This window comes from Artibeus jamaicensis, unplaced genomic scaffold (assembly GCF_021234435.1).
Source record: "Artibeus jamaicensis isolate MK-2021 breed Jamaican fruit bat unplaced genomic scaffold, CSHL_Jam_final contig_1998, whole genome shotgun sequence".
In the NCBI taxonomy this organism is placed as follows: Eukaryota; Metazoa; Chordata; class Mammalia; order Chiroptera; family Phyllostomidae; genus Artibeus; species Artibeus jamaicensis.
In genome coordinates, this window is record NW_026521407.1 from 3,208,541 (window position 1) to 3,349,507 (window position 140,967).

The following is a 140,967-nucleotide window of genomic DNA, read 5'->3' on the forward strand; positions in this document are numbered from 1 at the left end:
TTAATGAAATGATGAGCCCCACTAGTGCAAGACCTTACACAGTGTGCATGGACCCCTTTGAGAATCTGGAGAGCACTATGGATTCTCTTTTACAGAAAAATGACATGTGCGAGCACTTGTGTTATCACACACACACACACACACACACACACACACACACACCTTTACATAAAATTCCAGGGAGTTCCCCGCCTTCCTGTAAGAGTGACGCCTTCCCTCTAGGGATGGGGTCTGGACGCGGCAGTGCTGGATTCCGAGGAGGAGGAAATGGTGCTTAGTCAGAACCTCAGCTGACACACGGTGCTTCTAGCAGCTCTGGCCTCCCACGTACGGGTGAGGAAACACAGAAGTGGGCAGGAAGAAAGAGTCTGTTTCTCCCCTTGGGAAATGCCTGGGACCTTTTCCCTTCTTCCACCTCTCCTAGAACCGACAGGGACTCAGGTGTATTCGGACAGAAAGCCCAGCAGCCCTCAAGGACTTGCTCCTTGGCCAAGTGGAAGGGGCTGAATGAAATCACCCCTCATTCCAAGACCCTCTTGGTTCCCCTTCCCGTCCTTCTTGCCATGGCAGGCACGGCCCACTGGTTCCTGGTCTGAGGGCTGTGACCATCAGAAACCAGCTTTCACAAGCAGGTGAAAGCTTCCAGAATAAGTTCTGCACTGGGGGAGCTGAGGGAGCCCTCCAGAGTCTGCTCCAGGCCCTGTAGAGGGAAGCAGGAGTGGCCCAGGTCAGGGGGTGTGGTTTTCACTCTCAGAATATTCTAGACGATGAAAAAACTCACTGCAGGCTTTCGTCTTTGTTGGTATGCTTATGTGACATCCCATCTCCTGTCTGCACTGTGGAATATGCCCCAAACTGACCTAGTTGTCTCAAGCGGACAATCATAATGAAATACCCAACCGCAGGATGTTTTACGTTGAATGTTTTTTGCAATTAAAAAAAAAATTAACTTGTCTCATTTTCTGTATGGTGGTATGATTCCCAACTTTAATTTCTTTAGATGGGCCCTTTATTCTAAAAAGGATAACTTTTCCTAAAACTTTTAGAGTTAAAATGTCCTTTTATAAGCCTTTAATGGTGAATTAGATTTTTAAAAAATGTTCTTACCTGAAGAAAAAGCCCATACACCTACGTTGGCCCTCCACATTCTCTGTAGTGCTCCTAGAACGGGAGATGCAAACAGCTGGACATGACCCGTGGGGGCGGAGACTCGCTTCGAGGCTCTGCCCTCCCACAGTCCTGCAACCTCCAGCAGACGCACTTCAGGCCCCGCCCAGTTCCAAACCTGAGAGACTAATCCCTGGCCTCAGCTCCCCCAGGGGTGTTGTAAAGACAACACACCACGGACCGAAAAGCTTCGGGAGAGGAGCTCTGCGAATACAGATTGCTGCTCTGAAAGACAGCTGGCGTGTTCTCGGAGCGCAGGGCCAACGATCCCACAGAGACCGGGGACAATTACTTTGCCAGGGCATCTGTGGAAAGTGACCAGCACCACTCATGAAATGTGCAAACTGTCCCACCGACGGGTGGAACAGGGCTGCAGAGACAGTGGCCCCCTGGGGAGCTTTGCTTCCTCTCCCTCCAAAGGGCCCAGGTCCCAGACTCAACCGCAGCTCAGGGAACTGAGTTCTACCTAATCTCGGAGACACACCCAGGGACTGCCTGCAGGTCACCCAACCCTTCCTAACTTGTTTTTTCATTTCTAGAAGGTGCAAATGCTTGCTCAGTCCTCTTCAAGAGGGTGTCACAGGACTGTGAGAAAGCATATCATGCATTCCTAAGTACCTCCCTTTAAGGTTAGCCAGTGTTTCATTCCTGCCTCATTAAGTCCTTTGAAAAATAATGTATAATTTTTCTGTCTTCTTATGTTTAATTCCATAGCAGCTCTCTCCATGGTTTTGCCCCAAATCACATTTGTGGGCACTCCCATTGCCGTAGGCCAAGGGGTGTAGACACTTTACGTGGAGCCTGGGCACAAACAGCTGGGGGGCCTGGTGGTTTGACCAGAGCAGACTTAAGTACAGTCCACCCCAAACTAAAAACAGTGTTTGGAAAAACCCGTGCTGGTTCCCTCCCTTTTACACAAAGCTCAGAATTAACTGCACGTGAAAGCCCTTTGATCTTTAGAAACCTGAGGCATCAGGCCGCCCAGGGTTAGGGATCAGCAATACTTTTGTTTGAACTTGTCTGGAATGCCACATTCATCAGCCCTACTATAACCTAACAGAGTGCTGTTGAGTTGTCTCACCTGGTGCACTCAGTTCTGGTGACCCGGTGCGGGAGCGTGCCATCCCAGACGCACTGGCAGCTTACACACTTCCAAGTACCTTCCAACTGAGCTGAAAGATGTCTCACTGCAGAGCCACTCTTCTGCCCGAGCTGTCACTTGGAAGGATGGGAGGCAGCAGCATGGAGAGGAGCCAGGCAGTTTAAAACCCCATTCCCCACCTGGCAGCAGAGCCAAAGCTCACTTCCTCCGCCTTTCATCTTCCCACTCTCTCCAGCTCAAGCCTCACCTTGCCTAGATGCCTTCCCTCCTCGTTGCCCCCGAACACCTGAGACCCAATGATTTGTTTACCCATCTCCCTACTAGACTATGTAACCCCTGAAGGCTCAGTACCGGTGGGGCTCAACTTCAAACTGCCCAGCATGCTCACAGACGTGGCACATGGAACGACGGGGGACTGAATGAACACACCGGAACGGGCTTCTTGCACGTTGTTGGTAGGACACGCCTGCTTTAGTATAAGGTCGAGAGCCATGCGGAGTTGTTGCAAATTCCGCCTTGCTCTTGGTGACTAGTGAGTGTTAGGTGTATCTGAGACAGCCAGTTGGCAATGGCAGGGGGCAGAGGGAGGGGACTGGTCTGATACCTGGGAAAATGTCTCTTGTTAAGACAATAGGCCCAGATGTGGATTGCATGTAGGCCCCTGGCCCTGGTAACACTCTCTACCTACCAAACCAATCCACAGGAGATCAGTCCAACAAAGAAGGAGCTAATTGATGCAACTTTAAGGATGAAAAACACACAGCAGGGAAAGGGGTGAAGGAAGAAAGTTCAGCCCCATGTACGGAAAAACTCTTTTCTCAAGGAGTTCAAGATGAGAGGGGGCCTTGAGGGCCAGAGCTGCAGTGACACCTGGGGCCCCTCGAGAGGGAGATGAGTGCAAATGAGGTAGGGCTTGAAAGGCTGGGCGGGGGGTGGCAAGGCAGGGCTCAGGAAGGAGGCTGGGCTCCCATCTGGAGAGCCCAGGGGCCGGAGCTGCTGAACAGATGGAGTGAAAGTTGCAGCTGGTGGAAATGCACTTTCATGTGTAAAGCGCGGTCCCCGGAGGATCGAGATTTCCAGCTCTGAAGGCAGCAGTGGGCAGGTGGCGGCATGCCACGCTCCGCCTCCTCTCCCCAAGGCCGCCCAGAACACTCGACAGCAGCTCTGTGCCAGGACTCGGCCACCCTGCCTTCCGCCAGCATCCCTTTTCAACAGAGAGAAGCTGGCAAGCTGACACCTTGCCACCGCCAGGACGGCAGAGGACTGCAATGCTTTGGCAGCTGAAGGGGGCAGGGAGATAGGAAGGATTAATCCAGCGTCCCCAGGAGGGGACCAGGTGGACTGAGAACAGAGAGATGGAGAGGGATGGAGAGGGAATGCAACGTCCCAAAGCTGTCCGTGACATACATATCGGGTCTCCACTCTTGGGTGAGCTTTGGGGGAAGGGAAGGCAGTGGGAAAATGTGAGCACACAGCGGACTCTGAGGCTCTGGGCTCAATTTACCCCAACTTCAAGAGCAGTTTCTTGACCTGGCTGGTGGCTCCGTTAGTTGGAGCATCGTCCCATATGCCAAAACGTTGTAAATTCAATCCCTGAGGGCGGTACCTGGTCTGGGAGCATAAAGGAGGCAAATGATTGATGTTTCTCTCTCCTGCCCCTTTCCGCTCTCTAAAAACAGTGAATATATCCTTGGGTGAGAATATAAAAAATGTTTTTAAAGAAAAACTTCTTGAGGGGAGAATATATATAATTTTTTAAAGAGAAATATTTGCCCACCAGAGCTTTAAGAGAGAAAGTGATTTTTTTTACACTCTATGGCTCAAACACAGCCACCTGTCCTGGCCTATTTAGACCTTCACCTGGGGGAATGGAGAACGCGAGCACAGCTACACAATCTATTAAAGTTCCTCCCTGTAACGGTCAGGCTCTTGAAGGAATCAGCCACCGACTGGGTTAACCACACTGACAGGCAGCAGCGTGGGCAGCGACCATTGGGCTCTGCCGCGTCCCTCTCTCTCTTTTTGCAGTGGGCTGCGCTCTGGGTCATCGAGAACAGAAAACTGCCAACTCTGTCTTGTTAAAATCCAAGTACTTTTTTTAGAATATGTGATTTTGTTTCCTTTAAAAAAGAACAAAAACAAAAACAGACTGGAGCCCAGTCCTTTATCCCCATTGTGTCCATTTTCCCAAGAGATAGCACTATGTGAGATAATAACTTAAATACTCCTGCAGTGGAGGCCATCTCTCTCTTCCTAGTGGGATGTCTTCTTGGCTCCTTTTCCAAATTTGGCATCAAGACCGAGACCTACGAAAAAGGAGAAAATGGGCTGAGCATTATGGAGAAAAATAAAACCTACTAATGATTTGGGGGAAAAGAAAAGGTCGGCAAGGCTCCCCAAAACTGGGGCTTTAAGTCAAACTAGTTCCCAAACATGGGTTTTATAAAGCTCCCTCAGAGAGAGAGAATGGCATCAAATCAATCACCAAGACACCAGTAACTATGCGTGTGCGCGTGCGCGCACCCACACGCGCAGCAAGAATGAAAGAAACATAAGAGTCAGGATTTCTAAGCTTGTCCTCTCAGCTCATCCATAGCAAGCATAAACAGGGAGTAAATACAATGATTTGACCCTGTTCAGTGTCTGGGGAGGCCTGAGTCACTGAAAGTCACTAAAATGACATGCTCATTAAGAAGGCTGGATTAGAGGTAACGCTTCCTTTCTTCTTTTAAAAAAGGTGAATTCCCATGTCTCATGCATGGCATGGGAATTCTACTTCTGGGTATTTCTCCAAAGAAAATGAGAACACTGATTCCAAAAAATATGTGTTATTGCAAGATTATTTACAATAACCAAAACCATGGAAGCAACCAGATGTCTATCCATCAATAGATGAATCGATAACGTAGATGTGATACACACATACACACACATTTACGTATGTGATATAATAGACTATCACTTAGTAATAAAAAATGAATGAAATCAAATCTTGCCATTTGCAACAACAATGGATGGACCTAGCGGGTGTTATACTAAGTGGAGTAAGTCAGAGAAGACAAATATGCCCTGGCTGGTGTGGCTCAGTGGACTGAGTGCTGGCCTGCGAACCAAAGGGTTGCTAGTTTGATTCCCAGTCAAGGCACATGCTGGGGTTTCGGGCCAAGTTCCCAGTAGGGGGCGTGTGAGAGGCGACCACACTCTGATGTTTCTCTCAATTCCTCTCTAAAAATAAGCAAAATCTTAAGAAAAAAGAACGACAAATACTGTATGATTTCAGTTCTACGTGGAATCTTAAAAAACCGAAACAAACAAAACAAAACAAAAATAGACTCTAGAATCAAAGAAAAAAACAGGTGGTTGTCAAAGGGGAAGGGGGATGGGTAGATGGGTGAAAAAGGCGAAGAGGAATGAGCGGTATCAACTTCCAATGAGAGAACAAGCGAGCCACAGAGACGTGGCGACCGGCACAGGAGACGCAGACAGTAACAGTGGAATAACCAGGCAAGGTGACGGACGGTTACTAGACGTAGCGCGGTGACCACACTGTCAGGCACGAAGATGCTGCATTGTTATGCTCCGTACCCGAAACCAACATACTGTTGTACGCCAACTACACTGTCATTAAAAAAAACCTTGTTTTAAGTTTTCCCTAAAATAACTAAATCAACTTCATACATGTATGAGTAAATTTTAGAAAAAAACTACTAAAGCTCTGTCACTGTCTCTCTGTGTGGTCCCCAGACGCCTGCGGCGGATGAAACTCACCCAAGAACACAAGCACAGTGCCCACCCACTGCATGGGGCTGATGGGGTTGGCAAAGAGGATCACAGAGGCCAGAATGGTGAAGAACTTCCGGGTCGTGGTGATGATAGAGCAGGTCAAGGGACCGAAATACACAACTGTCATGAAGATGAAGCTCTAGTGGGAGACAGAGAAAGGTGCGGTCAGGCTGGTTCTTGGGTAACTGCCACAAGGTCTTGAGTCTAGACCAGGACATCAGGGCTAAGCCCACCACACCTCTTCTCCCAGCCAAGCCGCCCCCTCTCAAGGCACTCACCTGACCCAGGGCACTGGTCAGGCCGAAGAGCAGGATATTATAGAGGATGGCAGGGTACCTTTCCGCGAAGCTCAGGAACTCCCAGAGCTCCCCAGTGAACAGGATTCCTAGGAAGAAATGGCACAAGATGAACGTTGCATCCGGTGCACCCACACCCTTGCAGACACCCACGGCCGGCCAGCTGAAGTAGTCTGAAAGAGGGTGAGACGTGGGGGATGCACGGAGTGAGCTGTTATTACCCCACCAGGCATCCTTTTCCTATTTTTCTCACTAGAGAAATTAAAGTCTCTTCCAAGGAAGGTTTGAAAGTTAATTAGTTACTTCTGCCAAAAGTGACTGGAAGCAGAGATCCTGAGGTGTTGTGGAGACGCTGATCCGCACCGCCCTAGCTGAAGGCAGTCGAGCGCCGCTCACTTCCAGCCATCAGCAGCCTCCTCCGTGAATGCCAGTGAGTGTTTTTATATGAAAAGGACTTCCTACATGTGCCCAGGTTTGGAAAAGGTTTTATGAGGTACTGATCTAAAAAGCAAATGCATTCACTTTTTAAAAGACTTTGTTTATTTTCAGAGAAAGGGAGGGAGAGACAGAGGGAGAGAAACACTGATGTGTGGTTGCCTGTCGCATGCCCCCAGCTGGGGACCTGGCCTGCAGCCCAAGCATGTGCCCTGACTGGGAATCGAACGGGGTACCCTCTGACTCCCAGCCTGGCACTCAATCCACTGAGCCACACCAGCCTGGGCCAAATGCATTCACTTTTAAGCTATATTCAATATATACCACATACCACTGTCTCGGCTCCCCTAGAGGAGGGCGGGTTCCCAAGGTACCTCTTTGTCCTACCACCACGTGTCTTCCCACATTACCTAGCACGGTATACCCCAGGCTGTGCCAGAACAAGTACCTAGTGCAGCCTGCCAATGAAGGTTTCTCCAGGATAGTTCTTGGGAACTTGGAAATAAGAGCATCTTAGAGTCGAGGCAGGACTTTGGCCCAGGCCAAGTTAGCAACTGGCATCTGAGCAACTGGATAAGGGCAGCCTGCCCTCTGGTGACACACGGAAAGAACAGCAGAAGGGCTCTTACCAGCTCCGAGCAGCAGCGTCGACCAAAGGTTAATGTTCAACATCATGTGGTTGGAGCCTGTCTGGTAATGAGCCCGCATGTGGTCCTGGGAAACACCCGTCAGTCCGTCCAGGGTCAGAGATAATAACTGGGGAAAAAAGGGTGCAACCTGCAGTGAGAAGGCCAACAGTGCTCCTCCCCGGCCCAGGGCCCAGGGCTCTCGTCTTTCTGAGACTCCTCAGAAAGCTGTCACCTTAAGACACAGCCCTGAGAACAAAATGCCGCCATATGGCCATGGGTGGAGGATGGGGAAAAGCCACATGGTTGTAACAGTCAGAACAGGGCAGGAAGCCTACCGCTGTCCAACACAATGCCATGGAGCCTGGTGTCCAGGGCCCCACAGCAGGCTGGGGGGAGCCACACACATTCTTCCATTAAAGCGAGAGAGAGAAAACCTATTCCTAGCAGGCTGGAGGAGAGACTGGATTCTGCGACCACACTGCCTGGACTGGAATCCAGTACAGTGTTAACCACTGACTGCTACTTAACAGTCGGGGGCAAGTGACTTAACCTCTGTGTCCAGTTTCTTTATCTACAAAATGGAGATAATACTACCTATGTTTTAAGGCTACTGTTGTAAAAATTAATCAGTTAGTATGTAAACCACTTGGAACAGTGCCTAAATGCATAGTTAGCAAGACCTACTATATTATTATTTACCTCTGACTCTGGCTTCTGGGTTTCTCAGAAAGCCACAGTGAGAGACACACTACTCCTTGTTCTCATACTCTGCGGTGTCACACCAGCATTTAGACACAAGCCTCTGAGCCGCAGTGAAACATCTCAAGCTTCCCACTGTGGCCTTAGCAGACCCCGGGGCCATGAGGGGTCTGCTAGACCAGAACATGGGGTGAGGAACAACACAACCTCCCTCAAGACCAGTAACTAGCCTTTGCCTGCCACGGTGGGGTTGCTCCTTGGTGAAGATCACTGGAAAGGGCTGCCTCTCCCACCAGGACCACGTACCAGGAGCAGCTCTCCATAGCCAACTGTGTGTTCTTCCATCCCAACTACTTTCTTGGGTTTGTACATGAAAAGGGCCACTCCAGCCACAATTAGCAACACACACAGATACTTGGCCATTGGGTACTTCTTCTTCAAGAGGGTCACTCCAAGGAGCATGACTACAGGGAAGAAAGAGAGGGGAAATTCAGGCCCCCGCAGGCATTGCAAAACCTGACACCCTCTGCCTAGGAGCCAAGAAAAGGTTCACGGGAGAAAAGAATGTCTGAGAAGGAAGGCCTACGGATGATAACAGTAGGGTGTGGGAGGCACCTAGAGAGAGAGGGTTGGGCAACAGGGTTGAACGGAGAGTGTAAGGCAGAGGAAAGGCAGAGAACCAAGATGAAAGGTCCAGCAAGGACCAGGGCAAAGGTGGGGAGAGTGAGGAAGAATGAAAGCTTGAGAGAAAGTAACTCATGCTTAAAATGGGGTTCAGGGTGTTTAATGGCCACGTAAGCACATGGGACACAGAATGACTGACCATGCGAAGCCTTTGGCTCCCAACTTATGCACACCCAACACCAAAGAAACGGACACAGATGACAGGATGGCACAAGGAGGGACACAGGGAAGTCCCGGAGATAGCTATGATAGGGCGGTGCAGCCTGAAGGGACACAGAACTGTAGCGGAGAAGGTGAGAGCTCAGGACAGGGCGAGTGAAGATGGAAAACGGGAGACCACCTTCTTCTGCTTACCTGGAATCGGTTTGCAGGATTTACCAAGGACCTGAAATTAAATTCAGCAAATCATTTCTGAGCATCTGTTGTGTGCCAGGTATTACAACGCTAGGCGCTGCGTTAGGATGAGTCAGTGGGGGCCTGCACCAGAGACCGTGGCCTCAGAAAGCAGCCCTATCGTGGCGACCCACCCCCCACTGAACCTTGGATCTATGGTTCTTCGCACTCTAAAGCTCTCAAACACGCTCTCCTTTTATTTAAGTCACGGACCTATGGTCCTTAGTTCTTTTCAAGTAACATCTGAGCCAACCCTCATCCCATCCTGAGGTTGCACCTGAGTTGGGTAGTTGACGAACTGTAGTGCCGAGTTACTGGAGACCATGGCACCCAGATAGGAGACAGAACAGGCAGCATAGAGCCAGCTCTGGGTTCGGTCCACCCTGGCAGTGTCAAAAAACTGGATCACTGGGAGAAGACAAAAAACAAACAAACAAACAAAAAAAACAGACAAGAAAAACCTGATGGCGAAAACCTAGAATGGACCTCTGAGCCAAAGTCAAAGCCACATGAAAGGAACTTGCCAGTCAAATAAGATAAGAAATACAAGCTATTTTGTCCTCTTGCACTGGGAAATCTCTGTAGATTATTCAATTTCCCAATTCCATCTAAGCTTAACACGAGACCACATCCAGGGCACGGGTGGGGCACGCACTGAGTTCAAGGGACTAGTCAGCCTGCTGCCGGCCCCCAAGGAACAGAGAGAAAAGCGAGAACCGTGTCTGAAGCTGACACATAAAGGAAAATCAAAGGGACAAAGAAAGAATTAAGTGGTCTCCACAGGGATCTGAAGTACAGAAGGCCCATTCTCTGCATGTGTCTGACTCAGGTGGTCTAATTTAAGGAAACAGAGTTTTACCCCGTGCCAAAGTCATGGGTTTTACAGGCTGAACAGAGGGGCTGTGTGAAGTGCAAAAGGGAGTGGGGATCTTGAGAGTTAGACCTTTCAGTTGGACCACTGCCTCATGCCCAGGACACAGAGAGGAGAGAATGTAACAATCGATCACCATCAAGGTACTCACAGATCTTGGCAAACACAGCATTGATTACACACTGGATGAAGACCAAAGTTAAGGCAAAAGTGAACTTCTCCTGCTTGGCTCCCTCCCCATACTTTCCTCTTGTTCTAGGAATAAAATGTATGAGAAAGGGGAGAGATTAGTGAATTTCCCTCACTGTCATTCCCTTGCCTCCCTCAGAGCCAAGGAAAGCTTTGAAATTATCTTGCTTCTCTGAATGTAGGGAGAGTCTGGTAAGGATCCCCGGTCTCATTTACAAAAGGAGTCGATTTTACTGGATTTAGAAAGTAGACATCCTAGTCTGCTAATCCCGTAGCCCAGAACAAGAATATCCATAAAAAATGGAGTTAGGAAAAACGTAGAAAATTAGATGGTGACTCGAGGCACTGCAGGCAGAAGAAATCTGGGCTACAGCATCGAGGCTGAGGGCGAAAGCGTCTGCTGTCTGCAAGCATCTAAGAGTTCCAAGGAGGAACTGGCACAGGTCAAGGAAAACTGTTTGGGAGCATACGTCTTAGCCTGTAAAATCCCGGCCCTTAGAACCAACGGGGGGGGGGGGGGGGGGAGGAATTAAGGGAAGAGAAATCACCGGCTCCCAAGACCAATTTTTGCGTGTTGGACAACTGGGGAGGCTAAGCCGTGCTGCAAAGGTTTTGAAGTGCTGGGAGGCTGAGGGCAAGAGGGAACAGCATAGACAGGAGCCGTGAAGACTACGAGCCCCGCCACGAGCTAGGGGGAGGAGGCAGGGTACTGGAGAATGCCCGCACTTTGCGACCCCTGGGACACGCTCACATCTTTTCCTGCAGGATCCCATAGTAGAAATAGCAGACAAAGACACCGAAGAAGCAAAGCGGCAGGCGCAGCCGGTCGGGCACCAGGGAGCTGCTAGCGGCCATGAGACGCCCGGATGACCCGACCGGAGACCCGCTCACAGCCGGCAGCGGTAGCGGCGGCGACAGCTCCAGTCGGACATCGCCGACCGGCGACAGGGGCCTCATAGGAGCAGCACGCGACTGCCACTCACCAGGGCCCAACAGCCACCGCCAGAACTGCCAGCTCAGAATCGCCGAGGGGAAAACTCCTCAGAACCCAGAAAACGCGTCCAAGGAAAGGAAACCCACCCTGAGACGTTGCTTTCGTCCCTAGTGGCCACGAAATATCGCTGCCCCGGGATAAAGTCTCGCCCTCCAGATTTTTCCGATCAGGCAATTCCGAGGTCAACTGCAACCCGGAGCTCAATGGGGAGACCTACCAGGAAGGCGGACGTGGAGTGATTATGTATAAAGATGTGGAATCCGTCGATTGGCTGCGCTGTGTGAAGACGGGGCAGGGAGGTGGTGCGAGAGGCTGGGAATCGCTTAGTCTTCTGCCTGGTCGGCCGTCAGGCATCTGCTGGGTCCTAACGCCATGAAATTCTTAGCGGAGCCTTAGCGCCCCCTAGCCGCTGCCTAGCGTCATCGACTCTACCCGCTCTACCAAAAGAACGTTCAAGGCCCCGCGTTTGAGAGCAATCCTGCTCCTGCAAAGGCAATTGCATTCACTAGGCTTCCAAGGGCGGCAGGGCTTTTGTCGCAGTTCCTTCACGTCAAAACAAGGCAACCTAAGCACGACTCCTAAATTCCGAGCCTCAGTTTTCTATCTGTAAGCTAGGGATATATAATCAGTAATAGCCACCTGGTCACCTCCTGACTGTTCCAATGAGCTGAGATTTGGGAAAGTATTTTTTACATTGTGAAGTATGCTGTGCACGTTTAAACTGCTATGATTCATTATTCTTTCTCAACCCTAATCTTACTTCCTCACATGCTGGAAATGGAAATGGGAGCTTACTTAAGTGAATTTTCTTTAGGGTCTCACAACTTACCAACTATGGAGCAAACCTTCCCCTTACCCTCTGGACTCTTTCTTATTAATTGAGCTCGTTGGTGGACCTATCCAAGTGTTGGACTTTCACCTGTCGGCGCCAAGAACTAGGGCAAGACTGACCCCAGGTCTTTCCACTACCCACCCAAAACCCTCACATATTTGCGCTGGGGCACAGTTATCTGGGTACAGACTCTCCCCTTCTAGCAGCCTGCTCCTTTGGCACAGCCTCTGGCAAAGGAAGGAAACTCAGGGTAGCACCACACCCATCACTCTGAGCCTGACTCACTAAGACTTTGGGGACTAGGCCAACTACCTTTCAGGGGGAGGGATGAGGTCTGCCCTCAACCCCCTCTCTCCTTTATGATAGTGGGAGAGGAGGGAGCCCCATACATTAGCTCTTGTGTCTTATGTGCTGACACTGATTCAGTATCTTACATGCTGAATGAGTCAGTGATTCCAGGGCACCAAGCAGCAGCTGGGTGAGAGAACTGGGTTCCAGTTTCTAGCTCTACTTCTTCACCAGCTGGGATTTCAAACAATTCATTTGACCTCTGAATCTAGTCTCATCTGAAATTAATGGGAATGTAACAAATGGGAGTGCTGAAGTTAGAAGCATGGCCACTGGATTTAAATGACTCAGTTCCCAATCCCAGCATTGTCTCTGTCTCAGGGGTAAAGTTATTCAGTCTGTCCTTCCTTCCTGTGTACTGTGGGATTTATTGCATTTCTCTAGTTGGGTTGTTTTAATATTGCAATAACATTTTATGCAAGCACTTAATAGGGTTATTGATGTTTAACAAGCCAATGAATTGCAGTGGGGATAGCCGCCTTAGGAGGTTGTCTTGAGGTCTTTCAGATAGCTACCATTGTAGTTATTATGACTGCCGTTGGGGTAGTCAGCTTTTCTTTCATCCATACAAAGGGGATTAATGTGTCTTTTGTGAAAATGCTTTGTAAATTGCAAAACACCCCTCAGAATGTTGGGGTGGTTATTCTTTCCCACTTCCACCAAAAGCCTAAGAACTCCTCCAGGCCTGGCCCTGTAATAGGTGAGAGGCAGCAGCAGGACAGTAACAGTTTCTTCTAGTCAAGAAGCACCCACAGTGTCAACTTGTCTTCCATTGGTCACCCTCCTTTCGTCTCTGGGACCCATTCCCAGGGAGCTTTTCCAGAGTCACTCAAGAAAGAATGACTTCGGCACTGCACCTCCAATGCACTCTGCTCTGAACAGCCTTTCCCTGGACCTACCGTTCATGTGTCCATGCGCAGAATCCAAGCCTAGTGGGTTAAGAACAGGGACTCTGTTCATCTACATCGTTATGTGTTAAGTAAAGGCTCCTCTTAGAGATAAGGATGAAGTGATCAAAGTAATAACCCTCAATCTCCACCCCACTCCCCACCCCCAAATATTGAACAGAACCACAAGCTGCTGGGAATACTTATTTATTTGGTCTATTAACAACAAGATCTGCAAAAAAAAAAAACAACTTCTAAACACAGGATAAGAAAACTTGAACATTAACATTCTTCAATTTTGTGAAGCTCTGCAGTACGGAAAATATACAAACTTCAAACAGCTGCAAAAATAGTGTCTTTGGGAGAAAATAGAGTTTCTACATTGATACAAGAAAAATAGGCATTTTTCTAATCCAGCCCAATCCTGGGGCAGGTGGAGGGCACAGAGTCACCACTGCCACTGAGAGGAATGCCAGCTCTCCCTCCCCCACCCACACCTGGGGCTGGGCAGGCTAGGCTGCTGCGTAAGACAATCTTAGTCAGGATGGGAGCGAGAGGAAAATGCCACTTGGGAAAACATGAGGCTCCCCCTCTGCCAGCAGCTGGATTGGTCAAGTGTTAGGCCCTTTAGGGCTGCTTTGGTCAGCTCCTCCAATGAGAGGGAAGTGTAGGGATGGAGGCTAGGAGGATGGGGGTGTCTGTACTTGGGTCTCCTCTTCTGTATCCGTGGAGGAGAGGGAAAGAAACCTGTGGTGTCCTCTTTCCACTGACCACAGCCAGCTTGCTCCATGACCAGGACAAGGGCCCCATGTACAGTCCCTTGGACACACGCCCAGGTGGGGGGGGACCCAAGACCTTCTGGGTGAGTTTTCCACCAAGTAAGAGGTGGCAAGAACACAGGTGTGACTCGTGAGCTGCCCAGCTGCTAGTGGAGAAGGCAGGTCCCCTCCCATTCGGAGGGGACAGTGTCCGTCAGAAAGAGGACCCAGAGCTTTGACACAATAAATGAAAGTGCTGGAAGGCTGAGAGGGAAGGGCTCCTTTATCGCCCATCTCAGGGGAGCCGGGGACGGGCCTGCCACCAAGGCACTGGTCTCCATGGAAAGGTGGTGGGGGCAGGGCCCTCAGACCACCAGGGAACTCTGGAAAAGCACGGGCTCTTCTGAGGGCGGGCTGTGCTGCCACGGCTCGAATGGCAGCGAGGAGGCCTTGGAGGCCTCTGGATCCTTCCGAGGCGGTGGCCTGGGGCTGGAGGGAGGAAGCGGGGACCCCGGGCTTGAGGGGCAGTTACGGAAGATGAAGCCCATGCTGGGGAAGAGGGGCTTCATCAAGCTGACAGGGCAGAAGGCCGAGCCGGTTGGGTTGAAGTGGACTTTGTTCTTGTCAGGACAGGAAGTCAGGAAGGCTAGGTCAGGACCTGGAGACCTGGAGCACGGAGAAAGAAACACAGACGTACATGTGCACACACACAACCAGTGAGAAGAGATGAGAGATGTCCCAGCGTCCGGGAGGAGAGGAGCTGGGTCTCTGCTCAAACCACATGGTAATTCCACCAAAAGACAGTAAGCTACTGAGCTCTTCACGTTTCAGAAATATAGCTAAACAACAGGAAATCTACTGTAGCTAGAAACAGGAGGGACTGAAGCTAGACAGGAAGAACCTCCTGACCATGTGATTTGAGCAGAGACTAAGGGCTCTCTTCATCGGTGAACAGTGTTTTGGGGGCAGACCCCTTCCCTCAAAGCAGACATCCAGGCAGTGGCTTTGTAAGACTTGGTACAATCTGAAACAGCGCTTCTCCGCCTCAGTACCACCAACACTTTGGGCTGGACAATCTCCGGTTGTACAGCCTGTCCTGAGCATTACAGGGCGTTTAACCGCATCCCTGGCCCCTGCCCACTTGGTGCCAGTAGCAACTGACTGCTCCCCCCCACACAAGCCGTGACAACAAAAATGTCTCCTGACATTGCCAAATGCCCCCTAAGGGTAAAAGTTGGCCCCCATTGAAGTGTACCATCCTAAGAATCTCATTCTTGAGCACACTGGGAAGGTATGAATCTCAAAGCCTTTGCTGGGAGGGAAGGGGAGGGACCATGTGAGCTGGGCGGCCAGGCCTTATAGATCTAGGTTCTCACTCGCTGTGTGGTCTTGGTCCTGGCCTTGGCCTGAACTGTCTCACCTTTAATGTGAGAAGAATTATCCCTACCCTTCTGATCATATAGAGGAAAGGAAAGGATAAAAGGTGAGGTCAGGGAGTTCTAGAATAGCGAATCCATATGATAAAAAAAAAAAGAAGTGTATAACTGCGCGTGTCAGGGGGAAGGAGCTCGACAACCTGCTGGTTGTGAGGATTCTGGGTGAGAAGACCAACGTGCAGGAAGATGGGGAAGCTCTATTGCCAATGGGTCCCATCGACTACCTTTTTCTTTAAGTATAATGTGCATATAGAAAAATGTGTTCGGTGTGTAGCTTAATAAACTGGTAACCATTTCCATCGCAGATTCTAAGAATTCCAAACCCAGGAAGAAGAGGTTGGCACGGAGTAAGAGGTGGAATGAAGTGAAGGCCTGGGGTCCCGAGGACTCCCCACTGGCAGAGTGTCCCCTGACCAAGAGGGTTCAAAAGGACCTTATTTTATAGAGGGGTCGGGAACGGGCAGGAGAGGGAGTGCTCTAGGTGTGTGCACGCACACACAGGGAAGGTGACCAAGTGATGTTTGAGATGACCCTGAACAGCCCCAGCGCCCTGCTGGGCATTCCAGGCACGTCTCAGCGTCGGCAGCCAGGAAGAGGGAACTGTGGCAAAAGAATCACTAAACCCGAGAATTTCCCAGCAGTGAGGCTGACACAATGAAGAGACCCCAGTGAGCTGGGAATGTCCATCCGGTATCTTAGAAAGAAAGTGATAGATCAGCTCCTGTCTTAAAGGGCAGACACCAGGGCAGAAGGCTAGACGAGATGACTTTAAGACCTCTTTCTGAGTCTACAGAAGAATCACGGCAAGCAACCACCCAATTTCCACGAGCATTCCGGGTTGTAATTACTCAGTTATAACGTGGACTGGGAGAGGGCACGAGAGCCCAGAGTCTGCTACACACTCTGGCCTCTTCCCTCCATGAGCCCCAAAAGACCCAGAGTTCCAGAAAGACAACAGGCAACAGTGATGATGCAAGGAACATCCCGGCGGCTCTGGTTTTCTCCCTAACCCCTACTCTGGGGTATGTATGTACCACCTGCTAATACTGTGGGTTGTCCTCTCCTTACCTTAGCTAGGAATGGAGTCTGCAGGGTCACAAACCCTGTCCCAGCTAAATGTCCATGCACACACCATGACTCAACTTCCTGACTACCGTGGAAACCACACCTTCCATGGAGGATCTGCCTTAATGATACTAAAGCTGCTGGGGGTGGCGGGGAGAAAGAGGGTGAAATAAGCTCTTAGGGCACCTATCAGAGGAGCTGGCCAAGTGGGCTGCGGAAAGGCCAGCTCTCGTGTCTCTCTGCTGATGGGAGGGAACACAGTGATGAATGGGAGAACAGCTTCTGAACTGTCCAGTTGGGCTCGGGAATATTTCACAGTTCTCTTACTGCTAGGGACTGGAAACTTCTGTCTGGACACTTATGACACCTGAACCACCAAAGCTGCAGGGCATAGATGTGACTCACAAGCAATCGGAAAGTTGTTCAGGTCCCTCTGCCCCTCCGGGGGACGAGGCATTTCTCATCTCTACCTGACAGGAGCTGCTAATATATTCTCTCTCTCTCTCTGATTATGGTCTGGCAAATTCTCACACCTTCCCCAGGGATGGAAAAAAATAGAAGAAACAAAGGGTTTAGGTTTCAAGCTCTTTCCTTTCCAGCTCCTGCTGTGCTTGCGGCTGGCATGTGGGCAGAGAGCAGGTTTCTATGGAGATAATGATAAGCAAAGATTTAAGTGCTCAGAGTAGGTAATGTCAACAAGTTTGATGGTGGAAAATCTGCAGTACCAATAATCTAGAGCTGACAGCACCTCTAGGACGAGAGAGAAAGTCAAGACTGAAGCAGGGCCTGTCGGGCGGGACAACACAGGGCCAACTAACCCCCCATGCCGGTCCCTCCCTCTGGTGTACTCACGTGGCCTCTTCAAACACACGCACTCTCTCACAGCCTTCCGGGGGCTCTCGTTTGAAGACGTAGCTGTGATTGGGCCGAGGGGAGGAGGCAAAGGCAAGGACCGGAGATGGGCTGCCATCTTCAAGGAAGGCTGGGTGGCCTGGAGAGGAGGCTGCAAACAGAACAAGGCTGAGGCCAGTGGAGCTGAAGGAAGGGCGCCATGCTCAGCTCAGGCCCGGGTGCAAAGGGAAGAGGCTGGCAGACATGGTGAGGTTGGGGGCAGGTTGTTTGTCTATATGCTACCTTAAAAGATCTTTGAGGCAGCTTACAAAATACATACCCTGTTACATAGGCCAACTCTCCTCCCCCGCAAAAAAAAACAAAAAAACCCCAATATGAATGATTGGAAAATCAGGTCTAATACCAATTTATATTCCCAGGAGATAAACGGTGATCACAACGCCAAGTCTCAGACTTAAATATGGAAACCTAACTTCTATGTCTCTCTGCCTTCTTCCAAGTCTGCACCACCCTGCTTGCCAACATACCACAGCTTCTTCCTCTCCACAGCCTTGAAAATCTATCCCTTCTTCCAGGAAGAGCTCTTGCACTGACTCAGAGAAGCAATCTTTACTCAACCCCACTCATCGGATAAGATTCCCCTTGCTTTTCACACAGCGAATATACTTTGCCTAGGTTGCAAATATTGACTTTATCTGTATTTATCCCACATTTATTTCTTATTACTCTCTGCTCTGTTTACCTCTGTGTATGGCTGGAGCATGCCCTTGGCCAGCCTACTGCATGGGGTTGCTGTGAGAATCAAATGAGGCGATACAGGCGCTAGTGCTTTATAAGGTGAGAGTCATTACTACTGGGAGCAGGGCCCACAGCTGGTCCTGTGCACGACACAGCAGGGCACAGCTGAAAGTAGAGATTTGGCGTCAGAGAGCCTGGGTCTCCTTCTGGGTCAAACCAGGTGACCACAGGCACGTTCTCTTATTTTATGTCATTTACAGCCACCTTGAGACCTATTGCTCATAATGGGTACCACGGACACCGGAACAGACTCGAGTGCTTTCCAGCCAAAAATGCGGATGGGAGGGAGCACTTCTTTGGATCAGAGTGAGGGTTCAATAAAGTATAGGTACAGGGACTACGTGTAAATGATAAATCAGAATCAATATCAAGGACCATTATTACTACCAATATAACGTACAAAATAAAGATGACTCGCAAAGATATTCTAGTTGGCTAGTAAATAAAACTGCCAGGTCTGAAATTAATTAGAGACAGAAAAGGGAGTGGAGATGCCGCTGCACCCTGAGCAGGTCCTGCCGCCTCGGCCTCCTCAGCTTACCTTTGTCGCTGGGGATGGGTGCCAGCTCCTCAACAGCACCCCGATGCTCTTCATGGCTGGCCTGGCCCGGAGGCTGGGGAGATGCCAGGGGCATGGAGGGAGAGCTGGAGAGGTTGCCAGGCTCCAGGAGGAGGAGGGGGTGATCACAGCTGCCACTCTGGGGGGGAGCTGGGGCACGGTGCCCATCAGGGATATCAAGGATCTGCCAGGGAAAGGGCGGGTAATAACTCTCAGGCCTGTCTCTTCAGGTCTGCAGAGCTGCAGGGACGGTTGGGTCTAATCGGGACACACAGCGACAACAGGACACCATTTCCTCAAGTCACTCCTGATCCCTCCGACCTCAGCCAATCTATGAGAAAGCCCCTCCCATTTCTCTCCTAGCTCTTCATCCTTTTCTCTTGCAGTACCTGCAGATCCATTGTAATTCTATATTTATCTGAATGATTTCTGAGTGTGGCACCCCCTCCAGGCCATAAGCCTCACAAGGGCAGGGACTTTCTATGTGTCAGCCACCAGGACACTGCGACAGCTGCATGATACATATGCAGATCATTGTTGTGTATTAAATATCTCTCCCACCCCGGCTGGTGTAGCTCAGGGAATTGAACACGGGCTGCAAACCAAAGGGTCGCCAGTTCGACTCCCAGTCAGGGCACATGCCTGGTTTGTGGGCCAGGTCCCCAGTGGGGGCGCTCTAGAAGCAACCACACATTGATGTTTCTCTTTCTTCCTCCCTTCTCCTCTCTCTAAAAATAAAAAAATAAAATCTTAAAATAAATAAATAAATACCCCTCCCTTCCCTTCACATTCGATGGTGCTTGTACCCATAACTCACCAAATTCTGTGCACGTTTGTTGGGTATAAAGTCCTACACATACACAAATTTAAAATCAACCAGCAAGTAAATCATAAACTGAGAAGTGTGCACGTAAGAACTATATTCATACTGCCGACCGGCATGCCCTGGTGGTACTGCACCAGTATGGAAATGTGCCTGAGACTGCAGCACAGGCAGTGAATGATTCTGCCTGGGAGTGGGCCAGGGAACAAGGCTGCACGGGGGACCTGGGCATGAGGATGATGAACGTGTACCACCAGGGAGGGGTGCAGGGATGGGAAGCGGTAACGCAGGCAATGAGGTGTGTTCAACTGAGCACAGGGGTGACAGTCCTAGGGCCAAGTACTTGGAACAGTGGGCTGGTGCTTTGGCTGAAGAATGGTGTCTTGCTTATTCCTCCTTTCTGGGACCCTCCTCTCTGCCAACCCCTGCTCCTTCTCTGTCAACTCACCACCTCAATGTGCCCCCCAGGTACAGCCACCCAGCTCTGCTGTAGCCATGGCCTGTGAGTCCCAGAGGGCAAGAGATGCACCTTCCCCCAGACCCAGCCTGACCCGCCTGGCAGCGGCCCTGGGCCCCACTCACCCGCAGCAGCTCCTCCTCACCCTGCTCCCTCACAAACACCTCCTCCAGCTCTTGGTTGAGCCCTTCCAGGCTCCTGTGCAGGCAGGGGCTGAGTCGAAGGACGGGGGACCCTGAGGGGAAGCTGGGAGGTGACGCCTGGGGAGGAAGCAAATGAAGCACTCACTGAAACCCACCAAACCCTGGCCATTGTTGGTTCTGCCCGGGGGTAATGGTCATGTCTACACGGCAACACCAATTGAGTAAAGGAGGGCCGGGTACAGTTACTGACTGCAGTAGGTCCACTCAGTGTGGTTTTCTCCAGAGGTTAGAACTTTGAGAGGTCTGATGATTTTAAAGGTTGCAGGGGCATCACAGCCTCATCGTACAGGAGATGAGGGTGGAGGAGAGAGAAATCAGAACAGTAGGACGCTTTTCCAATGTCATTCACCAAGTCCAAGTCTGCACTAAAGCTTCACCTGGGCACCCCTGTGGCCACAGGGCATGCAGTGTGGTAGGGCTCTGCTACTCAACCGGAGAGGTTCTGCCTACGTGGTGGGTGGGCGGTGGGTGGGGGCTGCGGAGGGTGACAATGGGGAGAGGGCGGGGCAGGAGGAACGTACCCTCAGTGTTCCCCGCACTGCGTGGTCCCCTTGGAGAGGGGAGCCCCGCTCCTTCTCTTTCCCGCTGCGGCTCAGCTTCGTCCTCTGCAGTTGTTGCTTCAACTTGGTAATCTGGTGGCCCAGAGAAACGGAGAGGGGAGGCAGGTGAAGCAGAGCAAAAGGCACCGGGTCCCTCCTCCCAGGCCTGGCTCCGCCAGAGGCCGGTGAACATGCATAGAAGGGAGATGGCAGGTAACTTTCCATCCCACGATGCCTCAGCAGTGCTCGAGCTGGGAGGACAAGCCCGTCAGGTAAGCTGGGCACCTGGTTAATTTGACTGTTTGAGCTTTCAGATTACCGCACATTCCACAGGTGAACCAGTTTCCCCAAACTTTAAAACACACAACGCTGAAACGCTTTTTTTGTCTTTCACCAGTTCCACAGGCATGGAATACTACTCTCTATTCATAGAAATGATGTTTTTGAATTCACCCCCCAGGTACACTCACGACTACCTCAAAGGCCCTGAGACCAGGAAGGATGGAAGGATCCCCCCCCCCCTCCATTTTAACACAGACTGCAGAGCCAGGAGCCAGCTCCACAGGAGGAATATCAGATTCGGTCCCAACTCCCACTTCCTGTAACAGTTATGGATCATCACCAACGATTTTGCCCATCATCCCTGTCACATTTGGAATCCTGGATCTGCCTGCCTCCGCTGGCAAATGCTCAGGAGATGCAGAGCTATTTAAGTGTAGGCCTAGGAGGGGTTGGGTGAAGGGCGGTGAAGGAGGAAGAATTGGGACAACTGTACTAGCACAAACAACAAAATATTTAAATTTTAAAATAAAGTAATTCAATAAATATGGGCCCGAATTAAATGGAATTCAGAGGGGAGATCTGCCGCCCACAGCCATGAAATATGGAACTACCTCCAAAGAGAAAGTCGGTGCTTTGAGAGTCGCCATTGGGGACTGCTCAGCCACGAGTCCACACTCCGTGCAAATCACAGCTTGCTCTGATCATTACAAACTTTGAACGCTTTGTGTTTTCCACTAGACTGAAACACTTCATGTTTTTTCTCTGTTCTTGCAACCAAGAGGGCAGAAGTGGCTCTCCCTCAAAAGGGCTCAAGAGCGACTCCTGGCGACTGGTCCCCATCAGGCGCTGCCCCACAGCATGGCAGACAGAACTGGTGTGGGAGCCCTGGAATTCCTGTCTATGGCTCTCTCTACTCAACCTCTCCTGTCTATGGCTCTCTCTACTCAACCTCAATGCCTGGAACCATCCGGAGAGAAAAGGGGCGCCAAAAAGTGGTTGGGAGCAATAACTATCTTTTCCTTCTTGTCAAACAGAGGTGGGATGAACAGTTAAGTGTAACAGGACATGGGGCTTCAGCTTTTCAGCTCCCGGGAACTCACTCCGTATCTCTCTCCAGTCTCTGAACCACTTATCTGGATCCAACCTCAAAGTAAAGTGAGAACAATGGGGGCTTCCACCCTGTACTTGGCTGCTGGAGGGCACCAGCAGTCACTGGCCAACTCCCTGCTGGCAGGAGGGTCTTGGCTCCAAAGGCCTGGCCACCAGGTGGCTAGGAAGCAGCTGCGAAGGAGCCATCTCATGAGGAAAAGGCTGGGTGGAGACGGGAAGCATGAGTCCGCTTTGGAGCAGGTGCACACGAGGCACTGGGGGCAGACAAGAGGCAACAGCTCTGGCTGGGAAGTCAAATAGGGCCGTTACCTCTTTGCGGTGGTCTGTGCTGCCCCAGGACGCTGAGCGCTTGTGCGTACAGGAACTGGCCCGCTCGCCGTCAAGCTCTTGCCAGGACAGGGGGGTCTGCAGGGAGAGGAACCCCGTGAGACAGAGAAGGTTCTCAGGCAGGCTCAGGGGAGGCAGACACGCCCTTTCGTGGACAGAGGCAGTGGCTCTTCTGTCATCAGCTCCTCAACCTCCTCAACAAGGTCAGCCTCTGTGCCTCTTTCAGGCTCCCCCCCCCCACCTGCACTTCCTCTTCCCAATCACTGTCCTCCAGAAAGCCTTCCCTGACGAGCCTGTGAGGCCAAGCTGCTCTTGACTCTCATGACTTTGCACACGGGTGACAGGCCCAGCTCTCCCTGGTGCTCCCCAACGGTGAGCACAAGCACTGCCCTCCTGTCCCCACCAGCTCCAGAGGAGCACAGGCCCTGGGACCCACAGGCATCCTTGCTTCTTGTACCCTCCGTGCGCCTGGCACAGGCCTAGGTTCCTAGGAGCCCAGTGAAAACAAGTTACTAGACAGGTCTCTATCAAGGAATCATTCATCAGTAAAGCAGAAAAAAAGGTCAACAGAGATCCCCCTCCCTCCATCCCTGACCGAAGCAGGAGACGTGGGTGCAGGGCAGTGCCTCAGGCTGTTCCCTGATCTCTCCCAGTGCTCAGGGTCTGTGCCAGGGGGGCCTCCTGCATGTGCAGGGGAGGCGCCATTGTCAGAAAGGAAGGAGCCAGAATTCTGAACTCAGCCCCAACTCCTGACCCCTCTTGGCTTTATCACAGCTCCTTCTCCTGGGCCCTGCTCTGCCCCTTGTGAGAACAGGGTTGTCAGTCTGCCTGCACCCTCCCCTGCTGCACAGAAGACAGAGTTGGCCCAAGATGGAGGCAGGGGGAGTTTGCAGACCCACTTCCTGAGCCCCCACCCAAGGGAGGAAGCTGTTGGCTCTAAGCACGAAGCAGGAGGACAAGATCCCTCCCCACTGCCGACATCCCTATTTCCATTCCCAGGGAGGGGCCCAAGGGGGAATGTGCGCCAGTGGAACCAGTTCCTCTCTAGCTTCTTTGCACAGGCTGCCAAAAGCATGAGGGCCTGGGAACCGTCTCCTCCAAAAGATCTGCAACCTCCCCTGAGAGGCTGCTGCAAACAAAAAGGGGGAGGAAAAGAGAGAAAACCCAACAAGTCAACACCCAACAGCTGCTAAGAAGAGCTTGGTAGGGTGGTCCGAACAGGGCTGTGGGAGCGGTGCGCCCCGCGTGACAGCTGCTGCAGAGGGGCCACCGAGGGCCCAGCCTCCTGGGCTGCTCCTCCTCTCAGCTGCTGGCAGACCAGACCGACCTCCACTGGGCTGTACAACACAGCCAGGGTGAGGCAACGGCCCTACTTTCCTTCGCTGAGGCTAGCACCACGGGGAGACTGTCAGAGATCCATCCCCCACGACACCCTCCTTTAGGAAAAGAGCAGGCCATGCACCCTCAGGGCCCACCCCCCAGACCCCGAGGTGAAGCTGGCCCTGCCAGTCTGTGGACACCAAGCAGCTGTCTCCTTCCAAATGTCTCCATCTCTCCACACGGGAGCTGGCCGACAGAACCTCAGAAAGGGCTGCTGCGTAGACTGGAAAGTGAGGAGGAAGCCCACCTCTCCCACAGACCCCTCGGCCCAGCGGAGGCCTGGACGCTTCTCCTTCCAGGGCTCCAAAGCCAACCCCTAGATGACTAGCTCTGCTAATTGAAGTGCCAGGTCCCACACTGGCCTGTGGTCCCTGGAAAGGTGGCGGACACCACAGAGGAGAGGTGATGAAGGCCAAGGTGATAAGCCTATTCCCCTCCTCCAGGAAGATACTGTACTCGCAGGTGGGTGGTGAGAGGCAAAACCAGCCACAAACAGGCTGCCGCTGGTTCTACTAGCATCTCCGGCAACCTCTTCAACTGTCTTCTTTCCTGTGCAATATGTGAGGGGGTGGAGGAGAAATGCAGGCTCTTGCTGGAGTTTAGCAAGGGTATGAAAATTCATGGCGGCAAGAATCAGCTCCTCTCAATCCATTTTACCCCCTGCTCTCTCTGCTCAGCAACATCTCCCAGCAACCGCCGCCTACTCTGCAAACTGTGCTACCAAGGCCACTGCCTTGCCTCGACACCCCGCCGTGGCTGTAGATGTCACCATCGCACCCTCCCTCCCAGGGGCTGTCCCTCCATACGGGGCTCTCTGTCCCCCCCAGGCAAACCCAGCTCCTTTTCCTTACTCTTGCATTCAGTAAATGGCCCCTGAATGCCAACTGTGTGGCAGGCACTGTTCCGGGCCCTGGGGACACCACGATGTACAGAAAAACAAAACTCCTCATCCCCTCTGAGTTGACCTTCTAGTTGGGGACACAGTTTCAACGTGATAAATACTAAAGATAAAAATACACCAAAGAAAGGGTCTGAGGATGGTGGGGTAGGGAAGGGGGAGGAGGCACCGACATGACTTTAAATGTCTTGGTGAAAAGCTAACGTCTGAGGAAAAATGAGAAGGAGACGAGGCGGTGAGCCACATGGGCATCCGAGGAGAGAGCGATCTAGTCGAAGGGCACAGCAGGCGCCAAGGCCCTGAGGCAGGAGCAAGCCTGACGCATCTGAGAACGATCAGGAGGGCCATGTGGCTGGAGCAGAGGGAGCCGGGGTGCAGCAGCAGCAGATGAGGTCATTAGGTGTGGCAGATTAAAAAATGGTCCCCCAAAGTATCAGGTCGTAATCCCTGGAACCTGTAAATGTTACCTTAGGGGGAAAAATTTTGCAGATATGATTAAGGTGGAGAGATTATCTTGGGTTATCTGAATGGCCATAAGTGCCATTACAAGTGTCCTTATGAGAGACAGACAGCAGATTAGACACACACAGAAGAAAAGGCAAGGTGACCATGGAGGCAGAGACTTAAGTGACATGGCTGGCCATCAGCCACCAGAAGCTGGAAGACGCCAGGATTCCCAGAGAGCCTCTGGAGAAAGGGCAGCCCTTGCCAGCACCTTGATCTTGGCCCAGTGAAATGGAATTTGGATGTCTGGCCTCCAGAACTGTGAGAGAATAAGTTTTTGTTGTTTTGAGTCACTAAGTTTGAGGTAATTTGTTACAGCAGCTTTGGTACCTAATATACTAGGTTATGCTGTGTTTGAAGTTGTTTACATTTGGGCTGCGAGTATTCTTTAGGCGGCACATGCACGAGTGTGGTCTTCGGCCCATCCAACTGAACTGGGTGCGCCAAGAGAGGGGACCATGCCCTCCCCCTTATTTTCAGCGTCCCTGGATACACAGCCCCCTCTTCCTTTGGGTCTCATCACAGAGGTCTGAGCCAAGGACTCCCTGGAGCACAGAGAAGTCAAAGCTACTGAAGGCTACCCTTCAAAGTGTTCCCCGTCATGGCACAACAGGGGCCAAGCCACATGAGACGACAGCACTGTAAGAGGTTGCTCCAGATGATCCGTTGGAAGCTGGGCAGAGCTGGAGCTCGGCAGGCCAGAGGCATGTCTGTCAAAGGGACTTAAGTAGCGGAACAGATTTGCTCGAACACCCTGGCCCAGAGGGAGCAGCTGAAGTTTGCAGGGCTAATTACTAGCCATGAGTGGTGCTGGCCAACTGTGCAGATGATGCTCGGATCACGCAAACCTGAATGTGGGTTAGATCTCGAAAGCCTTGCCAGGATGCCAGGGTCCCCGAGCAACGTGTGGAAGGCTAACTGGGCACAGGGACGGAGGAGAGGTTTCCAAAGAGCAGCCTGATGAAACAAGGCAGCAGGGGCCAGATGGAGCTGAAAACCCCTCCCAACTACAGTCTGTTTCTCTGCCCTCCACCCAGTTAAGTCTCTCCCTGAACTCTGAGACAGGAAGAGCCCTGGTCACCTTGTCTGCAGTGACGCTGGCGGAGCCCAGCTGGGCCCTAGCATCACCACCCAGTACACCTGTGCACAGCACGGGGCAGCATGGCGCCCGGCCTAGTACGCAGGGTCAGTAACTACATGCTGAAATGAAATCAAGCAGAAAACCAGCCCCCTGGTCTCTGGCCAGGCAGAGACAGGAAAGACTCCAAGGGGGGTCCGCTGGCCAGCTCTGAGAACTCTGGCTGCAGGTGGCCAAGGCCATCGTCTCTGGCCCCACAGTGACTGTGCAGCCCTCCCATTTTCCACCAGGAACCCAAATTCAAACATTCTATGCTGCTGTCACAACTGGCCCAGCTCGTCAGTTTGGAAAGCGGGCGCTGTGCCCAGGCCCCCACACCCACAGGGGCTGGCCCGTGGCAAGCAGGCCGCATTGTGTGTCATCGCTAAATGCTGCGGCCCTGGCCTGGGAAAGGAAGGAGACACTCTGCACTGAGGGCGAGTCCCAGAAAGGGAAGTCTTCCCAAACGAAGTGTGCCACCTCCGTTCCCGGCCTTCAGGACACTCCATAAGGCTTGTCAAGGCCTTATGCTGTTTTTGTTCCCCCCAAAGGGTAAGTGAGGCCTAAAGAAAAAAGCCTGTCATAAAGGCTTCCCAACCTCACCTGGAGCATGCAGAGGAAGTAGGGGACGGGGTGGTGGTGGGGGTGGGTACGGAAGCAGAGCAGGTACCCAGGGTCCCATCTGTCTGCAGGATGAGAACACCAGCGGGGGAACTTTGCTCAAACAGTCATTCCAGCTGTGGTGAGACCACTTCCTCCCTCCAGAAGAGTGTATGAAGACTCAAATGCTTTGCAGAGCAGCAAGGCAGAGAGGTGACCGCAACCGGCATGTGGTGCCATCACCGCCCCAGCTGGACTCAGCCACTAGGAGAGGCCAGCCCAAAGCACAGGCGGCCGGCTCTGGTTTACCAGCTGACCCGGGGGAAGGGTGGTCCACGGAGGAGAAAACGTATTCAGGTTGATCTGGAGAGTCCTGACAGTTATCCAGATGCTGGGGCCCTTCTCATTCTCCCTGGCTGGCTGGCCAGGCTGTGTCCAGTTCCTGCTGCATCCGAGCTCTTCCTTGGACCCACCAAGCTGGTCTCTGGAGACCTGGTCATCCCTCTCCCATCGCTCATCCTGTCTCAGAACATGCAGTGACTCTAGGCATGCCTTCCCCGGTCACACATTCACACCTCCTCTCCCTCCTAGAATGACCAGCTGCCCAATAAGGCCCGCCTGCCTCTCTCCCTCCCCTGCCCCGAACACCTGGGTACCCCAGCTCTCCCTGCACACTGTAAATTGCCTGGGCACTACCTGTGCTATACTCTGTGCCTGCTTAGAGCTTAAATCACAGCTAAGCCAGGAGGGATCCTGAGGCTGTTGGCAACCTGACATATTGGAGAATGAAGAGTTTTTCACTCCACCTTCTGCCTTGTGAGGAAGCCTCACAAATGTCACCTGAACGGCAGGTGTTTGTGCTCGCTGCCCAGGTCTGAAACTCGCTTGCCATGGACAGGGCCCTTGCTTGCTCTAGAGGGGTTCAGAGAATGTAGGTGAACAATGGCTTCCTGCCTTCACTGCAAAGCAGGCCCCCAGGAATACCAAGGCTGGTGTGATCTCCAAATACGCATTCCAGCTGCTCGCTCTGGATTTGGCGGCGGTGAGAGGGTTGGGGGGCCGGTGAGAGGTGCAGGGGGAAAAGTCAAAGTGCAGAAATGAGAGCCAGCCAGATATAGGAGACGTACTATGCCAGTGTGGCTGGAGGAGAAAAGGTAGAAGGTGGAGTAGGGGTGGGAAGAGGCCCCCCTCAGTTCACAAGAATTAAGGCATCGATCTTTTTAACAGTTTGAAAGCTTTCAAGGACTTTGGTAGATCCCGTCTCCCCACCTTTCCTCTTCCCTTCCCCACCCTCCTTTGTACCTCCCTGATAAAAACTCTCCCTCATCTCCAGTCTGCGCTGGGTGGTATACCCATGCTCAGTAGGGAGATGCCAGGAGAGCCTCAGGTTGCCATGGTGTTAATACAAGTGTGGAAGAAGGGAGCTTGTGCCAGGCCAGGGATTCGAGTAGAAATTTGAATGGATCCCAAACCTTAGAAGCAGAAAACTCCCAGAAGGCCAGGAATGCAAGATGGGCAGAGCACATATTTTGTAGGCATACTGGATGCCCACATTGATCAGAATTCTCCCACCTCCTGGCTGCAGCCATAATATTGACAGGTTGCTAAGAGTTCCTCGAGGGCTGGAGCCCATCCCGGGGAAAGAGGAAAGCTGCACAGCCCGGCCTTGCCAGACCCATGGAGGCGCATCGCTGACCTCTGTCTTGCTGTGGCAAGAAGCCCAGACTTGTTATATAAAAGATCTGGCCTGCAGCTGGAACCTGAGCAGCAACATGGAGCCTAGAGCCCCCGTCTCTACACCCAGCCAGGGAACATCTACAGCCAACCCTGCCTTGGGCTGACAAAGCTCATGCTACCTGAGGGGTGGGACGGAGGCCTCCTAGAAGGCTGGCAGCAGGAGTGACAGACAGGCTACATGGAAGCCTGCCGCCAGGAAAAAAGCAATACGACCACGAGCTTACACACGCGAAGCAACCTCAAGTCCTGCTCGTCCACAAAGCCCTCCTGGACTTCATACACTATTTGGGCTAAACGCTCCTCTCAAAAGAGAAAGGGGTGTGCACTCCGGGCCTGTGAGGGGAGCGCATAGCCTATCCTACTTGCCCTTCTCAAAGAGTACAGGGAATGAGAGTGCCCAGGGCTCTCTCATTCTGTACTTCCTGGGAAGTTTCCCAGGAAGTAGACCTGCTCTGTCCGCCACCTGCAGTGTGCTTTCCCTTCCCGTTCTATTCTTAGATGTAAAGAGGACCATCCATTTATTTCGACTGCAGTAAATCCTTGTAGGTTCAAGGCAGGGCATTCCCAGGAGAATTCCCCTCCTCTGAAATGTGCCAGACGTTTGGCCCGTCTCACTCCTTGGCGCTCTGTTCACTGGCCTTCATGGAACTGGCATCCAGACTCAGAGTCCAAATCTTGTTCTCATTTCCTTATTCTTCACTTCGACACGCCAAGAACAGTACTGGGCATTCAGACTTTCACTAACAACATTTGAAAATGGAGCTCAATAAAAAAATAAATAAAAGAAAGGGACTGACGTGATGTGCTCCGAAGGGGAGGCAGGGCAAAGCGAGTGCACAGAAAACTTTTGCATTTGGCCGTCGGCCCACCTACGGGCAGGCCGAGTGGGCACAGGCCCTCCAGCTCTGGCCCCCCTGCCCCCGCCCCCGTAAAGGAAGAACTGGCCTGACCAACACCCCCCAGGACGCTGCTTTGCCTCTGAGCCTTGTCCTTCTCCTTCCTGAGGACAACTCATTTTTTCTGAAGTTGAACAGGAATGGGTTTAAACCTCACCAAAAGGGGGAAGATTTGACTCTTAACAACCTAACAAACAGCTAAGACTGCTGAAGTCCTGAATCAGAAGTAAAAATATCTTTGTATAAGTTCACAGTTAAGATGACTTTTTGCTCAGGCTAACATGATCTTATTCAGGAACTGACAAATGGACTGACTGGACAGCCTGCGGCGACTGCTTGCAAGTTTTATGATTCTCAATCAAAAGACTGTCATCTTTTGAAGAAAAGGGGACCCAGGCTCCGCAGGACTCCAGGGTGTCCCCTGGGACCTCAGACAGGGATGTCAGCTAGGGGTCAGCGCTCCGCCATCTGAGAGCCTGCCACTCTTGCTGCTCTGGTCAGATCTGCCCTGGCTCAGCGCCCTTTCAGGCCACCTCTGCCAGTTGTCTGGGGAATGCAAACTCGATCGAATGTTGGCCTCAGTTTAATTTTAACAAGGCAAATCTCATTTTTAAAAATCTAGAATAAATTCCAAAGTCACCTCTTGCTTACCCACGCATGAATCCTCAAGCCAAACTGAAAAACCCAGACTGGCTTCTCACTCCCACCCATCAGGTGGGATGCAAGCTCATTTTCACGTAGGTTTACAAAGAAAACCCAGCTGGTAAACATTAGATGATAAAGATTATTCCAAGGACTGAGAGTGGGTTAGCAGACCAAAGGCCTCCTCAGCCAGCTCCGTCCCCGTCTGCATCCCTTACCCAGTAAGAAGACAGCATTACCTGGGTGGCCTTGTCATTGGTACAGCAGGTGAAGGCCCCATCAGCATCTCGTGGCCACTGGCCCAGAAGGTATGAGCTGAGGATGGTGTCCAGGGAGAATGTACGTCGGACCTGGGGAGGCTGAGGCCTACACATTGGCTTTTCTGGGGCCACCGAACACGGGACGCTGGCTGGAAGAGAGCACAGCATGCCCCTTGACATCAGCATGGTGGAAAGAGACATGGAAACCAACCTTCTCTCTTCCAGGAAGCCTCACCTCAGCGCCACCCTTCCCTTGCATCTACCCCCTCCTGAAGGGATTCGAAGCTGCCCATAAAAGCACATACAGTCTGTGGAGTGCTCTACTGTCCTAGCCAGCTGGCTATCATCACTGGAAACAACTTACACCATTTTACTCTGGACTGGGGTGACTTTATATACGTGTCCTCCAACTCCGTCCTGTTTCTAACGGACTATGAACTGTGAACCCTGAGAGCTCCATTCTGAGTTTCCCAAGAGCAGGGCTGTTTCCCATCTTCAGAGAGGGAACTCCAAGTGGATAAAAACCAAGTTTTCTTCTATCTTTTACCTCCTGCCCTTCTACCTCCACCCAGCTCTCATCACAGGGCCCCTAAGTACTGCACAAATTCAATGAACTGACGGAGGGACCCTTTACACTCCCTGCAGGGATGGTTAGCCCCAGGGAGCCTAGGTGCCTGAGACGAATGATGTAATAATGACTTTCAGTTATCCAGGACTGAGGCATCAGCTTAGGGGACTAGCCAAGCCTTCTGGTTCTCTTCTCTATCTCAGACCTCTGGCTAAATGGGACAAAAATAAAGCAATTATAAATGCATTCACGTTACTTTTACCTCGGCCAAAGTGTTCTGGGAGAAGGGAAAAGTGGAGACTGGTGACAACATGTAAGGGCTCTGGCATCATCTGTAAGTTTCAATCATCTGGGTGGGCCGTGGTTTCCATGGCCACATTCAAAGCGCTCTCCTGACTTCAGATCTGTAAGACTCTCCCCTTTACACAGAGTGAAATGCTTTCACATCTGCACTAATCCCTTGAAAATTCACATATGCATTAAGCACAGCAAAAGGAACTGGGGATTGTAGATATAAATAAACTCCAAGAGCTTTACATTTAAAAAGACACTAACAGGCTGGCAGTTCCTCAAAAAGTTAAACACAGAATCATCATATGACCCAGCAGTCCCACTTCTCAGTGCATATACAGAGAATTGAAAACGGGTCTCAAAGAAACATTTGTACATTCACGTTCATAGTGCCGTTACTGACAATAGATAGAGGGTGGAAACACCCAAGTGTCCATCAGCAGATGAATGGATCAACAAAATATGGCATACACATGCAATGAGATGTTTGTTTCCAAAGGAACGGAATCCCCATACATGCTACGACATGGATGAAACTTCCGATACTGTGTTAAGTGAAATAAAAGACACAGATGGACCGATACTGTGTGATTGTACTTAGGCAAATTCACAGGGACAGAGAGTAGAATAGAGGCTCCCAGGGACTCAGGGGAGAAGTGTTGGGGGTTATTGTTTCACGGGCACTGGGTTTCTGCTTGGGGAGACAAACACATTCTGGAAATGGATTGTGGTGACGGTGGCACAACGCTGTGAGCGTACATAATGCCCGAGCTGGAAAAATAAAACATGCTGAAAAGGTAAATTTCATGTTATATATATTTTACTACAGTAAAAAAAAAAAATTACAATCTACATTCCCCAAATCCATTTATTTACATACTCATACATTTTGACAGTTGTAATCAATATGAAATGTACACTATGTTCTACTTTGTTCTATCCATTTCAAATGCCAGTTTCTGAGTATCAACAGTCTACACTTCATTTTTAACGACTATATAATATTCTACCGGATGGCCGTACATAGTGTGCTCGGCCATTCCCATATTATTGGACATTTGCAGCGGGTGTCTCTTCCCTTCCCATTTTGGACATCATAAATAATACTGCACGGACAACTTTTAGTCTGTTTTTCTTTAATTCCTGGGAAATTTTAAGTCATCTCCCTCAGGCATCATGTAGTACGTGCTAATCTAAAACAAATTTAAAATGATTTGTAATTACACAAGTAGTATGTATAAATTGTGGAAAAGTCAAGACATGCAAAAATATAAACAGACAAAACAAAAAACCCTCAGCTTTCAACACCCAGAAGGACCCATTGATAATACTGTGAGGATACTACCCTTCTTGGTCTTGCCTTCTGCACGTCTGTGTGTATGCTTTAAAAAAAAAAAATGAAATCATACTGTACATAATCATTTTGCAATGTGGTTTTGCCTTACATCATAAACACCTCTCTAACTCAATATATACTGACCTATAATATACCCTTTTAAATTATCTTAACATTTCTGTTAAGGCTCTTCAAAGGCCCTCTTCCAAAAATGGTGGCTGAAGTCCTTACATTCTGGTCCCACTAACCTGTCCCTTACACTTTACTCCTCTTCAGAGTCTCCACGTCCTGGACAAACCACACTACACACTGTTTCCCACCAGGGTCCCTGGCATCCCCTCCTCTGAGGCTTGCATACGTGCCCCGGGTTGAAATCCCATCTGTCCACGCAGACCAGCCTAACCACCTGCTTCCACCTCCAGAGCCTTCTGGATCCCCTGGGAGAAATGTCTCAAGATTTTCTGATTTCCTCCAGCACTTTGTATCCTTCTGGTACTTATCACTGTCTCTCCTAGATCATGGATATTATATTTGTAACTCCTGGATAATAAATAACCTGCACCCAAGGACTGTCTCTGATTTATCTTTGTCCTCCCTCCCAGTAACTAGAGAAAGCACTGGGCTGGTGATTGGCAGGCGCCTAAGTATTTGCACAAAATTGAAAAACTCTTACTGCAAGGCAAACCTATTCTAATCATGTCACAGATTCTACATTTGTCTGCATACCCAAGCTCAACCCACTCCCCAGGAATAAGGACTCCAGAGCTGCCTGTCTTTTTCTCTCTCTGAGGCTCCAAATGGCCCAACCTCTTTCTTCCCTGTCCTGCGCTTTGTCACCCAGTAAATCCATGACAGGCATGCTGGGTTCAGTTCCCAACTTTCTGTCCTGCACTACCTTTTCAACCACTCATCTTCCCATTCTGTGCTTAAGATCAAAAAGCAGCAATCAGGTACTTCTGGGAGCTTCTAACATGTGTTGGCAGCCAAGGCAGACACCAGAATGCTGTCCCCTGTGGCCTCCCTACACTGTCTTTAAGAGCCCACTGGGGACATGGGGGCTCTGCAGAAGCAAGTTTACAAGATTACAACAGAGAAGCAAAGACGCAGGTGGGAAGCAGAGGAGCAGAGACTGGTATAAAGACCAGGATGCCATGATTCCTAACGGTGGCGTCATCATTGTGCAAAGGCAGAGAGGGCTGTCACTCCAGGGCTGAGAAAGAAGCGATGGGGGAAGATTTCTTGGAGATGCATCTCCCAGCCCCTCAGCGTAAGTGGCTGCCTGTGCTCTCCTGGGGTTCTATAGCCCTCAAATTACACCTCATCCCCACAGAGTTCTTTTGTGTGTGTATCATCGTCTATACTCCCATCAGCTTTCAAGGGTGCTAGGGAAAGACTGGGGAGGAAACTGAGGCACAGAGAACCCCAGTCTGAGATTAGACGCAGTCTCCCAGCAAGTCAGAGGCAGTCCTAAACCTAAATCCAAGCCTCCTCCCTCCTATGTCAGTTCACTGGGGCTCGGAGCCCTCCTGCATGAGGAACACTCTCTGAGGCTGCCGTGACACCTGCCTCTTTAGCTCCTTTTCAGGGAAGGAGATGATAAGCCAGACCTGGCAGTCTGCAATGACCTTTTTTGCTTTTTGGTTCTTTCTTTCTTTCTTTCTTTTTTTTTTTAAAGAAGTATTTGAAACTTGGGCTAAAGCATTCTGCTATTTCCTGAGGACAACTTAAACCACACCCATTTTATATCAGTTCCTATTACCCTTCATATCCCATCCATTCCTGAGTAGGACCCCAATCTCAACCAGCAATCAGATGTGGTACTTCACTGCCAGTACTCTCTTGGCTAAAGAGGACCCAGAATCCTGGAATTTGATGTGAGACTCTAACCACCCATTTTGGTCATCTCTATGTGCTTTCTGACTACCTCTGACCAAAGTTATTCACAAAAATTCTGAGGACTTCATGGGTCCTGACTTACTCCTTCATAACCAGGAAAAAAAAAAAAAAACCCAACCAATCAACCAACCAAACCAAACCAAAACAAACAAAAAAGAGAAATACCAAAAAAAAAAGGGGGGGGGGAAGGGAGGGAGGCAAGGAGGAAGGGGTTACGAGATAGAGATAGTAGCGGGCATGGGGAAAAACCAAGCACCCTAATCCAGACCCAGTGGCTAGACCTGCAAGGGTCTCACCACAGCTAAGCTGAACTAGAGGACTTGCCTCAGTTTCTTTTCCTTGAATGAGACGGCTGGGCCTCAGCCCCATTTCTACACTGACCACATCCTAGGGCAGGGCATTGGCACAGCTCCTACCCAGCCACAGGATGACAGAGTTACCTTCTGTCTGAGTCCTCAGCAAGGGCCTCTCCCCTCCCAAACCCCCAAATTCTTGGCACACCCCGGCCCCTGGAAGGAGATAATAAAATGCTATGTTTCCACCCTGGCTGGTAAAGCTCAGTGGATTGAGTGTGGGCTGTGAACCAAAGGGTTGCTGGTTCAATTCCCAGTCAGGGCACATGCCTGGGTTGCAGGCCAGGTCCCCCCAGTCAGGGCACATGAGAAGCAACCACACATTGATGTCTCTTTCCTTCTCTTTCTCCCTCCCTTCCCCCCTCTCTAAAAATATATAAATAAAACATTTGAAAAAAATGCCATGTTTCCTTTATAACCAGAAATAAGGGGGGGGGGCACTTAAAAAATCAAAAAATCAAATTTTCAATGGAAAAAAAAATCTACCACTTATTTCAAAAACCTCATCCAAAATGGTTTAGGGAGCACCTGCTAATTTGGGCACCAAAATTGACTAAGGACTAAACAAAGGTGTCAAGTTCCTTCTAAGTGCAATACCAACTGAAGCCAACATCAGACACTGACATGCTTTGCTCCATCCTCGAAGGGGCTGCAGGCTGGAGCAGCGTGGCCCCCAAATATTTGGGTGCTCGGATGGGAGAGATCTCGTTCTGACTGCAGCTCTGCCCTCACTGTGGCGTGACTGCAGCCAACATCACGCAACCGCCCTGGGCCTGCTTTCCCATCTGGCAAGCAGCAGCACAATCGGGCCTAAATTCCCTCGAACAGAAGATGAGATGCAAATACGCTTTAGTCTCATCAGCTAGAGTAGGTCAAATCAATTGTCACTGAACCCCTTCCCCCATCACAATCCTTTAGGATTGAAGGTGGGGGTGAGGGAGCCTAGAAAGAGGAGGCTGCCCAGAAAAGAGGGCAGGGTGAGTTCTAGCCCCCGCTGTCCCCTAGGAAGGTGCACATCTGCACAGGGCCCCTTCCTTTACTAGGGACAGTCTAACCCAGCATGGACACTACCGTGAATAAATGGGGCCAGGGCGGGAATAAAACTGCCTGTAGACATGGGCAGCGGCTGCTGCAGGTCAGCACTCATGTTGTGCTACCCACTGCGACCTACCTCAGTTAGAACACCCCCTGAGAAATCTCACAAGCGAGTGTAGTGGAAATAGGAACTCACCAGCTTATCCCTCCTGGGCAAACCGGAAAGGTCTGGGTAGTGGAATGTGCTCTGCAACTGTGTGATTATGGTTATAGGAGAGGCAGCATTGAAAAGGCCCAACGGTTGCTTGTGGTTGGAAGATGAACTGGTTTCATTTCTGGAAAGTACCCCTCACAGATTTGGGAAATGGGGAGGGAAATAAGACAATCGGCTCTCCTATCTGAGAAGAGCCGCCCGTATCATGACAGGCCGTGACAAAGCAGCAGGCTGCCGGGGCACTGGCTGGGTGGCTGCGGGAGGGTGGAGTGTCCTGTTTACAGCACTGTGGGGTATTATCGGCCCATCGCATGCAGCAGCCTCCGCGGCTCAACCACCTGGTGAAGTACCTTGGCACGGGGCCAGGCCATTTCACTGTGTAGCTGATCAGTGGCGGATGCTTTGGTTCTTGGGCAACAGCAAATGGAAAAAACAAAACAAAACAGCACACACCGGAGATAAGAAGCCTTAGGTGCTATCTTCCAGAGCCACTTGGCCCTGTCTCCCAACAGCTCCATTTTTATGGCTTCGGGGAGAGGGGACTCTGAGAGCAGAGGACCAGCAGTCAAGTGTCTGTGCACTGGGGGAGAAGCACACAAACCACAGATAAGACACCCAACCAAGAGTGGCCAAGGGTGCCTGGCACACCACAGTGGACTGACTGATTCCTTTGGTAAGCAGATTTTGAGCACCCACCACAAGCCAGCTCTGTGATAAGCACTGGTGACAGAGGAGGGGTAGGGTAAGAAGCTGCTGACAAGGTTGACACAACCCCTAAGCACCTGAAGTTACGCCCACCAATGCCTCTCCAGAAGGATCACCAAGCTGTCTCTGCTATTCTCTCGTATCCCTGGCAGGAACTCTGCTCAGGCCCGGCCACACCAGCAAACCCCCACTGCTGGTACCCGAAGGAGAACGATGACAACTCTTAGAAGGGCAAGAAGGGGTGAGGAGAAGGAAGAAGGCAGCAGATGACACAGGAAGTGAGGTGTTTGTGGCTGGCTGCCCTTCTGAACTTGGCAGAGATGGACTGTGGGGTAGAGATCAGGCCCTGACCAGAGGGTCCTGGCTGAGCATCTAAGGGGCTACTTAGTTTATTCTATTCTCATGTGGGAGAAGCCTGGGAAATAAGACAAGGCTACACTCCACCCACCCTCCATTAGCATGAGGCGTGTGATCCCAAAATACCCAAGGACTACAGAAGGAAGAGAAAGACAGCCAATGAGATCTCACACATGGCAAGAGCTCTGGCAAGAGCTCAACAACCAGCAGGTCCAACAAACAAGTTATGAGTCACTTTCTCATATGTCATTGGGCTTTGAAGCATTGGTGCTAGTCTTCTCGCCTCCCCCCTTAAAGAGAAAAAAACCTCTTATTTATAACAGAAACTATACATATGTTGGAGGAAGTAAGAAAATGCAGATGAACAAAAACTGAAAAATAAAAACCATGCATGCCCCCACTCAGAGATCACCACTGTGCATATCTTTCCTGGTCTCTCTTCACACGAATATGTATGCACACACATTTTTAATAAAATGAGATCACATTATACACATTTTTCTACGGTCTGCTTTACTCAGTCACTGCTCTTCACTTAGGAAGGACAAGCAGGCTGGGCAGGACAGCCCCAGAGGATGAGGCTGGGCACATGGCCTGCACATGCTGGGAACGGCCCTGCCCTGTCCTGTCCCTTAACTGTGAGGCAGCGGCTTGGAAGGGGAGGAGCGGAGTTATCTGGAGAAGAGCAAAGTAAGATGGGGGTTCAGAATTTCTAAACATTTCTCCAATAAGAGTTGCAGTAAGCAGGGGAAGTCCCTCCCCACAGTTTCACAGGGATTATTTTTCCATTTCTGTACATGTGCAGGGATTAAACCGTGCAGTCTTCCGAGCTCCTGGGCTTCGGCACCGCTTAACTGCTTAACTCAGGAGCGTATGGGTTTTGGAGGGAAGTTGCGGTCAAACCAAAATCCCCAATATGACTACGTAAGAGTTAGAAGCCCTCCCTGGAAAGCCCAAGGAGATCCCATCCATCCCAGATGGGAAAATAAAACTTGGGCCTTGGAACATTTCTTTCAACACCAAGCAACAGCTCATTTCAACCATAATAGGGAGAAGAAACCAAAGACACTAGATTAAAAAGGAAGAAGAAATAAACAGTAACATCACATTTCCCTTACCAGAAGGCTTACCCAATGAGAAAAGAGTGATGAGATTTGTATATGCATGAAAAACTTCTCAGGCAGACCCTCAATTAATTACTGACTCTATATTTAAGTGCACAGCTCAAATGAAAGCATTTTGGGCTACACGTCTGACTCCCCAGGGTGCAGACCACATCTATGGACAGCTGGAGAGTCAGGACAGCTCCTCAGGAGATGTCACTGTGCTCAAAGAATAAGGAATACACTAACGCTTTGCCACCAGAAGGGAGGAAAGGGCGATCCCTGTGTGTGTGGGCGTGCAGAAGGAGTAGATGGCAGCTACTTAACTTTGTGTTCAATTCTCAAGTAGCTGCAGTTTGAAGAAAAGGAAGTGGGTGAACTTTTCACCTTTTATCTGAATCCTCTGAAGAGTTCTATAGGATTCTGACATTCTTAAAACAAAATACCAGCAATTACTGATTGGAACAGGCTTTCCTTTGGAATCAATTTGGCCTTTGCAAAAATAATATACATAGCACATAGTCTAGCCCTGTCTCCCTAAAAAAAATTATACTACTAATAATCCTCATTCTGTGGTTTTTGGGAGTGATGAATTTCTGGGTGGCCTATAAACTCAGAGGACAGGCATAAACCCTTCAGGATCTTCATTTCTCACAACAATGTGATGCCTATCAAGTAGAGAAAAAAACCTCAACACCCAGTCAGCTCTTAGGTAGTCTTTTAAGAAGGAAGAACCTGCCCTGGCTGGTGTGGCTCAGTGAATTGAGCACAAGCCTGTGAACCAAAAAGTCACCGGTTTGATTCCCAGTCAGGGCACATGCCTGGATTGCAGGCCAGGTCCCCAGTAAGGGGCATGTGAAAGGCAACCACACATTGATGTTTCTTTCTCCTCCTCCCTTCCCGTCTCTCTAAAAAAATCTTAAAAAAAAAAAAAAAAAAAAAAGAAGGAGGAACCAGAGATTGAGGAGGATCATCTGCAACACATACTGTGAGAGGTCAACTGTGGCTGAAACCGCACCCTGATTTCTGTTCTGAATACACCCCAGCATTCTCAATTCTCCTGTGCGAGGGGGCAGAGCTTCCAAGTGTTACAGGCGGGGGGCCACAATATACCCTCACGTAGACAGTGAACTGGCTTCTTTAGTGCCACGGAGCAAACTGAGACCCAGGCCTTTTCCGATAGAAGACTTTTGAAACCACGTCTCCCACCCTTGCGTTGTTGCACTGGCAGACTCAAGTGTCGGATGACTGACTGGCGGCCTAGTTCCGGGAGCCACTGGTGGGCCGAATGGGTTCTCTTCCTTCTCCTGGCTAGGAACCAGGACAGCCATTCATACATACCTGGGTCTTGGGAACACTGTTTTATGCACTGGAGTGTTGGGCGAGAGGGAGAAACAATTAAGATTTGAGGGATCCATTTTCTAGTTAAGAGTGGAAAGTGAGCGCAAAAGGAGGAAATAAAAATAATTACAGATAAATTCCAAATAGTCAAAATAATTTTTCCTTTGAACCATGACTTAGCTTTAGCTCCACCCTACCTGCTTCCTCCCTGACCTCAAACAAACTTCTAGACGACAATGAGTGTGTAAGCAACTGATACTCAATTGAATGGTGGCCCACACCACACATAATCCCTACACTCTGATAGAATATGATGGCCCCATTTTGCTGCTTTCCCCTCAGTGATTCCACCCCTGCCCCCAATTTTTAAATTCTTTTCAATTGCTCATGTCAATACTTATATCGATTAGCATTAATTCAGAACTGGCTTTACACAACTCCTAACAATAGACCAATCAAGAAGTCATGGATGGATGCCAAAACTACTGGGAGAAAGGTTGTGGGGAACAGAGTATTTATATCATGCCAAAGTATCACCCCCATTAACCAATTATTAAGAAAATCTTTTAGTATTATTTTAAATATATGTTTACAATGGGAAATTTGGTGATCACTACCTCCAGTCATCAAACTTGGTTAGTAACGGACACTCTGTGCTTCACCCATGAAATGCTCTCCCCCAAATTATTATTTTTTTTAAATCCAATCAGGTCCCAGACCTAACTTCTCATTTGCATGAAACAAAGGGGATAGAGGAACAAGTTGAATGTCACCATGAGGAAAGAGAAAAATCAAGACAGCGGGACAGCTAGAAGACAACCAGTCCATTCTTCTAGTCATTAAATCAAATATATGGTGATGGAAGATGATTTGGCTTTGGGTGGTGGGCACACAATGCAATATACAAATGACATATCACAGAAATGGACACTTGAAACCTATGTGACCCTGTGAACCAATGTCACCCCAATAAATTTAATAAAAAAATAAAGTAATAAAAAAACCCCAAACATTCAAACAAAAAACATGGGTGGGAATGGAGTTCTAGATAGACTTTTTTAAAAAGACATAACCAAACAAGAACCTTGACACTGGATCCTGGATCCAAAACAAAAACAAAACAAACAAACAAAAGAGCCATCAAAGGGGAAACTGAACATGGAACGTGGACTAGCTGAGATGAGATGAGGTGGACTTAACGATCGTTTCTGTAGTGTAATAATGGAATTGTGATGATGTGGAAGAATGCCCTTACTCTCAGAAGATAACACTGAAGAAAAGGGCAAAGTGTCATGATATTTGCAACTTATTTTTCTGGTTCACCAAAAAAGCACATATGGACATACGTATGTATGCATGCCTACACACACATATACATGCTACTCAGGAGAAGAGAGATTAGATAATATGGCTACATTCCAAATTCATTTTCACCGGGGGCCACATCACCCTTTGTAGTTGCCTTCAAAGGGCCAGATATAATTTTAGGACTGTGTAAAGTGTAACTACTCCTTAACTAGGGGCAAGGAGCTCGGTGCTGCCTCCAGGTAGAAACACAGTGCCAGGCCAGACAGACAAGGTGGAGGGCTGGCCTGGGCCCACGGGCCTTGTGTTTGCCACTTGTGAACTGCAAGCTGTCAGTGAGTCTAGGTGATGAGTAAGTGCTTACAAACTTTTCCATGGGTTTGAAATTTTTTCAAAATACAGTTGTGAGGAAAAAAAAAACTGGCTTAATTTGGGAAGATAAAAATTCAGTTCACTGTCAGCAAGGATCTAAACCCTTTAGCATCTCAGTATTGGCAAATTATAGTCAAATTCACTTGGGTCACTGCTCTGGATTTCTAATTTGGGGAAAGAGAAGATGGGCAAGAAGAAATGAAACAGTGAATGAGGCTTACTCTGAGGCAAGGAATCGAAAGATGTAAATCAGTGTAAGGTTAGAATAAGGACACTAAGTGAAGGAGACTTTAAGCCATATCGAGAAGGGCCATGTCATCCCAGGAATAAGGGCAAGACTGGGGGCAGAATTAAGGGGGTTCCTATAGGTCCAGAAACACAGTTGAAGCTGGATTTAACCCCATATATGTCCAGCCAAGTTGCCCCTGGGCATCTGTTTGCCACTATTGTTCTTCAAAAGAAATCTAGAAACCAGATAAATCGTAGAAAAGAGGGATAAAAATGGCTAAAGGAAAAGCAGGTGGGTCCCAGGAGAAAGGTGAAATAAATTAGAATTTATCAGTAAGTCTTCTGAGTGGGTGCAAAAATGAAGGGCATTAAAAAGACTTTAGTTAGGAGAGTCTAGCTAGGAGAGTCAAGTTCTAAAATGAAGAACTTGCTCATCAGAAGTGAATGAGGGGAACTGTAGAAGCTATCAAGGAACAACTCCAGGAAGAGATAATTCTATGCTCCCAGATGTCTCAGTGTTCACCCCCAGAAGGCAGGATGTTACATCAGAACAGCCTGAGCCTCCACTAGTTCTAGAATTCCCCAACCATTAAAGGGTAAGTAAGAGATGGTTCCTCACCAATTCAGCTAAAATGAAAGCTTGGAGTCCATGCTATTACCTGGGGTAACATAAGGGGAGAAAAAAGGCCCAAAGTCAAGGGGAGACTTGTTGATTAAACAGCTGTGTTGTGGGCGCCCAGATGATCCCTCCCACCTCGTCCCCCAAGCAGGAGAATATAAATAGTGCTCCATTTACCTGTGGCAAGCCACAGGCAGGTCTAATCACATGATGGGGCCAGCCTGGAGTAAACACCTGGTAGACATCAGCGCTCAGAGGGCAGGTTTGCTCACTTGCTACACCTCACTAGTTTGGAATCTGTCAGGACCTCTGCTTCCATCCCTGACTCTGATTCATTTTGTTCTGGATTGAGAGTGGGGAACAAGGCTGTAGTCAGCAGTTGTCAGTTATGTTCCTCGGGGAAGGTACAGTCACAGAATTTGCTTTGCCTTCAGGGTCTATTAGTGTCACTCCGCTCAGCCCTCATTCGGGTCAACCCTCAAAGCCTTGCAAACCTATGTGGACCATTTAGTCCCCATGCAGAAAGTCCTCTCTGGTCAGACCACTACACCCCATCGAGCGGTTCCCCACCTAGCCCAACCAACCCAGCCTGACCTCAGCTTAGGGGCAAACTCCCAGGCTGTGTCCTACAGGCGGAAAAGCCCACAGTGTGCTGGGCAACCTTCCAGGTCAGCCCCTGATCTTGCCAGTTGTTCAGACCCCCTGGAGGAGGCTCAAAGGCTGTGCGGTGCCTCCACAGCAAACCGAGCCTGGAAAGCTAGGCCCCTCCAGAAGGAGCACTGAAAGGTCTGACACTGGGAACATCTGTCCCACTGTTGGCATGTGCCTGAGCCCTGATGACTTCACAGCAGAAGGATGCTAAGTCAGCTCACCTCACCCGCACGCTTCCAGTCACTGAAGGCAGTTACACCATCTTCCCCTGTGTGAGATGGGCTTTGTGTCTGTCTTTAAACCAAGGGCTGCTTAATGGTAATGTCACCTCCTTTTCTAAATCAGGTAAAGAAAAGGCTTATCCTCCTGAAGCAAAGGGAAACAGTTTGAAATGTTAATTACCTATCCCCGTCTCTAAGAACTGGAAGGAAAAGGCTCCATTGTCACTGTCCCCTCTAAGCAGACAGCTTTGGCCATTTGTGCAGCTGCTCCAACACAGACCTCTAAGCTGCAGACAACCCAGCGGGTTGTCTTCCTCTGCACTGTGACCTGATTCTGGATGCCCAGCCACCGAAGCACTTATTCTGGGGTAAAACAGAGCCAAGAAGAATCAGAGAATATTGGGGACAGCAGATATAACTTGGTAACTGTCTAAGGACAAATCTAAACATGTAAGCTGGGTAATAATTCAGTAAATGCTCATGGGTGTATTTTATGTAACTGGCTGAAGCCCATGAAAAAAATTCCTTGATGCCCACTTAACCACAGTCTTATGGCTCTAGGGTAGCTGCTAGGAGACATTTCAGATAAAGGACACACACTAATGCAGACGACTTTTTAAAACCTGTTTTTTTTCTATGTTAAGAAATATAGCAGAGCCCTGGCTGGTGTGGCTCAGTGGATCGAGCACTGGCCTGTGAACCAAATGGTCACTGGTTCAGTTCCCAGTCAGGACACATGCCTGGGTTGTGGGCCAGGTTCCCAGTTGGGAGAGGAAACTGATCAATGTTTCTCTTGCACATCGATGTTTCCTCTCCCTTTCTTTCTCCCTACCTTCCCCTCTCTCTATAAATAAATAAATGAATAAATAAGAAGTACAGTACGACTCACTTTACCTACCCCAATTCTGGAAACTACGGGAAATACCAGTAAGCAAAAATGTCAGGAATAATTCAAGTGCCTTAATGGAGCACAGATGGGATGTATAAAATGTGGTTTGGTGTGAGAGAAGAGGAGCCGGGAAATAAAGTCCAGTGCCTGAACCTCTAATTCCATCCGCTCAGCAGTGATGACCAGGTCCACCCCTCCCTAGGCCCTGTGCTACAAGGAAGGTTTCGTTGACTAAGTGAGGTATGCCTTTGTATTTAAGTTGGAACTCCTGTCCACTGGGTAAGACACGCCACAATAAACCACCCAGATGCCCTCTCCCAGGTGCCTGGACGTTACAAGGCAGCGAATACAACGAACCAACTGAGAAAGCTGTCTGGCCCAGGCCCATAGCCTGGCATCGTTTTCTAAACCAAATCAACTCTTTTCCTCCCCTCAGATCTCTACTGTAAAAATGCAGAGTAGTTTCACTCCTTCTGATTTCATGTATTGTAAGGGAGTAGAGTGAAGAGCAGCAGAAGGGTGATTCTTAGAATAAGGATGCAGCGTTCTCCAAGAGGGTACCTGGACCCCTGCACGTGCTCGGTGCGCATCAGTGGACTACCACAGCCCTACCGACCCCTCCGCTGGTCCATGTGGGGAAGGGACTGGGCTCCAACACACAGCGGCAGGCACCCTGTCATGGAATCTGATGCCCACCTTGTTCAGCTTGACTTAGTAAGGACATGATGGAGTGTCCTGAGAGGTGGCTACTGTACCGGTCAGTCCCTGTACCCAAATCCTGCCTCGGCCCCAATGTTCTACATGAACTCAGACAAGTCACTGACTTCTCGGGGCTTCAGCTGTTCCATCTATTAAATGGGAAGAATAGGAGATGTTATAAGGATGGCAGAAGAAAACTTCTACCACGGTACAGTCAAATTAGTTTAGCACATATTCATTTTCTAAACTTTTCACTTGGAAATGACTCCAAACCTATAGATGCAAGAACACGAACAGTGCATAGAACACCCATATAACCTTGACCCAGATCGGCCTATTGTTAAATATTTGCCCCACTTACTTTATCACTTGCTTTTGTTCATGTGCACTTTCTCACACACACATATACACTCTCCCATATTCACACCAGAGACACACACACCATCCTTTGTTGGGTTTCTGTGTGGTGTTCTATTTGAAAACAAGAAGGAAGTATTGGAAGGTGGGAGGTTCGGGATGAAGAGAAAGCAAAAGGGGCCTTGCTACTTGGTGATGATTCCACAGCTCTGCTCCCTTCTCCCTGCACCCAGTGCCAACAGCAAGCGCTTGAGTGTTCCGGTTTAGAGGTGAACTATTACGTGGACAGGGACCAGAAAAAGTACTTGTTACACGAGATAGTTGGTTATTCTTGTCTTTTTCATTAAACAACAAAAACCACAAAAAACAACCACAAAGCATTTATATGAACCATGGAAATTGCTTTATTATACAGAATAATTTTTATATTTGTTACAATGGGATTTTACTTTATGAAGTTGGAAAGTAACTGGGAAAGATTCTACATAAGCATATGGTTAATAGAATGTTAAGAATTCTACACAGAATCTGGTTTGGTAAGAGGTAAGGAGATAAGGCTGCCCATAACCCTGTTGAGAGGGGTAGGTAATCTCTATGATCCAGGCCAGGCAATTCTCCATGATACCACGTCCCTAGATAGACCTTGCCCTGAATTCAAGTCCCCTGCTGTCCCCCTTACTAGGCACAGGCTTGTCTTAGAAAGGCACTATCATGCATTACAATGACTCTAGGCCCAGTTAACCTAAAGCTAGGTGATGGAAACATGCTCAGGTGGGGGGGGGGGGGTCATGCTGGAGACTCAGGGGAAGGTGTGCACCAGGAATTCCCTACACAGAGGACTAAGTTGTCATCAAGATGGAATGCCACCTGCACCTACCCCTCAACATGGGAATGCACCACCCACATTCATTCCCAGTTGCTTTTTGGGGGTTTCACACCATCACACATAAGACATACACCCTTTCCTATATGCTCCATCTTAAGAGAATCTCCACATGACCCCAAGCTCAGCAAAAATGACCATGACACCCAGAGGCAGGAAAACCCTGCCCGCCTCCTGGGCCTCATCTGTTGCTGGTTAGCTTCTCATTCCACATGGAAATTGCTTGTGTCCAACCCGTTGGAAATACTCAAAAGCCACCACCATATGACACATATGATGTAATAACCACCACCTTCCGATTAGCCGCGCCAAGTGGATAGTCATTTACAGGTGCTAAATGAACAGACAGACTTCTGTGAAGCCCATTTTCCTTTCTGATTCTCTAATTTGGTCAACTGAACAACCGACTTTTTGCTCCTGGAATACAGGTGCATAGCAGAGGGGAAACCAAGGCTGGGCACGTGCTGGGCAGGCAGCAGAGGACGCCAGCTGGGGAGGACATGCACCCCAGGCTGTCCAGACTACGTGGGAAGAGCCCTGGGGTCGGGGCAAAAGGACTTTCTTAGTCACAAGGTTTTGGGCGAGTCACTTCCTTTCTTGGCCTCAGTTTCCTTATCTGCAATAACCACCAAATGCCACCTGCACCTGCAGGACTGAGGATGTGCAGGATGTGCAGATGAATGAGAAGCATTGGAGAGCACTGACTGTGAGCAACTAAGAGCTAAACAAACGGTACACACTGTCAAAAGCAAAGATCTGTACTCTCTACTCCCCTGGAAAATGCCGATGAATTTGGGGACCTCCTGGAACTGGGATTCACAAACTCTCCCTTCCCACAGGGCACCTGTTTTAGCTGTCTCCAGTGAACATGGAACTACCCAGGATTTCGGTTCCAATAAGGACAAGTCCAGGTGCCGCTCTCAGTGCGCAGATGTGCACAGAGCCCATGGATGTGACTCACGTCACCCTTCTCTCCCCAGTCTCTGAATCCGGACTACGTAGTACTGTGAAAGCTCTCTGGTTGCATCCCCTCTGTCATGCCAAGTGCTATCCACCTCCGCCCTCCGCCCCAGCATGTGTCGTATCTGATGGGCATGAGTTACAAAGACAATCCCAGACAGGGGCCATGCGGCAGGTTTTGAGCCAGCCTGCAGGTGTGGGGCAGGGAGCGCACGTGTTATCAACGGTGGTTCTCTCACAGCTGTGTGGGCGATCAAACACGCACAGAGCACAGAAAACCCTTAAAGGGAAGGCAGTGAGTGGAGTGGGGAAGAAAAGGGAGAAGGAAATGAAAAGATGCTGCCTTTCTTTTCTCCCAATCACATTTTTACCCTTTCCGAAGGGTAAAAAAAACCCCGGCTGAGGGGGTTTGTAAACCATTTTGACTAAGCCACCAGGCCTGTGGTTGTCAACTTTAAAGGCAAGGGAACGCAGGCTCCTTGGATGACAGTGTTCGCATCCAAGGGCTGAGGAATGATAACGAGCTTCTCTTTCCAGGATTTTCCCACACAGTGGGGGAAGAGAAAGAGAAACTGCAGTGCCCTGTATCACAGGATGACACCTGGCTTGGGAGGGGGACTTTCTGGCCGATCATACTTCTGAAGTCACCGCCACCAATGGGATCAGCAGACAACTCTGCTCCCTGGCCTAGGAAAGTCACCAGTTCAGGCTTCGCCTTCCTGCTTTCTTTTGCTGTTATGTTTAGCACTACTAGGAATTTGGCACAAATCTATCTGCAGTGAAAAGACATCTAGTATTCATCTTGGTCTCCTTGGCCTCTCACCCATATCCACATTTAAGCCTAAAGCTAGGTAGTCTGGCTTTTCTACAAAAACCTTTGTAAAACCCTAAACATTGGCTGTTTCCATGGATCAACCTGGTAACTAACTACCCAAGTCATCCTCTGGCTTTATGTGTGTGGGGAAGAGAGTCCACCAGCCTAGCAATGACATCCATGGAAATGCCACATCGTTGCCACCAGCTGGGCTTCAAGCCCAATGACCAGGATGAACAGTGATTTAGAGAGAGAGAGAGAGATGAACACTTGGGGGTGGGGGGTGCTTATGAGGAGCTGAAGAGAGGTGTTATAAAGGGGCACAGTGTATGGGGACTCGAAGTGGGAAAAACCACTTCCCGTGAGCCCGGGGGAAGTGTGGCTCACTCTCCCTACCCCTGCCGCCTTTCCAGCAACTCAATCCAACAAGTATTTATTGAGCACGACACTCCCCATCTGCCCTGGCCCTCCCTCTGCAAAAACACTCAAATCTGTTCAAGCTGCAGGGTGAGTTCCATTGCACTTAAACTTGAAACATGAGGTGCCTACCTTTTAAAAAGGCAGGCACACAATTTCAGCATGAGGCAGAAGGGACTAAAGAGATTTGAGAAAGTTAAGGAATACAGCTGACCAGACAAGGCCACACCGATGCCACTTCTGAAAGGGAAAGGAGAGGAGAGAGTAAAAACTTAACCTTAGGGAGAATAATATGATGTCCAATTAAAAAAAAAAAGCCTACTCAAACCCAGTAATTCTCTAATTAACTCCACCTAACGCTGCAGTATTCCTTCATTCTATGCTGCCTCCAGCTTGAATTTGTATCTGATTCACTTGTAGACATGTTAGTTATTTGCTTTTAGAGTTGTACATTTAATCCTGCCTCTGTCTCTCAAGGAGGTTAGACCTCAATGTTCTCCTGCATGTTTTCATTTAGGATCAGATAATAAGGGATTCAGGTGGAAGAGCTGGTGGTAATGTAGACTATGCTTGTTAAGAGTCGCCCCAAAAGCCACCTGCCATTCACAAAATAGGGAGCACGAGGTCAAAGAAGAGGCCTCCCAAACTTATAATTCTGCACTGCCAAACACTGCACATTCTCTAATAAGTCATCTTCAGTCATCTCTGAGAGACACCGCCCCCCGCCCCCAAACCCTAATCATGGGCTTGCTGCTTCAGATCAACCAAAACCCTTCAGGGAGTCTTCCCGGGCCTCCCCTAGCTTCCACCCCTTTTATTAGGGAGCTGGAAGCAGAACTGCTAACGTGCAGGCAGGGCTGAGCCCCAGGCGCTCCATCCACCCCCAGTGTCAGCTCGTGAGCAGGGCAGGGTAAGTGCCTGCACACAGCCCGGACTGCAGTTCCAGGTTCCCCAGGGGCTGAAGTTAGAAGTTTTCCGATTATGAAATACTTTGATAGCATTCTTTTAAGCCTGCTAAAGCTACCTTTGATTAGCTGTGATGGCCCCACACAGCATAATTTCACTGACGCTTACTGGAGCCTGAGGATAAACATTTACATGGCTCCAAGCTGGGCAGTCCGTTCTGTAGTGACCCTGAGGAGGAGTGTGGAAGAAAAAGCAAAGTGCCAGGATGAATTTTCAAAACCAGGAGGTTCGGTGGGGACCAGGAGCTGGAGGCCAGAGTGTGAGCAGCCAGCTGTGCAGAACCTCCCACCATGCAGCTGTTCCCAGCAATGGCCCCTTCCCAAGCTCCCCATGACTGGAGAGGAAATGGAGCACAGATAATTTATCACTTCAAATATAGTCCCAAACTCTTTTTTCTCTGAGACCAGGATTTGTTTTTGACCTAACAATGTGAACAGAATTGGCTAATGTTTGGTTAATTCATAACCCTGCAAACCAGATAATGGGAGTTTTCTGTGAAGAGTCGATTCAGGAAAAGGTAGAAAGTTGACCAGCTGTCCCACTCATCTTTCCTCTGCTTCCACCCTTCCCCCCTTCCCCGCTCCTCCTTCTATTCATCTCAGAGGGGAGTAAAACTCATTAACCCACAAAGACATCGACCCATCTCACTAAACTACATTCCTGGTTGGCACCCATCTTGGCTCTGAACTGGGAAGGAAGCACAAAGGTTTTCCCTTCCAGCCCCTTAAAAGGGCTCCTGTGGAGTACGAGTAAGCCCGAGTAAGTCTAGTAAAGCAGGTATATGAGCTAGTGTCATACAGCATCTGATATATAGTGTCCATACAAGCTCAGAACCAGCCTTGGCCCTGGAATATGACACACATCCTACCCCTCCGGCACAAAATCTCTCCCTGAGAGCTGTAAGAATCCAGAGGAGGAAGCGCAGTTTCTAACAGTTCCATTAAGATCAAGGAAGAGCGTATGTAGCCTTGGTGTCTGCCCATCACACCATTCAAGGGACCATGTTCTGTGGCTATGTAAGCCCAGCAACCACTTAGGCAATGCTCACTACTTTGCAATCCTCCTCCAAATTTCCTGGAGATGTGTCTGTATCTAGAACCAGAGAAAGCAATGCCAACTTACCATCATACCCCACTGTTGTTTCACCCCTCCTCCACAGACCTCAAGTGGTCCTAGCTCTATGTTACATAAGTGGAGAACATCCCATACGTACAGAAATAATCCTTTACTGTCCAAAATACAGAGGTACACATAGACCCACACTCCTTCCGGTACCAAGGAATAAAGCAGTTAGGAAGTGTGGCCCCCAATTTCAAGGATGCCATCGCTGATGATAACATTTAAGAGTCAGATACTTCAGCAGTGCATTTTGCTGACCACGTGCCTGGTACTAGCAAAGCTGTCAAAAGCAAGTTAGCAGTGCCAGGCTGGGAAGTGCCTGGTGTTTAACGCTTCCCAAACAAAAGCTGCCTCACTCAGGGTTTTGAAGAACAACTGTAGCTCTTAAAAGGATTTTAACTGTACCCCCAAGCTTCATGATAGCAAGATGGCTCTTTGGCATAGAAAAGTTGCACTCTAAAAACCTAAATAAATGGCGCATATATCTAAATTTGTATAAAACATCTGTGGATAGAAGTACTCAGCACATTAAAAATGATGTCATTTCCCCCCCAAACTGGTCTACAAATTAAATGCAATTCCACTTACATTTCAGAGTGGGGGTGGGGGAAGAATGGTGGCACTCTATTCTACTCTCTAGACTGTTTCTCAGACTGTTGAACCAGGGTCCAAAAGGAACATGGTTTGCTAAAGGCCTCCTCTCAGCATCTCCTATAGGCAACCTCCTTCTATGTGGTTTCACACCTATCTGAACCCCCAGCATCCTCCAAGAACTCAGTTTTCAAAGCACTGCACAGAAAGGAATTTAATAACTACCAATAGCATTGCTAATAACAATGCTGCCTTATGTTCACTGAAACAACCATCCAGGAGAACATAATCAACGTTTAAAATAAACCCTTCCCATGTCTCTGTGGGGAAGCCAGCGTTTTAGAGCAGCCATGACTATTGCCAGCTCACAGTGATCTGTTCAGAAAAATAAAAGATAACAAGAAAAATCCAAAACAGGAGACGAGCCAAAGGTAATTTCCATCTGGTTTTAAAATGTGTTCCCTGCAGTTATGAGTTGTTAGGTTTGCAAGGTGGGTAGGTGAGAAGGGGGATGCAAATCTGCCTAACAGTTACGCTTTTACGTAAATCCAAATGAGTTCATGTCTACTGAATATGTCACCTGAAATTGGAGGAGACAGTCACCCTGAATTCACATGTGCCGATCTTCCACAAAGACTGAGAACTGGCTGAAAGCTGATAACCCCTTTTCTTTATCCTTAAAACATGCATGGGGGCACGAGCTTGTTCTTTACCAACTTAGGATTTAAACAATGTTCCTGACCATGATTCCTACATAAAGATCAGTTTCAAATACACAGGAAATCATGGTCAGGAACACTGTTTAAGAATAGGCCAACTTCTTCTGTTAAGTGCCATTTATTTTTGTCTTTGCAGGCCAAATGGTCTCTGTCACAACTACTGTACACTGTTATTGTCATGCAAAAGCAACCATTGATGATACCTCAGTGAAGGAGCAAGGCTGTGTTCCAATAAAACTTTATTTACAAAAACAGGCAGAAGCCTGGATTTGGCTTGTAGGCCCTAAAGTCAAGCCCTGGTTTAAGAAGGTTCTGGTGGGCAAAGGAAGTGCAGAGGCAGCATTAGTCTCCCTTAGCACTAAGCTGGTTTCCAGTGGAGGAGAAGTTGCAAAGCTGGATTAAATATTAGCTTCATTCTAGGGATATGGAGACTGGAACCTCAGACAATTTACCCCCATTGCCCATCGTCAGTAGTCATGGAAGAACATAAACATTAACAGCCTCCAAAAGACATAAGACATAAAGAAGAATTTAATTAAAGGAGAAACTGCACTAAGAAATTTATCCTGGGTTTCTATTACCCACTAGTGGCTCTTAGGTTTCTTAGAGTTGACCTTTATTTTTCTCTCTATTCCGTCTTCCACGCCCCTAGCCCAGGCTCATAAAACGAAGCCATTCCTCACTTTATGAAGACATCCTTAAGGATGAATGGCCACAGAAGGGAAATCTTGCTCTTTACGACATAACCCTTTTTTTACAAGGCCTAATATATCTTGTCAAGAACACGACAGGGTGTGCTATGGAGAGATAACTGCACAGCACGGGGCACTACATCACTATAAGATGGGAAACAGAAACGATGACGACACTTAATTGTTCCTGAAACCCAGTCTCAGCTCACCTACCTTTTTAAACAGAGCCCTGTTTTAAAAAGCTCATTTTAAAAGATGAGGGAATAAAAGTGCAAAGGGAGGCCCTGAAATTCTGAAACCTGCAGTACTGGTTTCAGACCAATATGGGTTTGCTCTCTGAAGCCTGAAAAGTCGATGCACTCCTGCCAGCAGTGCTCTCGCCTTGGCTAGGTGGTGGGAACGACGGTGTCAGCAGCAGCAAACACTTTTATAGCACCTTCTATGGGCCAAACACTGTTCTAAGCACTTTATATCTACTACCTCATTTGATACTTATCGTGTTGTTATTACTCACATTTTACAGATGAGGAAACTGAGGCACAACAGTTAAGTAACTCCCTCCAAACCACGCAGCTAGCAAATGGTGGAACCTGGATTCGAAACCCAGACATTCTGGCACCCAAAGTCATTCCCTTAAAGGCTTATGACTGCAAAGCCATTTCCTTCTATCACATATGCCTGGAGTAGAAACACTCTGAACACACATAAAGGTTAAAGTGAACATGCAGAAGACCTGACGTGCTTCCAAACCTTCCAAACCGAAGGCCAGGTACATTCCCTTAACGTCTGGACACAAAGGAGTCACTAGGCTCAGGCTAGTCTTTCCTTCTATCTTTCCTCTCTCCTGTCTCACTGAAAATCTACAGGTAATCTTACCACACACAAGGTCAGTGCCTTATTAATTCCTCTAGGATAGTAATAAGCGAAGAAATAATCCGTCAGCCCAATCCCTAAGCAAGAGACCACCAACCTTGCCTTAAATAATTTGACAGGTAATGCGGAACTCTAGTTTCCGGTTTTCACCAGTGTCATAGGGCCCTGGGCCTACAGAAGGTACAGGCCACATAAAGAACCAGTCATCCAAGCCTACACTCAACTCCTTTCCACAGCATCTGCCAGTGCTTGTCTTTTTAATGTAAGTGCTATGGTAGACACAGTATAGCTGCTCTAAAATACTACTGCTAATAGATTTCCAGCTACTACACAGGCAGGCTTTCTGTCACTTTCTACTAAACGTGATTAAGGTTCTGGTGCTTGCTGTTATACTAAGTTCCCTGGACTCCAAAGAAGCCCAAACAAAACCAACAGGTTTGTAGTCTCGTGGTTTACTTTACAGCTCATGAGAGATGTGAGTTTGTCTGGACATTACTTTGCTCTAAACCGCCAGATTCTAGGCATACTTTTACTAGTTGGTCACCATCTTGCTATCAGATTTGATCAAGTTTCTGCATTCCAAGATGCAATGCTAACATTTACGATAAGGTCCAGACAAACCTGGACTTTCTATTTCAGAGACCCTCTTAATCCCAATTCTTACCTAGAAGGCACTGTAACAACTATCCTTTCAGGAGGGGGATGTGCAGCAGGCTAAGCCTAATAATCACAAAAAGCTCGGGGAACTCTGGTTTGCAGAATGGCACTAACTGTTAGACAGCAGGGACCATGACTTTTGTACATTTGGTAGACTTGGAAAGGTGCAAAGATCTTTTCACATATGGTGTGAATCAAATGCAAGTCTCACTTTTAACTTACTGCCAGCCTCTTCATGCAAGTAGGTTAGGTTCCTTTTCCTACTTCTCACTGCCTGTATTGGGTGGGGGCAGGGGGGCATCATAGTTATGAGGGTGAAAGTCAGGTAAGCTTACTCCTCCGTAGCTTCCCCACACTCACATCAAGCTGCTATTAAGACACCGTTTCAGTGCTGTTCAAAAAGTGGGGGTATCTGCCATAGTGTACTTGATTGTAGCCCTCACCCCACTGCCACGTTGGCTGGCAATACCCAGGACAAAACGGCCGTGGTATGGAGAGGAGGCAAAGCAGGGTGCAAACTGCCCAGGTCCCTCTCCCTCTCCCTCAAACACACGATGGTTGGAATGAGACAGCCATATTAAGCAGGTCAGTGATGTGGGAACGTACAACTTCTGGGACACAACAAGAGGAATGTAGGGAATACGAGTGGAGCGTTTGTACCTATTCAAAGTCGTTAAACTAACTTAGTCCAACGACTCAGATGAAATCAGCTCCAGGAGATGGCATAAAGGAAAGAGCATGGAAAGTGCCAGGGAAAGGAACTCCAGAGCTACAGAGCAGGATGCTGGGGACAAACTCAAGTACGAGAAGTAACACATGGCTCCACTGGACTCTCCTTTATGCCCTTCCCCCTCCCAATGCAGACGCCCAGCGCCCACCGGCTCCTGGCTCCAGCGCCATCCTGCACAAGGCGCCCCCATCAGACTCCAATTACTTCTTCCTCACACCTCGCTGCTACCCCTGCATCTTCCACTCACCCCCATTCGACACCTCTGCCACTTTTCGGTTACGCCCCCAAAGCCAGCCTCCATCTGCCAGGTCCCTCCCCTTGGTTCCCAACTCCGACACCCAGGACACAGACCCAGCAGTGCACCCCGAGTTCATGGCTTCTCGCTCTCGCTCCCTCCGCCCTCTCAGACTTTGTGCGGCCCCCTTTCTCTTTCCTTGCCCCCGTCTACTTTCCCCTCACACTTCTTCCCAATGCCCCTCCCCCCACCACGCGGCCCCCTCCCCCAACGGCTCCTCCCCCAGCACCCGTTCCAGGCCCAGCTCACCTGCACGGCCACCCCCGTCCCGGCGCTGGTGCGGCTGCTGCAGCTGGAAGGGGACCGTGGCCCTGAGCGGCTGCAGCCCAGCCCGGGAGGAGCCGGCGGGGGCTGGAGGAGAGCAGCCCCGCCGGAGCCCCCCTGCCCCTCCACGCCCGGGCCCCCAGGAACCTCCGCCTCTGCCGCCCGCTGCGGCCCCCGCCATTGCCCGCCCGTCTGCCTGCCTGCCTCGGCCCCACAGCGAGCCCCGCACAGCCCCCAACCCCCGTTGCGGCTGCTTATCAGTCCTACGAGGCAGAGACCGGCCCCCTTAACCCGGGGCTCTCATTGGCCTACGGATTCCCAGACCTCTCCTGCCAGCCAATCCTGGGCTTGATCGTCCCTTCCCAGAGGATAATTGGTCAATATGCTTAGCGATCCAACCCCAAACCCTACCCCCATCTCACCCGTGCCCGCTTTCGCACGTCCGAGGGGCTGCTGATTGGTCTGCCCTCAAGAGGGCTAGTTCTCCGGTACCCCCAATGAAAAGATGCAGAAAAGGGGAGCGTCACACCCAGTCCCAGGTAGTATGCAAATAAGCTGTCACGTGACGTCAGACTGAGGGGGCGGAACCAGGCGTAAGATGGAATCGGGCACTGCAATCTTGGTGGGGGGGGTAGGGAGGAGTGTCAAACTTTCAGAAGTTGCGTACTCACAAGCACCAAAAAAGCGTTAATTTAAAAAATCATTACTTTCGGTTTAATCTAAACGCAGGTTTGAACTCTCAGGATCTTAGTGCTGCTTGCAAGCTCCAAAGAGCCTACAAAGTAATGCAAAGTTTGCACATATTTGCATGTGATTTGCATTACATCGCTACCGAACCTCATGTGACACCCACATTTGTCTTTCTCTACATTTCCAAGTTCGTACTTGGTGTTGGTCCAACCTGAAAAAAAGAAAAAAAAAGCTGCTAGCCTGTAAATTAAATTGTGATTGTAAAGGAGCAGGATTTTTTTTTTTCAAGAGTCGTCCATTTCCAGTCTAGCTCAGCTGAGTGGTAGGAATAAAGTGACTGAAAAACTTGCTCAAATTTGCAAGGTGACTCCATGCTAAATCCTGGTCTTCTCAATTCAATACTCTCTGACCTACAAGTCAAAATGAGACTGGATGGTCCCCAAAGAGAATGCATGTAGTTGTGAAAATCACACACTAGAATATATAAGAAGACATTTGGGAAAGAAAACAGCATTTAAGTTACTATTAAAAAGTATTACTCTTCAAAAGAAAAATATTACCCTTGGTATTTATTAATCATTTTGCTCTACAAATGGACAAAGCAAAAAGCAATCAACCCTGGACTGTCTGCGGTAAGGGACTATCCAAATAATTGGACAATTCCCTCCAGATTTATATTTAGCTATGAATTCTAATTTTGATCTTGCTACAAATTTATCTTTCTATTTCTGTTTTTGCCCAGTTTAATGTTAAATGAAGATATTCCCTGAAGCCAAACTAACTAATCAGAGAAAAGCAGGTAATCTGGGAGCATGCTGCAAGGCAAGAAGAGGTTATTCTGGGATTAAATATTGAAAGCAGATAATACCCAAAGTGAATATTCAAGAGTTGGGTGAATATTAATATCAGCCTACATACACAAAATGAACTGAGGCAATGCAACATCCTGAAGAAAGGTTTTCTTTGCAGAGTGTACTCTTCCAGGTTTGAAGGATTTACTTCAAGATCTGACATTTGAAATCCTTTTTATTGACTAGGAAATACTGTACTCCTTTTCCATGAAGAGGACAACTTTACGAAAGGCAGGGAGGAATGAACAAAAACTGATGAACTGAAAAAACTCAATCTTTATAAATTTAACTGTTTTTAAAAAAGCTTGCAGTTTATCAGATTACTCAATCCTTCCAATTAGCTCAAAGTTCATATATATACATATGTAAATCCTCATGACAATCTGGAAGAAGAAAAGCATAGATTCTTATTATGGAGCAAGTAAGGAAACTGGGGCCCAAAAAAGGTGAGACCTTTGATTCCTAGCTCAGATCTCTATGAGATCTTATTGGACCACCCTATCTCACATCTTCACTAATAACAGTGATGGTAGCAGATACCATTCATTGAGTTCCTTTTTCCAAGCTAGGTACATGTTAAGCACTGTGCTTATATTATCTCATTTAATGTTCAAGAGTATGCCTATGAGATGAGTACTATTTCCCCTTCATTGAGTTTCAGAAAGAAATAACATGCCCTAGGTTACTCATGGGTCCTGAATCCAGAGCTGAACTCCTCATTTCTATTCTTGTAAAACTTTCTTATGAACACAGAAGGCTTACTATTTATGTTTTACCCAAAGAATCTCCAAAGGTGCACATTTGCCTGAAATGTTAATATTAACAGTTGTCTAGTATTGTATAGGTTTTACATATATTATCTCATTAAATTTTCACAACAGGCATGTAAGGCAGACAATGCAGATACTGTCTCTACTTTACAGAGAGCTAAGTCACAGAGGCTAAATGACTCAGCCAGGATCATCCACTTAGTAAAGAGCAGATTCTAGGTCTTTTGACTGCAGATTCAAGTTCTTTCCAAACCAATACTTAACTCCTGACCACCAGTCTGCCTGGGGGCCAAAGGGTGAGTGGTTGGTCTCTTGAAATCTGTTCTTGTCTCACAACTTATTCCATTTTCGGACTCCTCAACATATAAATTCTCAGTCATGGGATATGGTGAGTGATTTATTTTTTTTATTGTTTGAGCCATACAATATGAGTTTGAGGTAAAATTCCTGGAATTAAGAATCATGAAATACTTTGGGCAAGTGGTGCCCTTTCTTTATGCCAGAATTACCTCTGTTGCATCAACTTCACAGAGTTAAAATGGCATATTATTGCACAGATACATTCTTCCCCTGGAAAGAAGGGTAATATGGGTAGTATCAAAGACATGGGATTTCAATTTTGTTCCAAAGCCAAGTTACCAGGAATTGAGGGCCTAGACAGTGGAAGAAGGGCCCATGGAGGCAGCACAGCTGAAGAATTGGATCTTCTGAGTCCAGAGAGTCCTGGTCCTTCTTGATAAGTTGCTGGCAAAAGACACTAAAGTTGACCTAGCCAGAGGAGTGAGAAGGCAGGCAAGCATAGGAGATCCCTGTCCTCTCCTTATCCAGGTATCATGCCCAACCAGCTGTCTCTTATTGCCTTCTCTAACACTGATAGCTTCTCCTGGCATGGACATGATGGGAGAATAAATACTTCATTCTGAAGGTCAATGCCTGTCTGTTTCCTCCAATAAAAGAAACCATGGCTTTGGGGAGGATGGGTACTGCTAAGGGGAGATGCCTTGCCTTACAAAGCATCTTGTAGCTTACAGGAAACCTTTGTCACTGTCCCCTGTCATCCTTATCAACACGACAGACATTAATTAATTCACTCATCAAAAATAGATTGAAATGACCAGTATGTGCCAGACACTAAAGTAGGTGCTAGACAATAATATTCAGAAGCATGCTCTCCATACTGGTGTTCACAGCCCAGCAAGCCTCAAAGCCTGTTTGCAGAAGTGGTGTGGGACTAGCAGCTATTCCGATTGAGCCGTGACCTGGTTCCTGTTTTCAGGGACTTCTGGTCAGAAGCAGGTGCTCATAAACATCAGAAGTGGGGAATTGTGTACACCAGGTGTACCAATAAATTGTTTTTTCATCTATAGGGAGAATTGTCTGCCTCAAAGAGTCCCAATAACAAACCTTACTCAGTCCCTAGATCCCAGCCTGCTATTGGGATGTCCACGGATGTCACAATGAATGAGGATTCAAGGAACTGGAAGGTTTTTTCCCTACAGGTGTACTTCAGAGGTATAGCCATTCTCCAGCTGGTCCCTATAAGCCCCAAGGATCTTAAAAGCTGTGGAAGTCTGAGGGACTACTAAGGACAGACGGCTGTGGGGAGTGCTGGCAGATCAGAGAATCGGCAGGGAAGCCTGTCCCTGCTGGCTGCAGAGTTAAGAGAAGGCTATGGTTGTCATCATCAAGAGGAGCTTTCCAGGTATAGCTACTTCCAGGGCACCTTGACCCACACCCTGTGTAATTATGGCACAATAACCAACAAGAATGGGAATTCCAGATCATCATTTTTGTGCTCCAAAATCTGCCACTTGGTAGTAATTTGTCAGCAGAGAATAAAGAAGTTTTGATATTCCTTGGTGCCTGGGGGACTGGACTTCTTGGTAAATGTCTAAGTGCTTACGTCTTCGGCACCCTGGGTTCCAAAATAATAAAACAGAAAATAAGATGACGCAGACACACAGTGCCTCTTTCCGACCTACCTCCGAGGAAAGCGGCTTCTGTCTGAAATGTCAGGCCTCACTCCTCAGGGAACGAGATCCTGAGGAAATGGGGTCAGAACTAAAGGAGCAGAGCAGCCTGAGAGGTATTGGGAAGGAGGGTTGAGGGAATGAATGAGGTTACGGGAACAGAGTAGGGAGGGGGTCCTAGCCCTCGATACCTCTCCCACTCTGGTAGCCTCCCTCTCCCTATATCCCATCTCTCTTACTCCCAAGGTAACCAGATGGCCTGGATTTTGACCTTCCGTACTATGTCTGATACATTTTGTCCCTGGCTGTGGCCCACCCACCACTTTCTGTCCTCTGGCTCAGTTATCTCACTTGTTCCTTCTCCTTCATTCTGACTAGATGGCATTCACTCCTTAATTCTTTTCCTCTCTTGGTGGAAAGTGGATTTTCTTGCTAAACTGCATCCTTTTTAAAGTTAAGATTCCTCAACCTTGACAATAAAGGAGATGGCAGAAGTTTTAAAACAGGTAAAGATGTGGGATCAGAGACACCAACATTTTGGAGTACTAAATCTAATGGCACTCTGTGAAAAATACAAAGTGTGTGGGGGGTTGTTTGTTTTTTTAAGAATTGGAAGAGGCTGTAGAAACTATATGTATGATCTAGCCCCTCGTTTTGCAAACAAAGAAACAGATGCCCAAGCTAGGCAATGACATGCCAGGGGCCACTCAGCAAAGCAGAGATGGGGTAGGAAACCAGGGCTCTGCATCCCATTCAGTGCTGCCTCAAAACATAAGTGACTTTTAGAAGAATTTGGATGGAATGCTATTCAGCAATAAAATGGGACAAACTACTAATATAAGCTTCAATGTGATGGACCTTAAAAACATTATGCTAAAACTTCTGGCCAAGATGGAGGCATAGGTAGACACACTGTGTCTCCTTGCACAACCAAAAGAAAGACAATATCAATTTAAAAACAAAAAACAACCAGAACTGACAGAAAATTGAACTGTATGGAAGTCCAATAACCAAGGAGTTAAAGAAGAAACATCCAACCCTGGCTGGCATGGCTCAGTGGATTGAGGGCAGTCTATGAACCAAAAGGTCACTGGTTCGATTCCGAGTCAGGGCACATGCCTAGGTTGCAGGCCAGGTCCCCAGTGGGAGCCACGTGAGAGGCAACCACACATTGGTATTTCTCTCCCTCTCTTTCTCCCTCCCTTCCCTTCTCTCTAGAAATAAATAAATAAAATCTTTTAAAAAACAGAGAGAGAGAGAGAAGAAACATCCATTCAGACCCATAGGAGGGGTGGAGAGGACTCCTAGCACGGTGGTGGTGAATCCGGGCAGGCAAGGTGGATGCTGGTGGAGCAGGTGGTCCCACATTCACATGTGGGTAATGTCTCTCAAGTCACAGGAGGAACACCTGGGGAGCAAGACAGACATCACAACCCGGGGTCCCAGCATGGGGAAACACAGCCTCAAACCACCAACTGAAAACACATGTGGGGGTTGAGGGAGCAGTGGGAGGAACTCCCAGCCTCACAGGAGAGTTCATTGGAGAGACCAATAGAGTTCCAAAATGAACGCAAGCCCACCCACTGGGGAATCAGCACCAGAAGGGTCCAATTTGCGCAGCAGGAGAAGTGACTGAAATTCAGCAGAGAGTGGAGCAAGCACCATTGTTCCCTCTCAACCCCTTCCCCATATACAGGGTCAGAACCCAGCCGTGTGGGTTGCCCCACCCTGGTGAACATCTAAGGCTCCACCCCTTACTATGTAACAGGCGGCCAGAGACCAAAGAAAAAAAAAAAGGTGGCCTGAGTGAAAAAACAGATCAAAGCTCCAGAAAAAATACAACTAAGCAACGAAGAGATTTAGCCAACCTATCAGATGCACAGTTCAAAACACTGGCGATCAGGATGCTCACAGGATTGATTGAATTTAGTCACAAATTAGATGCAAAAATGAAGGCAATACTAAGTGAAAAAAAGGAAAATGTACAGAGAACCAATAGTGATGGGAAGGAAACTGGGATTCTAATCAACAGTGTGGTCCAGAAGGAAGAAAGAAACATTCAACCAGAAAAGAATGAAGAAACAAGAATTCAAAAAAATGAGGAGAGGCTTAGGAACCCCCAGGACATCTTTAAATGTTCCACCATCCAAATTATAAGGGTGCCAGAAGGAGAAGAGGAAGAGTAACGAATTGAAAACTTATTTGAACAAATAATGAAGGAGAACTTCCCCGTCTGACAAAGGAAATAGACTTCCAGGAAGTCCAGAGAGTCTCAAAGAAGGACCCAAGGAGGAACACACCAAGGCCCATCGTAATTACATTATCCAAGATTAAAGATAAGGAGAGAATCTTAGAAGTAGCAAGAGAAAAGAAGACAGTTATCTACAAAGGAGTTCCCATCAGACTCTCAGCTGATTTCTCAAAAGAGACCTTACAGGCAAGAAGGGGCTGGAAAGAAGTATTCCAAGTCATGAAAGGCAAGGACCTACTCCAAGATTGCTTTATCCTATTCATTTAAAATAGGAGGGCAGATAAAGTGCTTCTCAGATAAGGTCAAGTTAAAGGAGTTCATCATCACCAAGCCCTTATTACAGGAAATGTTAAAGATATTTATCTAAGGAAAAGAAGATAAATATGAACAGTAAAACGACAGCAAACTCACAATTATTAACAACCACACCTAAAACAAAAAGAAAAGCAAATTAAGCAAACAGATAGAACAGAAACAGACCACAGAAATGGAGATCACATGGAGGGTTATCAACAGGGGAACTGTGGGGGAAGAGAGGGGGGAAAAGGTATAGAGAATAAGTAGCATAAATGGTAGGTAGAAAATAGACAGGGGGAGGTTAAGAATAGCATAGAAAATGTAGAAGCCAAGGAACTTGTATGTATGACCCATGGACATGAACTAAAGTGGAGGAATGTAAATGGGAGGGGGTGTGCAGGGCAGAGAGGAATAAAGGGGGGGTGGAAATGGAATAACTGTAATAGCATAATCAATAAAATATATATTTTAAAAAGTATGCTAAAAAACAATTATATTAAGCAAAAGAAGCCAGATGTAAAAGACTGTATACTGTGTGATTCCATTTATATTAAATGTCCAGAAAGGACAAATTTATTTCCTTAAAGATTTTATTTATTTACTGGAAGGGAAGGGAGGGAGAGAGGAAAACATCAGTGCAAGAGATGTCAATTGGTTGCCTCTCACACACCCCCAAATGGGGATCTGACCCGAAAACCCAAGCACATACCCTGACTGGGAATAGAACTGGTGACCTTTCAGTTTGCAGGACAGTTGCTCAATTCACTGAGTCACACCAGCCAGGTCAGAAAAGGCAAATTTATAGAGAGACAGAAAGTAGATCACTGGTTGCCTAGGGTTGAGAGTGGGAGCAGAGGTTACCTGCAAATAGGCACAATGGAGCTTTGGGGGTGATAGAAATGATCTAAACCTGGAATGTGGCAATGGTTGCACAACCCTATAACTTCACTAAAAATCATAGAATTATAAATGTATAATTAGTCCATTTTATGGTATATAGTTTATATCTCATCAATACGTTTACAAAAATTTGATTTAGATACGTTTATGAATACGAGATCTATGGTGTGTGCTATATCTTTTAAGGCAGGGTTGTCAAAGGGCCGAATGTAATCTCAGCTCCTTAACAGTTAAGGAGGAGTTACATTTATACAGTCCTAAAATTATTTCAGCCCTTTGAAGGCAACTGCAAGGCTGGTGTGGTCCCCAGTAAAAATGAGTTTGACACCCCTGTTCTAAGAGAATGTCTCAGGAAACAAATATAGCTACCATCATGATATCCCTAAAAGGTCACCACACAAGATCTAAGATTTGGGTCTTTGGCCTATGAAATGCCAGATGGGCATTTTTCATTTTCTAAAACTCTTCTGCTCTCTAAAATACAGGGTCTGGCACAAATAACACCCCCCCTTTTATTACAAAATTATAAGCATGCAATTCTGTAATATAAGATTCAAGCACACCATATGACATTTTAGGTGAAATGTTCAAATTAAAACCATAAATTATTACACCCATATTATTACTCTACCAACCACACTCAAGCAGGCCATACTTCTGCTGGCCCCTGCTGTATGTTTCCTGAGGAGAAAAGGTGTGTCTTGATCATCACTCTAATTACTACACCTAGCACACTGTGACCAACATGCAAATGGAGCTTCACAAAATATTCATTAAAGTAAACTGGAGTTCTGCTGCATCATGTGGTTATGGGGACAGCAGGGAACCATCTGGTTTCTAGAGCACTGCCTTGGTGGGAACAGTTTGCATCCTCCATTTCCTACTTTCCCAGGCCCACTCAGAAATCAAAGTCTTCGGAGAGGAGATGTTGGTTCACACACATTCCCAGGAGATTGCATATAAACCAAATGGCCCATTTGTCTCAGCCACCTTTGGACTTCCCTCTTCTCCACCCTTGTTCCCATTTACCTTCTTCAGGTCAGCCTCAAAAATACAATTATCCCTGAGGCAAACAAGCTACAATTGTCTAAACATCCTCCATCTGATTTCAGTGCCTCACTTCGACCAAATCAGACATCAAGTATTACTCCAATTCAAAAATATTATAAATATAACTAAAGGGACGAGTGATTTGAAAGTTGGTCTGTAGTCTGATTTCCTTTAGATCCAGGACATAGGCTCCAAAGTTATTTTCAGAGCCAAAAATATTCTCTCTAAAGGGCTTTTGTAATAATAGATAACTGCAAAATATCACCACAGGTTCTTCCTCAGTTTTATTTTCTGTGCCTCGGTTTATGAGTTTCCTCCCTGCAACTCCATTTTATTCACCATCTGCTCCAACTTCCAAGTAGACTTTACTCCCTCCAAACAGTCCTCGGCTGACCTTGTGAGACACTAATGATTCCCTTAGGACACAGGCGTTCAGTTTGTAGCCCAGTATTGGTGAGTACTAGCGTATGGGCAGCTTTATCATTTCTGTGTAAGTCATGTTCTAACTGTTTGCCCTTTCTTTTCAGTTCTGAGCAAAGAGACCCATTTGTTCTGGTATTTCCTGTCAGCAACTAGTAGTGTAAGCCACTGCACCCGGCAATGTTAGGTCAATGCTGGTTAAGTGTTGTAGTTGACTGTCTCTCCAACTAGTGTTTCTGATCACTCCCAAAAGCAGAGGCCAAAAGCTCTGTAGACTGAAAACGGGTAAGGCTTGATGTTTTGTGAGGTCTAATGGTTATGTCATTTGGGGTTCCTCTTTAAATTAAAGAGTAAAAAAAAAAAAATTACAGAATTAGGTCCATGGCCTTCTGGGCAAGTGAGAGGAGACGTTCCAAAACTTAAGTTTCATTAGCTTCACTGTAAATTTGTTCCTAACAGAAAGATTGGAGCCTGGTTACATCCCATCCAACGCTTCAGCCCTGACTGAATTGAGTGTCTATTCCTGGTTTTTCCTGTGGATATCCTGTTCCTAACACATTTATTCCTCAAGATGGCTCTGGCTTGACAAAATGGCTTTGGCAGCCAAGTCTCTCTACCAAATGAAAAAGTCCCCAAGGGCTGGATTGACATTCCTCCCACTGAGCAACTTGGGAGCACATAGAATATTGCCCCTTTAAAATCAGGTGGTTTCTCCTCCTGTGCCTTGTGGAGGGGGAAGACCTTGTACCCAATCCTGGAAGCCCCTGATGGCTCAAAGCCTCAAGGAATAGTGTTGTTGTGCAGCGGAAGAGCCTGGAATGTTCCAGTACATTCCGCCAGTGGCCTCTGCGACCCTTGTTTCCATTTAACTTGGGCAAAGGCCTGGTGTTCTACAAAGTGGACTATATTCTGCTGGGGTAGGAAGCAGCTTGGGCTTGCTGATTCCATGCTACTCTGTTAAAATCACACAGGTTGGCACCTTCCCTGGAAGTCCCACCCAACAGCTCCATCCAATTCTCTGACCCCCTGGGTATTTGCCCAGAATGTCAAGCCAGGATTTAGATACCAACCCTAACAATTTCTTGTTACACCCAATACACCCAATACTGAATTCTTCCCCAAACAGACTAGAAATCCTGGGAGCCCTGAACTAGTAGAGGATCTGCATTCCTCAGAATGTCCAAGGAGCCTGTACTACCTGTAAAGACAGAAATATCAGGGCCCCAGGAAGGAAGTAATATAATCAGGATACTACAGACCCTGGGCCCCTGCTACACAGCATAGAAGAAAACATTTATTTACTAGGCACTTACTGTAGGAAAAGCAATTTGCTCACATCATCTCATTTAATCCTGTCATAGTTAGTATACACTATATAGTAGGTATAATTATCCCCATTTCACAGGCAAGAATACTGAGGCTCAGAATGGTTAGGAAACCTGTTGAAGGTTATATAGCTAGAGGTGACCTGCTTTCATCTCTACTGTATATAATCACAACTGGGAGTAGAGGGGGTGCTCAGTGGATTAGGTGAGGGGCCTACAGACCTAGAGGTGCACTCCGTACCCAGAGGTTGAAGGTCAGAGACAGGAATACAGGCCAGACCAGTCATGCTATAATCCACTCCTCTGCCTCTCTGTCACACGGTCACTCCCCCGGCCCTAAACTCTCTAGAACTCTAACTGTTTATATTGCAGGGGAGCAGTGCTCAGAAATCATGCAGGTGAGTCTGGCAGGTTCCAGCTGTTCCTCATGTGAGAGTCAAACTTTTAAAATTTCTTGGCAAAAGCATGTCTCCTCTTCAATGGACTAGCTACCCTAGGAGCAAATCCATTCCCTTTCTCCAAGCTTCCTATCTCTGGGGAGGAGAGAAAGAGATGGGGAAGTTGGGGGATTTCCACTGAGGAGAAACCAGAGAAGATTAAAGGGTGCAGAAGGGCGGTACTGCCCTTTAAGAAAGACTGCCAGAGCTCTGAAGCTGAGACTCTTAAGAAACTTCTGTAGTGTGCCAGGTAAAGTGAGAAAGCTCTTCATGGGGTCAAAAGAGAAGCTACAAGAGGAGGCCCTAGGTAAGACTTGGCAGAAGAGGGTGGGAAAGAGGTAAGAATCTATCCAGAACTGAAAGTGTGTTTAATTCTGAAAATCAGAAAATGAAGGGACTCACCCCTTGGCTTTGTCCCCCCACCTCTGGGAGGGGGCAGCCAAGTAAGGGGAGCTCTTTGCTGGCTCCTGCTCTCCATTGCCAGAAAGCTCTGGCTGCACTGCCTGCCCAGCCTGCCAGCGTCCTGCTGGAAAGAGTGACTGACCACTGTGTTTGGTTGATAAATGATGGGCACTCCTGCCTACTGTTCATTCTCTCTTCTCCCTGCTTAGTTTGCAGTCTTCTGCCTGGCGGGGAGTCCCAGAGTAGAGGTGGGGGCAGGAAGGTCCTCTAGACAATATTTAATACTCAGTGATTTATAGGCTGCTGGAAGGAAAGCAAGGGAAGCCTGAGAGGGGAAGGCCCTGGGACTAGTTTCCATGATGCATTAGCACATCACTGGCAAGAGTCATAAGTATTTTCTTGATCAAGTCTGTGCCTTCAGGCTCCAGCTTTGGGACAAGACACAGCCCTCACCTCTCCTGGGACCCGAGATTCTGATACTCTCAAGGATGAGACCAGCGGACCTTGCTGGAATGAGGTGAATAAACATACACCCAAATCCTTATCCTTTTCTTTAAGCCCCATACTGCTGGGAGAGGGAAGGAATAAGTGAGGTTGAGTAGCTCAATGGCTGTTTTTAGAGGATTTATTTTTTTAATATACAAGAATTCTTTTGAACCCTCCATGGCTCCAAGAAAAACTATTTGAAATGTCCCTACTTAAGGGGCCAGGGGGTTAAGTGCCAAGGATGGAAGGCTAAATGCCAGGGGTGCTGGTTGCAGGGATTCCTGGGCCTGGGGCTAATGGCCTCCCTGCTGTAGGCTCAGGAATACCAGGCCCAGGCTCTGGTTGCCCCGAGAGATGCAGCCATTTTTACTTTTAAAGGGCACCTCTTTCTGGGATTGTTCCTTTCCTGATGAAAACCAGAGCAGAATAGGCCCAAAGGATGAACAGGGCATATACTCACGAGTCTGAAGGACACTGAAGGAGGTAACAATGTGAGGAGAGTGAGACCAATGTTTTAACATCATTTAGAATTTGGGCCTTGCTGGTCAAAATAAGATGTATTTTGTGAGAGTGCGAGGTAACTGCCCTTCATAAGGATGATCTCAAAAAGGTCAAGCGAAGGGCCTTGAATAGCCCTAATGCCCCTGAAACAGCCTATTGTGTAGCTATTGTCTATACATGTAAAGGAACCCTTCTTGACCCTATTCATACTTTTTTTCCTCCTCTGGTGTTTCCCAAGTGAATAATGATGTACTACTTATCCCCAGAATCAGTCAAACTCCTTTAAACTTCGGCAACAAAATAGTTCAACTGCATGTCTTGAGCTCCTACTATGTGCCAGGCATCAAACTAGGTGCCAGGGGATATAGAAATGAATAATACATGGTCTCTTCTCTGGGTAGCCCACAGTCTGCTTTTCAGGATTTTCCTTCACGCTGACCTTTTGGGATTTAATTAGCATATCTTCACCAATCCCCTTTTATTTTCATGTGCAAGGATCATACCCTTAAACCTCGATCTTTCCACAATCTTTAAAATTTTTCTCATTTGGTAACCTCCACTTTTCCCTTGACTGATTTAGCTTTCTCTGGACTCCAACATGTCTGCCTTGGGAGCTCAGTGGCCTGAATTAAGCTCTAGATTTCATATACAGATGCTACACAAAGATGTGCACAAGAGTAAGGCTGTTTTCTAACTTATTTATTCATTTGCCATTCTTTTGTACACCCAATGGTTACTGAGTGCCTACTAAGCACACTGTGCTAGGTGCCAACGATCAATGGCATCGCCCTCGCAAAATCTGTAGTGTGGGGTATGTGTTTGGGGGGCAAAAGGTAAGGAATTCAAATGTCTAATTACAAACTGAGGAAAGTGTTGTGAAGAAAAGTACAGGGTGCTATAGAAATGTAGAAACTAGGGGCTTATCTAGTCTGGAAGCTGGAGGAAAGAATTCCCTGGGGAAATGACATTTGACCTGAGATCTGGTAGGTTAGTTGACCTAGGAGAAAAAGAATGTAGAGAAAGAGCATTGCAGGCAGGGTAGAGTCTGAGTGAAGACCCTGAAGCGGAGGAACCAGGGTACTCCTAGGGAACTCCAGGAGGGCCAGTCAGGCTGCAGCACGGAGGATGAGGTTGTGTGGGGCGGGCGGAGGGTTACCCAGAGGACAGGTCATGCAGGGCACTGCAGGCCCAGTGTGGGTTTCAGTCCTTATTCTACAGAAGCACAGGGAATAAAAGTCTTGACAGAAGAGCTGACGATGGCCGTCTGTCCCAGATTACTAATGCTGCTTGTACTTCTCTTGAAGAACAACAATGGTCTCAACTACTAGAAACTTCACCAGTGTCCTCACATGGTGTGGCCATGTCTGGCTGGCACTGGGGAGGCCTCAAACTGATGATCAAGCCTGGGTCTGGCAGCCCTTAGGCGAGGGCTGGCTCATGCCCGTGTGGACAGAGGGGTTAGGGTGGAGGGTGGGTGGAGTGCTTTGCCTAAGGTATCAGCTGCACAGTGACATTGGAACAGGCCCAAAACTATGCCTCTCGTTCCTAGATAACTCTATCATATGTGCCCCCATTTAAATGGTCTGCTCATCCTGCTGCCCTTCCTATAGCCGCTGGCCTCCCCACCCAATCTAGGGAAAGGCCCTTGGATAAGAACTGTGACTCTGCCCAGGACCTGGGTCTTGGCCTGCTGAGTTCAGGCCTCTGTACTGTCTGTAATGATATTTACATATCCTTGATGGGTTTCCAGAGTCATTAATGGAAGCCATGGGAGAAGAGGGTCATGATGGTTGGACTCACCTTCTCTGAAGCCCTCTCTTTGCTTCTTAGTTCTGTCTTTGGAGGATTGGTTTGGTGTAGTGACATCTACTGGCAGGGCCAGGCAGGTAAGAAAATGACCAGATGCTTACTCATCCTCAAGTAATTTCCAGATAAGAAAATCATTCTTAACCCCTGAGGCTGGGTTGAGGTTAGTAACCTTGGTTGGTTAGAGCAAAACCAGTAAGTCCAAGGTTGTGAATTTGGACCACGCGTGTGCTAGTTTGCCTTAAATGGAGAAATGTTTTTTCCTAGCTATTGCTTGCATCCCTCACCTTGGCCAGCTGCTTCACATCTGGGCACCGTTAGTTACCAGAGAAACTGGGTTAGCACTGTAAATGACACAGAGTGACCTGTTCCTAGGCCTCATTCCTGGGAAAGTATCTCGCAACAAATAAAAGGACCCACAGTTCATAAATGGCAGAACGCAGGGTCATTTTTCATCCTCCTAAAGTTCACTGATTTGGGAAACTTTTTTTTCTGGGAAAAAAATTGTCTACAGAACCATATTCAAGGTTTTTGTAGTGGGCTAGAGTGACTACAGCTTTTTAAGTAGGCCCCTCAGCTCCTTCTGAGGTCAGATCCAACCTGCCTGCCCACTGTGCTGTCCCTGTCATCTACACATTTTGTTCATCATCTCATTCTGTTTCTCAACCAGGTGCATACCTGACGGAGTTGGTATATACCTGATGCATACCAGATGCATACCTTACTACAGGTAATTGGACAGCCAGAGTGATAGGAGGAAATACTAGAGAAATAACCATGAAGCAAATGTTCTGCCTTCTTAATAACACTGACTCTGTAACTGAGTGTGGCTCAGATAAAACATGTCTCTCTACCTCTCATTGAAACTTAAAAGAAAATCAAGATACCAGTTTAAGAAATCAGTGATGGTAGGATTTCACAGAAAACAAAACTAGTAAATAAATACATGGAAGATTGAAGTTTATCCTTTTGACTAGAAACAAAGTCAAAAGCACATTTGAGACAGTTTTAACTGCTACTAAAATTGCAAGATTTTGTTCAGGGGTGACAGTTCTGGGAACACTGTCTTAAAATTGGCACCCATACACAGTGGTGGTGACACTTCTCAATGTGTCACCACCTTGCAGAGGGCACTACAGATGTATGTGAGTACTCACTGCGGCTCTGTCTGACACGAGACCTTCAACAACCCCCAGCAGGAACAAGAGCCGAGTGCCACAGGACCATGAGGTAATGTTACACAGTGACTACAATTACACAGACTAATAGAGAAACATGGGAAATTCTAAGAATATGTCAGAAATATGAAATTTGATGTAAAAAATGAATGTATCCATATGAAAGCATGCACATGTAATAAAACATGTACATAAAGACAAATTGAAAGGCAATGTATAAAAAATACAAAAAGCTTTGTGACATCAGTGAGATTATCTTTTACTTTCTCAAAAATTTACTTAGTGTCATTACACTGGTTAACACTATTTGAAAAGGTGGAGGGGGCTGAGGCAGGTGAGAGTCATACTCCTGCAGCCCCCTCCTATCACTCTTTGTCCTAAATGGTTAGTTCTAGGAGGGGAAGGACCATATCTGTCAGCTCTCAGCCCAATGCCTAGCACTTATCAAATGCTCAATAAATATTTGTTGAATGAATAAATGAAAATGCATGTAGTCTAAAAAGTCTCGACCCATGACGACCGGGTACATTCCATCCTGGGGAATAAAGGGGAATTTAGTTTTGCTGAAATTAAAAAATGAAGGCCCATCCATAAGGGCAATTCCCTGGTCTTCTTGATAAGTGAATTTGGGAATGAAGAACCCAGGGAGAGACAGTCTGTGAAAGCAAACCCAATTACCACCCAGGAACATATGTTGCCCCGAGGCCTCTGCTGCCATAACAACATCTTGTAACTATAACTACAGCCCTGGAGGGCTTTGGCCCTGTCAGATATGGAAAAAGATGTCTTCATCATAGCACAGCTTTGTGCTCAGATTGGCCCTAGGGAGCTTGAATCAGGGGAGGGAGGCAGATAAGTGGAGGAAGGGGGTGGGGGATGAAGGACATGAAGAGAAGAGCTGCTACTGAGTCAGGAACAGAGTAATTTTTTTTAAAGCAGTTCTCAAAATGTGGTTATTTGTTTAATTTTGGTGGCTATTTATAACCCCAGCTGCAGAGGCGGGGAGTTGTGCCTGAGCCTGCTGGGATCTGTCCAACACCTTCCCCCAGGGTGAGGCTGGGAGTGGGTGGTGGGTAAGGGTGATACAAGAACCAAAGTAACAAGTGTCCGAGAAGGTAAGAGAAGTTCCAGGCCATCTCCAGCAGGAGTAAAAAAGAAAGGACCATTAGTGGCTGTGCTGACTCTATTTTTAAAGCAGCTTTAAAGAGAAAATATTTTAATATGAATTATGGTGACATCAGCAACCTCTGAGATTTTCCCAAAGGGATAAAGACTAGACCAATATTTGTACTCAGAAGTTAGGAGATTGGCCTGGCTATACTAGCATTGTCTTAAAAAGGTCAAGGTACACCTCCCCAGCTTATTGGAGAGTTATCTGTACACAGAGGAAACTGCTGCTCCTAACCCCTCCTAGGCACATCACTGGTCAAAAAAGAGGCTTGGAGGAGAGGATGGCTGGTTCTGGCAAGTCTTTCCTAATTGAGCCAACACCTGGCAGTGGCCACCCCATTTACTGAGCCCTTTTAGATGCCAGCCAGCAAGGGAGAAGCTGGAGACAGTGTGGCCAGCCAAGCAAGGCTCTCAAACTCCAGGAGCTCTCAAGCCTTTGAAGCAAACAATGAACAACTGCAGTTTGTATTTGAAATCTGGTACCTATCATTTTACTGGCAAGAGGAGCATTTTAAAGGAAATTGAGGGATCTTTTAGGAAGTTCATAGATGTAGCTGAGGAGACAAGATACAGTTAAAAGAAAGAAAATGAACAGGGACACACCCAAAAGATTGCCTTCACTCCCCCTGCTCTGCTCAGTTCTGGGTAAGGTTACTACAGTGGTGTTCTCACTGGTCTCATTTCCTTGGGTCTCCCTGCTACTCTGCTCAGGTACTCTCACAGTGTCCAGAGAGATCTTTAAAATGCAGGTCTGATCATGGGATTCTCCTGCTTAATCAGAGATCTCCCATCACCTCTAGTCCAGGTCCTTAGCAGGGTGTTCAAGGCTCTGTATGAATGGGTTCCCAAACCATTCCTGCATCTTCTTTTAGACAACTACCCCCAACTCCATTATGCCGTTAGTCACCCCACATACAATGCTGCTTCACACCTCTGCACTTTTGCACGTTGCTCCCTTTGCATAGAAAGCCCTGTTCTTGTCCACTAGCAAAATTATTTGTCCTATGAGATTCCACTCTTATTTCACCTTTTATAAATCCTTCCCTAAACCTTCCAAACACTCTACTTCCTCCTCTGTACCACTTCTGAACTTTGCTCTTCCTTCCACTTTCCCATGAATATAGTAATTTGGAACAATGAGCTTCCTGGCTTGGGGAAACACAGTGTTTTGTCCATATTGGTGTCACTGAGTGCCTGGTATACAGTGCCTGGGTAATCACTGTGTCTCTTGAGGTGAAGTGAGGAAGTGGTTAAACAGACAAGAACGAACAGCCACTGGGACCACGTCAAGATGTACTCACAAACACAAAGGTGTTACAGACATGACTAAGATGACTGGCATTAACATGAATGTCAGTAAGAATGACCCTTTACTGAACTCTTCCTCAGACACAGGACTGTGCTTTAAGACAATCATCTCCTTTGACCCTTACAACAACCCTGGGAAGTGGCTATTAGTGTCTCTGTTTCACAGATGAGAAAACTGAGGCACAGATAAATTTTAAAACTTGTCCAAGAGCCACACAGGTAGAAAGTGGCAGAGCTAAAATTCAACCCTACAGGTAGAAAGTGGTAGAGCTGATGAATAAAATAAATAGTAGTTATATGCTCCTATTGTTTGGGAAGAAGGGGAACAGAATAGTTACTGAATTGTATAAGGAAAAGTATAAATATAGCAGTAAATGCAAAATAACATATCACCGTGCCCTACGACCTCAGAAATCCTAAATCAGAAAAGACTTTCTGAAGAAAGTGAGTGTTAAAGAAGGTTGGCAGATGTACCGAGGCAGGAATAACAGCAGAGTTACCTCTGCGAAGTCTGGTGGATGAGGTTAGGCACAGGAGCAACTAGTCAAGGGCTTTGAAACGAACATCACTTCCTCCTTTGAGAGCTGATGGTGTCATGATGAAAATGACACTAGCAGTAAACACTGTTCGATTAAAAAAAAAGACAGAGAGAGAGAAAAGCTTCCAGGATCCCCCTTTGCCCATTCTAAACACACTTGGATGTTCTACTTTCATTTTAAACACACATTTTCTCTAGGATATTTCTTTCCTATTGGTGTTTATTTTCATCTTTCCACCCAACGGTACACTTTCCAAGGACAAGAACCATGTCTAAACAAAACACAGTAATACTTTCAATGTTCGCTGCAGTGTTAACTAATGTTGGACATTTGTAATGCTGTTATTGGTATGATGAATGGTTAAGCATGATTAGATCTTATTTGAAAGTACTAATTTCACCATCTATACATTTAGTGACTATAAGACAGTAAACACATTCTGATTGACTAGCAAGCATTTTCTGTGGGTAGAGAGCATGGTCTGGGCACTTCTGTGGATTGTATGAAAGACATGAGCTATGTTCTTAACATAAGAGCTCCTGACCACTAGTCGGGGAGCGACGTCCAAGAGTGACCTCAAAAACACACCAGTAAGTGCAAAATAGCAGTAACTGTGTGAAATTAAATGCTTAAGTGCTAGCGGTATACTGGAAGAAGAATCTCGAGCCCTTCCAAATAAGTTTTTATGTGCAGTTCAACCTACTAAGTAGGTTATTTAAGGTATTTATACCAAACACCAACATCTAAATATTAAATACTAAAAACTGCCTGTCTTAATGCCAGCCCAGGATATCCCCAAGGAGAGTGCTGGCTAAGGGTCTGGAATTTTAACTCTTCAGAGTCCTCCGTTGGGCACATCAATCAGATGTTTACCTTCCGTTGCTTTGTTCTTTAGTTCTGCACCTGCGGGAAATCTCCACTTTAGTTGGCCTCAGGTGAAACTGGGGTCCATGATCCTAAATTAATGACGAGCTTGCCTGGAGTCCACCCCCAGTCGTTCTCGGCCAAGCTTCAGTCCTCTCAAGGCTTTTCCTCCAGGGCTTAAAATCCTCAACACCTGCTCTCCCCTTCCCAGCCTTATATCCTTAATCTTCTTCCTTGACCCTCTCAAAGCAAGCCCTATTATTATTTAAACATCCATGTCTTTTTTTTAGCTCCAGTTTCACTAAAAATGTTTCTTCCTCTTCTTCCCTCCCCCAACTCCTGGCTCAAGCATCTGATTTCCAGGGGTCACTTGGGCTAAAATGGGGTTCACTGCTTCTCCGATTCTGATACGACACCCAACCTCCCGTTCCCACGGGCTACCCAGGCCTCTCAAACCCATACAGATTGGGGGAAGGAGGTGCGCGCCCACCACAAAGCTAAATTGGGAATTCTTTAAAGGTGCAGCTTCTGGAGAATGGTTCAGCCTTCGGCAACATGAATGACTAACTTAATTTGCCGTTCGCTAAAGGACAAGGACAATGTCTCCCCTACAAAAAACTTCCTGATTAGGGACGCTACCCTTTCGTTCCTTTTATAAATCTCCATTCCCACCACTTTGAGACACTGAGTGGCTGTGAAAATAGTTTTTTTGTGCAAAGTATCCCTTCTCAACTTTGAGATTCTATAATAGACGTAAACGTCCGTTAGCCAGTTAGGCAATGAAGGGGTTAAATACCAACAACCTGATGAATTCTGGGGATATCCATCCTCGATTTCAGAAATTAAAACAACTGGGAAGGGAAATTTTGCCCAAGATAAAGATGACAACCGTTAACTTCAATCGTAAGGTTTCTGCCCCGAATAAGAATAGCTACTCACGCCCACACAGGGTGTCATTCCCCTGAGTAAAAATGGCTGGCGCCCGTTAGTACTTCCTGCCCAACTTCAAAATGGCGCTCGACTAGCTTCACCAGGAGCGAACCGCCCAGCACCCGATCTGAACCACAACGTCAAAGTGACGCGAGCCCCAGCCGGAAGTGAAGGAAAAAGCGCTTCAGCCCGCGGCGCCTGCGCAGAAGGGTGTAGACGCTGTAAAGCAAGAAGCGCTTGGGATCGTCCGCAGGTTTGGGACTGCAACAGAGGCCGCCACGGAGCCCGCCGGAGCCCCCGTTCCTCTTGCTGCTGCTGCCCGAATTGGAAGTGTCGGGCCGCAGCCGCCGGCAATGCCACGAAGGAAGGTGAGAAACGGGATCGGAGGGATGGCGGGTGTCTGAGGGACGGTCGATTGAGCAGTGTGACGCAGTTGGTCACGTCTCACAGCCCCTGGGCTCCAAATTTCCGCTAGGTTTTAACCTAGCTCGGCAACCCTTTCTTAAGTTCATACCCAACAGGAAAATGTGGGCCCGACCCTGGCCTCGGCCTCTGCTTGTAACTATTCCCGCCCTCTGCTTGCCTGGCTCGGAGGCGTTCTTTTTGATAATTGGTGGCTGAAACGGCTAGGAGCATATTAATTGGCTGGTATCACCGCCAATCATTTGTGCCCAACGGTTACCTCCCCGCATACAGGGGAGGTGTCTGGGCCGGGCCCTAAACTCTCCGACTGGCGGCGGAGAAAGATCTCTTCTCTTTTGATTGGCTGAGCTTGGCAGTCTGTCCCGTTCAGGGGGGCGGTGCGGTTTAGCGGATCACGATTGGGTGTCACAAATCCCCACCTTTCCGGCTGGTGATGCGGCTAAATGGAGAGGCGGGGTTTGGGAGCATCCTTCCTTTCCGGGCGGGGGACACGACAAAGCAGGGCACTGCGTGGGACCGAATCCAGCGCTACTCCCACGGGATCTCACTATGGCCAATTGCATCCAAGCTGTAATTTTTTCTTATTTGCCTAGTTGGACAGTGTCTAGAAAATGCTGTTGATAAAGCCAAAAACTTTCTCGGATTAATGAGACTTAACAAGACCACCTTGGGACACCCCATTCCTTCTTTTTACAGCTGAACAGAGGCCTAAAGGAGACTCCCAAGCTACTCAGGCAATGTCAAAGCCAGCATTACAGAACAAATCTAAATTTTTGTTGACTACTTAACAGTGTGCTCATTGCTGGGGATTCACAATTAATTAGATATAACCCTTGGCTTATAGAAATCAGTCCGAAGAGGGGGTGGGACAGACATATAAGTAACTGTAGGATCTAGTAAATTCTTTACTTAGAAGTATATATACAGGGTGTTATGGGACAGATGGGAAGGAGCAAGTAAATCTGCTCTGGAGCAAGATGGGGAGTAGACTTGGTGAAAGCCAGAGAAGAGGTCAGGCCAGGAAAGGTTAGTCAGAGATGATCAGAGATTCAAATATCTGTATAACTAGATGGCATGACCTTTAGTTCCCACCTACCCCCTTTCATCTTACAGATTTTTATGATTCTGGGGTCTTTGCTCATTTCTAAACAGATTATCCTTGAACTATTTGGAAGGCTGGGTGGTATTCTTGCTCATTTCTGCCGACATCTTTCTCTTCACAGAGGCTTTCAAATAAAATATTTACACTTTTTAACGTTGTCTAAAAATGATCTATGTTGGTAGTTGTTTATATTAAGGTTTAGCAAATGCAGGAATAGTTTTGGTGCTTTCAAATAGGTCTACAGTCTCCCCAAATCAAAGAGCTCTTGAAAAAATAAGGTGTTTTTTTGGTAACTTATTTGGTGGCAAAGCCAGTTCTAAACAGTCCTGAGGCTGCATATAGTTTTTGTCTTCTTTAGTGTATATATGTATTTTGCTGCAGAAATATCAATGTGTTTGACTGTGGGGTGTAATTATTGAAAGTATTCCTTTTCTAAAAATCGATGAAATTGTGAATTCTAAACACAACTGGCCCTATGGGTTTTTTAATTAATTATTTATTTATTTTTATAGAGGGAGAAGAAGGAAGGGAATAAGAGAGGGATGTGTGAGAGAAACATTCATTTGGTTGCCTCTGGCATACCCCCTGCTGGGGGCCTGGCCTGCAACACAGACATGCTCCCTGACTGGGAATCGAACCTGTGACATTTCAGTTTGCAGGCAGGCACTCAATCCACTGAGCCACACCAGCCAGGATCTCTAAGGGTTTTGAATAAAGATTAGGGGACTTGTAGTGTGAGGCTTTGTATTGTGTGTGTGGTTTGTTTTGTTTTGCAAACGCTCTTTCTGGTTTAGTGAAATATAGTGTTACTGTATAGTGTTAATGCTTAACTGATAAAAGTTATCCTTATGGCTAAACATGCCCTAGGAAGCTAATAACTGACAAATAATTATTAATTGAAAATATTATAAAAATCTTTTGTTCATGAATCCTACAAGTCTTGTGCACGTTACTTTTTTAAAAAGCCTTTTTAGCATTCATGTGGAGAAGCTTCAAAGGTAGATAACATAAGAAAGAATTTTACTTCTTTCCTATTATTTTGGAATCAGAATTATGGACCATGATATTTTGAATTAGTGTATGGCTTTTTAAAGTGCGAGAGAGACTTTGAATGAAAGCTACCCTAAGGTTAAATGGGGTCAGGCTGTAACAGTTTTCTCACTACCTTGGACTTTCTGTAAGTGCATGGTTATGTCAGCCAGGTCATTCTGAGTTGGATATTTTTATTTCCACTTTGTGATACTGACCTCCAAATAGGCTTGTTTTAGAAATAGTCTTAATACAGGAGGAATCTTTAATACTTTTTGAAGATTTTGTTTATTTATATTTAGAGAGGGAAAAGGAGGGAGAAAGAGAGGGAGAGAAACATCAGTGTGTGATCGCCTCTTTCGCACCCCCTACTGGGGACTTGGCCCATGACCCAGGCATGTGCCTCGGCCAGGAATCGAACCAGCGACCCTTTGTTTCGCAGGCCAGAGCTCAATCCACTGAGCCACACTAGCTAGGGTTCCTTCTTCATTTATTTAATAAAGGTACATTATTTGTACCTTTGTTGTTCCTTTTAAATGTTCATAATAAAGGGAAATTAGCTGTGGAATCCTTTTTTAGGTTTGAACTTTGTGTTTTCAGCATTGTGGTTTGTTTTATTTCCAGTGTTAATTCAAACCCAGAGAGTAAATGTCTTCTGTGCTGTGCTAATGTCTGGATCTATGGTGTTACAGAGGAATGCAGGCAGTAGTTCAGATGGAACCGAAGATTCCGATTTTTCTACAGATCTCGAGCACACAGACAGTTCAGAGAGCGATGGCACATCCCGGCGATCTGCCCGGATCACCCGCTCCTCAGCCCGGCTGAGCCAGAGTTCCCAAGGTAAAAGGCTTCTCTATCTTCCTGACCACACCCCACAACCAATCGACTGGTCGTCACATTATTGTGTTAATGTGGAATGGAAACTGGTCCCGAGGCTTGATATAGATGCTAGAATCTGGTGACATGCAGGGTAAATGACAACCTAAGCATCCAGTCTTCAAAAATGGTTCCTTTGGGGATGCTGTCTATAGTTTTTAGACCCAAAAGAATTTTGTCTGGTATAATGAATGTGTAACACATGTATGGTTGAGTCATTTAATTCAGGGGTCCCCAACCTCTGGGCCAAGGACCAGTACCAGTCTGGGCCTGTTAGGAACCAGGCCACACAGTCGGAGGTGAGCTTGAATGTAATGCACTTGAATCATCCCGAAACCATACCCCTTACCCTGGTCCATGGAAGAATTGTCTTCCACAAAACTGGTCCCTGATGCCAAAAAGGTTGGGGACTGCTGGTTTAACTTTTTAGATTGTAGTTTTCCTGAAGTGGGAATGTTATAATTTCCTTTCTGTTAGAATGGTGTAGATTTAGGGACTTAAAATAGTCCCTTGAACTTGTTATTGATGGGGACCCAATACTTCTAAAACTATGTTTAATTCTGATTAGTCAGATACGCAATTAACAGATACAAACAGTTGATTCAATTATAAGGTGTAAATATCCAGAATTTTGCTATGTTAGTAAAGAATAGAGAATTTCTGTGTTAAAACTTTTTTTTCTAGAGCAATTAGCCATCTGGGTTTAGATCCCTCCTGGCTCTGCTCTGGGATTCTCTGGGTAGGAAGGAGGCTTGCAGTTAATACAGAGAGCTGATGATCATTATATTAAGGGGGGAAAATCTGATATACATTGAGCACTTAAATAGTGCTGATTTGGTTACTGCTATGTGAACGTTAGAGAAAACATCTGTTTTTCAAGCAAGACTGTGGGAATATTCTCTTAACAACTGTTCCTAACTTGATTTTTGAATTTAATATTTCATCTGGATTATAGCTGTTGTCTCTTGATTTCTCAATTTTTAAGTTTTGTTTTTAGCACAGTAGAGATATTGATAAGTGGCTACTGTTAATTCAGGTACGATGCCATGAACTGGAATGCCGTGATAGAAAGCTCAGTTGATGCCCTTGAGGACTGCTCATTTTAGTGTGAAATACAGATAAGGTGAACTGGTCATTGTAATGCATTGTGGTAAGGACTCAGAGAGGTTTGCATGGGTTACTGTGGAAGCCAAGAAATGGGGCAGCCAGATGAAGGCAGGACTCCCAGATGGAAACTTTAAAGGATCTAGTAGAAATTTACAAGTTGAAAAATGGGGAAATGTTATTATAGGCAGAAGGAACAGTGTATTTAAAGGAAAAGTCATAGTGTTCTTAGAAGGTATAATTGGTCATGCCCTGGACACCTAAAAGTTTTTTATTATTTATTTACTTACTTATTTTAAAGATTTCATTTATTTATTTCTAGAAAAGGGAAGGGAGGGAGAGAAACACCAGTATGTGGTTGCCTCTCATGTGTCCCCTACTGGGGACCTGGCCTGCAACCCAGGCATTTGACCTGACTAGGAATCGAACTGGTGACCCTTTGATTCACAGGCTTGTGCTCAATCCACTGAGCTACACAAGCCAGGGCTAAAAGTTTTAAGTATTCAAAACAGCTAGGAAGTACATGAGCTCTGAGTCTCTTTCTAGTTATATACTCCGTGGCCACAGAGCTGCACAGCTGCTGGGGACACTATTCACAATGTAGTCTATATTAGGCAGACCTCTCTACAGTGAAAGGTAGACTACATTGTAAGTGTAGCCCCCTGGAGGTATGCAAACTGATAACCTAATTGTGTGCTAACTTACACAAAAGTTCGAGAATTTCAGTTTTCTGTTTAAAATAACGCTTTGATTTCAGCTTTGAATTTCTTTTATTCTTTCTATAAGTGTCATTAGTCTGGAGATGTAGAAAAGCTACTAGGTGCTTCAGAACAGGTTTTGCAATCCAAAAGAATTGTAAAAGTTGTATTATTGCGTAAGTCTTTATGAATCTATTATGATTTTGCTTCAGGGTATCAGAGAAGGTAATCAGGAAGAAAAAGATTCCTAAAGAAAGGAAATGTTTGTATATTGTTATACCTTTAGTAGAATATTTGTTTTATGCTGGCTTAGGGTAAGGGAAGAAAGAGAGGATGCAACTATTATTTGTAAAGCACTAAATCTATGTACCAGGTATCCTGTTAAATCCTTTACATACATTATCTCACTTATTACTCACAACAAACAGTGAAGAATGTGCTACTAGTATTTTCCCTTTTTTAAGGATAAGGGAACAGGCTTAGAGAGGTTAAGCTTGCCTGAGTTGCCACAGCTAGTTGGTATGGTAGAGTGGAGTTGAATCTTTTTTCAGCCCTAATTCCAGAACCTAAATTTCTAATTCTTTATGACATTTCATCTCTTTGCCCGATCTAGGCTCTGCTGCTAATTTTTATTTATTAAACTATATATTTTAAAGATTTGTTGGATTTCGTGAAATACAAAGAATGAGGGCCTACATGCTAATAAATCATATGGATAGGAAATACAACAGAGTTCCTTCTTTTTACTTTAATTATTGTATTATCTTTTCAGATTCCAGCCCCGTTCGAAATTTGCAGTCTTTTGGCACTGAGGAGCCTGTTTATTCTACCAGGAGAGTGACCCGTAGTCAGCAGCAGCCTACCCCAGTGACTCCAAAAAAATATCCCCTTCGGCAGACGCGTTCTTCTGGCTCAGAAACTGAGCAAGTGATTGACTTTTCAGATAGAGGTGAGTGGTTGTGGGATAATTTGGACCCAACATAAGGAGGGAGTGGTCAATTTCTTTGTAAGGAAGGCTCAGGCCACTGCTTCAGGTAGATGCCTGATATGAAATTTCAGCTAGGTACATGCTTTTTTGCCCAGTTGCTTTCTGATGTCATGCTAAGGATAATTTGGTACTGTTCGTGAGATTCCGAATAGCTGGATCTATTAGATTGGATCTGCAGTAGGCAGAAGGGACTAGTCACCTCTTACCTACAGATGAAGAAGGCTTGGATCATCAGATTTTCCTTTTTAAAAATAAAATAAAGTTTTAATTTTTTTCAACTACCATTGACATTTGATGATATTTTTATTAATAAGTTTCAGGCGTTTAAGATGTACAGCATAGTGGTTAGACAGTTATATAATTTACATGCTGATTCTCCTGATAATTCTAGTCCCCACCTGGCATCATACGTAGTTATTAAAATGTCATTGGCTGTATTCCCTATGCGTACTCTACATCCCCATGACTATTTTTTAAAAATATATTTTATTGATTATGACATTACAGTTGTCCCATTTCCCCCCTTATTCCCCTCCACCCTGCACAACCCCTCCCCCCACATTCCCCCCCTTTAGTTTATGTCCATGTGTCACAAGTTCTTTAGATTCTATATTTCCCATACTATTCTTGCCCTCCCCCCTATTTTCTATCTATGGTCTATGCTACTTATTCTCTGTACCTTCTCCCCCTTCTCCTCCTCCCACTCCCCTGTTGCTAACCCTCCATATGATCTCCATTTCTATGGTTTTGCTCCTGATCAAGCTGTCCTCTTAGTTTGCTTTTGTTTTAGGTGTGGTTGTTAAGTGTGTGTTTGCTGTCCTTTCACTGTTCGTATTTTTTTAAAGATTTTATTTATCTTTAGAGGGGAAGGGAAGGAGAGAGGGAGAGAAATATCAGTGTATGGTTGCCTCTTGAGCGTCTCCTGCTGGGGACTGGCCTGCAAGCCAGGCATGTGTCCTGACTGGGAATCAAACCTTGATCCTTTGGTTTGCAGGCCTGCGCTCAATCCACTGAGCTACACCAGCCAGGGCTCACTGTTCATATTTTTTATCTTCTTTTTCTTAGATAAGTCCCCTTAACATTTCATATAATAAGGGCTTGGTGATGATGAACTCCTTGAATTTGACCTTATCTGAGAAACACTTTATCTGCCATTCCATTCTAAATGAAAGCTTTGCTTTCATTTAGAGCAGTCTTGGTTGTAGGTCTTTGGATTTCATGACTTGGAATACTTCTTTCCAGCCCCTTCTTGCCTGTATGGTCTCTTTTGAGAAATCAGCTGAGAGTCTGATGGGAACTCCTTTGTAGGTGACTGTCCCCTTATCTCTTGCTGCTTCTAGGATTCTCCTTCATTTTCATCTTGGCTAATGTAATTATGATATGCCTTGGTGTGTTCCTCCTTGGGTCCAACTTCTTTGGGACAGTCTGAGCTTCCTGGATTTCCTGGAAGTCTATTTCCTTTGCCAGATTGGAGAAATTCTCCTTCATTATTTGTTCAAATAAGTTTTCCACTTGTTGCTCTTCCTGTTCCCCTTCTGGTACTCCTATAATTTGGATGGTGGAACATTTAAAGATGTCTTGGAGGTTCCTAAGCCTCTCATTTTTTTGAATTCTTGTTTCTTCATATTTTTCTGTTTGGTCATTTTTTTTTTCTTCCTTCTGGTCCATTCCATGATTTGAGTCCCAGTTTCCTTCCCATCACTCTTGGTTCCCTGTGCATTTCCCTTCATTTCACTTAGTTAGCCTTCATTTGTTCCTCTAATTTGTGACTAAAATCAACCAGCTCTGTGAGCATCATGATCACCAGTGTTTTGAACTGTGTACCTGATAGATTGGCTATCTCTTGGTCACTTAGAACTATTGGCTCTGGGGCTTTGAGCTGTTCTTCTTGAGCCATAATGTTTTGGTCTATTCACGCCTGTTACATATGAGGGGCGGAGCCTTAGGTATTCACCAGGGCAGGGTGATCCAGTTGCTGGGTTGTGACACTGTATGTGGGGGCAGGGCCAGAGAGGGGCAATGGCGTTCGTTCTGCTCTATCTTGGATTTCAGTCCCCTCTGCTGCTTTCCACAAGCAAATTGGGCCCTTTTGGTGCTGGTTCCTGGGCATGTGGGCTTGTGCACTCTCCAGGACCCTGTGGGTCTCTCCAGTGAACTCTTTGTGAGCCTGGGAGCCTCTTCCAGCACCTCGACCTCCAAAAGTTTTTCCCATTGGTGCTTTTAGGCTTTATTTCCCGGCACAGGAGCCCTGGGTTGCGTGGTCTGTCTCACTGCTAATTTTTTTTTGCCTGGTTTATCTGCGCATGGATGTGTGGTCTCAGTCAGCCAGCCGCCTTTCGCCCTCACTGGGTCCTTCCATTGCCACCGCATGCCTGGGATCTGCCAACTGCCGCCTGCGTGCCTGGGTCAGTCCGGCCACTTTTTTCTGCACGACCCTCGCTCCGCCAGCTGCCCCTCTTACCAGTCTGGCTGAATGGTTTGTGGTTGTCGGACTTCCGTACAGTTCAATTTTCTGTCTGTTTTGGTTGCATTTTTATTATTAAAACTTTGTCGTCTTTAATTTTGGTTGCGTGAGGAGGCACAGTGTTTCCACCTACGTCTCCACCTTGGCCGGAAGTCTCCATGACTGTTTTGTAGCTACCAGTCTATACTTCTCAATCTCATCACTTTTTCCACCCAGCTCCCCAATGCCCATTCCATCTGGTAACCTTCAGTTTGTTCTCTGTATCTGGGAGTCTGTTTCTTTTTTGTTTATTTTGTTATTTAGAATCCACGTAAAAGTGAAATCATATGGTCCATCCATGTTGATGGACCAGATTTTCTTATAGCCATGCTTATCAGTCCATTTATCTCTGAATTTCTGAGGTGTCCTTCAGTAATGGGGATGGTGAGCTGTTGAGATTGTGATTCATCAGCCCTAATCAGAGGCCTGAGAGCAGAGGTTACAGACTGGTGAGCTTCTAGCCAGCCAACATGTTTGGTTGGTTTGCTTGCTTGCACAGTATTTACTTTTTAAAAAATGGTTGACAATATTTGAAAATACAGAAATTTTATATGAAAACCTGGGTTACTGTTTTCTTTTACAAAATGGAAAGCTCTGGGCACCTGAGATGAGCAGTCACCCCAGGAATAGTTGGTAGCTGTCCCTTGAGATGGATGACTATCTTGCTGTTTGGCCTTGCTTGGCCCCTGTAGGCATTTGGTGTGCCAGCCCTGATGTGGAGTCTGGAGTTGTTAGGTTACCAACAGCTAACTCAAGAGTCAGGTCTATTCATACTTTTCGCACCAAGTCTGTTTAGTGTTATCCAGAAAGGCAAATATTTTTCTTTGTCTTTCATCTTGTGTATCTCCTGGAGATAGAGTGGTGTGGTAATGTTTTTAAAAATTTATTTCTATCCACTTTTGATTGGCCCCCATGATTGGGGGCTTAGGGAGAAACACGGATAAGTGAAAGTGTTAGGTAACCCACAAATTCAATTATCCGCAGAATTTAAAGTTGCCCAAAAAGAAGTATTCTTTTTCCTTCATTTTCCATTTAGCCTTTGTAAGAGATACATAGCTAAAAGTTACTGCTTAAATCATAGAGGATTTGGAAAGCCCATAAATTCTTCCGAATAGTAAACTGCTAACTAAACACTATTCATGAGTTTTACCAATTGTTTTTACTTTAGAAACTAAAAATACAGCCGATCATGATGAGTCTCCACCTCGAACTCCAACTGGAAATGCACCATCTTCTGAGTCTGACATAGACATTTCCAGCCCCAATGTGTCTCATGACGAGAGCATCGCCAAGGACATGTCCCTGAAGGACTCAGGCAGCGACCTCTCTCATCGCCCGAAGCGCCGTCGCTTCCACGAAAGCTACAATTTTAATATGAAGTGTCCTACACCAGGCTGTAACTCTCTGGGTAAGTTCATGGCACCCCGTGTTCTGTGGCTCTCTCCCCCTCGGGATTTAGGATCCCCCAGAGATGTTTAGTGCTCTGCTATGATCCAGCTGCTTAGGTCATTCAGTGACCATGTGCTTAGAGTAACAGCGAATTAGTTGCCCACTTAATAAAAGCATTTCTGCTTTGTGGCCTATTGTCCATAATAAAAGATCTGGAAATTAACTGTGATGCACCATTCGGTTTATTGAGAACTTTTTCCTAGTGAAAAATTCTCTCCCTTTTCTAGTTATCTAGAAAAGTTATCTCCCAACATTTCATTGTTTGGTGCATAGTGCAAGCTTAACGAGGATTAATAGAGTGTAAGCTAGTGCAGAATAGAGGTTGTTTGGCCATGGCTGTTAAGGAAATGAGAAAAGCAGATTATATATTTACCAAGAAGCAATGAAACTTCAAGACTGCAGATGAGACCTCTGGCCTTTTGTGACTTCAGTAGTTTTAGGTCTTGTTGCTTTGTGTATTTAGCGAGTGTAAACTAAATAAACATATCTTCTCAGATAAATGAGTATTTTATTGTTTCACTGACAAACTGTGAGCCCTTGCTGAGGGATTCTTGTCACGGTTTAAACTTTATTTGTGCTCCCTAGGTGAGCTTAGGGGCAAACATTGGGCTTAAGCTTTTGTCTAGAGTTGGAAGGTGCTGATTGGGAGATAAGGGCCCTTTCCCTACTGGGTCTGTATCTCAAATGTAGCCTTTGAATGTGGCTAGCAGGTTTAGAAAAAAAGGTAGAACAGAGTAAGTTGCTACTTTGCAGGCTGCCATACATTTTCTCTAGTATTTTATTTATTTGGATCCTTCCTAGATCTTAGGAGCAGTTTCTAAAAAATTCAACCCTTCCAAATGCATAAAAAACAGTTAAAGTTCCTCTGAATGCATAATAGTTGTCCAAAGTAACTGTTTCAGGCCCAAGTCAAGTTCCTGGGGATAATAATGAAAAATTAAGATTAGGTGACATCATACAAAGTCTGGTACAAGCAGAAGATAGCTAATATATTTTAAGAGGATAAGGGGAGCTGCTTGCTACACAGAAAGAGAGGGAACTTGCCTCAGCTCTGCTAGTCACTATCCATGCATCCCTGAATTGTTGCTTTTATTTTATGTACTGTATTTAATTAGTCATTCAATAAATACTTCTTGAGTATATATCTGGGGCCTACAGGTGAAGAACTTTTACTTAAGCACTTCAAGCCTTTCTGTAGGGTTTTAACTTTTCACAAGCACATAACACTTTTATACCAAAAATTTTTTTTAAGTTAATGCCATTGTTTGGCCTAAGGTAAGGAGTGGAACAAGATTAATAATAATTTTGGAAGCTTGGGTTCATACTTTTCAAACTGTGCCAGTACATTAAAACCAAAAGTCAAAGTAAACTTTCCTGTAATGCAGTAGATTTGTATTTACCCTCTGGTCTGCCTCATTAGGGGGGCTAAGTCCTGGCATAACCGCCATACCTTCGACCTCATCCCTTCCTCTCCATTCTGGTCGCTCTGGCCCAAAGTGTACCTCTCTGCTTAAGCATTCTCCTGCCCCAGGCCCCTCTTTGCTTGCTCTTTGCTCTAAGCCTAGTGCTTATTACCCAGATACTCATATCGCTCTTTCTTCTTTCTGCTGTAATGTCACTTTATCAGAGTGGCTTTCCGTAACCTACTGTGTATTCGCGTGCACACACATTATCCTACCCTCTCTGCACGTCATACTTATTTTCCTCCGTAGCACGTATCTCTAGTTGAATACCCATCTTTCTGGTTTGTCTTCCTCGGTTAGTTACCTCCAAGAGGATTGGAATTTTGACATGTTCCCAATTACATCACCAGAACTTTAAAAAGTGTCTGCCACTTGGAAAATAATTCAGTAAGGCCCTTGTTGGGTGGCTCACTTGCTTGGAGCATTGCCCCTTATACCAAAAGATTACAAGTTCCATCCCCACCCAGTCAGGGTACATTACAGAAGGCAACTGATCACTGTTTCTCTCTCACATGGGTTTTTCACAGTCTCTCTCTCTCTCCCTTCCTCTCTCTCTAAAATCAGTAAACATATCTTTGGGTACGCATTAAAATATATACTCATATATGTACATACGTATTTCTTGTTAGTATTCATAAACACTACACAATGATGTTTGGATATCTTGGATATTTTACATTATTTGCACTTAGAGAATACAAAGAATTCCATTGTGTATTGATAGTTCATAAATTATTGAAATTGTCCTAGGTTGATTGACATTTAGATTATTTCTCATTTTTGCCTATTTTGAACAGTAGGGTAGTGGACAGTTTTGTATGTATGTATTTTGGTGTCTTTCTAGAAAATCTGTTGGATAAATTCATAGCTGTGGAATTGCTAGATGAGCTATTGTTTTAAAATTCTTTTAAAAATATTTTTAAATTTATTTTTAGAGAGAGGGGAAGTGAAGGAGAAAGACTGGGAGAAAAACATCAATGTGTGGTTGCCTCTCATGTGTCCCTTACCGGGGATCTGGCCTGCAGCCCAGGCATGTGGCCTTACCGGGAATCGAACTGATGGCCCTTTGCTTCACAGGCTCATGCTCAATCTACTGAGCTACACCAGCCAGGGCTAAAATTATTAATATAAACACATTAAATTGGTTTTAGTTGACATATTATAAAATAAGACATGACTTGGGTAATTTACTCAGCAGTTAAAAATGCGTGATATCTAAGAAGGCTTGCTGTAGCAGTCATACTTTATATTTTATGTATAGTGTTTGACCACTGAGAGTAGTTTTTTGTGCCCGAGGATTTCTAAAATTGTATGTTTTTAATAATACAATTCCAGAGAAATGGCAGCCTGTATATCATGTAGTAACTCCCCTCTCCTCCAGAACTTAGACTGTGTTTGCCCTTTAATGCTTATTCTGTAAGTCATGTTGTATAATTTTTTAAATCCCAGTGTCTCCTTTACTCAAAATTAAATCTTTTTTTTTCCCCATGAAAGACAAATAAAGATATTTGCAGACTTGCAGTTTTTGGCTTAGCCAGTTTATCTTTTTACCCCACTAGCATTGTCGCACCACCCCTCTCGGTCTTAGCTGTTCCATACACCTTTCGGTTGAGGAGACGCTTAAAAAGGAAATGATGTTTCACCATCCTCATTAGAGGACCCTGTGCAGACTGCCTGTTTAAAAGTTTGGTTGTGGAAGAAGCCTAAACCTTTAAACGAAACCAGCCTCCCCCCTCCAAAAACTGAATATATTTAATTTGGTCCGAAGTTACCAAAATGTGTTTACTTAAATGATAGAAAAGACTGTTTCGTTCTCCAGTTTTTATAAGTTTCTGTTGATTATCGGGTAGTTCATCGAGTAGATAGAATTGCAAAACAGAGTGTACACTCGTTACACACATGGCTTGATCCGTTTAGCATAAGACAGTTAAATTTTACCAAGAGAGAATATTCGTTCTTGTGATTTTGTGCCTTTATTGTAACATGGCTTTATGACATCTTAGAATTTGGGAAATTCATATCAGAATAGAAGGAACTGAACACACACAAGTATGTGCAAGGATTGTTAGATCCAACCTATGGAATAAAAGAATTTATTGTGGGTGCAACTTATGGCCCTTAACAGCACTTACTTTGATGGATTCAATCTCTCTGATTCAGTCTCCTTGACCAGACATCTATTTGGTAAAAATGGTACAGCAAAAAAAAAGAAAGAAAGAAAAACCACCCTGACTGGTGTGGCTCAGTGGATTGTGTGCCGGCCTGTAAACCAAAGGGTCACCAGTTCGATTCCCAGTCAGGGCACATGTCTGGGTTGCAGGCCAGGTCCCCAGTGGTGGGTATGTGAGAGGCATCCACACATTGATGTTCCTCTCGCTCCCTTACACTCTCTAAAAAAATAAATAAATAAAATCTTTGAAAAGAAAAAGAAAAGCCAGCTTTTTTGCTTTGTTTTTGGAGAAAAATAGCACTTTCTAAGTTTAAATCTTCTATCTTGAGATTGTTTTCCCTTCCTTTAACAGGACATCTTACAGGAAAACATGAGAGACATTTCTCCATCTCAGGATGCCCACTCTATCACAACCTCTCAGCTGATGAATGCAAGGTAATTGTGTTCTCTTTTTTTCAACTTGTACTTATCGAGTGCTTACCATTTGCCAGGCACTTTGCTAAACAGTAGGGCTCCGGTGAGGACAATACGCAAGGTTCTTGCTCTTAAATTCTAGAGGGGGCCCTGGTTGGTGTGGCTCAGTGGATTGAGCACTGGCCTGCAAACACAAAGGTCACTGGTTCAATTCCCAGTCAGGGCACATGCCTGAGTTACAGGCCACGTCCCCAGTTGGGAGTGTGTGAGAGGCGACCAATCGGTGTATCTCTCATACATCAATGTTTCTCTCCTTCTCTTTCTCCTTCCTTTCCCCTCTCTGAAAGTAAATAAATAAAATCTTTTTAAAAAATTCTAGTGGGAGAAACAAAAAGTAACCGTTTTTAAAAACAACGATAAAAGAATCAACTATAGTATATAATGAGTGCTTTGAAAGAAATTAACAAGGGGGTTAGCCGTGGAATATTTGGAACATCACCTTTTAGTGTATTACTTATCATTGAAAGTTAAAGGACTGGTAGGGACCTTTTTCACTGAGGACACATTTGCATAAATATGTGGTCTCAATATTTATGCATTGGGTAGGTTCTCTTCTTACAAATCTGTGGAAACATTTTGCTTTTAAAAAGTTTTTCAGCCCTGGGCGGTGTGGCTCCATTGGTTGGAACATCGTCCTGGAAACCGAAAGTCATGGGTTCATTTGCCAGTCAGGGCACAAGCCTAGGTTGTGGGTTCAGTCCCACTGTCGGGGCATGTACGAGCGGTGACCCGTCAGTGTTTCCCTCTCTCCCTTCTTTCCCCTCTCTCCAAAATCAATAAGCATATCCTTGGGTTAGGATTAAAAAAAAAGTTTTTCATAATTCTTTATCCCTTTCTGTGGAGTACTCTTCCTTTTTGTTGTTCTCATTCATACCTACTCTTGGCTAATTCTTGTTTTAAATTCTTGAAAAATATAGCCTTAAATAACCTTTGCAATTTTAGAATAATGGATTTAGGAGTGGAACCTAAGATTGTATTTTATATGTTTCTATGTGGGTTATTGCTACCAAGGATGGAACCGGAAAACTATAGGGAAGCGAGAGTTGAAAATGTTGTTAATTACCATAAATGGATTGCTCAGGTAGTAATTGTACAGGTTATCCAAGCTGGTTAAAACAAAGCATTAATTGTTTCTGTGCTTGTTATTTTGTTAACAAGCCCAGGGTCACAGTTTGATTCTTATATGAGGCAGTTTCATCCTGAGAAAAATTAGATTCCCCAGATGACCTTACCTCTCCCTGATTCAGAAATTTGTTCTCTCATTTACAAGCCAAGCACAGGATGGAAAGTTTCTTTATGTGTTCAGTCTTTCAGCAAAGTAGTATGCTTGCTGTCAATGCTTATAAGGATTTGAAGGTTGAGGACACTTTTATTTTCTTCATTCCAAGTCTCTTCTATAAGCAAGGTAGTTTCTTCTGCTCTGTGTAAGAGTAAGTGGTGGGTCTTTCTGTTATTCTTCCTGTTGTCTTCCTCTTAGTCTGAGACCAGCTCAAAGCAGAAGCAGCTCTGCTGGCATCTGTGTCTAAGCTGACAAGCCACTGTGTGCTCCTTTCTCTGAAAGTAGCTGTGATCTCTGGTTTGGAGAGTTGTCTCCTATCTCTTATTTCTAAATAGAATGGTCTGATCCTGTCATGGGTTTTACATAAAATTCTTGCTGAAATAACTTAAAATTGTTTGCCTGTAGCAATAGGAACATGTTACCTAAAGCAATTTATTTTTTAAAAATAAAAATATCAGTTATGGAAGAAAATTCTGAAAAAAGGGAAAGCATTACCCGATTTTTGCCTCTTTTGTGCTTTTCTTTTCAAAGGGAGTCAGGCTCAGCATAATCCATCTTTACCACTGGAACATGTGTTCGGAGAATCGATAATTCTGGGAGAGACATACTTGTACTATATTTAGAGTCCCAAATGGAGAGATTAGACTAATTCCTCACATGTATTAAAAGCTCTAGCATTTTTAAAGCCCTTGCATATACATGGTTACCCTGAGCTTCCTGGTAAACGATGGCCACCAGTGATATGGCCACATTTATTCAGTCCTAGGTTTCTGCGACCGCAGGTGCCAAACAGTGCTGGTATCCAAGGGTTCTTCGAATGTGAGAAAAGGCTGTGCATTCAAAGGAGTGTGTTGACTGCCTCCCTCTCATGGTGGGAGGCAGTCAACACATGAATTAATAAGTAATAAGAATGTCATGTAGTGGTAAATGTAAGAAACACAAATACTAAAGATATAGAAAGTGGCAGCTTTGGGGTGTCGGGGGGTATGGCTCCGCTTTTGCTTGGGCTTTAGGAAGGCCTGTTGCAGGTGTTGACATTTGACCTGAGCCATGGCTGACAACAAAGAGGCAGTTGCATCAAGGTCTAGGAGGAGAGATCTAAGTAGAAGGATGAACAAGCTCAAAGGCTGTGAGGGGGCTAAACTGTTGGGCCAAAAGTTGGCCAGTGTGGCTGGAGCATGTCACAAAGGACCTGTGGGTCCTGGCTCAAGGAGTATGTTTGTGTTCTGTTGGCTGTGGGAAGTGTGTGGAAGTGTGATGTAACTTCATAAACCCTTTTCAAAAATCACAGGTTGCTAGTGTGCAGAGAATGGACTGGAAAGGGAAGAGCTGACTCAGGGTCTAGTTGGAAGGTTGCTCTGAAGTTCAGGCAGTGGATGGTGACCGGACTTGTGTTGTATCAGTGGAGACAGTAAGAACTGGTAGGACTTAGGCTATATTTTGGAGGGGAGCAGCCTAAATAGACTTGCTGGTGGATTCAATGTGAGGTGTAGGAGAAAAAGAATCAAGTACAACATTCAGGTTTTTGACCTGACCACTTATATAGAGACAGTTGCTCTTTATTGGTGTAGGAAGATTTGGGGTGGAGCAGAGCTGTGGGGCAATGTCAGTCTGCTGTTTTGACCATGCGGAGTTTGAGGGTTGAAGTTGTCAAGACTGTTGTATACAAGCCCTCACCTTCCCGAAAATGAACTGAAATTGTTGGAGAGCTAATGCGATTTGTCTTAACTATGGAGTTGAGTTTCCCTATAGACCTGACTGCAGGTATCCAGCGTTTTCTTTGTATTTCACTCTGTTCTTTGTACTTTCTCTGTTCTTGTTTCTTTTTCATTGTGCAGTGGAAAGAGTCCAGGTCAGAGTTTTCAGTTAAACTTTAATTAAATTCTTAGCTTTACCACCAAGATTTAGCTGTAATTGTTTGACTTCTCTGCTCCTCAGTTGATGGCTGGGAAAACAGGTTGTGAAGCTTGCCTTACCTGTATCTTACAGGTTTTGTGAGAAATAATGTGAAGACCCTTTGGAAGTAGAAGTGCCACATAAATCCAGGGGATTCCTTCTTGTATTCTTATGCACGAAGTGAACATAGTTGTAGAGGCAGGAGGATTTATTGACGTTGTTGATGGTTGCAGGTGAGAGCACAGAGCCGGGATAAGCAGATAGAAGAAAGGATGCTGTCCCACAGGCAAGATGACAACAACAGGCATGCAACCAGGCATCAGGTACGGCCCTTGTTAATGCTCTGGCCACTCACAGTTTGAGCACCAAGTCTTGGGTATCCTCTGCCCGTGACTGTCTTTAGGCGTATCCCTTGCCTCTTGTTTTCTATGGTATGTCTAAGTAACTGGTCTTAGTCAAACTCAGAATCACATTTGATTTTAAAATAGGAAGTTTTCATGAAACAAACACTTACACATCATAAATGAAGGAATCATGCAATTTATGACAATGGTAATGATAATATAGAATAATAAAAGATAATCCTCATTATTTGAAAGATTATACCTGCTGCTCTATGTCCTCATTTTGCATCTACTTTTTAACCCACTGTAGTTTATCTTCAAACCCTTCCACTCTGCCAGCACGATTCCAGGATCACCAGTGACTTTTCCTGAACATTTGACATTGGTTGATGATGTCATTTTTCTTCTACTTCTCTCTTCCCTTGAATTCCAAAATGCCGCTTAACCTACTTCTTCCACCTCTCTGAACATTAATTTCTTGTTCCTCCCTGAATGCCTTTGGTCTCTACTCTTGCTGTGTTTCTGCTCCAAACTCTATACCTATACCAAGAAGAAGATGTATTTATCCTTCAAGGCCTTATGCAACTCTCAGCTATTGTAGAAATTCTTCCCAAAACTTCTCCTACAATTAGTGAATTTCTTCCTCATGCATTTGCACTGCAGTGTTCTCAGAATGTTAGTTTAGCGCTTGTCACATGTTGTACACACATAGCTCATTATGTGATGTCTGTTTCGTGATTAGATTATAGCTGATAGCAGAGGAAGCGTGGCGATGAGGGAGAAGTTTGGCTCTGGAGTCAAACGGATCTGATTTGAATTCTGCGGTTCATTGACTCTAGCATTGTGGTCTTGGGCAGGTTAGCTAACTGCCTTAAACTTTATTTTTTTGTTAATAAAAAGGAGTGAATAATACCTACCTGGCGGGGTGGTTAGCTAAATGATGCATAATAAGATACCCCCAGTGCTTGGCAGGTAATAAGCACTCTATAAGTCATGGTTACAGTTTTCTTCATTGTCTGTCTTGGGTTCTCTCCTTATTCAGTTTTAAAATTTTTGTTCATTTTATGTCAGTATTTGGAAAACAGTAAGCTTTTGATAAATCATACTGAATTGAAATGATCTTTATTTTAACCCTTTTGTTTTTGGTGGAGACTTCCATCCTTAATTTATGTTTGGGTTAATATTAAAGTAAGTACATTCCTGAACTCAGAATAACTGACAGGGTAGTGGTCTAAGTGCCCAGGACATTGATTTGGAATTTTTAAATTGCTAATAGCTTTCACAAGGCTGTTGTAACACCTCTGACACCCCCCGCCCATATTTATTTTTTTTGTTACTTTCATTTTGCAACTAATTGTACAGTGAGTTTTCTAGCTAGTTTAGATCAACTGTCTTCCTTTTTCCTTCTAGGCACCAACAGAGAGGCAGCTGCGATACAAAGAAAAAGTTGCTGAACTCAGGAAGAAGAGAAATTCTGGGCTGAGCAAAGAACAGAAAGAGAAATACATGGTGAGAAAAAGTTAAATACTTTAATAGCATGAACTCCTTTTGGTTTCTAAGCTTCTGTTTTTTATATTTGCTTTTGATGTTCTGTGTAAGTAGAAGGACTCTTCTCTGGCAATTAGAGTTTACTGTATTCTCCCAAAACAGGCTGGTAAGAGTGGAAACCAGAGGTCTTCCAAAAACAAAATACTTTCAGAATTTAGATGGGAAAAAAAAAGTTCAATCCTGTAGTTGTTTGTAAACTTCAGCTTTACGGGGTTAAATTCACCCATTCAAACAAATGTTACAATGTCTGTATGAGGAAAAATATTCAAGTTAAGCTGTAGTCCACTTATTTTGATGGAAAAATAAAATTCCTACATAATAAAAAGTATTCATTGATGTAGTCTATAAATCTTTTCATAGTATTTTAAACTTTTTTGTTCTAATTTTTAAATTAATGCACATTTCAATAGAAAATATAGAACAATTAAGTAAAGTATACAGAAATACACATTAATCTACTGTTTAAAATAACTCCATTTAGCATTTGGGGTGTATCCTAGTGTTTTACATAATGCCTAGTTATTTATATCATCTGGTTATTACTATAAGTACAATTTTTAATTCTGTTGTCATTGAATGTCTTAAACTAATTTTCTCATTTTGTTAAAAATTCTTCAAAATTTTTGTGTAAATTTAATTTTAAGTAAAGATTTATTCTATTATAAACCTATTAACAAATGCTTACTGTTGAAAATACCCCCAAAATAGGGGAAGGAATTCCAATGAAAATGACCCTCCAAGATGTTGTATAAACAAACCACTGTTGAGAGTTTGGCATGCGCTCACTCAGTCTTTTTCTGAGGGTGTTTTTATTGTTCCACTGGAGCTGGCAGTTCTTGGGGCAGGTCATTAGGAGTATGGTCTGTGACTGCTGAGCAGTCAGCATGGCTTCACTGAGACAAAAATATGCCAGACGATGCATTTACTTTTTTGGTAGTCATCCCTGTCTTGAAAGTGACCTTATGAATGAATGGAGATGGGCCTGTGTGGGATGAGGGCACCGTGGGGCGGATGTATAGCTGAACCCCCACACCAGACTGTGTTGGGTTTGTAGACGAAGGGCTCTCTAGTGGTTGGCTGCAGGGTGCAAGGTGGTGTTTTTCTCTCTGTCTTGTTCAGTGTGTTTATCTACAGGTCAGGCAGAGGTGTAATGATACAGTAACATGTACTAGCATTTATCGAGTGCTCGTGCTAGCGCTGTGGGCACGTTGCTCCCGTTGTCTTTGTAGCAGAGATGGATGATGTTTCACCTGTTTTGTAGATGGGAGACAGGCTGAGAGAGGCGATTTGCCCAGAATCATACAAGTAGAAAGAAGGTCTAAAGTAAAAGTTTCTGAAATTTATCTTACAAACATCTGCTTTCCTATGGTTTTAGTGGTAATTTGGACCCAACCTTCCTGGTGAAAATGTTGGGTGGTGTATTTTTTGAAGTTTTAAAAAGAAGGTTTACCATTTATAAGAACTTTTAGAGCAGGTAAAACTAATCTATGGTGATAGAAAAAAAAAAGTTCCTGAAACTAGCAGAAACAGCTAATACTTAGAACCTAAATCTTAGATGACAGAGCCCACATTCAGAAAGCTCTCCATCAGATCGGCCCAGGTTAACCATAAGAAATTTTACTACGAGTAAAGGTACTGGTAAATGGTTTCTTCATGTGCTAATGTGTGTGTGAAATCTATAGTGTTCTTCCTGGGCTGGGCCATTCACTCCACCTGACTGTCATTATCTTCTACCCTGTGGGTGGGAGGTGGAGCCTGATGGAGTGGGAAGGGCTAGAGTCAGAGGTTTAAAAGGGAAATTTCCTTTGTGGCCTTTCTTTCCTGCGAAAGGATACTTGTAGGAGTGCCATGGTGAGGTTTGATAGTTATTTAAAACTGGGTTGTGTTTAGGCTTTTAATTTTCCATGGCTGTTCTCTCTTTTGTTCTTGCTTAATATTTAGTAAAATATTCTTAAAAGAATTGAGCCTGTTTTTCATTTGCACTTGGGCTGAGTTCTAAGTGAGAGTGTTGCAGTGCCTTCCGTGGACAGTGTGATGGTGTAGCAGTTCAAAGGGAAGAGTTTACAAAAGTCTGTTGTCCAACTGCCCCTTCCTACCTGCAGATTTTCCTTTCAATTTAAAATCTTAGACTCTAGGCTTAAGGATTTGTTTTTTTGGTTTGTGTTGTTTTTAAACAGGGGAGTATCCACCAAAGTTTCTTCCAGACCTCAGGAGTCTGGGAATCTGGGGTGCCTTTGGGTTTGTTACATTTTATTTATTTTTACTGTTGTGCACATTTTCAGGGGGAGAAATGGACGCATAGCGATCAGATAGATTTTTGGGTGCCTGTTTAAAGGTAGAGAAGAATGAAACTCCCTTTTGGAGAGGTTGCTTGTAAGAGCGTTTCCCTTTCCAGATTTCACTGGCATTGGTAATCAGTGTCTTCTAACCTGCCTGATATTAATCAGTATTAATCTGGTATTAATCAGTGGTGTGTCTCTTCCAAATCCATAGTGCCTAGCATATTATCGGGCATATAGTAGGCACTAAAAAAATAGCTTGGCCCTCTGGTTGGCATCGTTGAAATGAAATAGATGATGTTCTTAGAAGTGGAGGGTATCATGCTCTGGTTATTTTTTTAGGAGCACAGGCAGACCTATGGGAACACTCGGGAACCTCTTTTGGAAAACCTGACTAGCGAGTATGACCTGGATCTTTTCCGAAGAGCACAAGCCCGGGCTTCGGAGGATTTGGTGAGTATTAAAGCCTCCAGCGGAGGACCACTGTGATGGGCCCTGAGAATTGCCCAGGAAAATGATGAGCAGTCAGTTGGATGGAAATTCCATGTACTTTACTGCTTGTCTCTCTTTCCCCTTCCCCCAGCCATCTTAATTGAGACTGTCTCCCTTCCCATTCATATTTAAAATCAGTTACCCCTCCTCCTTTCCCTCAACCCTTAGAATTTTTACCCTACATCTCAATTCCTGGAAGGACCTGTTTGGGCATGGGTAGCTGGATAAAATGATAGGTGCCTCTTTGTCTCAGTTGAATAATTTGCAATTCTGAGAACCTGTAGACTGGGAGGTACCCCCTGTTGTTCTCTTAACTCAAACAGGAACTCCCCTTTTCGGGGCTGCCTCAGCCCTGAAATACAGCCATAAAGAAATGAAAAGAAGAGCGATGGGAAAGGCTCTTGTCAGATATTCTAGAATGAATGTTCGACACATCCAAGTTTTACATATTAAGTTGGTTTTTCTGTTCTGATTTTTATTTACAGTTCAGTAACGTTCGATACTCTAGGCAGAATGTTTTTTTCAACAAGTGTGCTTAATGAAAACCGTGATTGATTAAATGTTCAGGGAATCTCTGTAAAGCGAATCTCTCTTTTTAAATTACATTGAATACTTAGTTCATTTAAAAATCTTCCAATAGGCTTGTTGAAAGTTTCATAGGCATCAGGGCTTGCTTACTGTCTTGGCTGGAATGGGCTGGTACTGCTGGTTTTCTCCATACCTGCGAACCAGAACGTTTCCTAGGCTAACCTTCCTCGGTGCTCCACATGGTTATGCTTAGAAATGATTTTTTAAAGGACCTAAGTTGAGAGGGTGGGTCAGTGTCATGCAGACTTGCACAGCTTTGTAAAACTTTCTGGAGACATGTAAAGCACATTCTAGATCATCTTTTCTGTTTAGTTTTAGAATGTTTTGTAAAGGTAGGGAGTTTGTATTTGTGGTAGATTGTCTTTTATAATTCAGTGTGGTTCAGGCTGACAAAAACAAAATTTATCCAGAGACTTGTGAGGTTAAAGAGATGAGACCCTAAATGTAGAAGGTGGCAGAGAAAAGTCCTTCTTTACTGCGGCCTGTACTTCCTGGTTATCCATGTCCACGTGGCCTTCTTCAGTTTCTCGTGAGTTCAGGAGTCAGATGTGCTCCCCACCGCCCAGCCCAGCATGATGACCTGCACACTAGCTTACAAAAAAAACAAAGATGATCATAGTTTGTACTTAAACGACATGGGTTTCAATTGCATGGGTTTACTTAAATGTGGATGGTGTTTCAATAAATACTGCAAGTGTATTTTTTTCTTTTCTCTAGCATGTGTTACTGTAACACTGTAGTATATGACATGCAAAACACGTGTTAATTGACTGTTTAGGTTATCCATAAGGCTTCCAGCCCACAATAGGCTATTCACATTGAAGTTTTGGCAGAGTCAGAAGTTATATGCTGATTTTCAAGTGCATTGGGGGGCATGGCTTTTCCCTCTAACTTATCACATTGTTCCGGTGTGAGCTGTCATCTGATTCTCCTTTGACTTTTGATTTCTTCTCTACAATAGGAGAAGTTAAGGCTGCAAGGCCAAATCACAGAGGGGAGCAACATGATTAAAACAATTGCTTTTGGTCGCTACGAGCTTGACACTTGGTACCATTCTCCCTATCCTGAAGAATATGCACGACTGGGACGTCTCTATATGTGTGAATTCTGTTTGAAATACATGAAGAGCCAAACAATACTCCGTCGACACATGGTGAGTTGTCTGGAGTTCCGTGACCATGGTTGCAGTAGGCTATAGGATCTCTAGCTTTGGGCATCTGTCCGGGTAACATTTATCTGAGCATCTCTCAGAGGTCCACGGTAATGGGATGAAGGCATAGGAAACTGAAAGCCACGTTTCAGGGTGATGCAACCTGTGGTGTGGCTGGTGCTGGGTGGCGCCTCAAGCAGCTAGTTGATGGCCCCGAACCATGTCCTGTCATGCACATCTCCATGTCTTTTTTCTTGCTGCCTGCTCTTTTCTATTTCTTCCTTTGGACATAAATTATCTCTGCCTTTAGTTTTTTTGTATCCCAGATTAGACGAAAATAACTTTGGTGCCTTCTCAAGTTTAGTGCTTTTTGGTTTTATTGTTGACAAATAGGGAAAGCTATCTTTCTTTCCCTGGTTGTAGAATGAAAGGTCTTAAAGGGACCTTCTGCCATGGTGTAGGGGTGGGGAAGCAGTTCGGGACAGAGATGAGTCTTTCCAACAGGGGAACCTTTCTTTTTTGTTTCTGTGGTCATAACATAATTTGGCTGTAATGCCTCTTAGGGGGCCTTTTCTCCTCCCATCTTTGTTTCCCAAGATTTCCATATGCTGTGCCTCTGTAACATAGGCTTCCCATAGTTTTTGGTTTACACTCTTCTCCCCAGTTTGGTGATACTGCTTTTGTGGGTGTCCAACTCAGGAGCGCACAGTCTGTGGCGCAGTGGCCCAAACCCGCTGCTGTGAATGAAGCCCTTCAGGCTGTGGCTCACTTGATCTGTGGTGAGGATAGAGCGTTGGCGGGGAGGTGGCAGGCCAAGACTGTTGGGGCGCTAGGGCACAGAGTGGTGGTGTGAAGGACTGGTCTCTGTGGTTGTAGCCCATGGAGATCAACTAAGATAGGGTTTTGCCATGTGCAAGTGGGGCTAGTGTTTTTATGGATGTGAACTGCTTACCATTCCTGCCCCGTGTCTTTGTTACTGGTTATTTAGTGGCGCTAACAAATGAAACAGCCAAAGGGGCAAGAAAGAGTAGTAGATAGAGAAGAGAAAGGGTCTGGATAAATCTGAGGGTCAGGTGAACATTCTGAATTTTTAAAGGGTCGACTATTATGAGTTAAAAAATCAAATTTTAGGAAATAAAAACCTATTTTAAATTCATACTTCTGATTCCTGTTGCTTATTCGCTGAAACAGACCTTCTTTGGCCATATGGCTAACAGTTTTGGCTTCTGTTTCTAAACAAATAATTGTTGTGTTAGTTTGGCTACTGTTGGGAAAAGCCACATGACTAAAGGGTTGGTGACAGGGACAAATGATAGGTGGAGCTTTCTTGAAGAAATCTTAATCAACTTTGGATTTACATGTGACAGATTAGGTCATGATTCTTGAGTTGATCAAAAGACACAATGAGCTCTGGCTGGTGTGGCTCGATGGATTGAGTGTCTTCCTGTGAACCAGAGGGTCACTTGTTCAATTACCAGTCCTAGGGCACACGCCTGGGTTGTGAGCCAGACCCCAGTGGGGAGCAAGTGAGAGGCAACCACACACTGATGTTTCTCTCCCTCTCTTTCTCCTTCCCTCCTTCTAAAAATGAATAAATAAAATCTTTTTTTAAAGGTACAATCAAATTTAATAGAAAACACTCTGAATATATACATATGTTTTTGAAATGTATTTACATAAAACCTTTAAAGAATTCACTAAATAGCAGTGATTTTCAGCCAGTGTGTTGCAAGAATTTTTAAAAACATGCAGCCCCTGATTGTTTAGTCAGGGGCAGTGACTTCTTTTCCCTTAGATTGTTGAATTTAAAAAGCCAGACAACAGCCAACACAACAGTAGCCATCGAGTATGGATGCCCCGCCTTGAACCATAAATATTATAGGTCGTGTAACAGAGTTTCATCTTACTGGTCATGTCGCATAATGTTGCGTCTACTTGGTTAATTTTTGGTAACAGAAATAAGACCTGATTTTTTTTTAAAAGTCGCTTTGGTGCAAAAAGGGATAATTACTAGTTTTATTTTTGTGTAAATCAATCAAAATTATACCTATTTTCTTTTTGTCAGATTGAGAAACAATATATTTTTGGTGTGCCACAGAACTTTAGTGATTTATGTGTGTGGTGAGATGAAAAGTGGTGAAAATAATTAATTTACAGCAATGGCTGACTGGCTGCTTTAAATCTACTAGCAGTTTAGAGTAAGGAGAGGTGTACCTTGTGCCCCCTTGTGGCCAAGCCACCCCTGGGGCGCTGCCTGTCCCAGCTTCCTGCTCAACCAGGATGCCTTGCCTTCCCCCAACCGGTGTAGTGTCCCCCCCCCCCACACACACACACAGGACTTGTTCCGATTTTCTTATATAACAAAGGGGAACACTTGGGGGCAACCAGTGAAGTTACTGGTAAAGGTGAGAGTAAAGTACTCCTCTCTTTACTTAGCAACTCTAAGCTGCTTGAAATAAGCTGCTTAAGAATTTCCTGTTGTCTCAGGCATTTTCTAATAAGCAAGGGTATTTTTTTGTTTATCTGGCTTTTACGTAGTGGATGGTTTTAATCTCCTGGATTGAACCGGTGCCAGAATATAATCCAGAAAACTTGTTCCAAACTGCTAGAAAATATCATAAATATATCACAGTGACTTAGAAGCCTTAAGTTGTTTTACTAAAAAAAGAAACCTGTTTTGCTGCATGTTCTCAAGTGTGTGTCCAACCGTCTGTCATCTCTGCTGACTGAGATTGACCTGCGATTCTTTCCCCCTTTTGCACAGCCACCTCGTTGGGAAGATCTGTTTCCCTGATGTGAATTCCATTCTCTTACAGGCTAAGTGTGTGTGGAAACACCCGCCCGGTGATGAGATATACCGCAAAGGTTCAATATCTGTGTTCGAAGTGGATGGCAAGAAAAACAAGGTAAAAAGCGGTGTCCTAGAGCAGAGGGGCGGCGGGTGGTGGTGTACCCTGACAGCGTCAGACAGAATTTGCTCTGTGTTCATCTCACCTTGTAAAGAGCATAGAGTTCTTCTGTTGGCCAAAACACACAGTTTCTGCTTTATTAACAATAATGACATGACCTTTAACCTTAGGCCCTTATCTGGTAAGTTCAGGAATTACTGGCCTACACATGAACTCTCTTTTTTTTCTACTTGTAGATCTACTGCCAAAACCTGTGCCTGTTGGCCAAGCTTTTTCTGGACCACAAAACATTATATTACGATGTGGAACCCTTCCTGTTCTATGTTATGACAGAAGCGGACAACACTGGCTGTCACCTGATCGGATATTTTTCCAAGGTCAGCAGGATCTGGACATTAAGAAGCCAAAAACCAGTCAGAACAGGGTGGTTGGTACTGGCTCATGGGGACTCAGAGCACTGACAGGAAAATGCAGTGTTCTGGACAATGAAGACAGCCCTTCCCTTTAAAAAAAAAAAAAAAAGGAAAATCCATATCAAAGATTGTTTAATGAAAATGTGCCATTCTTTATTAAAAGCTTCTGGTTTATTCATTTCTGGATTGTGGCTTGGAGCTGCCTATTAATTACTGGCCAGTGCCCTGGCTTCTGACCCACAAGCCCGCGTCTTATAGTCAGGCCAACTGGTCTGGCTCAGCCCTCTTCTCTGTTATTAGCTCAAAACCAGAAATATTTTCCTTTTGCCTTTTTCTTAAGCTGGGTTCTTTCAACGATAATACCACAGTGCCTTTAAAGACTTGAGGCCAGATTGTGCTGATGACTTTTTAATGTAACAGCTTTATTGAAATATAACCCCTGTACTCTACAGTTCACTCATTTACATTAAAGTGTACAGTGGTTTTTGGTGTAGTCACAGCTGTGCAGCCCCTGCTCATCACATCAATTTCTGGTACCTCGGTGAGAAGGCTGGTCCTCCAAGAAACACTCCGCCATTTTCACTCGACCTCCTGTCCCTGAATTTGCCTGTTCTGGACATTTGGCATAAATTGAAACCATACAATATGTGATTCGATTGTTTCTGACCTCCTTCCAGAATGTGGGCTTGCTGTTTCGATCCCTCCTTTCTGTAGGCAGCCCCCTTTTGAAAAATTGCTTTTAAAGAGGGCTGCTGTAGGCCAACGATGCAATCTAATCATTTTCCCCCTGCTCTGTGACTAAGAGAACCCAGAGTCAGCCCAGCCCGCCTTAAATGAGACTGGAGGTCTCAGCTACGGAAACCTTTGGATTACTGGTGTTGGCCATCGTAAAGGGTGTGTGATAGTTGTGAGCTGGACAGCTACTTCCAGGACTGGTTAGCCGGATCCTTTGCAAGCAGCCTTATTTTGTGTTTGTAGGACTGCTGACACCCTTGGTTCTAAACCCACATGACCTGTTCACCCGTTTGTTCTTGATTTTAGGAGAAGAATTCATTCCTCAACTATAATGTGTCCTGTATCCTTACCATGCCTCAGTACATGAGACAGGGCTATGGCAAGATGCTCATTGATTTCAGTAAGTGAAACGGCCCAGCTCCACGGGGCAGGGGCCATGTGAATACTGCCTTTTTGTCCTGTGGTCTCTACAAGTTCTGGCTTTTAGCTGGTGTATACTGGTGTAAAGTGAATAAGTGGGCAAAACTTGAACATCATCAGTTGGCCTGATGCACAGTGATTACTCAGTGAATACAAGACCTTCAGCCTGGTGCCTGGTAGTAGGCAGCATAGAGGAGAGGAAAGTCAGCTTGTTAGGGTTATTCCAGTTTGAGACTTACAACCGGCACATGTACGCATAAAGCTTCAGATCGTCTCGTGGATGTTAAGGATTTCATTTTTGTGAGGACTTTTCTGGAGGCAACCAGGATACCTGCTAAAAGGCTTTGGACCCATTAATTGTGGCTTCTGTGTTTGGAATTTGTCTACTCACTACAACTTTATTTGTAACCTCAAAATCAGTCCTCTTGGCCCTTGGCCATCATTCGTGGATGTGTGCACAGCAGCAAAAAATAAGTCGCACATTTCCAGCAGAGGTCAAACGGGCTGCCTTGTTTCACCTCTTTTACTATAAACAAGTGTTCTTTCCATGGTTCATTGGTGCCGTGTTTTTCATATCTTTGTGCTTTTTGTTGCTGCTTTTAAATGGTCCCTAAATATAGTGTTGAAATACTGTCTAGAAAGGCTTTCATGTGCTTTACAGAGAGAAAATATGTGTTAGGTTTTGTTCAGGATAGGTTATTGTGCTGTCGGCTGTGAAACCAGTTTGACTATGTGAACAAAAAGTATTAAGATGTTGTTAAACAGAAATACATAAAGAAGGTTACAGACTGATTGGTTGATGAAAATGTAACCAGAGGCTCGCAGGAGCGTAGCTCTGTTCCCCTAGAAGCGATGGCTCATTATTCACTAACTTGCTATATGCAGTGACTTTATAGAACTGAACTGCTGTAAGTAATAACAGTCAGCTGTATTGTGTTCACTGTGGCTCAACCAACATATTTTAGTCAAAATTAGAATTCTTAGAGTTCTGAGAGAAGATTGTGTATCTTTAATAGGTAGCACCTATTTTATAAACGACTTTGGAAATTTTGAAACATATAAAAGTAGGGTAATAGTATAATAACGTTTCCTTAATGGTTACCATTTTATGGCCAATCTTGTTTTACCTGTGTTCCCACCTTCAATTATTTTAATATTTTTAAAAGGTCCTAAAAACAAAAACACCAAAAATGTTCTTAATATAGTAAATTAGTATTTATATGTGATTTTGTTCTTTAGGGGAAAATGCTACTTTTACTCAGATTCATATAGAATTGATGTATTGGAATTGATAGATGTGGCTCGTAAGACATTTTTAATCTGAAAGTTCCCACTCCGTATCTTTTTTTCTTTACTGTTTATTTGTTAGAGAAAGCAGGCCAGTTTTCCAGTAGTTTCCCAGACTATGAGTTTTACCAGCTGTGTCCCCACAGTGTTGGATGATGAATGTTTAGGTGTTAGAACTAGAGGCTTCTTCAGATCTGGGTCTCCCCAGCTACTTCATAGGCAGTACTGAGATAATATGTTCTTTATTTTTTCCCCCTTTTAAAGCAACTTTGTTGAGGTGTAATTTATAGCATACATTCATCCATTTTATTTTATTTTATTTTATTTTATGTTTTTAATATACACTTTTAAAGGTTTTTATTTATTTATCTTTAGATGGGAAGGGAAGGAGAGAGGGAGAGAAACATCAATGTATGGTTGCCTCTCGTGCATCCCCTGCTGGGAACTGGCCTGTAACCCAGGCATGTGCCCTGACTGGGAATCGAACCACGATCTTTTGGTTCGAAGGCCCGTGCTCAATCCACTGAACTACACCAGCCAGGGCTCATTCATCCATTTTAAATGTGCGGTTTGGTGACTTTTTGCACTTACAGAGTTGTGCAGTCATCCTCGCAGTCCAGGTGTAGAATTTCATCTTCCTCTCCAAAAAACTCATGCTTACTAGCAATAATTAATTCCCCATTTCTCCGTCTCCCCACTTCTAGGCATCTACTAATCTGCTTTTTTAGAAATACTTTACATTTTCAGTTACTGTTGATACTAGTGTCAGGTGTACAACATCATTATGAGACATTCACATGACTTAGGAAGTGATCGTCCCAGTAGTTCTGCTACCCGTGTGACACCACACGCAGTATTACAGTGCTATTGACTGATCTTGTCTCCATGAGTTTGCCCATTCTGGCCATTTCATATACATGGAAGCACTTCTTGCTGGCGGTATAAGGTTTCCGAGGTTCATCCGTGTTGTAGCATGTATGAGTACTTTGTTGCAAGACTGTCTTTAGAGCACTGAGAGAAAGCATGAATGTCTGACGCTGAGACAGCTCTCTCAGCTCTTCATCTTTAGAGGTTTGTCCTTGAAAAATCTTATATGGTAGTTGGATTATGGGTCATATTAGGGGAGGGCAGTATCAGGACTACTAGATCTTCAGAAAAATTCATCAGGTCCTTTTCCAGTTTATTGAAGGATGTGATGGGGGTGTGTCCAGTGTGTGGCATCCAAATGGAAGAGATGCGCTGGGCAAGGAACAAGGACAGGCAGCGTTTCCACACCCTCTCCAGGCTCACCTTTCTCCTTGCGTCTCCGCTTGTTCACCCACCCTGAAGCCCTGATGATCCTTAAAGTTCAAAACTTGGAAAGTAAAAGCTATATGATGAAATGGCTTCCCTACCCTGTTCCCAGCACATACCTAAAGATAGTCATTGCTATAAAGATTTTGGTGAAGCCTGCCAGAATTTCTTAATGTTTATTACAGTAAATGCAAGTGCACATTCTCCCTGCTAGCTTATACAAAGACAGCATATTCTACGACAGCTATGTAGTATTCCACTGAATGAATAAAATTGACTGAACCCTAATTGATACTGCGAAGTACTGTACTTTCTGTACCTTCTTCCATATTGGCCCATTGTTCTTTTCTAATAGGATGAGATACAGTGTTGCTAAAAACAAAAACAAAACACCAAAAACTGTGTGTTTATTCACCGGCAGGTTATTTGCTTTCCAAAGTGGAAGAAAAAGTTGGCTCCCCAGAACGTCCACTCTCAGACCTGGGGCTCATCAGCTACCGTAGTTACTGGAAAGAAGTGCTGCTTCGTTACCTGCATAATTTCCAAGGCAAAGAGATTTCTATCAAAGGTTGGTTTTTGACTCTAGAATGCCAAGATGTTAACACCACTGGACATCTTGACTTTTCCAATTGGCTCTGTTCATGCTTTATAACCTGCAAAGATAAGGCCCCATTCTGTGTTCTATCTGAATATAACATGTGGCCACCTGTCTCGGGGCCACTGCAGAGGCCCTTACCGGCGCCTAAGCATTCCACAGCACTTGGCTCGTGGGACTGGTTATATGATTTGGTTTCTCAAACCTCAGGTTGTGTTAGCATTTTAATTATTTTTTAAATATTTTATTTATAGCATTTAAATTCTTAACAAAAGTTTAGAAATGAAGAGAAACTTGACGTCTTTCAGCACATACAGGAGCTTCTAAAACATCCCTGTGTGTTTATACAAAGGTAGAAGAATTTAATGATATGTCCTTGATCTTGATTTCTGTAAGGGCTGAGAGTGGTTTCTTGCTATAATTGTCTTCTGCAGTTATTGGGACTGGTCGAAGGAATGCTTTGTAAACTTTCTGAGCAGGTTGGGTTGAGTAGCAAAGGCTCCAAGTCTTCAGAGTTCATTTGGACATCCTGTAAGGGAGGGAGCTGGGGGGAGCCTGATAAGAGTCTACACTTTTGGCCAGGTTCTCAGTAGCTGTTCTCTTTCAGAAATTAGCCAGGAGACAGCTGTGAATCCTGTGGACATTGTCAGCACTCTGCAGGCCCTGCAGATGCTCAAGTATTGGAAAGGAAAACACCTAGTTTTAAAGAGACAGGTAAAGTTTTTGTCAGCTATTTGCTCATTGCTGAAGGTCCCTTTAAGCCTAGCTGAGCAAAGTGGGGCGTTAACCCTCTAGAGGTAAACCTCCCTTCTTAAAGGAGTTTGGCTAGTGCACCTTGTTATACGGTCTCAATTCTGGAGTTCACAGTGATGCCTCCGACTTTATCCTTATCAGAAGCTTCTGATAAGCTCCGCCTCGTGGGGGATGATGCACGTTAAGCCGCTCTAGCTGAGCAGGCAGCTGTATGTTGTGCAGCACGCCTGTCATTCGGAAATTTCCTTGGATTGCAGAGAATTGCCCCATCTCTAGAGGAGAGTGAACTGTAGGCTCGTGGAAGTGATTTTAAATTCCTCTAAGAAATGCCATCTCAAAACACATTTAAAGTTTTTTTGTAGTTGACTCAACATTCATCATTAAGGAAGGTGGATAATGATTTTCAGGTCTTGCTAAGGGTGTCGTAGGAAGAAATAGAAGTGTAAGTCAAAGATTCTTTTTTTACACCTTAGCAGAGTATTAAACCCTTGGCGATTTCTTCTTTGCTAACATTCATTTTGGAATTCATATAGAAAGCCATTTTAGTGGAATGTGTATAACAGTTTCCTCATTTTTCTCCTCTAGGACCTGATTGACGAGTGGATAGCCAAAGAGGCCAAGAGATCCAACTCCAATAAAACCATGGATCCCAGCTGTTTAAAATGGACCCCTCCCAAGGGCACTTAAAGTGACCTGTTACTCTGAGCCAGCGAACCCCAGCAGTAGGAATCTGTACCCTAGGGATCTGTCTGTCATTTCTGTTGCTCTTGTGATTGGCAAGTACAGTGTCCTTTGGGAAGGCCACCCCCTCAGGACTGTCCTGGCTCCGACCTTCATGCACACTGCAGACGCTGGTTCTGAGGAACTGTAGTTTCGGCCTCAGTGAGGTTGCCCGGATGGGATCTATATTAGACTGGAGTGCAGGTCCCTCGTAGCACTGACCCAAGGTGTTCTGTTTGGTACTGTACCTGTCCAGTCACCGGTTCTCTCCTCATGTTCTCTTACCCCATGAGGTTGTGTGGTGTCTTCTAAACTTTGTCATAGTGCTTCTTGCCACCTCGTCACCAGACCTCCAAATATAGTTGCCACTACCGAGACCTTTCCAATTATTCTTGACATGTGTTTTTTTGGATGGGCAGGGAAGAGGTAACATTTCTCTGTGCGTGTGTGTGCGCGCGCATGCGTGCGTGCTGGGAGGGGTCTCCTCCCTTTGGGTCTCATCTCACTTAAATATTTTCCCCCATTTTTATGGAAAGACCTGTTTTGACCAGTATCAGGCTGACCAGAGCCGAGCATTTTGGAAGTCCCACCCTGGGATTAGTTTCGGTAACAGCACATCATCTCTCTGAATGAGACGGAGAGAAGTAAGAGGTAGTGGTGCTGGGTTTCGTGTTGAGTTCACTGGAGGGCAGTGGGCTATGTTTTGGTGGAAGGGAATGAACACTTGTTACCTCACCAGAAAGTGCCCAGTAGTAAACATTTTCTTCCCACCTTACTTCCTGCCCCTTTCTGTTTGCAGGTGCCAAATAATTTCCAGTTAGTTCTCCCTCTCATGCTGCATGTTAACTGGTTCATTACTGCACAGCCCTTTTCACCAGTACCGGTCTGACCCAGCACACCTGTACTTCCACATAAGTTGCACTGATTCTGTCTGACACCCTCGGAGGAGTGGAAACTGACTGAGAAGGATCTCAGCCCCTTCTCTTTTCAGCAGTGCCTCACCCTCCCTCCAGGGCTGAAGTGCTTATGCCCTTCCAAGAACTCTGCCTCCATTCCCTCTGTAGGGTTTGCCACGGTCCCCCATCCTCTGGTCTCCTATTTTTGATGTTTAAGTGAAGGAAGAGATGCTCCCTCTAATTTCGCTCCAGCCCTTTATAACCTGCTATCTTGGGGCAGCTTTTGATGTATGATGACATGTCACCCTTCCTAACTCGGTCGCCTCCAACACTGCTGTTTTCATGTGGAGCCCTCGCCACAGTCCCGACTCTGGTCATTTGTGCCTTTCTCTGGTCGTCTCTGTACACTACTCACACTCCCTCTGGGGTGGGGGAAGCTCGTTTTAAGCATGTTTGGTGGCAGCACCCTGCCAGTTTCAGTGTCACTTAAAACTTATCCAAAAGCGACTTCACTGGGGGTTTTCTTGAGGGGTAAAGGCCTTTTACAGAAGCTGGCCCTTCCCCACATGTGGTAGAATGTGCTGTTCTGTATCTACTCCTCAATAAAGCATGTTCTCTGCTCCAGTCTGTCTCAGACATTCTCATTTGTTGTGAAAACGGTGCAGCTGGCCTGCCTACTAGTAGGAAGGGCACTTGGGTTCCTTTTCCCTCGCTGTAAACGATCTGTTGAGGGATGCGGTTTGCGGCTGGGGGATTTGGTTCTCTGATGCAGGCTCTCTATAGAGGGTGTGTTTACTCTGAATTTGTCTAGGTGGTAGAATAAATTCTTCCTCGCTTTAGTTCCACAAGAGCTAGTCAGTATTTGTTTCATTGAGTTCATTCTCTGATTTCAAGGGCAAAGGAACCAGCAGGAAGTTAGGGTAGGTGGGGTACAATTGATACTTGTGGGAAGGTGAAAACAGGTGTATCCCTTCTTACCTTACCTGCGAGCTTATGAGCCAACAGTGAGCTGTATCACCTCTTGGAGAATCACTGCCTCTCCAGTTGTGTCATTTCTGAAAGGAGCTATATGTTCCCGTAGCATTTGCCCAGTGCCAGGAAAGGGAAGTCGGGCGCGTCTCTAGGACGGAAAGGAGGGTAGAAATCAATCGCTGGGGTGGTCTCGATCTCCATGCCGGTAGTGGTGAGAAGACCCTATCTATTTGGGCACCCCCTTTGCAAGGGCAGAGTCCTGGATGTCAGTCACAGGGGTTGGGGGGCTGGCATGAAGAGAAGCAAGGTTATATCAAAAGCCCCTTAGCATTGACCTTGGAATGATAATGTGCCCAGCGCTCCCTGTTCTAGATGTTTGCATCAAAGGGAAGTAAGCTGTCATGTTTTGGAAACCTTGAAGTAGGTAACAATTGACCATGAGAATGGAATGCTGGGAGGTCAAGGTACTTGAAGATTTGTGCATATCTAGGTACAAACCTCTACGGATTGCCACCCGTCCACCCTTCACCTAAAAATAAAGTGACAGTGAGTTCTCACTTAACGTCATTGATGGGGTGTGTGGTTTTCAGTGATGTTTAGCAAAACCAGTCTCCATAGGCTAATCGATACAGAGGAGTTTAACTGTGGCGTCTAATCAACTTCAAACGATGTTATTCAAGGAGCTGTTTACTGTAAAAGGAAGATTTCTCTGGTTTAAATCATAGGTACCAGGACCAGAAGGGTACATACTTCAGTAAGATGATTTCCCCTTCACCCCTTTTGTCCCTGCACAGGTAAGTTTGGCTGCTTAGGCTCCTTCATGAGAAGAGAAGCCTGCAGTTACTCCTGGGTCTGACTCCCGAAACCCTCCAAATGAAAGCAGTTCATGTCTGGGGGAGGGAGTGAGTCCTGCTAGCCCTTTTGCAGAAGGAAACCTGGAACCCCAGGTGACGCTGTCAGCAGCGACACCAGAAATCTCATTCTGGTCTAAGTTGAAACCCCGACCTTTGCCTCTGCCATTTGCTTTCTCAGCTTTCTTGATTCTCTAGGGATTAATCATCTCTCCTAGTTAGATACCCTTGCTGTACGTGCAAGCTCCCATGCTTCTAGTGGCTTCCACTGCAAGGCAAATAATGAAACTGGTGAAAACTTTGAGACAAAAGACCTGACTTGATTCTATAAGCAGCAGTCGGGAACCAGAGACCTAAATGAAGAAGTAGAAACTGCCTCCTGGCTCTGCTGCTGGTTTAGGAATAAGCTGTTGAGTCAGCTCTGTCCCATCACTGCATGATACCCTCCAGTCCTCACCGCACTGCTGCTGTAAGGTGGGCAATTTTTTAAAATTAAATTTTTAAAGGGAGAGGAGGGAGAAATCAGTTCGTTTCACATACGCATTCATTGGTTGCTTCCTGTATGTGCCCTGACTGGTGGTTGAATCCACAACCTTGGCCTATGTTGGGATGACGCTCTAATCAACGGCACTACCCGGCCAGCGCTACCTGGCCAGGGCCGAGATGTGTGTTACATCCTTTTCTACTTAAGATTTGAGGCTCTGAGACCTTGCTGCTGAGATGTAGGCGAGAGCCCTGCTTCTCTGGTCCGCAGTTCCCCCACTCGACAGTGCTGCCGTGAGTCATCTGATGGCCTCTGTGCCTGTTTTCCCATTTCTTACTCTTTCCCAGGGAGTAATGAGTGAGTCACTAGTCACTTGACGATATGGCATGTCCATTATATAGCAAGATGATGCTTTTGACTTGTCCTCAGCTTTGGTTTGTCCCTGTAGTTCTGGGCGGGTCACCTGGCTGGGGTTACGAGTGTCCTAGATTGGAGTTCATGTGAAGCCAGTTTCGATCAAGGTTGGGACTGCGTGTGAAAAACCAGTGTAGGAAAACAGACTACAGCCTACAGTCCACATTTCCTACTGCAATATGAAACAAATGGAAAGGGCCTTTTTGGATGCATATTGTACTAGCAACTTCCAGGGTAGTTGTATACATCCCTGTCTTCCTTTGAAGAACAATTGATAAGTCAAATGACATTTAAGGAACTTGGGCCCTGGCTGGTGTGGCTCAGTGCCGACCTGCGAACCAAAGGGTCGCTGGTTCAATTCCCCGTCAGGGCCTGTGCCTGGGTTGCAGGCCAGGTCCCCAGTAGGGGGCGCATGCGAGGCAACCACATATTGATGTTTCTCTGTCTTCCTCTCCCTCTAAATAAAATTTTTTAAAAAACTGGGTTATGAGAGGTGCTAAGATTGAGCAGCAAAGCTCAGCAGTGATCCATGCTTTCGAGAATCTTAAGTATCAGGTCTTCTTTTAAATGCACATAATGTGCACATTGGCGTGTAGGTGAAACATAGAGCCTTGAAGTTCGTTCCTGGACTGAGGTGAAGAAATAAGACCCCCTGGTTTGAGAATCTGCTTCCTGCCTATGTTCACACACGGCGGGGCCCTCGGCTACTCCTTGGTGTGTGCAGGCTCCAGTAACCTCCTGGTTAAGTGAGGGGACGTGATAACTACGGAGAGGCCTGCCTTGCTGGCTCTCGGCATGTTTCCTTTATGGCCTCACAGGTGCACAAAACACTGTTCAGGGGTTTTGCTTGTTGGTGAGAAGAAACTAAGTGCCAGGAATTCTAGAATTTTAGAAACTACCTTTGGCTATGTGTTGGGATCGTGGAATTACAGAACTGGGTCTCCACTGGTTTGCATCAGCACTTTTTGCTGCCAGCTTGTAAGACAGCCTCTCCTCCAGCCCATTTCCTACTGTTGGGGCAGTATAATTGCCCACTTCCTTTGTGGTATCTTCAACAAAATGCCAATAAAGGTGGCTGCGGGGGAAAGAAAGGGCTGCCCACTGGTGAGCAATGGCCCCAGTGCTGGCATGGCCGTTGGCCTCTGCCATGTGTGGTCCCTGCAGATGCAGGTCATGCTGCTGCTGCGGGGTCGGGGGGGTTAGTTTGTCCCCGTGCATGGAGAAAATAGCGTGCTATTGCACAACCGTGGCCCTGGTACCCTCTCAGATGTTCTCTGTGCGAGAGAAACGCCTCTGTTCTTGACACATCATGGTCATTCCAGGAAGCCAGTCTTTCTTAACTGGGTGTTTGTTTCCGGGAATAACTCACTTCATATTTATTCCAAAGTTATTAGGAACCTACGCTCTTATCTCAACAGAGGTGTGGTAGATCATCTCTAGTTTGGGCTGGACTTTTGGCTAATTAAATGTGGCGAAGTAATATTTTGGAAGTTTCCACTTTTGCTCTTATAAACCAGCTGACAGGTTCCCAAACCAGGAGTTTGAGCCGAACTGAGTGTGTTTTGTGAGGGACCATATAGGAGAAACCACGTGGAGGAGAATGGAAATGCTGCAGCCAGCAGCATCAAAACCACAGATGCCAGCTGAGTACAGCCTCCCATGGGGGTGCTGTGGATGGATAGCGCGTGAAGCTAAAGAAACATTCAGTGGGGCCTCCCCCGTAGAGAACTGTGAGAAATGCTGTGTTAGCAGGCAGTGGGTACGTGAAGGAAGAGCACTGTTGAAACCAAAGGGCTGGTACTCAGTTTGGCTGTTAACACTTGCCTGTGATTAGAAGCCAGATGTGCCCAGGCAAGGGGCACCCACCGCTTTGTGTGACTCCAGGGGGCACGCTTCATATTTCATATAATGGCGCCCTCAGAGCCACTTCACTCAGAACATCTCGCTTGTCCATCAGATGGCTTCTGAGGTCCCTACCTAGCCTTAGAATTCTTGGCTACCTCCTTATGGAATTGGATAAGGAAAGGTGACTACCCTAGTCTTGAGACGTGGCTCACCACTTTCCAACTCAAGAATTGACATAGGTCTGTGTGGCTCGGTTGGTTGGAGTGTTGTTCTGTAGACCAAAAGGTCGCAAGTTTGATTCCTGGTCAAGACACATCCCAAGTTGCAGGTTTGATCCCCCATTGGGACCCGTGTGAGAAGGTAGCCAATTGTGTCATTTACCTGTCTCCCTCCCTCTCTAAAAGCAATGAAAAAATGTCCTTGGAGAAAAAAGAATTGACATGACTGCCTGTTTGCTCATTGGGTTAAGTTCACATTCTGGTTTTCAAGTCTCCATGAGCAGACTGAATCTACACAGCTTTCTCTCGTCACCCCTGCACACAGCTTCACTGGGCAACTAGATTAGCCGCTGCCCCTTCCCCGTACCCACTGGGAAGCCTTCCACCTCAGCGTTCCCCAAAGTGCGTCCCATTGAACACAAGGCAGTGTGGGCATGAGGGGTGCTTGGAAAACAGGAGTTTAAGTTGGATATCAGTGTGTTTCTTGATTTCTGGGTCTTTTAAAACCTCCCTCTTGGGACTCCCATGAAGGAGAGAAAATTCAGAGTCTGGAGTGATTTGACCTGGGAGGAGCCTCTTAAGAAACCTGTGTGCGTAGGTGGCAGGGCAGGGGTGGGGGGTGGGGGGATGCGGCGGACATTTGGAACTTTCTTTCCTACCTATTCAAGTAGGCCCAGCTGAAAAGGAATTTCTTATGAAGTCTTACAATTCCACCTGGGACTTACATGTATGGTTATGGCATAGACCGAGCAAGTAGGGTAAGAGTTACATGTGTTTGGAGTGAAGGCACCTGCGCTCAAACCCTGACCCTCCCATTTCCCCTGTATCTTCAGGCATCTATAGAATGATAGTACTTATGAAGGTAAATTGTCTTGCAGAGTGGCTGATGTGTAGATATTTTTTTTCATGGACCATTTGGAAACTGGATGTTTAGTGGTGCCTGAAAGATGCAGAACTTGCGACCTCCTGGGGGACACAAGTGTGTAGGATTTCTGGTTGTGATCAGTGCTATGAATGGGAAAGGACACGGTGTGTGAGCATAACTGAAGGGAGAGGTTGGTTATCAAGGAAGCCCTGCAAGGAAGGCCTTTATCCCGGGACCTGAAAGGGCCGGGGCAGGGTTCAGGCAGGAGAGCCTGAAGGGAGACCCCGCGGTAGGCAGGTGGGCGTAGGGTGTACGGTGGGCACCTGAGAGAAAGCCTGGGGATGGGTGAGTGAGGCAGCTGAGGGGGAAGGACCAGAGCACAGGGCCTTGGAGGCCTGGGCAAGGTTGTCGGGTTTATCCTAGGAAACTGTGCATGCGGTAGGCAGTAGGGGCTGGAATGGACGTATTAGAAGGCCCTGTTCTGGATGGGGAACAAATTAGGGTGGGTCTGGCAGTGAGAAGGAAGCAAGGAGGTCAGGAGGCGGCTGCGAGGGCTGACAATGGCTTGTATTGACAGTGGTAGTGAAGGTGGCAAGATGAATTCGAGATAGGTTTTGGAAGAACCAACAACCAGGGGAGGTGTTAAATGTGGGGAATGAGGAGTAGAGGTGACTCTCAGGCTCTGGCTTGGGCAGCTGGGTACACAGAGGTGCCATTTATAGAGACGCCAACGACAGGAGGAGCTTCGAGGCAGGGGGTCAAGGGTTAAGTGTTTGGATATGTTTGAGAACTATGGGTCATGTGTTCCATGACCAGTAGCTGCTATTACTTATTTTGGTTACTTGTGTTAAGTTTGGCTCCTTTTGTGGCACCCCGAGGACAGGAGTGAAAGTCCTTTGTCAAAACAGTATTAGGTGCCAGGCACTATTGTTGGCCCCGGAGTAAAGATAAGGAAGGCGTGCTCCACGTACTTGAAGAGAGATAAAGCATTATAACAGCATCATACAAAGTGCTATAATGAGAGATCGCAGTGTGCTTCAGCAACTCAGATTGGGGAGCCAGCATTTAGTGCCTGGGCTGGGAAAGCGTTTCGGAGACCTTGACCTTGAGGGAGAAAGAATTCACCAGGATGGGAAGAGAACGGCATGGGCAGAAACCAGAAGCTTGAGTGAACAAGGTGGGATTGAGGAAGATGAGTGGAGAGCAGGGCGTGGCCTTCGCCCAGAGCAGGTCCATCTCGACTGCCCTAGAAGGCTGTTAGTTCTTCGGGGACAAATTCTAGTTTATTTCACACACCCAGTCCCACCTGGGTTTCCAGTGAAGTGCTGGCGCATAGAGGACACTCACTAAATAACCGGTGAATATAGTTTTTTCTAAACATCCCAAACTTCACACACAGGAATAAAATCTTTAACCCTCTTGCCAATCCTTCAAGCTGGGTCATCAGTGAACCACCTCCTGGTACTGACCACAGCACAGGGTGGGGTGAGCCAGAGAAGACAGCGGGCTGCCTGGTGGGGCAGGAGGTCAGGAGTGATGGGCAGTTCTGCAGTGCGGTTCCCGCTTACCATATTTCTCACTGGACAAGGGCAAGGTGTGGGAGTGGAGGAAAGAGGCTTGGGGTTTATTCAGGGCTTATGACAGCCTTAAGACAGACCATTTCACTGCAGGTTGAACAGAAGAACCTTGCTGGTTGTGCTGGCCCCATTTGGCCTCCTCGGCCTCTGCTTGTCTAACACCCTTGGCACCACCTGCAAGTTCCGCTCTCTCCACCAATGCCTCCTCCTCCCCCATGTTCCCTTCCTTTTAAACAGCTTAGTGCCACACTCCCTTTCCCCCAAGAATCAGATGCCCCCAAACACTTATAACCTATTACCTCCTTTTTGGAGACAGATACAGAAAAGGTCAATGTTATATAGCCTAGTGAAATAATGAATCTCCTTTACTGCTGAACCCGCAAAGTGCCCGACTCATTCAACAGCTTGATGTTTGTTACCAAAGTTTGCCCGCTAGGACTTTATTCTGGGTGATGTGCCCCCTTCTGAGCAACCTGGGGTCCTCTGTGTCTCGCCTGTAAGCCACCGAGACAGGCACAGTAGTCTCCCCATCAGGCTGGGGGCTCCCTGAGCGGGGGAAGTGTTTCATTCCTCTGGAGCTCTTCCGGATGCTCAGGGACTAACCGATCGCCTGTGTCCTAACTGTTGTCTTATACAAGCTGAGGGACCCGGGACCCAATTCTTCTCCAAGTGAGAAGACACATGGATTTGGGTCCTTGGGATCGGGACTGCGAGTAGGGAGAAGTGGCTCCCATAGATAGCCATAGGTGGCTATCTATGTTCAGGCTGGGGCTGTTGTCCTTACCTGTGTTGCAAACCTATACCCCCCCCCCCAGGGTAGGGACCAGGGCTCTTTAATATTGCCCTTTGCAATTCTGGGAAAGGCCTTCTGGCCTGCTGATGTGACAAGCTACTGGGCACGGTGCCTAGCCCAGGCCATTTCTGCTCTCAGCCCTATAGTGGAGAAGAAGCCATGACTGTTCATTCATTTATTGAGCCCCTGCTATGTTCTGGGCACAAGAGATAGAGAAGGGGGTGAGACTCGATGCTGCCGTGCAGTGAAGGAAGAGCTCCGAGTGCTGAGGGAGACCAGGGGGCTCCAGCTCGAGACCGCGACAACAGCGCACGTTCTGTGCGACCGCTGCTTGAGACCGAGAGTCCTGGAAGGAACCCCATGGAGCTCATTGCGAGCCTGGTGGGACATGCCAGTGTTGCACACGGGACACACACACGAGTTGGCCTGGCCGGCTGGTCAGCTGTAACGTCCAGGTATGGAGAAGGGGTTTCATCCTCCGGGCAGCATGTGATGGGGGCTCTCACTCCAACCCGTGCTCCTCACCCTCTCTGCCTGGGAAGAGTTTTGTACGTGGTCAGTGGTTTGGAAAGTCTTGCCTGGCCCCCCCCACCCTTGGAGGCCTTCCCGAGTCCCTCCACCTAAAGCCCTCCATTCCTCTAACACCTGTTTCTCTGGCTGCAGATAGCTAGGGCAATCAAATTACAGGTCCATCTTCCCGGCTTCCATTAGGTGTGGTATGTGCCTCTAGAATATGGGCGGAGCCAACACTGGGTTATCCTATCTGAGGGAGGGGGCATGGTAATACAGTGTTTAAAATCCCAAAGGCCCTCCTAGGAACCTGGAAAGTGCCTTGGACAAGGAGACATGAGACACAGCTTTTGGTCCTGGCTCTGTTATGAGCTCACTGTGAGACTCTGGGCAAGTTGCTTTCCATCCCTGAAAAATGACTTAACATTCCTGCCCACACTCTGCATGAGGGACCTTCATTTCTGTGTTGGCATTGCAGCGACTTCCAAGGTCCTTAAATAGAACCATGGCTCAAACACTTAGGAAAAAAATCTTAGGGGAAAATAGAGGACACCCCGTCTTTCTTCCCAAGAGCCTATGTTGGAAGGAGTAGGTGTTCTGCTAGGAAAGCGAGAGAGGGGCCCAGAAGTCTGCAGCTCCTGGGGAACAGGCCAGGCCTTAGCAAAGGTACACTGGAGTTCAGGGTCTCTGACTGGTTAGGACACCCTCTGCCCTTGTCTTGTGTGGGCTACCTTGAGTTTTTTTTAAATCTTCACTGGAGGACATACTTACTGATTTTAGTGAGGTGGGGAGGGAGGAGAGAGGGATAGAGCAAAACATTGATGTGAGAAAAAATCATTGATCAATTGTCTCTTGTATGTACCCAGACCAGGAACCCAACCTGTAACCTAAGCATGTGCCCTGGCCAGGGATGGAACTCATGCCATTTCAGGTTCCAACCAACTGAGCCACGCTGGCCAGGGCTGGCTTGAGCGTTTGATCACTCCCCCAGGCTGACTCCGTTACCTACTTGCATGCCTGTTCTTTTACTGTGCATACCCTTGACCCATCTGGTGTGTGGTCTTAGTTGATAGCTGCTTAGGGTGCTTCCCCTCTGAGGGTGATTTGCACTTGGTACAATTAATTGCTGAAGACAGAAAATATGTTAAGACTAAAGGCACGGCTTTCTAATGATCAATGACTAAGGGAGAAGTGGGGTGCTTCAGGGTCTGGGAAACCGCATCGTTCTCTGTGGCTCCAGCTGGCCCCGAGAGCTGGGGGCAGAGGGCACCTGGTGTGCTGGTGGAGAGGGCGCAGCGTCAGGGCTACAGCTGTGTTGGGCCTGCATCATCCGAGGGACTCCTCCCTGTACCCTGACTGCTCTCTTCTGCAGGGCCTCCGCCTAGCTTGTGGGGAGCCCGCTCTCTCTGTCCTGCTTTCTAGTCCCTGTTGAGACTGACAGCAAAGTATCTGTCCCTTTGGGATGCCCTTGCAGCCCACTAGAGACTCTCACCTACCTTCCGTAGATGGTCCTCTCCTGCTTGGGAGGTCCTGGACCATCTGTCCTCGCTGATGCCCTGGTGGTGGAGAGAAGAGGGAGAGAGAGGAGGAGAAAGTACAGCAGAGGAAGGCTGTCTTCGTGGGGAACCACGGAGGGAAGGGATGGGGCTGGAGCTGGGGCCTCATAGATGGAGTCATTTTTCAATCACTGTGAGTTGAGGAAAAAGCCTGGATTGGTTCACTGCCTCCCTGACTCATTCATTGATTCCTTCTCCGTTCTCCCTCTCTGCTGCCCTTCTTTCCCCAGACACCCATTGGGCACCTCTTACAGAAACCGCTGCGTGTTGTGGATACAGAGAAGAGGGCAGACCTGCTACTTGACTGTGGGAGGGTCTCCACTCTGGAGCCCCCAGCCTTGTGACCCAGCGGGACAGTGTGGTGTGCCAAGAACAGCATTATGCCCATGGAGAGCAGCTCCCTCTGGGTAGGGCAGGTGGTCAGGGAAGGAGAGATGGAGCTCAGAGCCATGTCAGAGAGGGCAGCCCTGGGGAGGTGGTGAGTTTTTAGGGCATTGGTTTGAGAGCAGTGGGGTGGAGGCAGGGAGGCAGAGGGTAGGTAAATCTTGGCTGGTTTTCTTTTTCCCTTTTCACCAAAAGATTTTTGGCAGGTTACTGGCTGCTCAGATTTGTACTTTTAAGATCTTTGAGGTTGCAAGGTGGGAAATAGATTGATTAGTTTTTCCAGTTGCAGGCTTTAGGTGAAAATTACCCAAGGTAATTCTGAGTCTTTGGCAGAGCTGGATTCATCCCATTTCTTTATTATCCCTGCACCTACTCTCTAGGCATGCGCAGACCACCCCTCAGAGGAAACGACCAGGAAGCCGAGCACGTGGCCCCACTCTTGGTAATGGCCAGCCTGGCGCATGCGCCCCTGGCCAGAGCTCCTCCCCCACCTCCCTGACTTGTTCATGGCTCGGACAACGGGACCCTTCTGGGAAAGCATGCTGAGGGAAAGGTCTGGATAACACGTACCCGTTTGTTCTTGCTGGCTGGATAGGAGGCACCCCTGGGGAAAAGAGAAAGAAGGAATGAGGGCTGCATCACTTCCCTCGGGCTGGTGCGGTGGGAGGGGCTCCTGGCTCTTCCGGGGCTCAGTGCCTGTGATGGGTCTTCAGTGGAACTCCGGCCACTCCCATTGTCCCCTGTGGCTGAGCCACTTGGCTGCTCCTAGGAGGCAGCATGGAGGAGGGGAAGGCACTGGCACCTGGCACTGGCTGGGCATCCTTGAAAGGCATTTACCCTATCAGAGCTTTAGTTTCCTTGCTCATGGTGAAGGGGCTGTGGTTACAAGGTTTAATCACACGTGAGCCTAGTAGGTGCTTAATAAATATGCCTCTCACACACCCATCCTCTGCTTCTCAAGGGGCGTTGGATTTGGAAGAGAGCTCCGAAATGGCCCAGTCCCAAGGTCGTTTTCTTGAGGAGGACACAATAGCCAAAAGTGTATGTCACGAGTTGGTTTTCTCTATTTTTACATGTATATTTTTAATTATAAAAGCAGTCTTTGAATACTTACCTACTATAAAAAGAATCAAGTAGTGTAGAGGCTTGTACAGTAAAAGTGGAAGCCCCTCTTCACTCTCTCTCTCACCTCCACTTCCTATGCTCAGTGTAATCACTATTGACGGTCTGATGGCTGTCTCTCTAGAACTTTCCCTATGCGTGTGTATGTGTTTGTATTTGTATGCCATTAAAAAACAAAACAGCCCTGGCTGGTGTAGCTCAGTGGATTGAGCACGGGCCTGGGAACAGAGGATCATGGTTGATTGTGGTTCGATTCCCAGCCAGGGCACATGCCTGGGCCAGTTCCAGGCAGGAAACCCACGAGAGGCAACCATACATTGATATTCTCTCCCTCTCCTTCCCTTCCCCTCTAAAGAGAAAGAAATAAAATCTTTAAAACAAAAAACAAAAAATCCCAAGCAGGCCCCTATCATATACACCATTCGTTATATGACTTGTTTTTTCCACTGAACCAGAATCTTGGAGATCTTTCTGCATTTTTCTACACATCCGTCTCGTCCTTTTTGATAGATGTGCCGAATGTATCTGACTGTCCCCCTACTGGTGACTTTCATGTCATTTCTCAATTCTTGCCATTACAGATAAGTTGTCAGTGACCACTCTGGTACAGCTGTCTCAGGGCTCATGAATTTCCACTGGGTAGATTCCCCAAAGCGAGACTTGGTCAAAAGGATGCTCGTGTCCAACTCTGATGGCCATGGTCAACATGCCCTCCGACAGACGGGGGTTGAAAGTGCCGGGCCCGTCATACCCTCACCAGCACCACTTAAAATATGTGCGGTGTTGACAAGAAAGAGAAAACCGCTCTGTCCAGACTATTTTATCCTTGCCCCCCTAGGACGTGACTCCTGCACTGAGGGTCCCCTCAGGGAACACAGGTTCATTTTAACAATTCTATTCAGAACAGGCAGAATTAGGAACTTGGACTGTGGCTTTGCTCACACCTCGATGCTGATCTGTAGCTCCACCAGCAGGTGCAAAGCCTTTGCCTTTCTCCTTAGGGTGGCTCTATTCTCCACATACCAGAGACAGCCCAGGTTTACCCTGCGTAATTAACAATCTCCAAAGTGTCCTGGTTCAGAAGATCATTTAGATGGACACTGCCCCACCCCATCCCTGGAGCGACCCCTACTGGCCTGCGGTAACGGACTCTGAGTCCTGGGCTTTAAGCTAGGACTTCTGCTTGGTGTGACAACCCACTCAGAATCACTCCTGCGTGGGCACCCCACCCACCCACCTTTGTCACTCACCTCCCACCCGCTTCCCCATCAGCCCAAAGAACTGGCTCACTCTGCCCCTCTTCACCTCCTGAAGTTGGAGCTGAATGCTGGGGATCACACCTTCCTGTAAAAGCAGAGAGTTTGTTAGAGTTACCGGTGGAGGGAGGCTGGCAGGCAGCAGCAGCGGGGGCAGCCTGAGCAACAGGTAAGTTTCAGTAACTGACAGTCCCTCTGTGCTGGCTCTTTTGCATACTTTACAAATACCTCGCAGCAGTAATAATTAATAGCCACTGTTTCACCTTCCATGTCCCTGGCTCTGTTCTAAGCACTTTAACATATTAAATCCATTTAATCCTCACTAAAATCCCACAAACTAAGTACTGCTATTGTCACCACTTTATAAATGAAAGCACCGAGGCACAAAGAGATTCAATAACTTGTCCAAGGTCATCAGCTAGGAAATGAGAGATGGTGTAGGTCGTAATTTCCTTTACTCTTCACAACCCCCAGGTGAGGTAGGGATGACGATTTATTCCCATTTTCTAGGTAGGGAAACAGTTATAGAAGTTAACTGATTTTCCAAGATCTCCCAGCAAGTGGCAGAGGCAGGATTCAAACCCAGGAAGTGTCGCTTCAGAGCCTGGGTTCTGCTCCATCTCCAGAACAGACGAGGAGGGGGCAGCTGACGGACTCAGGGTGGGTACCCAGTAGGCAAGGTGAGATGCTTCCCCTCCCACCCCTCTCTGGTCTCCCCTCTTCCTTTGGCATTGCTGCACTGGCCCAGACTCGCCCTGCCCTAGAGCCCATGCCTGCCAGGAGGAACACGGCACGTGGCCCGGGGTGGAGGCCACTGCTCTGGGCAAACACATTTTCATCCTTGAGCAAATGTGGCCAAAGTTCTGGGCCGAGAGCTGTGGACTGAAGTTCTCATGCCTCCATCAGCCTTGCCCGAAGTTCTCTCTCTCTGGCCCCTGCTAAGAGGAAGAAAGGCTCACTGCGGGAGAGTGACAGTGGGTGACACTCCTCAGACCTGTTTCACGTCTCTGCGTACCCAGGACCTGGCGCAGCACCTGGGAGACTCAGAAGCGCGGCCTGGCCAGATACAGAGCCCGGAACAGCCTGGGAGGAGGAGAGGGAGTGGGGTCTCCTTTTGCAGGAAGAACAAAGACAGGCGACGGGGAGAGTGATGAACACCCTGCCGGGGGCTGAAGCGCTGGGCAGGATCAGGGGCTCCCTCTGCCGCCCCCAGTTCCCCCAGGGGCAGTGCTGGGGTACAGAGGGAACCCCCGGACTTCTCTCAGCTAATCTCATCCTGCCTTTCAGAAGTAGAAGTGGATTTTTTTTCCTAAGACTTGGACTAATTCAGTCACTTCCGTCTGTCTCGGGCCGGAGTTGCCCAGCCTGGCCAGGGACCGGAAAAGTCGCTGGAGATTTGGACCCATTTCTGTAAAGCTTATGAAAACCACTTGGTAGAAGGCAGCTGTCAACTGCAAGCTGCGGAGGATGACTATTTATAAATTAAATAGGGCTTACCTTTCTTCCACCCACCGGGTTTCTGGGGGGCCCTTGGGAGACACCCTTCCCTTCACCCAGGGAGGACTCTGCGCCCCTTCGAGCCCTCTCCTTATTCACCCTCTTCAGGGCTAACTGCAGGCAGGGGGACCTGCGAGCTAGGGAGGGGACCGGAGGATCCGTGACAGTGCCTCCTTTCCTTCCATCGCCCCACTCCCATTCATGGTTCCTGTATTCTAAGCCCTGGGTCTGGGGAAGCAGAGGGATGTTAAATGAGAGAAAAGGAGAATAAACAGTACACCTGGCTGCAAGGTGAGGGGTTTGCTGGTAGAAATCCCAGCAACACCTGTGTGGCCGCAGCGAGAGCTCTCCAGCAAGGCTCAGCTGCCCCGGGCCTGGGTCAGGTCCCTGGTGTTGGGCACAGACTCTGTGAAGCTTGAAACATACCCAGGGAGCAGGGTCTTTACCCCTCATTTTACAGGTGAGGAAACTGATGTTCAGGGAGCAGCAGGGACCTTCCCAAGGTCACGCAGAGTCGGTGGAGAAGCTGAGGCTTGAACCCAGGCCCCCCCCCATCCAATTACTTTCTCGACTACAAACACTTCCATGTTTAGACAAACCATGAAGGAAACCCACCATGAATGGCTGTTCATTCGGTGGGTGTTCTTGTGTCCTCACCATCCTGGGACTAGGAGCCAGGCTTGGCCTCGTCCCTCTGTCCAGCCTCCTGGAAGCTTTCCCTGAGCACTGGTCCTGCTGTCTTTGGTCTGTTGGTCTCCCCCATCTGAGTAGAAGCCCCCCAAGGTCAAGATCTTGGCTGCCCCTACCAGACGCAGGATCTCGGTCCCTAACCTCTCGATTTCTCCCCCTCGACAGCACTCAAGTCAGTCTAGTAGAGGAGATTGGCCGTCACACCAGCACTTGTCAGGAAATGAGACTTTCTGCGTGTGAGACAGAGCAGGGGCCCCGCCCCAAGATGCCCCTTCAAAATTCCCAAAAATGTCCTCTGATACCCCGGTATATAGAATAAGACCTCAAGCAAGGTGTGCAATTGTGCTTTTAAGGTGCATAACCTTAGACAAACGACTTGACCTTTCTGTGCCTAAATTTCCCTATCTGTGAATTATTTGTTTCCCTGTGAGGCTGATAGGAGAATTTAATTTGTTAATGTTTATGAGGCATTTAGGACATGTATGTTAAATAAGTTAAATCAATATTTCTCTTTCTCTCTGTCTCTCTGTCTGTCTCTCCATGTGTGTGTCACTCCCATAAGCATGCGCCCCTTTGGAGCTCAGCCAGGCCCCGGGCCACAGCCTCGAACCTAGCTACCGAGGGGTGTCATCCAATCCTCCTTGCCACGTACGGCCTGCTGTCCTGGCAGCCATGGAGGGAGGGGATTCTTTGCCCCATCAACCGTGGATCATCCCTGCCTTTCCCCAAATTTACCTCCAGGGTCATGGTTACCCAAGACCTCGCTTCAGTGCCACCAAGTGCCGGTTTCTCGTCACCTGCCACAGTGCACGCAGACAGCCCCACCAGGAGAAGCAGGGTGTGACAGAGCAGCATGGTGGGTGCTGCTCTGTGCTGGGACCTCCCAGAGTCCCTCTCAGCCTGAAGACGCCGCCTCCAGCAGGCCCAGTCCTCTCTCTGGCTCCTTCCCTGTAGACGAGGGACGTTCCACCTGTTCCTTGTCCTGCCAGCTACCCCACTTCTCCCTGCAGCTTATCTGACCTCGGAGGGACATTTCCTGGACGCCCCTCCCTCCCTGGCTGGAAAGGCCAATGACAGCAGGACACCTAGAGGAGGGACCAGACTGCTCCCACCACCTCCCCCAGCACTCGATCCTGGGGCTTAGCTCTTTGATGCGACAGCAGCCTCAACTTTGGCTGCATTCCCTTTGGTGGCAGGTGCACAATGGGGCAGTGTATGGGACCTGAGGCCTCCAGCTTCCTGGCTGGAAGCCTGGGGTGGGGGCAGGCTTGTCATCTCGGACATGGGGAGGAATACTGTACGGCACTTCCCTTGCGCTCTGCTCCCATTTAAAGGAGGCCTCTCCCTGTAACCGGGATTCCACCACTTGTCTCCTCTTCCTGTCACTTGAGCCCTGCTTCCCCTGTGTCCCCTCCATCAAGAGTCCCTGCATGTGCACAGTGACACAGGTCTTACCCTAAGAGAAATAACATGGTGCTTAGCAAAGTAAGGCTCCTCACAGGCGGGAGTTGGGATTTGCCAGGTAAATGGCTTCCTGTCAAGTGCCATTGGTCCCTGCTGTCAAAGTGATCTTTCTAAAGCCCTCGCTGACCTGTTTTCGTGCTTACAAACTTCCAATGTCCCCCATCGTCGTCCCTGGCATAGAGTTCAAGCTCCCTGACATGACACTCCAGGCCCTTCTTCACTTAGTTCCAGCCCTCGTGCCACCACTAAATAGCTATGTGACCTTTGGCACGTTACTTAGCCCCTCCAAGCCTTAGAATTCTCATCTGTAATGTGGGATTAATAATAGCACTTATTTCCAAAGTTGTCTGAGGATGAAATGAGATAATGCACATGAGGCACTTAGCACAGTGTGATGGTAAATATTTAATACCTGTTAACTATTATTACTGTTATCATTATTGACACTGGATGAGAGGCGTGTGGCCGCAGAAGGTGAGTAAGCCGTGCTCCAGGTTCTCAGTGCAGGAGAGAAAACCTCAGGTGCCCTGATAGGCTGTGTTCAGTTAGTGCTGGCGTAGAGATGGGGACGAGGGAAGGGCATGCCCCCTCCCAGTTTGCCCTGTGGCCGCTCCCTGCCCCAGGGCAGGCTGAGATTTCTCAGGCTTTGTGGCCTCGGCTGCTGGCCTCTGCCTGGACCTCCCTTTCCACCTTGTGAATGTTCACCTACCCTAAAAAGTCCAGCTCAATCGTTACCTCCTCAGTGAAGTTGTTCTGTGTCTATTCCTAACTCCAGCAAGAGTTATTTGGCCTCTTTCCTGGGCTTTCTCAAGTCTCTCTCACATATATATCTGTTGTAGCTCCGCCTAGTCTGCAGTGAGAGTGTCCTGCCCAGGGTGGCCACAGAAGCGGAGAACGGAGGTGGAATACCATCCTTGCGCTTTTTTCTGGGCTGCACAACCTGGCGCCACCCCTGCGGGAAGGCGCTTTGTTCCATTTCTCCCAGAGTGGCCGGCTAGGCTGAGAGCAGCCCCACTAGTCTGCCATATGGTGTTTGGTTGTGCCATGAGCTGTCCAAGAGTGAGCTGTCATACATGTATACTTGGCACACAGTAGGTCCTTAAGACATGTGCAGTCACTCTGAGTCCAGGCTAGTGAAGGCAGAGATGAATAAGGGCAAGTGTGGAGGTTTGAGGAGGTTGACCCCACACGCCACCTTCTCCCCTTCCAGAACTCTCTTTGGTGGGTCCCAAACCTGATGGCTTCAGCATCCCTGCATTTGCTAACGTGCAAATTCCCGGGCCAAGCCCTGGTCTAACACAGCCACCCCTGGTCTGTGGGTCTGTCTCAACGCTGCAGGTGCCAGTCACTCAGCCTCCCAAGGACCTTCCCAAAGGCAGGGTGCTTAATGCCTCACATTCCCCTTTGGCTTTTCCGCTGCTCTTCTTCACAGGGAACAGAGTTTTGCTTTTCATCTCTTTTGTTTTACAGATGTAGAAACTGAAGCAGGTGGGCTTGCTCCACCTTGTGCTGAGAACTGGTGACAGACCGGCATCCAGAACCCGGGTCAGCTGCTTCCCACCTCTTGCCGGGGCAAGCAACACAGGGCTGCAGGCAGGGCAACGGCGTGAGCCTCCGGGAAGGGGTCAGGGCTTCGAATTCTGTGTGTGCGCAAACTGGGTGACGCAGGACCTCGGGAGTCTCTCTGAGCCTGTTTCTCCATTTGCAAATTGGGGCCACCCCTCACTAGCTGGTGGAAAAAAATTCAGAGAGAGCTCTGCACAGGGCATAGTATGCACCCAATCCCAACTTCATTTTTGTGATTATGAGCCCTGGGCCTCGGAGCCTGTCTCTATCCCCACCAGCGCAGGGACCATCCCGCGTAGGTAGGCACAGGATGTGGTGGGTGCACAGCGGGGAGGTGGCAGGGGCCTTAGGGACAGAGGACAGGGAGGCAGGAAGAAGGCAGAGAAAATCCTAAAGATCCGGAAGGCCGGGAGGGACGCAAAGCCCAGGATGGAAACCGCGGCTATTTGCAGCTTTGCCCTCGGGCTGCGGTCGGACTGGCGCTCGCGGCATTGGCATTGGAGCCTGCCGCCCCTCTGGGTGCCCTCGGCCACCCGGGCATGGCCCTGGCCGGCATGCCCCACCTCGCCCGGTCCTTGAGGCCCTGAAGGGGTGGCTTGGGGCGCTCGGCTGGCTGCTGGTGGCGCGGGTCGGGGTGGTACGACTGGAGGGGACTGGACCAGGGGCGGGCGAGGTCCTTTGAGGCGAGGTGCACTCCCGGAGACACTGACCGCGGGGTGGGGCGCGGCCGTGGCGGAGCGCCCCTAGGCCCCGGGTGGGCGCTCACGATTGCTCAATTCTGAGGTTTGGCCGCTGTTGCGAAGCCGAGAGAAGAAAGGGCGCAGGAGGGAGAGATCTTTTTTAAAAGCTGTGGGAGAGCAGAGAAGAGGGAAACACAAGGAGCCGAGGGCGGGATGCGGGCAGGAAGCTGAAGTTTCCTGAGCGCCTGCTCTACCCAAAGTAGGTAGGATGACTGGTCCGTTTTCCCGGGCCGGCGTGAGGAGGCTGCGCGCTGGGGACGAGGCCACCCAACTGTGAAGTGGCCGAGTCGGGATTCGGGCCAAACCTGCCTCCCACTCGGATGCTCTCTCCCCTTGACTGAGAAAGGCAAACAGGAGCAAGAGGGGCCTGGCGGGGGCAGGATGAAGAAAGTAGGGGAGGTGGAATGGGATGCAGGAGGGAGGGGGGCGCCAGTGAGAGGAACCTTTGAGGGGAGGGAGCCGAGGTCTGGCCGATGACCTGGGTTCCACTACCCTAGGTGATGACTCTGTCCTCCCGCTCCCTTTCAGCGCCCCCTTGTGGAAACTGTTCCTGAAGGCCGATCTCCTCTCCTAGAACTTGGAGTTGGCGGATCCGGGAGGGGCGAGAGCTGTGGGGTGGACTCGCCAGGCTGTCCCTTGGATAGAGGGACAGAAGGCTCTGCGCCTTCAGGACCTGGTGAGGCCAGCCTCCTTGGGGCGGGCAGCGCGTCCCCCCAGGGGGGTGGTGGGTAAACTTGGCCCCGAGAGAGAGTCACTGGCCGGCAATCTCTGCACCCCGTGCTTGGGCCTCTCCAGCCGCAATGGGTTAAGACCGCTGAAAAAGATCTCCATTGCTGGGTGGAGACCGCTGCTCCTCCGATCTTTGAGGTTATCTTCATGCATTTAAGTAATTCTGGATTTACTGAGCACCTTACAATGTGGGGATTGCCGGAGAATCGAGATGAAGGAAACAGACAAGCATTATAACAGTTTTAACAGCGGGGAGCAAAGTGCCCTGGCAGGAACGTTGGGAGAGAAACAAAGAATCCTGTATTTGCTCACACTTGAAGGCAGGTGCGCTTTAGACACTTGTCCTAAACAGAACACTTTGAGTTTGGAAGAGCAGGGCTTCACACCGAGAGTGAACCGAGTATGCAGAGCTCTTGCCCTCTGTGCCCAGAGGTTGTGTGGGCAGATTTCTCTGCCCACAGTCATGAGAGATGATTGGGTCCTGCCTTTGGCGTTTCCAGCCCCTCAGTTACGCCCGGAGTATTTTCGGCAGTATCTGAAGGTATCACCCAGGTTCAGAAAGAAATTCTCTGTGTCCTGAGAATGATTGAAACTAGTCCCTCATCTGGCCTTAGTCATCAGGCTCCTCCCCACCACCAAAGGACATTCTGGCTGGGCCCAGGGTCCTGGAAGCTACTCATCCCGTCTCCCTTCTCCATCACCGTTCTCCACTGGACCCACGTGCATCCTTTTCGCAATTAAGCTCGACAAGGAAAGACTGTGCACTGTTGAGGGTATTTGTCTGCAAGAAGGATTTAAGTTAACGGTAGTGAAGTATAGATACATAGTGGCTAAGGGTAAGACTGGGTTCAAGTTCTGACCCCACCACTCACCCACCCTCTGTGTGACCTCAGACTTTCTGAACTTCACTTACCTCATCCAGAAGATAGGGGTAATAATATACTCACTTCAAAAGGCTGTTGAGACATTTAAATGAGATAATGCATAAAAGAACTTCGGACGGCATCTGGCCTACCATAGGCATTTAATAGATGGTAGCCATTATTATTGCTGTTTACAATACAATTACACAATAACACTCATCCATATTTTACCGGAAAGCCCACATTAAAGAAAGTCATTTCAGTCATTCTCTGATATTTTGCCATCGGGTTGAGAGTTTCCCCCAAACAGGAACTGGTCTCCCCTATTAGACTCGGCACTTCCTGCTGCTCAGTCTCTTGGACAAGGCTCAGTGTGCCGGACCTTAAAGGTAGGTTCAGAAGCTTCAGGCCTGGGGGCCAGGGAAGGTGTGCGAAGCCCCCCTTGCTGGAGAATGTGGGTTCTGGTCCTGCCCCTGCCTGAAACGTGGAGGTGAGGGAGTTTCTCTCCTGAGCGCTTTGCTTCTCCCAGCGTCTGTGTGCAGTAAAGACACCCAGAGTCTGACCGTCCATTAGTGCGGGGCAAGCTCGTGGTGAGAGTCGGCCTTTTCTTCCTGGATCTTGGTTAGCGAGTGTGGGAGGAAAGGGAAGGGCTAATTGAAGTAGAATTATAATGCACTGTCCTCCATCTACCTAGTGCAGCTTCCACACCTCACTGTCTGCAGAACAGTGTGTTTCTCGTGTCGGGAGGACTCGGGAGAACTCCCACGGGTTGGGTCACTTGGCTGCCTGGGCTGGGCATGAGGCTCAGGGCTAGCACCTGTCCCGCTGCCCCCGACCACTATCCAGAACACCTGACCCAACAGAGCCCTCAGTGGAAGGCTGAGTTCAGTGAGACCCTGTCCAGGCTGCCTGGGAACGGGGGAGGGGAGAGACGAGGGCTTGAATGCCGGGCCGGGGAGTGCGGGTTTTACCTAGCAGACACAGGGGAGTCACTGGGGGGAGTTGTGTGGCTTTATTTTACCCTCCGTGGGTTTCCAAAGCCTCTTCCCCTCAACCAGGTGAGTATGAGGAGGGGCCGGAAGTGAGTAGCCGGAGACAGGGCAGCCTTTTAGAGTAATGATGATAATCTGGAGGTGATATGGTGAACCTGGGGCAGGGGGAAGAGGGCCGTCTTGGTGTCATTGCCGATGGTGTCAGCCTGAGATCTGGAGGTGTGGAGACAGAGAGGTGCGCCGGGATGATGAAGAGGAGGGAGGGCAAGCTCTTCCTCTAGAAGAGGACAGTCAGACCTCTTCTAGAGGAAGAGCTGATGAGGGTTCGATTTGGACCATGTGACAGTTTGAAAGGTCTGACTGTCCAAAGGGTGGACCAGGAGGTGCTTGGAGCTCAGGGGACAGGGTCGTGGAGCTTTAAGGAGGTCAGCCTGCCGGGATGATGAAGTCAGGGGAGACCAAGATAACCCAGGGAAATGAGAACGGCAGGGCTGAAGCCAAATACCCGAGCAGCCTCAGTATTTAGAAGGCAGGTGATGGACAAGGGGGTGAGGTGAGAGACTGCAAAGGAGAAATTAGAAGAATGGGTGCCTAGGAGAAAGGAGAGGTGCAGACATGGAGGCAGGAGATGCTTATAGGATACACATACAAGGTGCACACAGAGGAACAAACACAGTCTGTGGCGCCTGGAAACAGCTGGCAGAACACACGCGGGCGGCCGGCAGCGGTTACTTCCGAGACGGGCAGTGGGGAAGGCAACGTTCCATCATCTATTCGATATCCTCTGTTATTTGAGTATTTTTACAGAGAAAGTCTGTCCCAATTTTAAACAAGATAAGACATAATCTAAATGTCCCCTAAGAAGGGAATGGGCAGTTCAGTTGTGATCGGGGAATTCTATGCAACAGTGAAAATGAACAAATTAGAGCGCATGTTATCAGCATGGTTAAAACTCAAAATACTGAGCAAAAAAAGCAAGTTGTGATAATGTGATTTCACCTACCTAGACTTTAAAAACATAAAAAACATTGATATAGACAGGTACATACACATGTAGTGAACGGTTAAATTCTCATGGGAATAATTAATTGATAAATCCAGGAGAGAGCTTATCTATGGGGGCGTGGGGAGGAGACACGGGTCACTTCAATTTCCTTTGTAATAATTTATTTCTCGGCTGGGTAGTGAATATTCAAGTTTGCTGTACTTGTGTGTGCCTGATAGAATTACTACATTTTGGGGATAAAAAAAAAACACTAGAAAAGAAATATGAAAAGCCTTGAGAGAGAGGGGTTTTAAGAAAGAGAGCAGGGCCCTGGCTGGGTGGCTCAGCCGGTTGGAGCGCGGTCCTGTACACCAACAGGTTGTGGTCCTGGTCAGGGCCCCTGCTAGGTTTTGGGTTTGGTCCCTGGTCAGTCAGGGCGTGTACAGGAGGCGACTGGTGGACATTTTCCTCTCACATCCATGTCTCTCTCTCTCATTCTCTCTCTCTAAAATTAATAAACATATCCCCAGGCGAGGATAAAAAATAAAGAGGGGGAGAGAGAAATGAGTTGACAGCAGGAAATGAGGCAGCCAGCCAGTCCTGCAGTGTATGAGGGGCTGGGGACAGAAGCCAGGCTGCCCTGGGGTGGCGTAGTGCCTGCCAGTGTTTTGGGCCCATGGCAGGGGGCCTGCTTTCAGTTTGCCTGCTCAGAGTCCTGACAAGAGGGCCCTGAACCCCATTGTTTACCAAAGGTCCCCCTAGGGGTTTCCCTCTGCGGTCTGAGCTCCCTTGGCCTCTGGGACCCATGAAGGAGCACCAAGGGCCTCACCAGGGGGTAAACGGAGGCATCGTGCTGCGAGAGACTTGTCTGAGGACCCAAAGGGCTGACGGTGGCTCCCACATCAGAGCTGTGGACCAGCCCTGAGGCAAGGAGATGGCCACACTGACCCTGACAGGGGTCAGTGGGTCTCTGGCATCCAGGGGGCAGGTGGGAGGAGACTGTGTTGAGGCCTGGAGGTTTGAGGAGGCAAAAGCCAAACCTCGGTGCCCAGGCAAGGAGAGTGGGCGATGCCCAGGCTTGGCAGACAGAAATCAGGCTGAAAGATGCAGTGCCAAGCTGGGGAGAGGGGCTGCCAGGGCTGGAGATCAGAGGAGCAGATGGGGGAGGGCTGGGTACTGTCCAGGCTTGAAACAGGAGGCTGCCCGGGGCAGGGAGGTAGTGGGTGAGGTGCGGGGGCTCAGTGAAGCCAGGGGGTGGCCGGGAGGAAGTGGGCAGTGCCAAAGGAGCAATGGGAGAGAGTCAGTGCCAGCTTGGGGCTGGTGGGGCGGTGGGGGTGGGGAGTGGGTGCAGAGGGAGGGAGCTCTCACCCTTATTCTTCCCAGGTCTCGTTCTGTTTTGCAGCAATAACAGATGCTTCTGTTGGTAGGTTATAAAACCCAAGGTTCAGGTTCAGAAGGCCCTCCGCGGTCATCTTTTACAAGCTCTTCTTTGTACAGATGGGAGCAGTGAGGCCCACAGTGGGGGACTGGCCTTTCCAAAGCTACCAGTGAGTCTAGTGACAGGACCTGAACCGAACTTGCCACATGTGCAGGTCTGTGCCACACGTGGGGGGTAAAGTTGAGAACTGGGAGGCAAGGGGGCGCGAAGAGCAAAGGGCTCCAGTCTTGTCAATGGGAGCCAGGGGTCTTATTAAGGGAGACAAGGCCAAGCATGTCCAAACCTGGGCCACAGTGGAAGGCCACGCACCCACTGGGAAGATGACACTCAGGCAGCAGCCGAGTGGACTGCCCATGAGTTGGGGCCTTGGGAGGAGGGGTCCCATGGGAGCTGTTAGCTTCAGTGAGGCTCAAATAAGTAGGGGGCATTTAGATATGTGAAGAATTTATTTTCAAATCAAACACCCCACAGTACTAGAAGAGACTTTGAAAGACAAAAACATGTCTTGAAGATGGGATTGTTGTTGTGTGTCAACGGAGCTGACCTTGTTACTCAGCTGTCCTAGGGGTCAGGGTGTGGGTCCTCAGATCAGCAGATAACCCCAAGGCCTGTGGGTCGGCTGGGGACAGGGATGGCGGCCCTCTCGGCTTCATCAGCCACAGCCCAGGAACACACACTACAGGCCAGGGACAGGGGTCGTTTTAGGAAGGGCCCTGGAGAACCTTGGCCCCACTCAGTGGAGTAGACTGAGGTTCCGGGAAAAGCAACAGAATCTCCAAAGCAACCTTTTTTTCTGTTTTATTTACTTCCGAGATGTATTTGGGAACTTGCATCTGCCTGGAGAAGTGTCGGGCATTCTGGGAGGGTGTTGACCTGAACTGGGGTGGCCCGAAGGGCCGAGAATGAGCCTAAATAGGTGGCCGGGCAGTGGGCCTGGCTGGGCAGAGACAGAGGGAGGGCATCTGCCCTGTTGTTCTCTGGTCAGGGGAAGGCCCGTGGCGGCCCACACCTGGGGAGCCTCCCACTCCCTGTTTGCCCGGCAGCGGCAGCGCCTGACTGCTTGGGAAGGGCGGCCCACCGTGGAGGGGGAGGGTGGGGTGTCCGGCAGCTCCCAGGGGCTGCAGGATGGGAGCCATTTAGCCTCCGCAGTCATCTGACCCCCGTGACTCAGGCCCGGCCCTGCCCGCGGAGGGCGATGGGCCAGTCTGAGCTCATCATCGCTGCTGCCCGGAGCAGAAGTGGTAAACAAGTTCACCCTCGGCCTCCTACCCCTGAGAGGAGGCAGGGAGGAAGGTGAGGTGGGGGCCCAGGCACTCCTGCTTTCTGGCCCAAGCAGCGGCCTGTCACGCTGCTGCCCACCGTGGGGCTGGCAGGGGCTGTGCTGCTGCTGCGGGCCGTGTGTGCAGAGTGCATTCGCCTTCCCACATGTCCTCGGGGGAGCCGTGGGGGGTGGCCAGGGCTTCTGGGGATCACTTCACCCCACCCTGGAGTCTGGGGGCGACAGTTGAAGGCTGGGCCTGAGGGCTGGGGCGTCCTGTGGAGTAACACCTGGTTTGACCTGCTGGATCTTGGCCTCTAACCTTCAGGGCTCACCGCTCAGGCTCAGAGCTGTGTGCTAAGGGGTTCCTATGGCCTCAGGGAGCCTTTGAGAGACCGTATGCAAATGTTTGGGGGCCAGTGGGCCAGCCTGCCTGAGCCCACAGAAACATGTGAGAGGGCCCCGTTTTCAGCCTCTGACCTCTTGCTGGGGGTTTCCTGGCACCTTCTCCTCTCCTTCCATCTCTCTCTCCTCCTCTTCTCTCTTGTCTTTCTCTGTCTCCTTTCCTTTTACACCCCTTTTCCATCTTTCCTCCCCCTCAACACAGTGGCTGGCATTGCTATTTGTCACCACCAGATGGCACCAGTGTATCATGTGTCCCCTACAAGCTGGGGTTACTGGCCACTTCCCCACACTCCCCCCCTCCTCCAAGCCCAGGATGATTAACCACCCTTAACCCTTCTCAACACCCACACCCTGCCCAACACTTTCCTGGGACTTTAAACATGGAGGAAAACAAGCAGCAAAATACAGGCAGGGCCGGGGTGGGGGCCAGGCACTCCCAGCTCCGAGGAGGGATGCTCCGATGTCTCCTCAGGGCAACACCTCAAAAAGGGTGTTCATACACATGACGGCGTTTACTCCTCAATGCCTCAAGGTCCTGGTTAGCATCCCCACTTTATACAGGACCAGACCGAACCCCAGAGAAATGAAGTCACTTGCCCACGGTGGGACCAGGCCCTCTTTTCCCCTTTGGTCTCTGTGCACCTTCAAGCTCTCTCTTCTAACCAGGCTGAACTGTAGGAGAGGCGGCCCCTCTCAGCCCTTTGGGAGCCCCCCAGGCTGATGGATAAATACAACCTTGCCCCAGGAGCCAACTGACTGGGGGAGACAGAGGTGCAGCGTGTGGGAGCCCCTGCTGGTGTGGAGCCAGTGCTAGGCGAAGGTCATCAAGGCAGACTTCTTGGAGGGGGCAGGGGCCAGGACTAAGGGAAGGTAGGCTGAGGAGGGCAATGCCCCTCAGTGGGTGCTCTCAGGCCAGGAGCTGCTCAGTGACCCTCCTGTATGGGGGGCAGCAGGGGTGGGCTGTGGCAGCCCTGGAAGCAGCGGAGGGGACCAACTTGGGCTAAGCTCCCCCACTGACCCATCTCCCTACCTCAGCCCACCCCCTCACTCCCTGTCCCACTGGGAGGCCTGCTGTGGGCTGGGGACAGGAGGCTCAGGGTGGGGTCCCTTCCCCGGGGCCTGAGCAGGATCCTGAGCCGGCTGTGGCAGTGCCCAGGAGCCAGAGAGGAGCCGCCGCCCCCCACCCCCTTGGGCCCCTCTGTAATTAGGGCTATTTTTAGGCCCCTCTTCCTTCCTATTTCAGGCCTCTGGACTGGGCCTGAGAGTGGGCTGTCCTGGGGCCGAGGGCTGGAGCCGCTAAACTGGGCCGCAGCGTGGGAGCTGCAGCCACAGTGCAGACCACAGCTTGGGGCGGAGTCCTGGCGGGGGAGGGGAGCGAGGACGTGGCCAGGCCTTGGGTAGGGCCGGTGGGGGTGTGCCTTGGCTCATCTGACCTTGCCCTGGGCCCCTCACTGATCTGTCTCACTCTGGCCCATCCCTCTGGCCCATGCCCCCAGCCCTGCTGATGGGAGGTGGCCGGCTAGCCCTGGGCCCACATCTCTGTGAGTGTCCAAGACTGTGCAACTCCAGCACCTTCAGGACAGTGCTGTCCCCGACCCCCAGAAGGGTGCCCAGAATGTTTATAATAATGACCAGCACTTACTGGGGGCTTACTGTTTACCAGGTACTGTCCCAGCATTTTGCCTGTGCTAATTCGTTTACTGTGTACTAAATAGCACTATGAGGTCAGTGCTGTTTTGTCCCTATTTTACAGATGGAAAAACTGATGCTCCAAAGTAGCCCATTTTGCATGCCCAGACTCGTTCTCATGTAGTCTGCTTTCAGGGTACATCTTTGATGGGGGTTGGGGAGAGGGGTGCTGGGAGATGTGGCTTTTTTCTCCATCTGCTCCACTCCTCAGGTCCCAGTGCTCTGTCAGGCCTCACTCCCAGGCAGCTGCGGGCCCGTGATCTGCCCATGCTCTGCCCATGCTCTGCCCATCGTCTTACGGTCCACGGCCTGTCCTGCAGGCGGAAGGGTGGGTCTTGCCCAGCTGGTTCCAGTTAGGCACAAGAAAGCTGGTGAGGGGTATATTTAGCCCTGGTTTCTGGAGGAGCCAGAGGTCTTTCATCCTTGGAGGCGCTGGCCACAGTGGGACTCAGCTTGCCAACGCTGGGCTCATGGGCTGCAGGACAGACAGGCTTTGGGGCAGGGAGTGGGGTCAGGAGGCAGAAGGGGCCCGTGTGACCCTGCTCCACTCCGTGGCTGGGGGAAGTGGTGATGCCAGCCCAGGCAGTGGAGGTCAGACTGCTGCACGTAGGATGTGTCTTTGCAGGCCTGAGGGCTCCTCCAGGCGCGGGAGGCAGGCCTGGGGGAGCCCTGTGGCCTGCCTCCTCCTGCCCAGGCACGGCCCAGGCCCAGCGTGTCCATGACATGGGGCTTATTCTCGGGGCTTGGCCCTGGCCGGGGAGTTTAGGGACCTGTTCTTAGTTGGGAGCCGTGAGCAGGGGGCAGAGTTCAAGGGAAGGAAGGGGGTGGCCTTTCTGCTCTCTTTAAGGAGACCGACATGTCTGGGCACTGATGTTTGGAGAAGGTGGTAGTGTCGGGGGGCAGGTATATCATGCAAGAGCGAAAGAAACAGGCGTGCAGAGAGGCAGCCACGTGGTGCCAGGTGCTGCCACATGGTGTGCCTGGGCGGGCAGGAGGCTCACGTGGCTTTTGACTTAGCACCCTGTGCTTCTTGTTGGGGGGCACTCACAGAGCGCTGTGTGACGGGCGGGCGGGCCAGGGCCCTGTGCCGTGGGCTGACTGCGCTGCGGGGTTCTGGTGGTGTGCAGGTGTGAGATGACCCATAGGTGACCGGAGCATTGCTCCAATGCGGGTGAGTAGGACGGTGTGAGACCCCACCATGATGTTTCGGGGGGCACCCTGTGAGTGTGGTGGTAGGTGAGGGCCTAGAGCTGTTTTAAACTGTACAACTGATCTGGCAGGGTTGTGTTCATTCCCCCCCGGGTGTTGGCCTGTGTGTGTGTGAGGCTGAGAATAAACGCACATGTGGATACAGAGTGTGGGCTCTGGCTGTTCGTGTGTGTGTGCGTGTGCGTGTGTGCGTGTGCGTGTGTGTATGTGCTGTCATTCTGGGCGTGTCCGGGGATGTGAATGTGCAGCTGGGCTCCCAGCCACCCGCCACGGCGAACAAGGCCTGCTCCTGCTGAGGGTTGTGCCCTGGTGCCCTTCCGGGGACCCCCACCCCAAAGCCACAGGCCCTCTGGGGCTGAGGGAGGGAACCCTACAAGCTGTAGGCGCCTGTCTCTCCCCTAATCCTCTCACCCCCACTCCCTCCGACCATCCCCACAGACGGCAGGCTTCTACCTGCCCTGGGGCGGGAGGCAGGGGGAGAGAGGAGCCCGCCCGCCTGCCCGCCGCCCCTCTGTCGTCTCTGCTCAGACAAAGAGCTCACCCCAGTCTCTGTGGGCGTCTGGGAGACGCTGGAGGGATTAGCTGCCCGCACCGCCTTCTCCCCACCTCATGCCAGCCCACCCGGCTGGCACCAACACCTCTGAGCCCCGGGTCGGTGCCCTCACCACTGCCTCTCCAGTCACTGTGTGTGTGTGTGTGTGTGTGTGTGTGTGTGTGTGTGTGTGTCCTGCCCCTGGCACTGTGGGGGAGACAGAGGTTCAGCCCATTGAGAAGTGGGCCCTGGGGCACACCCCTTCCTTCCACTGCTGCCCAGGGCCTGGTCACTCCTGCATGTGCCCGGGAGGCCGACATGTTCGTTGGCACCCTGTCTTTGAATCTCTCATCCCTGGCCCTTGTGCCCCTCCCCCACAGCTGACTGCAGCTCTGACCTCCCATTCTTGCCCTTTGCATTCCTGGGAGAGGATGAGTCAGGCCAGTCAGCTCAGGACAAGCAAGGTGTGAGGAAGCGGGGTGGATATGTGAGGGCTCAGCCCACCCTAGAGAGGGAAGCCATCCGTCTCAGCGTGGGGTCCGAGGAGCTCCTGGAGACTCCACAGGGCACTGGGTCCAGGCTGCTCCATATTTCGGATAGCCACCTTCGCTTCCATTAGGGGGCCTGACCAGTGAGGCTAGAGTCACTGTCTTGTGACTTAGAGCCTTTCACACTGGTCCTTTCTTCGTACCGTGCAAAGCTAGAAATGATTCTCCAAGTTCCTTCACATTTATCCTCATCGGATTTTTCTGGACGGGTGGGCAGGTATTGCTACTTTGCCTATTTCAGGGGGTTTAGACTGAGGCTCTGTAAGATCACGCAAAGTCATACTGATGAGCAATAGACCAGGATGGAACCCCGGGTTCTACTTTATAAGTGCCCAGAGAGGTCCTTTGGACCGCTCATCATTCCCCTGGCCGGGCCTCGCCCTCCTCAGTAGGCATCCCTGCCGCCCCGGAAGGATCTGCAGCCTTGGGAAACTGCACAGTGGAAACAGGCCAGTGGGAGCTGGGCGGGATGACCCGGCCCCGCCCTGAGTCGCACCCCAACCTTGAGCAACCAGGGCCCCATTCCACAGACAGCTCTTGCAGCCCATCCTGTGCTTTTTTGGGGTACGGATGGAAACTCCCTTCTCCTCCTGCCAAATGGGTGGGCATCTGCTTTGTTGTTGAAGACTTCTCCATTTTAATCTTTTCTATCGAAATGTTATTCTACAGGTTTAGTCTCCTCCTGCTTCAGGTGAGGCCTGTCTCCTTCAGTTCAGTCTCGGGTGGAGACAGTAAGGCACCAGCCCGGTCCCTTCCTTAGGAGTGTGCTGCCAGGAAGGAAGCTGGGCTTTCCCAGTGACTGGGAGAGGTCATGGAGGTCAGGGTCTGGCTAGTGCCTTCAGCATAAGAGAGGATCACTACGTGGAAATGGACCTATATAAGTGAGGGGGTGGGTAAATGTGTAGAAGAGGGTGAATGAATGCCCAGGGAAGTGGGTGGAAGAGGCATGTGTGGGTTGGTGGGTGAGTGGGTGGATGGATAAGTGAACAGGTGAGATGGATGGATGGGTGAGTGGGCAGTGTTTGGGTGGATGGATGGAAAAGTATGTAGATAAGTGGATATGTGAGAGAGTGGTTGGATGCATATGCTATAAGGTGGATGGAGGATGGGTGGATGGATGCATGGAAGGATGGATAGCTGGAAGGAAGGGAGACTTGACGGATGAGTGGAAGGGTGGAGACGGGTGGGAGAGTGGGCGAATAGTTGTGAGTGGATCTCTGGCAGAGGAGGCTGGGTTGGTCAGCTCTCACTTATCTGGACTGATGGAGAGAAATCATGTAATGAGAATATCTAGAAGACACTGGCTGGTTACAATCTGATTTATGCCACATTCAGGGGCGGGGTTTGGCTCACCCTTACGAAGCCTGAACATTAGAGCACTTGCAACGTCGGTCACACACACGGAGGAGGCCCCTCTTGGGCGTCCCGATGCGGCTCTCCTGGAGCCGTCGTCTCCCCCCTCCCGTGCTGAAAAGCGCGGCGCCTCCTCCCAGGTGCAGGCGGAGGGCAGACCGGGTGGGTGCGATCCTCTGGCAGCTCAGCCCTTCCACGGGGTCAGGGCAGAGGGACCGAACCCTCCGAGGGTCTGGGGCTGCTCCTTCGGTTCCCTGAGATTCAGTCAACACTGGAGGTGTCTGCCGGCGGGTGTGACGCTGACAGTAAATTGACAGCGGCCACACTGCCCTCACAGTGGAGGGTGGACACGGGCAAAAACACTCTGACCTGTTCCTCCGAAGGGGGCAACTGGGAACAGTGACAGGACAGTGGAGGTCAGATGCCAGGGAGCGGGCGAGCTCGGTGTGGACAGCGGGCTGTGGAATAATTTCTCTGTTCCTTCCCAGGTGCTGGGCCTATGCTTGGCTCTAAGAGGACTCTCTTTTGTCCTTTCTTGAGGAAAATCTTCCCCCGTGGAACTCTGGGTGGTCTGCTTCCCATGGCGATTCTAGAAGTCTTGCGCATTGAGTGCCTGCTGGATGCCAAGCACCTCACATACATCATCGCATTCAGGTCTCACTGTCCTTTCAAGGCAGGGAGAGTCTCTCCCATTTTACAGATGAGGAAACCGAGGCTCAGGAAGATTAAAAAATGCATGCAGTATTACCCACATAGGAGGTCTTAAAATCAGGCTTTCTACTCCAGTCAGCCTGGCTTCTCTGAGCCATGCCACCTATCATTTCTGGGACCACCCCACCCCCAAAATGTCCAGTCCAGCAGGGAGAATGGGTCCAAGGAGCAGCAGCTGGAAGGACACGTCAAAGACATGTAGGCGAGGCCCTCAGAGAAGGAGAAAACTCAGGAACAAGGAGACGGGCCCTGGTGGCCCTGCGAGTGTTCCTAGGGCTGTCGTGCAGAGGTCCGCTGACCTTGATCTGACATAAGAGGCAGCATGCTGGACATGGATGAGACCACCAGAAGGACTTTC

General features: G+C 47.7%; 4 protein-coding genes across 14 annotated transcripts; 1 reads left to right on the plus strand and 3 right to left on the minus strand.

The window, feature by feature from the left end:
* Positions 1 to 4,342: 4,342 nt before the first annotated feature.
* SLC35B1 (solute carrier family 35 member B1) lies at positions 4,343 to 11,221 on the minus strand. Of its 2 annotated transcripts, XM_037149968.2 has the most exons (9): positions 11,000 to 11,221; positions 10,211 to 10,314; positions 9,466 to 9,596; positions 9,150 to 9,180; positions 8,418 to 8,575; positions 7,413 to 7,539; positions 6,331 to 6,437; positions 6,038 to 6,191; positions 4,343 to 4,575 (listed from the first exon to the last, which is right to left on the minus strand). In XM_037149968.2, the coding sequence occupies exons 1-9, from the start codon at positions 11,203 to 11,205 to the stop codon at positions 4,523 to 4,525; spliced, it is 1,071 nt and encodes a 356-aa protein (XP_037005863.2). In that variant the 5' UTR covers positions 11,206 to 11,221; the 3' UTR covers positions 4,343 to 4,522. The 2 variants fall into 2 exon arrangements, with proteins under 2 accessions (XP_037005863.2, XP_037005864.1); XM_037149969.2 differs by lacking the exons at positions 9,150 to 9,180; positions 9,466 to 9,596.
* A 2,279-nt stretch (positions 11,222 to 13,500) lies between these two features.
* FAM117A (family with sequence similarity 117 member A) lies at positions 13,501 to 75,248 on the minus strand. 6 transcript variants are annotated; one of them, XM_037149966.2, is made up of 8 exons: positions 75,227 to 75,248; positions 30,532 to 30,701; positions 22,501 to 22,596; positions 20,782 to 20,892; positions 20,183 to 20,317; positions 18,760 to 18,961; positions 17,421 to 17,571; positions 13,501 to 14,733 (listed from the first exon to the last, which is right to left on the minus strand). In XM_037149966.2, the coding sequence occupies exons 2-8, from the start codon at positions 30,664 to 30,666 to the stop codon at positions 14,433 to 14,435; spliced, it is 1,131 nt and encodes a 376-aa protein (XP_037005861.1). In that variant the 5' UTR covers positions 30,667 to 30,701; positions 75,227 to 75,248; the 3' UTR covers positions 13,501 to 14,432. The 6 variants fall into 6 exon arrangements, with proteins under 6 accessions (XP_037005861.1, XP_037005859.1, XP_037005858.1 ...); XM_037149964.2 differs by lacking the exon at positions 75,227 to 75,248 and adding an exon at positions 55,495 to 55,588; XM_037149963.2 differs by lacking the exon at positions 75,227 to 75,248 and adding an exon at positions 55,058 to 55,283.
* Positions 75,249 to 75,337: 89 nt separating this feature from the next.
* On the plus strand, positions 75,338 to 109,717 carry KAT7 (lysine acetyltransferase 7). 4 transcript variants are annotated; one of them, XM_053673366.1, is made up of 15 exons: positions 75,338 to 75,585; positions 78,396 to 78,611; positions 81,222 to 81,398; positions 85,109 to 85,348; positions 89,375 to 89,457; positions 92,905 to 92,994; positions 94,426 to 94,524; positions 97,185 to 97,295; positions 98,884 to 99,075; positions 101,889 to 101,978; positions 102,218 to 102,358; positions 103,436 to 103,529; positions 106,551 to 106,697; positions 107,332 to 107,438; positions 108,063 to 109,717. In XM_053673366.1, the coding sequence occupies exons 2-15, from the start codon at positions 78,440 to 78,442 to the stop codon at positions 108,162 to 108,164; spliced, it is 1,845 nt and encodes a 614-aa protein (XP_053529341.1). In that variant the 5' UTR covers positions 75,338 to 75,585; positions 78,396 to 78,439; the 3' UTR covers positions 108,165 to 109,717. The 4 variants fall into 4 exon arrangements, with proteins under 4 accessions (XP_053529341.1, XP_037005856.1, XP_037005857.1 ...); XM_037149960.2 differs by having other exon boundaries at positions 75,399 to 75,585; positions 78,464 to 78,611; XM_037149961.2 differs by lacking the exon at positions 92,905 to 92,994 and having other exon boundaries at positions 75,398 to 75,585.
* A 7,828-nt stretch (positions 109,718 to 117,545) lies between these two features.
* TAC4 (tachykinin precursor 4) lies at positions 117,546 to 125,078 on the minus strand. Of its 2 annotated transcripts, XM_053656915.1 has the most exons (6): positions 124,863 to 125,078; positions 121,935 to 122,028; positions 120,133 to 120,166; positions 119,932 to 119,934; positions 119,119 to 119,178; positions 117,546 to 117,642 (listed from the first exon to the last, which is right to left on the minus strand). In XM_053656915.1, exons 1-6 carry the CDS (start codon positions 124,980 to 124,982, stop codon positions 117,615 to 117,617), a joined length of 339 nt encoding a protein of 112 aa, XP_053512890.1. In that variant the 5' UTR covers positions 124,983 to 125,078; the 3' UTR covers positions 117,546 to 117,614. The 2 variants fall into 2 exon arrangements, 1 of the variants encoding a protein (XP_053512890.1); XR_008390024.1 differs by lacking the exons at positions 119,932 to 119,934; positions 121,935 to 122,028; positions 124,863 to 125,078 and having other exon boundaries at positions 117,546 to 117,646; positions 120,133 to 120,245.
* Positions 125,079 to 140,967: the final 15,889 nt, after the last annotated feature.

Excerpts from the sequence above, each read along its gene's own strand:
- SLC35B1 (XM_037149968.2), bottom strand. The coding sequence starts at position 11,205 with ATGAGGCCCCTGTCGCCGGTCGGCGATGTCCGACTGGAGCTGTCGCCG. Across the intron at positions 8,576-9,149 it reads ATCCTGCAAACCGATTCCAG|TCATGCTCCTTGGAGTGACC; the intron begins GTAAGCAGAAGA and ends TCTTCCCTGTAG. Across the intron at positions 7,540-8,417 it reads GCTATGGAGAGCTGCTCCTG|TTATTATCTCTGACCCTGGA; the intron begins GTACGTGGTCCT and ends TTTTTTCCCCAG.
- TAC4 (XM_053656915.1), bottom strand. The coding sequence starts at position 124,982 with ATGCTGCTCTGTCACACCCTGCTTCTCCTGGTGGGGCTGTCTGCGTGC. Across the intron at positions 120,167-121,934 it reads GATGGGGAAGCGGGTGGGAG|GGGTGCCTCCTATCCAGCCA; the intron begins GTGAGTGACAAA and ends TCTTTTCCCCAG. Across the intron at positions 117,643-119,118 it reads GAGAGGACCATCTACGGAAG|AGAGGGTGAGGAGCACGGGT; the intron begins GTAGGTGAGAGT and ends CTTCCCAGGCAG.
- KAT7 (XM_053673366.1), top strand. The coding sequence starts at position 78,440 with ATGTCTGGATCTATGGTGTTACAGAGGAATGCAGGCAGTAGTTCAGAT. Across the intron at positions 85,349-89,374 it reads ACCAGGCTGTAACTCTCTGG|GACATCTTACAGGAAAACAT; the intron begins GTAAGTTCATGG and ends TTCCTTTAACAG. Across the intron at positions 107,439-108,062 it reads ACCTAGTTTTAAAGAGACAG|GACCTGATTGACGAGTGGAT; the intron begins GTAAAGTTTTTG and ends TTTCTCCTCTAG.
- FAM117A (XM_037149963.2), bottom strand. The coding sequence starts at position 55,253 with ATGGCGGGGGCCGCAGCGGGCGGCAGAGGCGGAGGTTCCTGGGGGCCC. Across the intron at positions 20,893-22,500 it reads GCACAGACCACCGCAAAGAG|ATTACCAAGTTGAAGCAACA; the intron begins GTAACGGCCCTA and ends CTGGGCCACCAG. Across the intron at positions 17,572-18,759 it reads ACCCATCCCCAGCGACAAAG|CCTCCTCTCCAGGCCACCCA; the intron begins GTAAGCTGAGGA and ends TTCTGTTTGCAG.